The 116,779-nt window shown below is 43.7% G+C and overlaps 2 protein-coding genes and 2 long non-coding RNA genes across 7 annotated transcripts; 1 reads left to right on the top strand and 3 right to left on the bottom strand.

Moving 5' to 3' along the window:
* Positions 1-38,710: 38,710 nt before the first annotated feature.
* Positions 38,711-55,613, bottom strand: LOC117457005 (extracellular calcium-sensing receptor-like). The gene is made up of 9 exons (XM_034096875.1): positions 55,492-55,613; positions 54,950-55,244; positions 54,573-54,862; positions 54,065-54,360; positions 52,955-53,160; positions 52,623-52,844; positions 52,032-52,155; positions 51,062-51,955; positions 38,711-38,802 (listed from the first exon to the last, which is right to left on the bottom strand). Exons 1-9 carry the CDS (start codon positions 55,596-55,598, stop codon positions 38,711-38,713), a joined length of 2,526 nt encoding a protein of 841 aa, XP_033952766.1. The 5' UTR covers positions 55,599-55,613.
* An 11,461-nt stretch (positions 55,614-67,074) lies between these two features.
* On the bottom strand, positions 67,075-67,812 carry LOC117456834 (uncharacterized). 2 transcript variants are annotated; one of them, XR_004553283.2, is made up of 3 exons: positions 67,759-67,812; positions 67,431-67,524; positions 67,075-67,238 (listed from the first exon to the last, which is right to left on the bottom strand). It is a non-coding gene; the product is annotated as an uncharacterized lncRNA (long non-coding RNA). The 2 variants fall into 2 exon arrangements; XR_004553282.2 differs by having other exon boundaries at positions 67,614-67,805.
* A 5,714-nt stretch (positions 67,813-73,526) lies between these two features.
* On the bottom strand, positions 73,527-74,615 carry LOC117457670 (uncharacterized). 3 transcript variants are annotated; one of them, XR_004553346.2, is made up of 4 exons: positions 74,535-74,615; positions 74,390-74,453; positions 74,207-74,300; positions 73,527-74,014 (listed from the first exon to the last, which is right to left on the bottom strand). It is a non-coding gene; the product is annotated as an uncharacterized lncRNA (long non-coding RNA). The 3 variants fall into 3 exon arrangements; XR_004553345.2 differs by lacking the exon at positions 74,390-74,453 and having other exon boundaries at positions 74,535-74,588; XR_004553344.2 differs by having other exon boundaries at positions 74,390-74,581.
* An 878-nt stretch (positions 74,616-75,493) lies between these two features.
* LOC117457004 (extracellular calcium-sensing receptor-like) lies at positions 75,494-92,359 on the top strand. The gene is made up of 13 exons (XM_071205161.1): positions 75,494-75,708; positions 75,803-76,097; positions 76,336-76,422; positions 76,626-76,895; positions 77,060-77,260; positions 77,348-77,623; positions 77,974-78,201; positions 78,310-78,433; positions 78,614-79,495; positions 84,407-84,758; positions 84,846-84,923; positions 91,700-91,955; positions 92,285-92,359. The coding sequence occupies exons 1-13, from the start codon at positions 75,494-75,496 to the stop codon at positions 92,357-92,359; spliced, it is 3,339 nt and encodes a 1,112-aa protein (XP_071061262.1).
* The last annotated feature ends 24,420 nt before the right edge of the window (positions 92,360-116,779 follow it).

Below are 116,779 nucleotides of genomic sequence, written 5' to 3'. Positions count from 1 at the left end.
ATATCGTGGTATTTACTGCTCCTAGTACTAGACTCCTAGCACTAGGACGATATGCAGAGAACAATCTTCACTGTGTGTGCCGTGTGCTCTGCATGTATGGCCATTAAGGAGGATTTCATCCTCCCAATATTATATTGTCTAGTGGGCAGCCGTTGGCTGACACTTTTAGGCACCGGCCACAGTTACTATTGTAACTAAGGTTCTAAGCCGTAAGTACTGGCCATAATTACTACTGTAACTACGGTTCCAAGCTGTGTAAGTACTGGCCATAGTTAATACTGTAACTACGGGGTTAAGCCGTAAGTACTGGCCATAGTTACTACTGTAACTACGGTTCCAAGCCGTGCACGTACTGGCCATAGGCAATACCGTAACTACGGCTCTATGCCGTGTAAGTACTGGCCATAGTTACTACTGTAACTACGGTTCTAAACCATGTAAGTACTGGCCATAGTTACTACTGTAACTACGGTTCCAAGCCGTGCAAGTACTGGCCAGAGTTACGACTGTAACTACGGTTCTAAGCCGTGTAAGTACTGGCCATAGTTACTACTGTAACTACGGTTAGATGCCGTGTGAGCCCTGGCCATGGTTACTGCTGTAACTACGGCTCTGTGCTATTCTATTCTTTAGAAGCTAGTTATCTGGTCTTAAACATGTGTGTTATTTGACTTGATCTCGCTTGATCGTTAGCAGCAGCCGCTCGGCTAACGTCTTGCGTATACTGTTAGCTTCTTTATTTTACCCAGCTAGGTGAAGGCAGTGCTCTCGCTCCCGCTCCCTCTACCGGTAATGCGGATGTAGCTACATCCCTTTTTCTGTTCGGCGAGTAGTAGCACCGCTCTACTCTTCCCGTTCAGCAGGTAGCCGGTGAAGGCTGTGTTCCCGCACCCGCTCCCGGTTACACTGCATCTGGCATTCGTCTCTAACTCAACCAGTGAAGGCAGTTCTCGCCCCCGCTCCTGGTAGACGCCAAACCGCCTTGTTTTTTCTGTTAAGCAGGTAGCTGGTGAAGGCTGTGTTCCCGCACCCGCTCCCGGTTACGCTGCATCTGGCATTCGTCTCTAACTCGACCAGTGAAGGCAGTGTTCTCGCCTCCCTCCACATCCCTCTTTCTATTCGGCGAGTAGCAGCAACGCTCTACTCTTCCATTAAGCAGGTAGCTGGTGAAGGCTGTGTTCCCGCACCCGCTCCCGGCTACGCTGCATCTGGCTACCTACAGAATGGTTCATTCATGTAGCGCCTGTAGGGTTTCTCTTGAGCCCGAGGACGGCCACGACCGCTGCCCCTCCTGCCTCGGCCGCTTCTGGCGGTCAGTGGGGACGAAATTCGAGCATCTGAGGGAGGTTCTCACGGTAACGCCTGCATGAGCTGTAGCTGCATGCCTCGGGTGCTCAGAGTGGCTCGAATCACTGAGGTGGAACGTCTGGCAGCAGCCAACAGACACCTCTCCTTGTCACGTACTCCTCCAGATCAATTCGGCCGTTCCCGGCGACTTGAGGGAGCGATGGCTTTGTGTGCTCCCCCCAATAGAAGGACTAGAAATAGGCTGTCCTCTAAAGTGGATCGGCTAGCTGCCGATAGGGGCATGATGAAGTCGCCTCTTGGCCCTTTAGCCGGGGCCCGGTGTAGGGGCTGCTAGCGGGGCTGCTAGCGGGGCTGCTAGCGGGCCCCCCCCCCCTCCTTCGGTTGGCGCCCCTCCTTCGGCTGACGCACCTCCTCCGGTTGAGCCAGGAGAGATGTTTAGATCAGCTGCCCTGGAGGCACTGGAGTGTGCCGCCCAAGCTAGGCAGACCAGGCAGCAGCACTCGGGTCCTCGCAGACCTGTGCCCACTCCCAGCAGGCCCAGGGGCCGCTCTAGCAGCCGCACTCAGCCGCTGGATTACAGGGGTGGTCTGCAGAGGTCTTAGCGGCCCACTCAACCGCCTCCCAATGACTTTCGTGCCCCATGTCGCCCGCCTTCCAGGCGGCCTCGTGCCCCAGAGCCTGACCGGAACCCCCCCAAGAGGCTCCAGGGTCCGGGGGGCTGGGCTCTGAAATCCCGGGGGTGGTCGGCGGCTGCTTTCCCAGCAGCAGCTCAGTTTCTGGGCAGTCTGTACTTCCGTCCCTTGGGTGGTTTTCACCTTAACCCAGGGGTACGGACTGCAGCTCCGGCCCCTAGCCTTCGGCTGGGTCTAATTGACAGTCGTCAGCGATCCAGCAGGGGCCCTACCTCTGGGCCAAGAGTTGTCCGTCCTTTTGTCCAAGGACGCAATCAACCCAGTAAGACCCTCTGCTTAGCCAGGGGGTTCTACTCGGCATACTTTCTCGTGAGCAAGAAAGTCGGCGGATTTCGCCCGATCTTGGACCTCAGAGAAATCAACAGATTCCTGAAGGTGCTGCCATTCTATATGCTGACTACTGCATACGCACAGGTGGAGTGGTTCCCAACCGAGGGATGCCTACTTCCACGTGGGCCGGGCAAGAGGGTGCCTTATATTCAGTTCCTCCGGCCCTTGGGCAGACTGGCAGCTGCCTCGGCCGCTGGGCCCTTAGGCCCGCTTTCGTTGTGCCCCATGCAGATGTGGCTGAACAGCCTTCACTTGGACGCCAAGTGGCACAGGCACAGTGAAGTCAGGGTGTCGCAGCATTGCTCCACTCTGCGTCACGCTGGAGGGGCAGGGCCTATCTCTGGTAGGCGTGCCCATGGGCGCCATCCCATCCCGCCAGGAGACCATCACCATAGGTGCATGTCTCTCAGGGTGGGGTGCAGTGCGCCCAGCAGAGTGCGCGCCGGGTCAACGTGCTAGAGCTTCGGGCCGTGCAGCTTGCACTCACGCACTTTCTACCCCAACTGGGGGGCAAGAATGTGCGTGTTCCTTGGGGACAGCATGTACATTGTTGCTTAGACAACAGTCCCTTCTAGATAGTGGACGTTCTCACTCCACTCTGAATTTATGTGGCTGCGATTCTGCCCAACATGTTCGGGTCGACGGCGCCACGGCGGGGTGCCACAGGTCGGTGTCCCTCTTTATGAGAGGGGCTTTACGGCAGCGTCCCCCTTGCACCCCGAGGGCTCCGGCTTGGGACCTGCCCTTGCTGCCGGATGCCCTATCACCTCCTCCCTTCGAGCCCCTGGCCCAGGTGGGGCTTAGGTGGCTGCCCACAACGGCAGCATTTCTGCTTGCCATAGCCTCAGGGAAGTGAGTCGGGGAGTTGCATGTCCTCTCCATACCCTAGGGACCAGAGGGTACAATGGTTGGACATTTACTACCGGCCGCGGTATGCCTAGTGTACAGGGTCCATATAACCGACTTAATGCATAGCGGGAAGTCGGTTATATAGACGTCAACAGAATAAGTGTTTAACGGTGATTTAAACTAGTTTATGCGGGGAAAAGAGTGCTCAAAATCGGATTCAACAGGCCATCCACACCGACTCCCATTAAAAGTGATTGAAATGTACAGGAATCTGTCCATTTCAATCACATTTGATGACCCGTCCAGGGTGACTTTCTTCCCCAGGAATTAGTGTCTGAAAGCTGGCTAACATTACTTTAAATACAGTGTGCACATGGCTTTATTACCCATGAAATAGTGTGTGAAAGCTGGGTGAGTTTGATGTGAATTTAAGGAAGATATGGCCATTTCATCCACACCTCACGACTCCCATTAAAAGTGATTGAAATGTACAGGAATCTGTCCATTTCAATCACATTTGATGACCCGTCCAGGGTGACTTTCTTCCCCAGGAATTAGTGTCTGAAAGCTGGCTAACATTACTTTAAATACAGTGTGCACATGGCTTTATTACCCATGAAATAGTGTGTGAAAGCTGGGTGAGTTTGATGTGAATTTAGGGAGGGAGAGCAGCAGCAGCAGCAGCAGCCGCCGCAGCAGCAGCAGGCTGTGACCCTGGCGGAAATACATTGATTGTTTTAGCCAGGAATAAGTGTTTAGAAGGCGGGTAAAGTGTTCCTGCAGCTCCTCCACGACGGTAATAATGATTAGATATAATTGCCAGGGCAGAAAGCTCTTTTTAAAAGTGAAAAAACGATTTGAAACCGTTTGAAATGACTGGCGGGTGCTGATGGAAAGCAGGCGGAAATAAATTGATTGTTTACCCAGGAAAAGGTGTTTAAAAGGCGGGTAACGTGTCCCTGCAGCTCCTCCATGACGGTAATAATGATTATAAATCATTTACAGGGCAGAAAGCTGTTTTTAAAAGTGAAAAAACGATTTGAAACCGTTTGAAATGACTGGCGGGTGCTGATGGAAAGCAGGCGGAAATACATGGATTGTTTTACCCAGGAGAAGGTGTTTACAAGGCGGGTAAAGTGTTCCTGCAGCCCTTTAAATACAGTGTGCACATGGCTTTATTACCCATGAAATAGTGTGTGAAAGATGGGTAACTTTGCTGTGAATTTAAGGGAGATATGGCCCTTTCAAACAGGGAGATGTACAGGCCTTTATTACCCACGAATTAGTGTCTGAAAGCTGGCTAACATTACTTTAAATACATGGTGCACATGGCTCTGTTACCCATGAAATAGTGTGTGAAAGCTGGGTGAGTTTGATGTGAATTTAAGGAAGATATGGCCATTTCATCCACACCTCACGACTCCCATTCAAAGTGATTGAAATGTACAGCACTCTGTACATTTCAATCACATTTCCCGACCCGACCAGGGTGACTTTCTTCCCCACGAATTAGTGTCTGAAAGCTGGCTAACATTACTTTAAATGCATGGTGCACATGGCTCTGTTACCCATGAATTAGTGTGTGAAAGCTGGGTGAGTTTGATGTGAATTTAAGGGAGATATGGCCATTTCATCCACACCTCACGACTCCCATTCAAAGTGATTGAAATGTACAGCACTCTGTACATTTCAATCACATTTCCCGACCCGACCAGGGTGACTTTCTTCCCCACGAATTAGTGTCTGAAAGCTGGCTAACATTACTTTAAATGCATGGTGCACATGGCTCTGTTACCCATGAATTAGTGTGTGAAAGCTGGGTGAGTTTGATGTGAATTTAAGGGAGATATGGCCATTTCATCCACACCTCACGACTCCCATTCAAAGTGATTGAAATGTACAGCACTCTGTACATTTCAATCACATTTCCCGACCCGACCAGGGTGACTTTCTTCCCCACGAATTAGTGTCTGAAAGCTGGCTAACATTACTTTAAATGCATGGTGCACATGGCTCTGTTACCCATGAATTAGTGTGTGAAAGCTGGGTGAGTTTGATGTGAATTTAAGGGAGATATGGCCATTTCATCCACACCTCACGACTCCCATTCAAAGTGATTGAAATGTACAGCACTCTGTACATTTCAATCACATTTCCCGACCCGACCAGGGTGACTTTCTTCCCCACGAATTAGTGTCTGAAAGCTGGCTAACATTACTTTAAATGCATGGTGCACATGGCTCTGTTACCCATGAATTAGTGTGTGAAAGATGGGTAACTTTGCTGTGAATTTAAGGGAGATATGGCCCTTTCAAACAGGGAGATGTACAGGCCTTTATTACCCACGAATTAGTGTCTGAAAGCTGGCTAACATTACTTTAAATGCATGGTGCACATGGCTCTGTTACCCATGAATTAGTGTGTGAAAGATGGGTAACTTTGCTGTGAATTTAAGGGAGATATGGCCATTTCATCCACACCTCACGACTCCCATTCAAAGTGATTGAAATGTACAGCACTCTGTACATTTCAATCACATTTCACGACCTGTGTAGACTGGCTTTCTTACCCATTAGGTACACCGACAAAGGCACCTCTTCGGGGCCGCTCCAAGACCCCCAAAACACGGACTGAGGAGCTCCAGGATCCCTCCCATGTACCTCCAGAACCTCGAGCACCTTGGGTCCCCGGGCCCCCGAACTTAAGCACTCCCCCACGGACTAAACCAAGATGATCACACCCTCAAGAATCTCGTGCCCCTGGCTACACTTAAAGGGGGTCTACTTTGCGGTGCTTTGCCGTCCGCCCATCGGCACCCATAGTCGGCCTTCTTCACAGCAGCAGCACCCAACCTCCATGGAGGATTTTGCTCGTGCCCCTGGCTACACTTAAAGGGGGTCTACTTTGCGGTGCTTTGCCGTCCGCCCATCGGCACCCATAGTCGGCCTTCTTCACAGCAGCAGCACCCAACCTCCATGGAGGATTTTGCTCGTGCCCCTGGCTACACTTAAAGGGGGTCTACTTTGCGGTGCTTTGCCGTCCGCCCATCGGCACCCATAGTCGGCCTTCTTCACAGCAGCAGCACCCAACCTCCATGGAGGATTTTGCTCGTGCCCCTGGCTACACTTAAAGGGGGTCTACTTTGCGGTGCTTTGCCGTCCGCCCATCGGCACCCATAGTCGGCCTTATTCACAGCAGCACCACCCAACCTCCATGGAGGATTTTGCTCGTGCCCCTGGCTACACTTAAAGGGGGTCTACTTTGCGGTGCTTTACCGTCCGCCCATCGGCACCCATAGTCGGCCTTATTCACAGCAGCACCACCCAACCTCCATGGAGGATTTTGCTCGTGCCCCTGGCTACACTTAAAGTGGGTCTACTTTGCGGTGCTTTACCGTCCGCCCATCGGCACCCATAGTCGGCCTTATTCACAGCAGCAGCACCCAACCTCCATGGAGGATTTTGCTCGTGCCCCTGGCTACACTTAAAGGGGGTCTACTTTGCGGTGCTTTACCGTCCGCCCATCGGCACCCATAGTCGGCCTTATTCACAGCAGCACCACCCAACCTCCATGGAGGATTTTGCTCGTGCCCCTGGCTACACTTAAAGGGGGTCTACTTTGCGGTGCTTTACCGTCCGCCCATCGGCACCCATAGTCGGCCTTATTCACAGCAGCACCACCCAACCTCCATGGAGGATTTTGCTCGTGCCCCTGGCTACACTTAAAGGGGGTCTACTTTGCGGTGCTTTACCGTCCGCCCATCGGCACCCATAGTCGGCCTTATTCACAGCAGCACCACCCAACCTCCAGTGGAGGATGTTATCATGCCCCTGGCAACACTGGTAAACACTGGTAACATATGTCTAGCCGCTGACAGGAACTTGACATCGGAACTTGACATCGCATTTCCATTGAGCGGACTCCCGTACATGGGAAGGGCAAGTCCCACGGTACCTCCGTTCATAAGGCTGACATTTGCCTTACATAAACAATACATGCCCGAGGTGGGACTCTCATGCGTTGCCCTTTGGGCAAATGTGGCATTCCCGCCCGGGGTCCTTCCACAAACTCACTTCAATCAGCCTGCCCAGCTGGCACGCTTTGACATTCAGGAGTACGGCACATCGAAGTTGCTGTGCCCGGGGGGTGCCCAAAGGGCGTATATCAAGGCGTGAGTTTGCCCTGGCGGCACTAAAGGAGGTTAGGCCCTCTAACCAGTGGCTTCCCCACTGGGTTGTCAATACCATCTCACAGGCTTACGGGGCCAGTGGCCGCCCCCTGCCACCAGGCTGAGATGCCACTCTACAAGGAGCATCTCAACATATTGGGCTGCCCTGAGAGGGGTGCCCCTGGAGACCATCTGCGCCGCGGCGTCGTGGGCGTCTTCTGGCACATTCTCCAGTTGTCATCAGGTCAATGTCGCCACTCCCCATTCTTTGGGCGTGGTCCTTTTGCCGAGATCCGCTGCTTCCAGTGGTGAGCAAGGGCTTGGATTCTTCATGACATTGTTGGTATAGGTCATCCAGTGCTAAAGCACCACCTCTGGCGGTCAGTAGGGACGAAATAGAACGATAGTTACGGCTGTAACTACGGTTCTATGAGTCCCGGATGACCGCCAGAGTTCCCTGTCACTCGTATTCTTGTGTGCTCGCGAGAAGATTCGGGGAACAGATCCTCTGACAATACCGGCTGATATAGCCGGTGTCACGTGGGTCACAGGTGACTTTGTTGTTATTGGTACTCGAGCTGCGCATGCGCGCGATGGACATATTCAGTGCTAAAGCACCGCCTCTGGCGGTCATCCGGGACTCATAGAACCGTAGTTACAGCCGTAACTATCGTTATACAGCTCCTTGCAATTTGGGATTTTATTTTTGGTTGGTAGACCTCCGTGAGCTGGTCATTTCAAAAGTAGCCCACCGGCCCAAAAAGTGTGGGCACCCCTGATCTACAGTATTCCCAAACTCCTTTGTTTCTCCGCAACAGTCTCTTCTTAATTCGACACACCTCTCTCTTAATATAGTTATTTAATTCCTATCATACTTTTGGGAAACAAGGAACAAATAAGCAGCCAGACCCCATAAAGGCCAATAAATATTTGGTTTAATCATTCACAACGAAAAACAATTGCATAGGTGAAGACTACACAGAGAGCTCGTGTGAAATGTGTTTGGAGATTGACTATTAATAATGTGATTAATTATTAAATTCATTTCAAACTATAGTATTAAAAGGTTTTTAAGTGTCTATTACTAAGAATGGAACAATTCCAGGTTACTTTTGAGAATATACATTAAAGGATGATACAAAATGTACTTAATGAAATTCCATTTGAACAATTGCATTTTATTTAGTGGGAATGCTGTTAACAGCATTCCAACTAACTGTTATTCTACGGACGAATTTTTATTATTATTATTCCGCCGGTATTTTGGCCCTCTTCTCCTCCCGCATTGAACATCGCAGAAACTCCGTTCGAACATCAAAACGTTCAGCTCGGTCGGGAATCGATAGCTATTACTTTTCTCATTCATAACTGTCATAATTCCAGAGATACATCCCATAATTCATCAAATTTTTAACATTGAAGTCAATGGAGAAAATCTTCCGACTGCAACAAATCTTCATGCAACTCATTCCAACTTTAAAATGTTACACATCTTTCTGACATTATTCGTGTAAAACAATCTTTTAAATCTGATTCTTACTTTTAGAGATATTAAACATTGTTCAGACCTTGTTTTAGAGGTTTTCTTCAGATTTTAACATTAACTAGAGTGCGTGATGTCACAGCTAGAGGGTAGGAAATCTTGAAATGTGCCTTCATATATATTTTTTAAACTGCCATAATTCCCAAACCCTACATTCCTGAGACATAATTGATCATGACAAACGTAGGAAAACATCTCATAGCTTGAAAAATGACAAATAATTAAGCAAAATAATTAAACAAAATGCCTCTTGAGGGCACACTGTTAAAAAGGATATTGGTTTTTAGTCAGATGGGCAAATGTTATCATGCTGAGTGAACCCACTGCCCATTACAACTCATTAAGACGAGTTACAAAAACTTCAACTTGAAAAATATTTGTAAACTCAGAATAATACGTTGCATTAAATTGATAACATGAGTCAGCCTTGGCATTGTATGTAACACGCACGCGCCCGCAATATGACGTCACACGCAGTGTCCCAAAACTGGAATGAATTTGAAATCCGAGTTGGCTGCCATCTTTCTTCCTTGCTCAGAGCCCGGCCTGGAGTTATCAAGTAAGTACATTCAAATGTAATCTAGCTCATCAGCAGACAATGCAAATTAATCCTCTAACGTTAGTCTCTGTCTCAGACTGACTGTCGCCACACCTTTTGATGCATATTTCATATTTAACGTTAGTTAGTTTTAGGAAAAACGTTAGCATGTTAGCGAGCTAGCTAGCTAGCAGTAGGTTGGAAATTAAGAGCTGTGTAAAGCAAAGGAGGGTTGAATGAGTTGAATGTTGATGAGACAAATTCGGACCATCTAGATTGAACAACAGATGATTACATAGAGCAGGGGTCGGCAACAGGCAGACCGCGGTCCGGATCCGGACCCAGACGCCGACCTATACGGAACCGGAGCTATAATCAATACATTAATAGGGGATTTTTCGGCGCCTCCCACTTTTTTAACGCTGATTTGGGTGACTTGTGTAATTCGTGGAGAACCGAAGAGTTTTCGTTTTGGGGGTGGGGGGGAGGGAGTCAGTCCGACAGACGGACAACTTCTCACTTCAAAAAAGAAGAAGAAATCTAGACCGCAAAAATAATTAAACAAGCTAGTACCTGTTTTTCCTGGCCAAGGACAGGTTCATGAACACAACACGAGCGTAACGTGTCTTCACGTGGTATATGTCTCGTCTGAAAGGAGTGCTGAGCACCGGAACGCCGCTCCAGCCCTTAAAATATTGCAATACCCATAAGGAGTAGGGCCAGGGGCGGAGCTTCCTACAGGCGATACAGGCGGTTGCCTAGAGCGCCACCCAGAGGGGGGGCGCCAAAAATTGCACACAAATAAATATACAAATACATTTTGTATATTTGCTTTAGGTGTTCACAGTCAGAACATGCTAGAGCGCTGTGCATTGATGGGTATCGGTCAAGTGTTTATAAAATTGAGCATTGAGGAAAGAAAGACTAACGTTAGAGAACTATGAAGAGGCAAAAGCCATCCGGGGCGCAGTATAAAAAAAGAAGAAAAGAAGAAGAAGAGAAACGTGCCAAGGTGAAAGGTATGCAATTTTGATGAAAATAGTCCGGAACACCTGAACAATTTGGCGTCATGGAAAGAATTGGCAGTTCGATTAAAACAAGGTACAACAATAGACAAACAAGAGCAGGCCCTCCTTGAGGCAGAGAAGAGTCAGTGGAGAGCAGTGCTGACACGACTGGTTGCTATTGTACAGTCTCTGGCAGGGCGAAATATGGCATTGAGAGGAAAGACAGAAATACTCCACTCTCCTTCAAATGGAAACTTTTTGAAAGAGGTTGAGCTTTTAGCGCAGTTTGACCCAGTGATGAAAGACCACATCCACAAGATTAAAAGTCAAACATCCCACCACAGCTACTTGGGCAAAACCATTCAGAATGAGTTGATAGAATCTTTCCACTGATGCATTCAATCAACAATAGTGCAAGAAATAAAGAAATGCAAGTACTTTTCCCTCATTTTAGATTGCACCCCGGATGTTAGCCACACTGAACAGCTGTCAGTAGTCATCAGAATTGTGACACTGGAAGAAGACCCCCAGATTAAAGAGCATTTCATGGGATTCCTAGTAGCAGAGGAGTCCACTGGTGAAAGTTTGTCCGCCCTGATTTTGAAGAGGCTGGAGGAGTTGCAGATTGCCTTTGATGACTGCAGAGGACAGTCATATGACAACGGCGCAAATATGAAAGGGAAGAACAAGGGAGTACAGGCCAGGCTACTGCAGTTGAACCCAAGAGCTTTATTTGTGCCTTGTGGGGCACATACACTCAATTTGGTCGTTGCTGATGCTGCCAAAAGCTCCAAAGATGCCATATCGTTTTTTGGCATTGTGCAGAAGCTATACTGCCTGTTTTCTGCCTCTACACAGAGATGGGCCATCCTCAAGAAACATGTCAACCTTTCACTCAAAATGTGGTCAGAAACCAGATGGGAGAGCAGAGTGAAAGCTGTGGAGCCTCTGCGATATGAAGCCGCAGCTGTGAGAGAGGCACTGCTTGAGGTGAGAAACCAGGCCAAAGACCCAATCATCAGGATTGAAGCCCAGTCTCTGGCAGAAGAAGTCGGGTCATTCCGCTTTGCACTGTGCACAGTGGTCTGGTATGACATGCTAAGTCAAATTCAGCAGGTGAGCAAACTCCTGCAGTCCCAAACAATGCAAGTGGATGTAGCAGTAAGTCTACTGAAAAAGACTGAAAAAGCTCTCGAATCCTACAGAGCCACAGGCTTTGTGGCTGCACAAACATCAGCCAAGGACATGTGTGAAGACATGAATGTGGACGCAGTCCTTGTGCAAAAGCGGCTGAAGTCAACAAAGAGGCACTTCTCATATGAGTCTCCTGATGAGCCATTGAGGGATGCCTTGCAAAATCTGGAGGTAACCTTCTTTAACGTGGTGGTGGATGCTGCAGTGTCAGCACAAAAGGAGAGGTTTACCACTCTTAAACATGTGCAAGACAAGTTTGGCATTCTGTACAACGTCCCAGACCTGCCACACCAAGAGCTGATGAAGCAAGCAGAGGCACTTGCACACACCTTAAGCCATGGAGGGCAATCTGATTTGGATGGGAAGGAGCTGGCTCAGGAGTTGGAACATTTACCTGACTTGCCATCAAAGAGCATGACAACTCTTGAGTTGTTGAAATTCATACACACAAAGCAGCTCACCGAAATATATCCCAACTTGTGTATTGCTCTGCGGATCAGTGCAACGCTACCAGTAACAGTAGCTTCAGCCGAGAGGAGTTTTTCCAAATTAAAACTCTTGAAAACATACCTGAGGTCAACCATGGCTCAAGAACGCCTCAGTGGTCTGGCTGTAATCAGTATTAACCATGAGGTTGGTGGTCAGATTTCATATGATGATGTGATTGATGACTTTGCAGCAAGGAAGGCCAGAAGGATTGCACTGTAAATGGAAACCAGTAGGAGCTAATATGTAGGCTAACCTTGTGTGATGATAGGGAGTGGAATGTAAATAGTTCTTAATTTGTTATTTATTTAGCATATTATATATTGATTATTTGACATTTCTTCTTAATTTTCTTTGAAAGCAAATGTGCACATTCTTTTATTGTTTGTTATTATTATTATTATTATTGTTTGTTAGCTAAGTTGTTTGTTTTAATTCTTTAGTGTGAACTTTACATTTATTCTTAGCTCTTGTTCTTGCTTGTAATAAATAAAGGTGCAGTACTTTACTGTATAACTGTTAAGATGTTTTGATTTTTTTGGGGGGGGGGGGGGCGCAGTGGTGAAGCTCGCCTAGGGCACCAAATGTGCTAGGTCCGCCCCTGAGTAGGGCTGTGCAATTTAATCGATCTTGCGATATATATCGATATTTAGTTTTCCGAGAAAGTATCGATATTTCAGCCGCGGGTATCGATACATTAAGTCTGATAACTGTGTTCGTTATACTCGTGTCCAGGAGAGAAGCTTTAAAAAGGAGACTAATTGAGTCTCTGAGAATGTTCAAATGTATACTTTAATTAATAAAAAGCGCCGTAATGTTACAAGCAGAAGATGGTTCAGTCAGAAAAACAGCTGTGTTCTGGCTCTCGTGAGCGAAGGGAATAGAGCGAGCTCCACCTTTCCAGCTGTTAAATATCCTCTGCTGAATCCTCCCTGTGGGCCGGTTGGCGCTGCTGGGGATCGGCCCTCCACGTCTCCAATGTTCGTTGTTGCGCATTACAGAGGATTCAGACATTGCACATTAAATATATAACTAAACACGCCTTTTCTCCTCCTTATCTCTTTCATGACTTTTCATTTAATACATTTTAAACGCTGTAATCAATACTCCAAAAATACCTCACGGCTGGTATCATTTCCGGTAGTTCTGAATGTTGTCTCATGCTACCCACGTCTGTAAACAAACGTATTCAAATAAACTGTACCTTCATTTAATATTCAGCAATAATAATATCTCGACGTCTATAGTTGTAGTGTTGAAATCAGTAGGTTTCGGTGTGCAACACTCCGTGTCATATCGCTACTAAATTCACCTCTATAGGAAATTGTATATTAGCCACATGCTAAATGCTAACCGGAGATGAAGGATTTTCAGAATAAAAGCTCAACAACTAGTTGTGCACAACAACTTCTGGTTTTTCAGTATAAAACAGCATTTAAACTGATGGTATGTTTATGGTACTTTATGCCATCAAAACATTGATTTTAATTTCTAACAAGTCCCATTCAAATCCCCCGTGTTCCGCCACCTGCTGCACCTTTTAATTCTCCATTGTGATACTGCACTTTACAGCTACAGTTTGCACTGTTTCAATAAATGAAACTAATTTTCTCACCACATCTTTTGATTCATTTTGTCTAGCATTTGCAAGCTGGAGACTCTCTGTCAGAGCCATATATTGTATAATTGATGCTTTCAGTTTTCAGTTGAATTAATTCAATCCAAGTCACTGGAACACTCACAAGATGTCACCAAAATCACACTGTCCCTTTAAAATCTTTCAGAAAATGATATAAGTGTATCGAATTATATCGAATCGTATCGAATCGTATCGTTTGCTGAATATCGTGATATATATCGTATCGTTGGCTGAATATCGTGTATCGTATCGTATCGTGAGATTAGTGTATCGCCACAGCCCTAATAAGGAGCCGTACACATGCCGCAGTGGCTGTGTCTTTAGTTGTAAGCACAGTGGCGATCTGTTGTTATTAGAATCTGGTTAGCTAGCTATGCTAACGAATTTAAAGAGATTTTCTACAACCAGGTGGAAGAGAGCTCTCTCCTGAGAGGCTCAAATAACCTCAGCTCAGTGAGGTTAAGGCACACCTTGATATGATCATTATAGTTATCAATGAGACTAAATGAAAAACAGGTATAAAATACTATATGACAGCAACAAAAAAGTTGTTAAAAATAACAAGAATAGAGTTTAAAAGGGGAGTGATTTGTAAAATATCCAAAAAGGAAAATATGCTACAGTTCTGTTTCATATGGGTGTTGAGAGATGTATCCATAGATCTCTTAATGTTGCTCTCAAAGTGCACCAGATTGATGCATTTAACTTCAATATTTAAACATTACACATATCCACAGTATTTAAGTAATGTTAATTGACAATAAATATTGTTGTTTTTGAATTGTACTTTCTTTATTTGATTGGCAGTCAGTTGTTGATTACATGCAGACGTTGATAAAGCTACAGGTCACTTCAATATATATCACACTAATTCATGAAGCAACTTAGACATTTTGATGTTCTCCCTTTGCATAGGGAGATTTTCTCTAACTGGACCTCGTTGCATTTTAGTTGAAGACCCCTGACATAGAGGATCAAGACCTGCATGATTTGTTTCAACAGAAAGTTGCATCTTTCTTACTGCGTATGCAAACGATTTTGCATGTGTCTAAGACAAAAACCCAGGAAATTATAAACGAGCTATGTAGTATTAGCTCAGCTGTGGAAGAGTGCACACCACAAACAATTGGAAGTGTACTGATCAACCACAATTGTGCAGTAAATAGTGCAGTCACCACTGCTATAACAGAGATAGTTAAAAAAGCAAACCCCCTAAGTTTCCTGTCAAAGGGCGGACCTTTTGGCTCTGAATACAAAAGAGAAACTTTTTACAAGAATAATTTTAAAGTGATTGAGCCGATTGAATATGTTTTAGATGCATCTTCCAGACGTACATTTGTTTATATTCCAATTCTGAAAGTCTTGACAGAGCTGTTAAATCGTAATAATGTTCTTCTATTTCATGTATTGCATGTTCAACATTTGTATATGGTTTGACATATATATGCTTGTGCAATACCAAATATTGCATCTGGGCAGCTTGTGAAATGTGAAAACGTAGGTCACTTTTAACTTGGACTAAAATGATGTGTCACTTCTTCATATAGATCATCAAGGAATTCACCAGGCTGATGTCGATGGACCTCAATTCGCTCTATGAGGGTCTGGACAGCCACCTGCAGAAATTCCTTCAGTTGTTCAGGTCAAAGCGCTTTGAGGGGATCAAAGAAATTACATCCTTAATGGAGAGCCTCGACAAGGATGTAAGTACAGTTCTTTACTTTAAAGGACTTTGAGGCAATAGAGCTGCCTTTCCACATTCATTCATGTGTTCTCGTGTAAACTCAATGTAATTGTTACGACGGGATACAGGGGAAGGACCCAAAAGCAGGCGCCTGATGCAGTTCAATGATTTAATAAACAACATGGTGGTACAAAGGCTTAAGGGATAGTGAGGCAGGCAAGGGTCAGAGAAGGCAGGCCACACACGGACACGGACACACGGAATATGAAGGAATCTATTAAGTTAGCTGTGAACGTAGTGCAAATAACCAGAATGCCTTGTGGAGTGAGGGGGTCATATAATTATGATAGCAACGAGCAATATTAATTTATCATGTGTTTTGGCAGGCATCGAACCAAAGGAAAAGGGCAGCAGTGTTGCAGGGCCTACCATGGTACATGAGGGAGAATCCTTCAACTATCATGAAGATGTGTGAGGTAAGCGCTGAAATGTCGTTCAAGATGATACAAAAAACGAGTTCACAGGGTTACACTAGTCGTTTCAGGCGTCGTCTGTGTATGCACATATGCCAAAGCATCTCTAAAGCACTTTCGTTGTTGTTTTTTGTTTCTTTTTGCATGAAGCCAACGGATCCTGAAGAGGACGTCATCAAGGGAATGGTGATTGGAGTCCTTTTAGTCGTTGAAGATGTGAAGGAACCTCTTCCAGCTTCCTACAACGATGTCGCCCTCGTGATCGAGGAAAGGATAGTCATACGTGACCTTGGTGATGTACCCAATGCTTTTGTGAACCTGATGGGATTGCAGTACATGTTGAACCTTGACTATCCAAAAGACTTGAAATACACCTTTGAGGTGATTCAGCGCCTGTTCATGGGAATTGGGTTGGACTCGTGCACTCCCTGGGTCCACTCTCTGAAGAATATATTGCTCAGTTAGAGAGATGGCCTAGGAAGATGTCTCTGCATCCGTCCCAAATGATGCATTTTCATTTTTTGTCCACTGTTTCATTTGTCCACTGTTCCAAGAGGAAAACAAATGTATAGCCCCTCTGTGGGTCACACCAGTTTATTTGGTTTTCATTTTCTATTGCTCTATTTTGAGGAAGTGTCAGAGAGACACTAGTGTGTATTTTATGTTGTACAGCAACCATGAACAGAGTGGATATTTCAGTACTGTTAGAATGTTTTAATGTTCTGACTGACAGTTAAGTTGAGAGAGATACCATTTTATATGCATTTTACTGCAGCAACCCTGAAAACTTACTCCTCAGAATGGACTCTGTTTAACAAGTCCCTCAATTACAGTTGTATCTATGGGACAGTGTAATTTCAGTTTTTGAGCAGCCCAGAGCAAAAACAATGGTGTGTTAGAGGGTGTTTTTTGTTTGGTCTGCATGTCCCAAGGAAGGTCTTTATGATATGTTGACATCCATTGACACACTTATTTGAATTAAAAAAGCAACACTGAACAGTTAATGAGTGTGTGGGTTGGAGTTCTTAATTTCTTCAGTTATTGATATTGTAATAACAGTCCTGATTGAAATGTCTTTTCAGCTATTTTTTCATGTGTTAATATAGTTTAGACTAAGCTAGTTCTCATGTTGATGTATCGTATAACTTTGTAGCTATTAGTTTGCTTGTCCTGGTAAGTTAACTTGGTACTAGAAGTTGAACAAACACAGTTGTACATCTTGAGCTAACTTGATTAACACATTTTTAAGAACTCAATCAAATACGTTTAACCAACATCTTCTTAAGTTATCTTAACTAATATCTTCTAGTTCAAATAACTTGACACATGAAGTTGAGTCAACATACTACAAGTTGTATCAACTAATTTATTGAAGTGTAATAGACTTGACAATAAATGTTGAATCAACTTGACACAACTTAACTCAGTCAAAGCAACAAGATGACTTGACTTAGTCAAGTTGAGTCAACAAATCATTTTTAACAGTGTTTAACTTGGTACTATAAGTTGAAAAAACAAAGTTGTACATGTTGAACCAACTTGATTAACACATTTTTAAGATCTCAATCAAATAGGTTTAACCAAAATCTTCTTAAGTTATCTTAACTAATATTTTCTAGTCCAAATAACTTGACACATGAAGTTGAGTCAACAGACTACAAGTTGTATCAACTAATGTATTGAAGTGTAATAGACTTGACAGTAAATGTGGAATCAACTTGACACAACTTAACTCAGTCAAAGCAACAAGATGACTTGACTTAGTCAAGTTGAGTCAACAAATCATTTTTAACAGTGCATGAAGTGACAACAACTTTCAACATGCCTCCATTAAAGCCAATTGTAATTTCAGGCAACCCTGTCTCCTAAAAAGTATGTTCCCACAGAACTAAACTGCATTCTCAATTACGTTTAGCTAGAAACGTATTTTCTCCCACGTTACGTTTGTTATGAACGTATCTCAAATACGTTTATTTTCTACATATCTTCTAGAAGCATATTTTCTCCCACGTTACATTCCTTATGAACGTATCTTATATACGTTTATTTTCTACATCTCTTTGCCATTTATTGTCTTGCTTATAATAATGATAATAGTTATTTATAAATATCATTTTAGAGCACACCTTTGAAATCGAGAATCGGGCTCGATATATGGTTAAATTAAAATCAGTAGGCGAGGCTGTAATTTTGCCAGCTGTTACTCTCATGAGCGCGGCAGAAAATAATAGTTTTAACATGCCAAAAAGCTGCTGTGTCGTTTATTGCACCTCAAACATTAAAAAAAAAACAGAGTTACGTGTTTCTGTACTTCCTCTAAGAAGAAAGGACAGTAACAGAAGATCTCTGCGGCGTCAGGCTTGATCGCCGTTCAAATGACAGCGTTGGTTTCCCCAAAAGTGGGCGGGGCTGTAAAGTGACTTAGATTGTACTCTCATCTATTATTCAAAACCATTCTATTTATTCTAACGTAAATTACATGCCAGTGTTTTATCTTTTTATTTATTTGTTTTTATTTTAAATCGTATAATGTCGGACTTTTTTTCCGTCTGTGAGGAAAATAAATGGGGCTTAGAGCCTCAAAATACTGAAATCTGTATTTTTTTAAATCTTTTCCTTCTAATTTGTTATTCTTTTCTAAATAACACACTGTTATTTACTCAACAATAACACACAATTATCCTTGTTTTTATTTATTCATTTAATTCTATAATCTTGGGCTTTTTAGCCGTAAATATAGTCACCGGAAACAGACGGGACATTTCGAGCGATACACACCACAAACCCACTAAACTGATTACCCAAGATCCTCATCTTGAAGCTCGTTGATTGGATGTTTTAGCCGCAATGCACGCCGGGATATGGTGTTAATAAGACATGATATCCGACAACGAAAAATAAAATAATACCTATTTCAGAGTGTTCTTGCTTTTCTCTTTGGAAGTCATCACATAACGGCATTGTAATACACGGTTCGGCTGCATTAAATATTACACATCTGCCGTAGTTCTTTATTTATAGAGCCCTGATGAGAAGACATCTGGACAAACAGGAGAACTGCTGTCAAAACTGAATACTTGACGTGGATCATAAATATATCAACAATTAAACAACATCTTCAATTTCTTTTCACAAAATACGTCTCCTTGCAGTATCAATAGTAATTCGGCTGACTTTTATATTTGATCCAATTGGTATATAGGTTATATTTACACCATAACGGTGCACAGCTGATAGAAAAGGACTTGTAGTTTTTAAATATATTACTGATTTTCTTTGAATATCAGAATGTAAATACTGAGTTGAGAGAATAGTCAGGGGATTTGGGTGATGGGAGACACATCTATGGAATCACAATTTCAATAGCTTACCATTAAATGACGGATATGCCTTTCTGTCTGTGATGTTTTACAAATCAGATATTAATGTGTAGAAGTAAAACAAGATAAATAGTATAGCAATATCCTGTAAAATTATGTAAAAACATGAATAAAAATACACATCTTCAGATGTTATACATACATAAGTGTCTACACTAATAATACAAAGTTATTATTAGTATGCTGTGTGTACCTTTTGTGCACCGCCTAGTGGTTAAAGCATGTTATTGAATTATTTTTGTTTAATAATGTTATTTGATTAAAACAATATTAAGAGTACATACTTTCATAGGGGGAAAGTAGAAGGTCAATGATAGAAATATTATATAGAATATAAAAAGTCAAGAAGATACTAAGTGATCTCTACAATAAAACAGTTTAGTGCCGGATGTACACAGATATTAATAGGAGGATGTGCAAAACAGAAAAACAAATTAACCTTTATTAACACATTAAAGAATACTTTAGGTTAAGGTCTTCTTTTAAACAAGAAAAAAGCTTTGGGGGTATCTATATACAGATGAATATTAAGCCGGACAAAGTACTTAACGTCTAAAATATTGCTTTCCTGCAATGTTAACAAATAATTCCCGCGATAGGACTCTCAAATTCTGGGGCAAGAAACTCCGATGATGATTTATTAATGTCAGCTGCAGCTATTATGAATACAAATAGGTTGACATATCAGGCAGGACAGTACGAGAAACGAGAAAGTGACCAGCAGGAACAAAGTGCAGCGGACAGTGGAGACGAAATGCCAGATAGCAGCTCATTACACACCCCGACCTCTGGATCCGCAACGAAAATGTTAAACAATCCAAACACGCCGTACGGCACCAGTTTTAAGGACTATGTCCCTCATAGAATTATCACAAGACTGCAAACATATCAGGATAATAATTCTGCTGAAGCTGTGACAGCACCGAAAATACTGATAGGAGAGATTCCAGTTTATAAGCCTTGGACACCCGCTGAGGTTATGGATGTCACTAATCACGCTCCAAGTCCCACTAAAAGCCCAGATGAGTATCTGTCGTGGTTGACTAATGTCTGCTCAGTTTATAACTGTCTAGTTCATGATGTTAAACAGCTGATAATCCTAACATACAAGGCAGATTGGCCCACATGTAGGGAGGAATTCAAATTCCCTGACTGTACACCTGCAGGTGATTGGCCTCCGACACAGACGCGTGATATGTGGATCCAGACTGTAGCTGCTATTGCAATCAAAGCATGCGCCAAAACTCACACAGATTTTTCGCTGGTGACGGCTTGCCTACAGAACCCAACAGAAACTGTCCCAGAATTTCTCCAGCGTTTCATGACAGTGTGGGATAATAATGCGGGCATTAAAAGAGAGGGCAATGATTTGTCGCCATACAGACTTTGTTACATAATTTAATCCCTGAAACAGCTCAGGCGTATATGATGGCTACCCCAGATTGGCAAATTAAAACATGGAAAATAACAATAGCCACAATACGCGCGCTACACAGAAATCAGATATTTCTGACCCCCAGAATTGCCCAGCTGATGCAAAAGTTGCCTCAAAATACACAGGCTTATCAGAGTGCGGATAACTCCCAGCAGTTTCAGGGACAAAACCGCACACAGCAGTATCAACATCAGGGAAGATCACAGGGTTATCAAGACAAGGGCAGACAGCAGCAGAATACAAATTCCAAAAAGTTGATGCCGTGTCACGTCTGCGGCGGAACGGATCACTGGGCGGGGCAGTGCGAGCGGCGCTGGCAAGCACAGCAGGATGCATTGTCTGCTCTTCCCCAGCCCCCCCGCCAACACCCTGCATTACTGCCTCCCCCTCCCCTTAACAGTCAATACGACAGACAGGCTCAACAGGGGCAAAACGGTCAGCAAAGTCAATTTAACAGACGATAGAGGGGCCATGAACAAATAGGGTCAGATTCACAGAATTTCCCCATTCAAGCAGCAACAATTCGCCTTTCCAATAACCCGCGTGAAGATCCGATTATGCCCGGTTATTTCAGTGGTAAGGCGGTAGACATTTTGATTGACAGCGGAGCAACATTATCAGCAGTGCGCACGAAGGAAAAAGTGTGTGAAGCAACCAATAATTTTGTTACAACAATGGGAGTTTCTGGCATTCCTATGTCAGAGCCCGTTTCAAAGAAAACTAATATTTCAATTGACATGTCCAACACTCTTTCATTATTTCAGATGGAAGTCCTATTAATCTAATGGGCAGAGATTTGCTTTGTAAATTACAAGCAACAATACATTGCACTCCAGACGGATTGTGTTTGACTATTCCTGACAGCAAAGTCTATCAAGCTGTCCAATTCATTCAATCATCTCAAGACAACCTTTATTGTTGGTCATTTCCAGATTTCAACATGATTTCTGTTTTCTCAACAACAGGAATTCAGAAAATTGCTAGCATTTCCCCTGTGTGTGCTTCTTTAATGTCCCTTATGCGGCCTGTATTGAATTGTCACTGCACAGCTGCTTTTAACCCATCATATGACTATGCACTATCAGTAAGAGGTTTTTGCAACAGCTCAGATCAGTTGGAATGTGAACAGTTTCTATTTTTAGGACCCCAGGGGTGTGCATTGCCTGTTAGGCTCATACCCTCACAGCAGGCTTTTTATGCTGCAGACACGATCCCTCACCTCACAATAGCGGTCACTTCAGGAAGTGAACCTGAGGAAGTGGGGGCCATGGCAGCCCACTGCCATGCTCTGCTGAGGGCTGAAAAAGCTTCTCTCACACACACACATGTGAATGTCATGTAAACACACACACACACACACACACACACACACACACACACACACACACACACACACACACACACACACACACGATCTAATTAACCTCGGAGAACAACATTACATGCTGTCTCTCTCTGAGCAACTTTCTCTCCCTCAAAGCACATTTCTTCATTTACAGCCACCTGCACCCACACAATATGGACCCCCTTCAGATTTTTCTGAGGTTCCGGCCACATTATGGGCTAAACACAAGAATCATGTGGGGTTTGTTTGTTCAGCCCCTCCACACAGAGTCACACTTAAAGACAATGCCAGATTGCCAGCTATCAGACAGTACAATTTACCCCATAGAGCCATTTTGGGAATTGAAGGAGTCATCCAATCTCTGCTCGATCAAGGCGTATTAATCTATACGTCCAGCCCGTGTAATACTCCGATTCTGCCCATACCTAAACACAATCGCCCTGATGAGTGGCGTTTTGTCCAAGATTTGCAAGCTATTAACGCTATTGTCATTCCAACAGCTCCTATAGTGCCTGACACTAATTCAATTCTTGCATCATTACCGTCAGATTCGAAATGTTACACAGTAATCGATTTGTGTTCAGCATTTTTCTCTGTTCCTCTGCATCCAGACAGCCAGTATCTGTTTGCATTTACTTTTAAAGGTAAACAAATCACATACACGCGCCTCCCACAGGGGTATGTAGAGTCGCCCACTGTGTACGCTGCAGCTGTTAAGAGAGATCTGGACACTTTGGTCCTTACAGGAGGTAGTACCTTGCTTCAGTATGCAGATGACCTGTTGTTAGCTTCTCCCAACATGGACGCATGTCGCATCGACTCCATTCTGCTCATGAAAAGACTTTCTGAATGCGGACACAGAGCATCCCTGGCTAAGTTGCAGTACTGCCAGACTGAGGTCACATACCTGGGTCACATTCTGAGGGATGGACACCGACTCCTCTCGCCAGCAAGGATTTGCCTTTTGAACAAAGTGGCACCACCCCGCACAAAGAAAGACATGCTGTCTTTTTTGGGCATGGCTAACTATTGCAGACACTGGATATACGAGTACGCTGCTATGGACTCTGTCCTGCGTGCTGCCACTCTGCAGGCTGCTCCTAACATTGTTCAATGGTCTGAGGACATGCACACAGCTTTTCAGGACTTAAAGCGAGCCCTGACATCAGCTCCTGCCCTGGGGCTCCCTGATTACCATCAGCCGTTTCACCTGCACGTCCATGAGAAGGGGGGCTTTGCAACGGGCATCTTGGTACAGAAGCATGGCTCTAATGTCCGGCCTGTTGCATACTACTCATCTCGACTCTCCCCTGTGGTACTTGGTATGCCTTCGTGTCTGCGGGCAGTGGCCGCAGTTGCAATTGTTATCAAACAATCCTCTCCCATTGTACTGGCCAGTGACTGTGTAGTACATGTCCCACATGCAGTTTTGCATATTCTGAACACCTCTGCTACTCAGCATATGACAGCAGCAAGGCGATCTGGTGATGAAGCAATAATTATTTCAAGCCCACACATCACACTTACAGATGTAGCGCTTCGTTTCAGACGCCTACCCGTGCGGGTCCGTGATCGGCACGGGGTGGGCCCCTGCTCAAAAGGAAAACCCCCCCGCAGGACTTGAAACGCCCCCTTGATAAATACATTTAATTATAATGAAACCAGCTGCAATGGATCATGGATCCACCAGGGGGATCTGTGAAAAGCTGCCACACTGAAACTCATGTGAAATAAACAGCTGATCTACAGGTATCTGATATAGCGGATATTTGTTAAGATCCATATATGTCACGGATAGGATCATATTCTGTGCTAAGTAAGAGACATGTAATCATTTACTAAACATCACCATGTTTTTATTTAACAAAATAATGTTTAATTCACGTTGGCGTAAGTACAAAACCATCGCTATGTTTTTAGATCAGGAAATGCATCCAGGGTCAAACAAACGATGTTCGATCGTCATCCTCGCGATCATTTAATGTATCTATGTTCGCGAGTTGAACGGGCAAACAATAATATGTACAGTGTTAATAGTTTACTGTATTATTAGTGTCTAATATTACTGCTATAATAATCACACATTGAGTTGTTGAAATCAGACCGTCGTTTTTTTTAAACGTTCTGAATGAAATGGCAGCTCTCAGGTGATCAGCTGTGTGTTTACAAAATAAAATATGCATAGTAATTGAATACCTTCCAACACACATTGTAAGAACAGTTCTGTTTCATATGAGTCTTGAGAGCTGTATCCACAAATCTACTTATTTTGCCCTCAGTGCACCAGATTGATGCATTTAACTTCAATTTAAATAAAAACATCTTCTGTTGTAACAACAATAACATTATAAATAGTAACATAGCATGGTATTGCACATTTACTGTAGCTTTGAGTGTTACTGGCCTGAGATTTTTTTATTACATGAATGAAGGTGACTGAGGCTTTTTAATATAGACTTTTCAGTGTCCCACATTTTGCACAGAACTGTCCCACATTAGGAAAACAGATTGTCTGAGACAACTTGGCACTAAGAGTACTAATATGTCTACCATTTCTTTTATGAGTTTAATATCTGCATGTTCTCTTTTGGTTTGATTAGGACACATCCTGGGGATTTCAGAATGTTACTGGATTTTGATTTATTGTATCGGCTTCATGTCGCAATATATTCCCGAAGTCTGAAATGCAAAAATGTTCCACATTAGGGCAATTCACCCTACATTTAATCATTTTGTTTATTTTTAACGAAATAAATGTGGTTTAATCCATCATGAAATTAATGTAGGCTATTTACTAAAGGCCCTGTCACACTGTCCCGAAATTGACACCCGATGGACACACGATAAAGGAAATGTTCAAATTCGGCTGTGATCGTAGCAACATCGGGCCATTCGTGAGGGCATCTAAGCCATCGTATGACCGCCGGTGGAGTTTCTCAGGCTCCGGCAGCAACTTCGTGAGCGGCAACTTCGTAAGGCACTCGTGAGGGCATCTTGTCAAATCGTGTCATCTTCGTGTTATCATCGGTGCATTCACCCTCACTCTGATCGGGGCGAATGCCCGATGGCACCGAGGATAACAAGATGCCCTCACGATGGCCTTATGAAGGGCAAAATTGACACACGAATTCAACACGAAAATGAACCTTCGCAAGGTCCTTCGGCAATTTTTTGGCAAGGCAAGGCAAGGCAAGTTTATTTATAGAGCACTTTTCAACGCAAGGCAATTCAAAGTGCTTTACAAAACATAAACAAAAAAACAAAAAAATGAAAGACATTAAGCATTAAAAAAGAAAAGCTAATCAAATAAACATTAAGAAAAAATACATGGTACAGTGCAGTCTAAAATATAAATAGTTCAATTAAACATTACAAGAAAAAGTACATGGATAAAAGTTACAGTGCAGTTTAAGATATGAATAGTTCAAATAAAAGCAGCGACAAAAAGAAAAGTCTTTAGCCTGGATTTAAAAGTAGTCAGAGTTGCAGCGGACCTGCAGGTTTCTGGGAGTTTGTTCCAGATATTTGGAGCATAATAACTGAACGCTGCTTTACCATGTTTAGTTCTGACTCTGGGGACAGAAAGCTGACCAGTCCCTGAAGACCTGAGAGATCTGGATGGTTCATAGTTTAGCAGGAGGTCAGTAATGTATTTTGGGCCTAAACCATTCAGTGCTTTATAGACCAGCAGCAATATTTTGAAATCTATTCTTTGACACACAGGAAGCCAGTGTAAAGACTTCAGAACAGGAGTGATGTGATCCACTTTCTTAGTATTAGTGAGGACTCGAGCAGCGGCGTTCTGAATCAGCTGCAGCTTTCTAATAGATTTTTTAGTGAGACCTGTGAAGACACCATTACAGTAGTCCAGTCTACTGAAGATAAAGGCATGGACAAGTTTTTCCAAATCCTGCTGTGACATTAGTCTTTTAATCCTAGATATGTTCTTTAGGTGATAGTAGGCTGATTTAGTAACTGTTTTAATGTGACTGTTGAAACTCAGGTCAGAGTCCATGACTACACCTAGATTTCTGGCTTTATCTGTTGGTTTGAACATTGCAGACTGAAGCTCAGAGCTAACTTTTAAACGTTCTGCCTTGGCTCCAAAAACCATTACCTCAGTTTTATCTTTGTTTAATTGAAGAAAGTTCTGACACATCCAGTCATTGATTTGTTCAATGCACTTACTCAGTGTTTGAATTGGAGCATAGTCTCCTGGTGAAATTGTTACGTACATTTGTGTGTCATCTGCATAGCTATGGTAACTTATTTTGTTGTTCTTCATTATCTGAGCCAGTGGTAGCATGTAGATGTTAAAGAGAAGAGGCCCCAAGATGGAGCCTTGAGGAACCATTTGTCAACTCAGATGTGTATTTACCTATAGAAACAAAGTTGTTTCTGTCCTTTAAGTAGGATTTAAACCAATTTAGAACTGTTTCCGAAAGTCCCACCCAGTTTTCCAGTCGGTCCAGTAATATGCTGTGGTCAACAGTGTCAAACGCAGCACTGAGATCTAATAATACTAACACTGAAGTTCTGCCACTGTCTGTGTTTAAGTGGATGTCGTTAAAGACCTTTACAAGAGCAGTCTCAGTGCTGTGGTTTGGACGAAAGCCTGACTGGAACACATCGAAACAACTATTTAAATGCAAGAAATTACTCAACTGTTGAAAAACAACTTTTTCAATGATTTTACCTAGAAATGGCAGGTTTGATATGGGCCTGTAATTGTTCATTACTGAAGCATCTAGATTATTCTTTTTTAAGAGCGGTTTAATGACTGCAGTTTTCAGGGCCTGTGGAAAAATACCTGAGTGAAGAGATTTGTTTACTATATGAAGTAGTTCTGAGGCCATGCAAGGCAAAACATCTTTGAAAAATCCTGTTGGAATAATATCAAGGCAGCAGGAGGAGGATTTCAGAAGTTGTATAATGTCCTCTAGGTTTTTATCATTAATCTGATGGAATTGTGTCATGATGTCTGAATTGATGTTAACTGGACACAGAGACAACACATTTGCTGTACCTGATGCAGAGGCACTGACTGCTTGTCTGATTTTCTGAATTTTGTCAGTGAAAAAGGAGGCAAAATCATTGCACGCCCTGGTGGATAGAAATTCAGAGGCTACTGACACTGGGGGGTTAGTTAGTCTGTCGACGGTAGCAAACAAGGCACATGCGTTGTTTTTGTTTTTGGTAATGATGTCAGAGAAGAATGATTGTCGTGCGTTTTTCAATTCCAAATTATAAAGGCCAAGTCTCTCTTTATAAATTTCAAAGTGAACCTGGAGATTTGTTTTTCGCCACCTGCGTTCAGCTTTTCGACATTCTCTTTTTTCTGTTTTAACGGTCATGGCCTTTCTCCATGGAGATATTTTCTTCCCAGTCACTTCCTTTACCTTAATTGGAGCAATGGCATCTATAACATTTTTAATTTTTGAATTAAAATGATCTACTAGCTCATTGGATGGATTGGATGATTGTGGTAGGCATGGTGATGAAGCCGGGGGAGATGGTGCGCGTCTCTGCTTTGGTGATTTTGGTGGGCGTCGTTGAGGAGCGGGGGCAAAGGACATGCTGCCAGCCCTGCGTATCACCTTAGTCTGGTCTTTGAAATCCAGGAAGGAATCGGTGCCAGCCCTCTGTATCTCCTTCTTGTGTTCCACGATCTCCAGGATGGTGGGCGAGGGTGAAAGGGTGAACGGAGTATCCTCAAAGGCGTTGACAGGGGGGGGGGTGACGGGCGGTGGGGACTCCTCCGTGTGTTTCATAGGTCTCCCATAATCAGAACATTCCTCAGGCGGGTGCAGTGATACTTCTTCAGGGTTTTCTGCGCGATGTGTTGTGTCTATCTCCTGTTTTGATTCCTCTTGCCGCTTGTCCTTGGCAGAGGGAACAGATTGATGACGCAGGCAGTTGAATATGTTAGAGATAAACAATTTCACTCCTGACTTGTTCAGGCGAACTCCATTTGCCTTGAAAAGATGTCTGCGGTCCCAGAAAAAGTTAAAATTGTCAATAAAATGCACAGAATGGTCAGTACAGACAGTTGAAAGCCAGGTGTTCAGTGCAAACAGTCTGCTGAATCTCTCCACTCCTCTTCTGACTGGCGGTAGAGGGCCACTGATGAACACCTCTGCATTTAGAGAGCTGGCAGTTTCCAACAGACATTTAAAGTCTTTTTTCAGCACTTCTGACTCTTGTTTCACAACATCATTTGTTCCAATGTGTAGTACCACATTCTTCACAGTCAGATGTTCTGCCCCAATATGCAGGATCTTCTCAGCCAAGTCAGAGACCACATCCTTGGGAAAACAGAGTACTTTGTTGTTGTTCTTACTACACAGACCTTTTACATCTCTTACAGCAGAGTCACCCACAATCAGAGTTTCAGGCCCAGTCGTTAGCTTTCCCTCTAGCCTTTTACTTTTGGAGTAGCTATTGGTCCTTACCCTGCTGTGTGAAGAGGACGGGTTATCCAGGTCATCAGAAAGAGATCTCCGGCTCTTGGTCAGCGGAGCGTATCTGTTCTGGATTGGCACACTTGGTGGTTTAGGAGGATTTTTTGTAATTCTCCCTTTAGCAGCTGTCCACTGCTGTTTAGGGGTTGAAGAGGCGCTCTTCCTGGGTGATAACAATGCAGGCCAGCCGGTCGCATCACATATTTCAGAGTGTTGGGCTCTGCCCGTTATCCTTCCTCCCAAATCCCATGAAAATGATTTACTCTTAGGCTTTGCACCCAGAGAGTTCCAGGGAGGACCACCACTTGTAGATTTATGACCCGGTACACAGCCCTCCTGTTCCTTGGAATCCTTGTAGCTGCTAACTAGCTGTGAGTTAGCATACCCTTTTCCATTATTTTGCAACACTGGTAAAGTGGTGTCATTCCCACAACATAGTCCATTCACTTCCACGTTAACTTCCAGCCGTTGCATTTTCATCTCCAGCACGGCCATCTTCTGTAGAAGTTTGTGGAAGTCATCTGTAGAGAACGGAGGCATTTTTCTACCAACTAGCTTAAGCTAAATAGCATGCAGTAGCCTACCAGGCTTTAGCTGTTGCTAGGCCACGCTACTGTAAGACTGGGGTCGCCGTAAAAATGTTGAAATATGGCTGAAAACCTCCGTCTATTTACGAAGATGAACTGTCCCAGTGATAGGTTAATGTCCAGGAGCCGCTGCTCGAAGTTTTCAGAGAATAAGAATAGGAAAATCAGCATAAAAAGTAAGCAGAGGCAGGAGCAAGCAGAAAAGCGTCTGCACTGTAAGAAAGATAAGCAAAATCTTTGGCATGCCAAAGATTTTGCCTCCGCTCACGAAGTTGCTGCCGGAGCCTGAGAAACTCCGCCTGCGGTCATACGATGGCTTAAGATGCCCTCACGAACGGCCCGATGTTGCTAAGATCACAGCCGAATTTGAACATTTCCTTTATCGTGTGTCCATCTGGTTGTTTTATTGCACAACAAAATCATGTAAATATATTATGTATATTATGTCCATCGGGTGTCAATTTCGGGACAGTGTGACAGGGCCTTTAGTACATATCTGACATTAACAATTAACACACTGTTCATACTGCTCACAGGCTGATATCTAGTGTATTCATACCCCTCACTGTTTATTCATCATTCAATTCATTATATATTTTATTCTGTAGATTGTGAACATTACTTTTCACTTTACTGCTTGTTGCACCTGGTTAGAAGCTACACTGCATTTCGTTGTCTCAGTACCTGTAATCTGTGCAATAACAATAAAGTTGAATCTAATCTTGAGCAGGAACTAATGTAGGCTATTTACTTATACATATCTGACATGAACGATTAAACACGTTTGTGCATTCTTTATGAATGCAAACCGAGTCAACCAACCCCCCATGTGTCCTATGTATGTTGGGGACCCTTTGTTTAAAACTAATTGGCCATTGGAATGTGTGGAGTCACATTCCACAGCTCTCCCCCCTCCTGTGATCCCCCGCACACAGAAAGAGAGAGAGGGAGATCGCTCTTCTGGAGTGAAGAGAGCGGAAATAATGATATTGCAAGTTAGAAACGTAAAATGGATTTTGACAGACACTTGCGGGAAATATGCTGCATTTTGAATGTCCGATAGTCCACCATTAACACCTTAGTCCGTCTCGTCTCATCAACGAAAACTAAATATACATGACATACTTTGTTTTAGTAGATTGCGCATGAGAGCAAAAGGAGAATATCCGTGTGTAAGAGTGAAAATGTATGTATGTACAATTAGAATATATGTGTGTAAGAGTGAAAATATGCTGCATTTTGAATGTCCGATAGTCCACCATTTCCACCGGAAATATCAAACATTTAATAAAAGTGAAAAACAATGAACAAGACTTAATGTATTCATCATAATTAATTATATTTATTTCGTTTGGATGTAGGATTTTTTACTTTGTTTAGAGCAGTGATCTTCTACTATATGAACATGTTGGACCCAAAATCACAAAAAAAACGTAAAAACAGATTTTGAAAATGATTTTATTTTTCATAACACAAACATACACAACGAAACCATTTAAAAGCTGGAAATATATACATGGGATGTGACTATGATAATGTGAAAGTTTGATTGAGGTAGCATGGGATTTCATTCTGATAAGGCAAAAGTGTTATTATAAATATAATACAAATATATATATATACACATTATGTACAACAATCTGTTTTTTCTGTCTTTATCTGTGCCACGCTTCAAAGCGGTTTCTGTCAACTACGACACAGAGGGCAACATCACAGATTCCTCCTCCTCCATGTCAAAAAACAAGCTTAAAGCTTGACTCACGTTCAGAGTTCTCTTCATCATAGTTGAGTCTTCAAAACTCAAAATCTATCTAACTATATCTAAATTCTCAATGTTTGTCTGTCACTTTACTTCAATCGCAGTCTCCCGCAGCCTCTCTTCGTCTCCCGCCGCCTGTCTTCGTATATCTTCGTCTCTCTCCATTTCCCGCCGTCTCTCTTCGGTTCCCGCCGTCCCTCTTCGTCTCTTTTCGTCTCGTTTCGTATCACTCCGTTTAACTGATTACCTCACCCCCTCCCTGGTAAATACATCCTGTTGAGCAGAATCTACAGTTTCCAGTATTTTCCGTTTCGTAAAATGATAAAATACGGCGAAGATATTAAAATATGTGCTTCCATTATTCATACTTCTGAAATATATCTGTATTAACTTTATATCATCATATGTCCGTGTTTATTGGGTATTTTTGCATGAAACAAAGACTGGCATATAGTTTCAAGCCAGTACTTACTGTTATGTTTTGCATGGGGCTTTTGTTGTTTTTGTGTTTAACTTGTTGTGTGCTCCTTTTACCCCTCACTACTCTGTCTTTCTGTCTCTGCAGGGCTGGTGTGTGACAGGGGGGCGTGGCTGGTTACTCCTGGCTGCAGATGAGGCACACCTGTCCCCACTCACTTGATTACCTGCTCTTTAAGAGCCTGGCCCTCACCTCACTTCTAGTATTTTTCATGCTGTCCCGCGGTCCGGAGTGCCTTTCTGCAGCCTGGAGTCTGTTGTAGTTGTTTAAGGAGTTCTTTTTGAGTTTTGGTCGGAAACGTTTTCCCGCAGCTTTGTTTTTGGTTTACTACGGCCAGCCAAGCTCCCTGTCGTCAGTACCTGCCTTGGATTACCTTGTCTATTAAACTTTTTGAAACTTTATTTTTGTCAGTCTCTGCTTTGGGGTCCCAGTAGTATCTAAACGTCACAACTTTCAACAGAAATACACATATACATCCTGTTGAGCAGGATCTACAGTTTCCAGTATTTTCCGTTTCGTAAAATGATAAAATACGGCGAAGATATTAAAATATGTGCTTCCATTATTCATACTTCTGAAATATATCTGTATTAACTTTATATCACCGTATCTCCGTGTTTACTGGGTTTTTTTGCATGAAACAAAGACTGGGATATAGTTTCAAGCCAGTACTTTCGACAGAAACACACGGCAATGTTGTCCGGACTGTTGTTTTTATGCGTCACCAGCTTGAACAGGTCATGTGATCTGATCACGCCGGCGTGACGGTCGACTCCAAAGGGTTAATATTAAATACATATAAGTATTTTTACAACTTGTATTTAGAAATACTCTGTTGTAATTATTGATGCATACATGTGTTCATTCATTCAATGTGGCATCTGCTATAATGGGGTTAATGTATGATATTACTTAATAATACAATACATTATAATATATAATATGATAATTACATTTTAGTTTTATTCATTTCTTATTTCATAGTTTCTCATTATTATTATTTTTATCGCTCATCTTATTTTTGATTTTATTAATCTGTGTGAATCTGTGCTGTCCTGTTTTTCACTCTCACCCTGTTGCTGTTTGAACTACTGAATTTCCCCACGGGATTAATAAAGGTCCATCTTATCTTATCTTAATGTATAAGTTGATTTACTTCAATCTACTGTACAATATTACAAGAAATATACTGCATAAAGCAAACTATATACTTTATTTGATCTAAAATATTGATGTTTCTACAACACCCATTGTGTATTTTGTGAATGAAGCGCCATCTCATGGTTAAATCCTGTAATTTAACAAATAGGGAAATTGGGCAATGCCCTCTAGCAATTTGGCAACACCCCCAGCCACTGGCATCCGCTGGGCTTTTGACTGGGACACACCCATTTGAGTCTGATCTGGAGTGCTACATCTGTAAACGCTCTCCCCCTCTAAACCCAGCTACGCTGGTACCAATTCCAGATTTTGAAATCATACATGACTGTGTCACAACGATTGACATGTCTTCTTCCCCCAGAACTGATATGTTGCAAACTCCTATCCCTAACTCAGATATGATTCTATACACAGACGGGTCTGCGAGCAGGCCGTCTGACACAGTACACTTAGCAGGCTATGCTGTTGTAAATGACTGGGAAGTTTTAGAAAGCCGGGCCTTGCCAAATGGCACGTCGGCTCAGGCCGCAGAGTTGTATGCTCTGCTGAGGGCGTGTATTTTGGCTAAAGATAGAGTTGCAACCATTTTCACAGACTCCAGGTATGCATTTGGTGTGTGCCATGATTTTGGTGTCTTGTGGAAAATGCGCGGTTTCTTAACATCGGCCAGTAAGCCTATTCAACATCATGCGTTAGTAACTCAGCTATTAGACGCTATCATGCTCCCTACACAGCTAGCAGTAGTTAAGTGTGCTGCTCACACAAATTCTGATGATCCTATTTCGCGTGGAAATGCGTTAGCCGACACCGCGTCTAAACAAGCAGCAGTTTCCTGCTCTTCTATGGTGCTCCAATGCCCCCTGACACAATCCGCAGAGCCCATTTATTTGCCTTCCTTTAATGATGTCGCGGACATGCAAGCCCGCGCTGATGTTAGGGAGAAAGATTTATGGCTAAGACGAGGTTGTACACTTGACGCTGAGTCCAGCTTGTAGCTCCACCCAGACGGACGGATGGTCTGTCCACATTCGTTCCTCCATGTTTTGGCACATGTTGCACATGGCAAATCACATGTAGGAAAAGGAGGGATGAATGGGATTATAAAGTTCCAATGGTTTTCTCCATGCATTACACTAGCTACACAGACCCTCGTAGATAGATGCATGATATGCCAGCAGACAAGACGAAGAAGTGGTCAAATTCAGCATGAACACTTACCGCCCCCCTCGGGCCCTTTGTAAATATGCAAATTGACTTTTCACATATGCCACCATGCCAAGGATTCAAATATATTTTGGTAATAGTGTGCCAGTTCTCCAAATGGGTAGAGGCCTACCCTACCAGAAAAGAAGACGCTAGAACAGTTGTAAAGTGTCTTCTCAAAGATGTTATTCCTAGATTTGGTGTGCCCACAGGAATTAACAGTGACAGAGATCCAGCATTCATTTCTAAGATAACCCAGAGTCTAGCTACAGTGTTAGGGTTCAAATGGCAATTGCATGTGCCCTATCACCCACAGAGCTCAGGCCAGGTTGAGAGAATGAACTTGACTATAAAGGAGAAACTCACTAAAACAATGTTGCCCACAGGACTAAAATGGGTAGACGCGCTGCCGCTAGTTCTGTGCTCCATCAGAAGTTCACCAAATGCAACGACAGGGTTTAGCCCACACGAGGTATTGATGGGAAGGGTAATGTTCGCAGGATATAGCCCCCCAGTAACATCCCACAAACTCACTCTTTTGTGGACAGATGATTACATGACTAACTAACTGACATGTTGAGAAAGTTTCACAGGCAGGTGGCTGACAGGCTCCCCCAGCCGGGAGAGGAGCCCACCCACCCCTTTCAGATTGGTGATAATGTACTAATCAAATCTCTTGAAAAAGATACTGTGTCTCCCAGGTGGAAAGGTCCTTTCCAGGTGTTAATAGTGACCAGAACAGCCCTGAGAGTACAAGGGAGACCGGAGTGGATTCACGCTACAAGATGTCGTCTCTCCCCTCTACCGGATGCTGGCGTGTGAAGGCAGTCATCATCATCGTCATGCTGGGTCTTCTGTACCTGGCCAAGGACGCCCTGCTAGATGGAGCTGTGGAAATCCCAACGACAGGTGGCGAGGGATCTCGCCCGTCTGAGGAAGAAAATAAGGTGCTCTTATCTACGAGCACAGACGACTTGACCACTCAGGGCCCAGACCCTGAGGGCAAAACGACACCAACAGGCAAATCAGTGCATAGCGACAAGGACAGGTTGTATCCAATCACCACACAGACATTCAGTATGGTGCAAGAGACACAACGAGAAAGAAAAGGAGGAAGAATCAGGAGGATTGTCTCCCTCCCTGATCATAAATCAGAGACTATTTCTTTTAACTGTCCAGCTTTAATATGTGATCCATCTAACTGTATTATTATATTTGATGTGTCCTTAGTTCACTCAACGTGGGAGATATATCCAATGGACCAGTACCGTGCGGACGGGGTGGCGTCGGAGGGGGTGAGAATAGCACTCGACACCATTGAAGACATGCCCCCAGAACTGTGGTGTAGCACTAGAGAACAGGTTAAGACACTGATAAAGGATAAAGCAACATGTAGAGTGAGGAAACCAGATTACCAGGTTCCCAATCCAGGTGCTACTGCATGCAAACTGTCTAGACCAGATAGAAAAACAAATGTTCTATCCACTCCACTTAAACACTCAGGAGGTGATGTAGATTTTTCAAAAAAGGCCTTAATCACTCCTTTTAAACAAACTAAAACTAATTCTGTTTAATGTTAGACTACGCACATGAACGCAATATTAGCAACTGTTGGCTGTGCCAAAATATGCCAGAATCCATGCATTCTCCCATGTTTAGCCCAATTCCTTTCACAAAAGTGGATTATAAATTAGTCAGCTGGAACGATATTGACTCTAGGATTAGCGATGAGGCTGAGGACTGCTACACTCCTTCATACCCAACAGACTCTGATAAACCGTTACAGTACGAGGGTCTGGTTTCTCTCATTGTTGAGACAGTAAATAAAAATTACCTGCCTGACGGTTTCAAACGATTGATGTTTTTAAAACTAATATATGTGAAGAAATACATTAACCTAGCTTTTGAATACAGATTCCAGTTAGCTCTGGTACAAACTAATTGTTCGGTTAATTCCACAAGTCCAACATGCACAAAACAACCACACATGGCATCTTTGCTGGTTGAAGCTTTGGTAACTTTTGTGCCCTGGTTTGGCTCCAGAACAGTGGACTCCTTTGAGGTTAAAATACATGATTGTACGCAACCAATACCCCTAGGCAATCCCTCTACACGTGACTGTTCAATATATGTTCCCCCAATTGTAGTACATGAATGGAAGAATGTGTCCATCTGTTTCCAGAATGAAGCAGGATCTCACACCTCTCCGGATGTGAGACACAGCGACTGTAATACCATAGTGAGGGTAAAATTAGCCAGAATTCCCCTCCCACAGAGAGTTTACTTAGTTTGTGGCGACCGGGCTTATGGCTGCGTACCGTATGACGTTTTTTATGGCACCTGCTATCTAGCCTACCTAATTCCTTTAATCCGTAAAGTAGAGGCAAATGAGATTGCAGCGATACTTCCCTCTCTACACAGGAACAGCAGGTCCATTACAAAAGGACAACAGATAGCGAGCCTATTTTTGCCTTGGTACGGCATTTATGTTAGTCAGCAGGAAATCATGGCATTATCCAAAGTAGTGGAAAATCATCTAAATGTATCGAACACAGCAATGTTAGCTGAACATAAAGAATTGCAAGAAGTTAGGACAGTAACACTACAGAATCGCATGGCGCTGGACCTCCTCTTAGCTGCCCAGGGGGGCGCATGTAAAGTAATTGGTGCGGAGTGCTGTTCCTTTGTCTCTGACGCCACACCGGAAGTTATGGATGTGATTCATGATACGGCTAACGGGATAAAAGAATTGCATGAAACTCATGGGTTTACATTTGGGGATTTAAGTGGAACCCTTGGATCCTGGGGAGCGGGGTTTGTTAAATGTGTTGTTACTGTTGCAGTGTTTATCTTGGTTGTGCTAATCCTAGTGATTTGTTTGATCACTGTAGTTAAATTAGCCATACGCAGGGTTGCCAAGACTGCCCTCCAGGCCCCACAGAGGCTAGTGGGGTATTCTACTGTAAATGACACAATGTTGATGTACGACACCGAGCTTCCAGACCCATGGGTCTCCATGGCAGTTCCTGTACCTTGGGTACCTCCTTTCAGCGATTGATAAATTGATTAAAGTTGACACTCAGAATAAAGAATAGATGTTTTGATTTCCTTGAATAAAGAACAGATGTTTTTGATTTTTCCTTCCTCAGGTTGTTACAATAAAATGTCTGACTTTTCCTTTTCAGATTTTGAACACATGTATTTGAATAAAATGTATGTAGTAAGTGCCTTACTCTTGAATAAGTGTATTGAAGTAAACGTAAAGTAATGTTAAAGATTGAGGACACTGTACCTTTACAGATTACAGATTGATCGATTCATCACTGTGAATTTATACCTTAACTGTGAATCTTAACTGGATCCCTTATGATTCTGATTTTATACCTCAATTGGATTTCTTATAATCCTACATTCTAATTGTGTTTTAATAAGTAATTGCCTTGAAGTAAATCTTTAAGATATAAGCTGATTTTGAATTTGTGTTTGATGAATGAGATTAACTGAGTGATAAATGATAAAAGATCTTGTTTTGAAACATATATTTTACTATTATATTTTTGTATTACATGTGTGTTATTATTGTGCTTTTGACAAAAAAAGAAATCAAACACTGAAAAGAGATGATTTTTCTATTATGGTTGTCTGTATCAACCATTGTGATTGACTGTTTCTGTCACGATTCTCAGGTTATGTCACGTTTGTAGTTTTGTCTGTGTTGGTGTTTTTCTTGTCTTTGGGTTTTATTGTGTAAAGTGTTCACCGTTTCCTGCCTGTCTGCTGTCTGTCTGTTTCCCTCCCTGATTACCCGATTGTGTTCACCTGTTGTCCTTGTGTTTCTCCTCCCCTGCCCAGCTGTGTCTTGTTCTGTGATTACCCTTCTGTGTATTTAGTCTAGTCTTCCCCTGTGTTCCATGTCGGTTCATTGTTTCCCCTCCATGTTATTCCTCGGTCTGTGTTCCTTGTGCTGCTTGTTTATTGGATATTTTGGATTCTGCCTTGTTTTTGCCACAGCTTTATTTAATAAAGCTCGCTTTTCGTTATTCTGCATTTGAGTCCTACCTGCTTCACCCATTCGTAACATGTTTCAATCTTATTCTGCTTTTGATGTAATTAATGTAATGAGAATCCACACAACTCTGAGGATGTTTTATTTGATTTAAGTAGTGACTGAAATATTATTAGACTAATGTTAATTGATTATCAATAAATTGATAAAAGGGAGGATCTGTGAAGAAATATTTTAATGAGATCTGTGCATGGGAGAATTTTAGTGTTTTCCCTATGTGTCCTGTTTGTAATTTACACAGGGCAAAAGGCCAAAAGGCCCTGCCTCCCTGTGGGGGAGTGTGGCTAATGCGCAGATGGTGTTAACAGACCAGTCCTTTGTGTTTGACATGTGTGATATCGATTAGGATGGAAAGCGCCCATATCGGGATTCTGCTGTGCCTGTTAACTGTTTTGGACTATGAGAATATCTCTAGATATATCTCTCTGAGAAGTCTACTGGATTCAGGTCTGTTATATTTCACACAGGCTCCGCCCTCTACTGGACTCTATGGGTACTACTCTCTATCATGCTGTGCGTGCTTTCACCTACTGAGTTTACGTAAACGTAGCCGGCCAATCGGGGCGAGCCTACCTGAATGCGCATGCAGGCTCACAGTATATAAAGGCGGCTACACCCGCCGCCCACTTTCCTTTTTCTCTTCAGACGAGCTGACAACCGAAGAGTTAAACAAACGAACGAAGATTAGAAGATTAGAAGGAAAAATGGACTCGCCATTACTGGAAGCTCGGCCATGCACCTGCCCTGGTTTGCCGGTCTCCACCACCTCTGCTTAGAGTGTTTGGGGGACCAGGATATGGCCGAGGCGGTGCCATTCACATCGCCATTCCAGCGGGGCGGATGGCTCCGTTTGCCGTTGTCGAGCACTTCCGGGTCCGGTCCATGGAGGTCCAACCTTATTATACATCCATGAGATCCACCGCCCTAGGTGATGACCATGGCGGCGGAGCGCAGCTGCTCCCAGGCTGGGCAGGGAGCTGAAAACAGCTCTGCCACGCTACCGCGTGACAAGGCGACTGCAAATAAACACGGTTGTGTTGGGCACACCCGTGTTTGCCCAACATCAGTCGGGCTTCAGAAAGCAACACAGCACCATCACTGCCACAATGAAAGTGGTGAATGATGTGGCGAGTATTTTAGATAATAAGCAGAGTTGTGCAGCTCTATTTATTGACCTTTCAAAGGCGTTTAACACCGTCGATCATCACATTTTAAAGCAGAGGCTAGCCAGTATAGGCATGTCCAGCCATGCAGTAGGGTGGTTTTTAAACTACCTCTCTGAAAGGTCCCAATGTGTTCATTTTGATGGGCTGTCTTCTGAGTGGTTGAACATTGCAAATGGTGTTCCCCAAGGTTCTGTTTTAGGTCCACTTTTATTCTCCATCTACATCAACAGTTTAGGTGAAAATGTGGATGAAGCTACTTTACATTTTTATGCGGATGATACCGTGATGTACTGTGCAGTTCCCTCCATTAAGGAGGCTGGTGTTAAATTACAGGCTGTTTTTAACATTATTCAGACTCAGCTCTCTGAACTAAAGCTTCTTTTACAGATGTAGCGCTTCATTTCAGACGCCTACCCGTGCGGTTCCGTGATTGGCACGGGGTGGGCCCCTGCTGAAAAGGAAAACCCCCCCGCAGGACTTGAAACGCCCCCTTGATAAATACATGTAATTATAGTGAAACCAGCTGCAATGGATCATGGATCCAACAGGGAGAGCCATGCAAAGCTGCCACACTGGAACTCATGTGAAATAAACAGCTGATCTACAGGTATCTGATATAGCGGATATTTGTTAAGATCCATATATCACAGATAGGATCATATTCTGTGCTAAATAAGAGACATGTAATCATTTACTACAAAATAATGTTTAATTCACGTTGGCGTAAGTACAAAACCATCGCTATGTTTTTAGATCAGGAAATGCATCCAGGCTCAAACAAACGATTTTCAATCATCATCCTCACGATCATTTAATGTATCATATGTTCGCGAGTTGAAATGAATGCACTAAATTTAATCCACGTGAGTTTACAACAACAAAAATAATTGCTTAGCTTTTATATCACATCCGACAGGAGTAAAATGCAGCGGCTCTCACTACCGATCATCCTAATCCCACGGGCAAACAATAATATGTACAGTGTTAATAGTTTACTGTATTATTAGTGTCTAATATTACTGGGGATTTCGGAATGGTACTGGATTTTGATTTATTGTATCGGCTTCATATCGCAATATATTCCCGAAGGCTGAAATGCAAAAATGTCCCACATTAGGGCAATTCACCCTACATTTAATCATTCAAACAAAATCATATTTCGTTTCTTTTTAACAAAATAAATGTGGTTTAATCCACATAATTTACTGTGTTAATTGTTTACTGTAGTATTGTGCACATTACTTTTCGCTGCTTGTTGCACCTGGTTAGAAGCTAAACTGCATTTCGTTGTCTCAGTACCTACAATATGTGGAATAACAATAAAGTTGAATCTAATCTTGAGCAGGAACAAATGTATTTAGGCTACTTAGTACATATCTGACATAAATGATTAAACACATTTGTGCATTCTTTAAACCGAGTCAAGCCGAGTCCGGAGGTGGAGGCACATTAAAGTGTGCACCTGATTGTTTAACTTGAAGGTGCCTGATGACATTTAATCATTCAAACAAAATCATATTTAGTTTATTTTTAACGAAATAAATGTGGTTTAATCCACATAATTTAGGCCTACTGAGTTAATTGTTTACTGTAGTATTGTTTAATTTGAAGGTGCCTGATGTGAACATTTCCAGAATAACGCTAGCTTGAATGGCCTTTGTATGTATACAGTAGGCCTACAGTATAGCCCAATCATGTACTCCTTCCTTTTTTCCCGTCCAACGTTTGAATTGGATAAAGGTAATGGTTATCGATGGAGCTTTTATAGCCTATTGTATAATAACTGTGTGATTTATATTGCTTTTCCAATGCATATATGGCCACCCATTTACATTGCTCTTCCCGTCAAGAATATGAATAGAACTTAGTTAGATCACTTTACATTTCTGCAAATTAATTTGTAATCACACACGTCTCTCCACGTCTCCCCGTCCCGAAAATGATAAATAAAATAAAAAGAGGAAACAATTTTCAAGTTCAGTTTTCAACTTTTATTTAAAATAACTGACATAACAGACAACATACTGTAGGCCTATCTGCTGCGGAAACCAGGACGAGCTATTTCGGGATCTGTTTTTCGGGGGCTCCTCAGTCTCTCATTTACCCGGCTCCTAATCTTATGCCACTGGTCAATGTTCAGATTTGGGAACCAATTGGAAACATAGGACTCAATCTTTTTCAACCTCTTGATGGGAAAAAAGGAAGGTGTAAATGGTTGAATGATGAATAAACAGTGAGGAGGGGTACAGTATGAATACACTAGATATACACAGCAGCCCAGCCTGTGAGCAGTATGAACACCAATGAGCGCTCAGCTCGAGATACCGGCGAGTTGAGAGAGAGAATGATATCTGCATTTTCTCTTTTGGTTTGATTAGGACACATCCTGGGGATTGTGTTTACAAACATTGACCAGACCGTTCACCAGCCCCCACCCCCCATGTTGCTTATGCTGTCCTGTGTTGCGAACTCTTTGTTTAAAACGAATTGGCCATCGGAATGTGTGGAGGAATTCTCCCAAGGGTCACATTCCACAGCTCTCCCCCCCCCCCCCCCCCACTCCTGTGATCTCCCATCCCCCAGTCTTTAGGTTAGAAACTCGGGGAAGTGATTTCAAAACAAAAAGCACTCGTTTGCGGAACAAAGAAAACGGCCAAGACACACATTGAGTCCAGAAAATGAATGTTATTAAGGGCTGTAAATATAATAAGCCTGTGTCTAAAAGTGACAACAGGCTTATTATATTTACAGCCCTTAAGATACACTTTTGTGTTTAATAGCTGACCACCATGACATACTTTATTTTAGTAGATTTCGCATGAGAGCAAAATGTATAAATATGAGCATTAAATTATATGAATATGAGAACAAAATGCATGAATGTGTGAGTGACAATATATGAATGTGTGCATTGAAATATGATAATATGAGAGCAAAATGTATGAATGTGTGAGTGTAAATATATACGTGTGTGAGAGTGAAAATGTATGTATGTAAAAGGAGAATATATGTGTGTAAGAGTGAAAATGTATGTATGTAAAAAGAGAATATATGTGTGTAAGAGTGAAAATATGCTGCTTTTTGAATGTCCGATAGTCCACCATTTCCACCGGAAATATCAAACATTTAATAAAAGTGAAAAACAATGAACAAGACTTAACGTATTCATCATAATTAATTATATTTATTTCGTTTTGATGTAGGATTTTTGACTTTGTTTAGAGCAGTGATCTTCTACTATATGAACATTTTGGACCCAAAATAACAAAAAAAAACGTAAAAACAGATTTTGAAAATGATATTATTTTTCATATAGGTAACACAAATATACACAACGAAACCATTTAAAAGCTGGAAATATATACATGGGATGTCACTATGATAATGTGAAAGTTTGATTGAGGTAGCATGGGATTTCATTCTGATAAGGCAAAAGTGTTATTATAAATATAATACAAATATATATATATATATATATATATATACACATTATGTACAAAAATCAGTTTTTCTGTCTTTATCTGTGCCATGCTTCAAAGTGGTTTCTGTCAACTGTGAGGAATTAATTTTATCTTTACTCTTAAGTGTCAAAGAATAATTCTCCTTACTCCTAAGATATTTGACCTTTCGGCCTGTTGATGTTTTACGACCAAGCCGAAGTCTGTTATCTGTCTTAAGGAAGGGGAACGGTCAGCTGTGGCTGACCTTACCAAATGTAATGACAGGTCAACTCTCGGTCACAAGGGCCCTAGAGTCAGATAAAGATAATTCATTGCTTCCAGGTGGTCACGTACACCTTCCCCCAATATGTGGGATGACTCCGAGTGAAGCTAATTAAAGGTCTGCCAAGATGAGAGGAGAGTCAGAATTGACATGGCAACCCACCGGAGCAGTCAGAATATTTGACTGCGTGACTTGTGATGTGAATTTTTCCGGCCGATTACTTGTATTAAATCTCAGTGTTTGACATTCAGAACTCCTGCTCGTCCTGTGTCTCTTTCATGAGTCGGTGACTCCAGATACATTGCTACATAGAAGTTTCCTCTACATCAACTACGACACAGAGGGCAACATAACAGGTTCCTCCTCCTCCATGTCAAAAAACAAGCTTAAAGCTTGACTCACGTTCAGAGTTCTCTTCATCATAGTTGAATCTTCAAAACTCTAAATCTATCTAACTATATCAAATTCTCAATGTTTGTCTGTCACTTTACTTCAATCGCAGTCTCCCGCCGCCTCTCTTCGTCTCCCGCCACCCATTTTCGTATATCTTCGTCTCTCTCCATTTCCCGCCGTCTCTCTTCGGTTCCCGCCGTCCCTCTTCGTCTCTTTTCGTCTCGTTTCGTATCACTCCGTGTACCTGATTACCTCACCCCCTCCCTGGTAAATACATCCTGTTGAGCAGAATCTACAGTTTCCAGTATTTTCCGTTTCGTAAAATGATAAAATACAGCGAAGATATTAAAATATGTGCTTCCATTATTCATACTTCTGAAATATATCTGTATTAACTTTATATCATCGTATGTCCGTGTTTATTGGGTATTTTTGCATGAAACAAAGACTGGCATATAGTTTCAAGCCAGTACTTTCAACAGAAATACACATATACATCCTGTTGAGCAGGATCTACAGTTTCCAATATTTTCCGTTTCGTAAAATGATCATAAAACAAACTATATACTTTATTTGATCTAAAATATTGATGTTTTTTCATTTTAGTAGCTTGTGAAAACCATACAGTAACAAATAAGTGATTTAATGCTACAGTATTCAGCAAACACAACTGCAGAGCTGCAAACATTGAAACAGACTAAGTTCTACAACACCCAGTTGTCTTTGTGTATTTTGTGAATGAAGCGCTATCTCATGGTTACATCCTGTAATTGAACAAATGGGGAAATTGGGCAACGCCCTCTAGCAATTTGGCAACACCCCCAGCCACTGGCATCCGCTGGGCTTTTGACTGGGACACACCCATTTAGTCTGATCTGGAGTGCTACATCTGTAAATATTGAGAAAATCAAGGTAATGCTCTTTTCTAAAGCTAAAAAGACACCAGAGCCTGTTTTAGATATTGTAACTACGCAAGGAATAAAACTTGAGGTGGTTACCTGTTAAAAATACCTTGGTATCTAGCTTGATGATTGTCTCACTTTTAAACTTCATGTCAATAACCTGCTTAAAAAGCTGAGGGTTAGGCTAGGTTTCTTCTACAGGAACAAGTCCTGTTTGTCGCTTGAGGCCAGGAAAAGGCTAGTCACTGTGACCTTTTTACCTGTGCTGGACAATGGTGATTTGATGTATATGAATGCACCTGCCAATTGCCTGGTCAAGTTAGATGCCGCCTATCACAGTGCACTAAGATTTGTGACAAACTGTAAAGCATTAACCCATCACTGTACCCTGTATGCAAGGGCTGGTTTGCTTTCACTAATGGTACGGAAGCTCAGTTACTGATACATTTTTATCTACAAAGCCATGTTAGGGAAACTTCCATCTTATATCTGCTCCCTGATCTCACGGAAAATTGTAAGTGGCTACTGCCTGAGATCGAATGCTGTGGTTTTATTAAATGTGCCAACTGCTAGGACTGTCTTAGGGAAGACAGCTTTTAGATGTGCAGCTCCTCTGTCTTGGAATAGTCTGCAAATTAAATGGAAACTGAACAATCTGGTGCCACTAAATGTTTTTAAAGCTCGGTTAAGTCACACAAACGCTAGTCAATCGGAAACTATTGGTACCTGTTTATGTGGATAATTATGTAAATAATGCTGTATGGTGTCCTTTTGTTGTTCTATTTATGTTTTTAAGTTTCATGTGGAACTACTTGAGCAGGTCTCCCTTGAAAAAGAGATCAATGATCTCAATGGGATTCATTTGTATAAATATAGGTTTGAAATTAAATGAAATGAATGTCTATTGTTCCCGAGGGCATATTTGGCTCCGCTCTAGCTTCGATGCAGCTGAGATGCGAATCAAAGAAGAAGGGAGACGAGGCTCTCCAGCTCTGTCTCCCCCGAAGGGTCCAGCCACCACCTTCAATGGTCCCGCGGCAGGCCTTCACTCAAGCTGCCTCACGTCCTGCCCGGTTCAAGATACCGAAGCAGCAGAGACCACAGCCCATCCCGGGTCCCCAGCCCAGGCACGAGGCGAGGGGGAGCTGGCCAAGAAAATCTCTGGTTCCGGCAGCTGCCGCTCAGGCGCAGCCGACCCAGGTTTTTTAGCCACCAGGCGAGGAAGAAGAAGCGGGCGGCCTGACAGCCTCCTCTCCTCTCCTCGACGAAAGAGCTGGAAGTACCCTGTTCCCCAGCTCCAGAGCACGTTCCAGTGTTAGATGCTCATGTGTTTTCGGGGTGCCACCATGCCCCCATCTTCCCGCCGCCTCGAGTGATGCCAGAACATCATCCTCAAGTTCGCGCCATCAGGGAAATGGACTTAACATCGAAGACAGCAAGTTCCGCTGCCTGTTTAAGTCACACAAACACATGTCATCATTGTTGTTTCCTAATAAATCATTTTCCACTGTCGTTTCCAGGCTTGAAGCACTCAATAAAAATGAAAAGAAAAACAATAAAAAAACAATAAACAGTCTGTCGTCTCCCCCTCTTTTGAGAGTGGCTACGGCCTCTCTCAAAAGGTGGACAATAGACTATACGATTGTGAAGGCACCACCGCCACGCGCATGCGCAGTGTCGGCCGGGGTTGTCAACCTGGGGTACCACCGTGTTCAGACACTAGAGGGCCCAATAACACAACAAATAAAGACACTGAGGGCAGACGACAGAGATGTGACATCTCCGCTCGCTTTGAGAAGCGAAAAGTGGAAAAGGCTCACAGATTCTGCTTGGGTTTTCAAGACAGTAACACGGGGCTCCAGGCTCCAATTCGCTGTCACCCCCCCTCACTTCTCGGGCATTCTGTATTCACAGGCCCGGGGAGAGTCGGCCCATATTCTGGAGCAAGAGATTTTCTCGCTACTGGAAAAGAAGGCTATATCGATAATACCCGCCGAACAGAGTCAGAGTGGCTTTTATTCCAAGTATTTCCTCGTTCCTAAATGGGGAGGGAACGGAATTCGGCCTATACTAGATTTGAGAGCTCTGAACAAATATCTCAAAAGATACAAATTCAGAATGCTCACTCACACATCTCTGTTGCGGCTCGTGCGCCAAAGCGACTGGTTCACATCAGTCGACCTGAAAGATGCGTATTTCCACATCCCAGTATATTACCCACACAGGAAATATCTGAGGTTCGCCTTTCAGGGTATCTGTTACGAGTGCAGAGTACTTCCCTTCGGTCTGTCTCTCAGCCCGCGAGTGTTTGTACGGTGTACGGAAGCCGCGATAGCCCCGTTAAGACAACAGGGTATTCACCTGCAACTTATCTGGACGATTGGCTCCTTCTCGCACAGTCGGAGCAAGAGGCTATTACGCAGACGAATGTCCTCGTAAAACACCTGCTCGAACTGGGTTTCGTAATAAACACAGAAAAGAGCATGTTGTCTTCCTGGACCTACGCCTGAATTCGGTGCCCTGTACAGCCCGCTTGTCAGCAGAGAGAGTGAAAGCCTTCAAGGCTTGCCTCGCTCATTTCCAGCCACGCAAATATGTTCTCTTCAGATCATGTCTGCGGTTGCTGGGGCTCATGGCGTCAGCCATTCTGATGGTACGACTGGGACACTTACACATGAGGGAGTTTCAGCGCTGGGTAGCTGCCTTCAGATTGGACCCCGTGCGTCATGGCGCGCGGAGAGTGATGGTCACTATGAAATGCGTAATGGCACTGCACCACTGGCTACACCCGACTTTTCTAGTACGGGGCGTGCCTATGGGTGCTGTCCTATCGCGGAAAGTGGTCACCACAGACGCATGTCTGACGGGCTTGGGGGGTATATACGAAGGTCGACCTGTGGGGGGTCTCTGGAGCAGAGATCTCCAACGGTCACACATAAATTATCTGGAGCTTTTCGCGGTGTTCCTCACCCTGAAACGCTTTCTGCCTTTTCTCAGAGGACATCATGTCCTCGTGAGGACAGACAACACGACCACAATATCGTATATAAACTGCCAAGGGGGTTTGCGTTCTCTCCAGTTACACATGCTGGCACGCAAACTGATCTTATGGAGCTGCGGACGTCTCCTCTCTCTGAGAGCGACGCACGTACCAGGAGTGATTAACCTCAGGGCAGATCTGCTGTCCAGAGGTGCACCACTATATGCAGACTGGACACTACATCCAATAATTGTGAGTCAGCTGTGGGTGCGTTACGGCCGGGCCGCGGTGGATCTGTTCACATCAAAAGAAAACGCTCAATGTCAGCTGTTCGTTTCAATGCGCGATTTAAACACACCGTTAGGCGTGGACGCACTCGCGCACGTTTGGCCTCCGGTCCTTCTGTACGCGTTCCCACCCCTGGCTTTAATACCCCCAACTCTGGCCAGAGTGAGAGAACAACGCCACACACTGATCCTAATAGCTCCACACTGGCCTGCAATGTACTGGCTGGCGGAGATATATCAGCTGCTGTGGGCTTTGAGGGAAAGACGGCTAGCCAACATCCCTAGGTCTGCCGTTTTATGAAAGGGGTTCGCAGGCTCCTCCCTGTTTCCAGGTCACTGGTGCCCTTATGGGACTTGGCAGTGGTTTTAGATGGGCTCACTCGACCTCCATTTGAACCCCTGGAAGAAGCTGACATGAAACACCTGTCACTGAAGACAGTGCTGTTACTGGCTCTGGCATCTGCCAAGCGAGTCAGTGACATTCATGCGCTCTCAGTACATCCTTCATGCACTCAGTTTGCCCCGGGGCAAACGAGAGTGTTGCTGAAGCCCAACCCTGCCTTTATACCCAAGATGGTTGGCTCATGTACTCCCATTGACATTGTGGCTTTTCCTCCGCCGCTGTGTTCCTCTGAGTGACAGCGGCCAAATGTGCTGTGTCCAGTTCGTGCTTTACGCACCTATATGGACAGGTCAAAAGAGTTTCGTTGCAATGACCAACTCTTTATATCCTGGGCTAACCCTCAGAAGGGCAAGCCCGTTACCAGGCAACGGCTCTCCCACTGGATTGTGGAAGCGATTGCTCTTGCTTATACGAGTCAGGGTTTCCAGGCACCAACGGGCCTGCATGCTCATTCTACTCGTGGACTGGCTACATCCTGGGCTTTGTTCAAGGGTGTGTTCATTTGTGCAGCAGCGAGCTGGTCCTCACCGCTCACTTTTGTCCGCTTTTACAGGCTAGATGTCTTTGCTCCAAGTGTGGCCCGCGCAGTGCTGGGCCCCGTGTTGAGACATGGTTCTACCTGTTAAGTTCTGGTTGTTTTGGTGATTTTCGAGATAAGCATGTCTCGCAATACAGGAGTTTCAATATCCCATAGTGAGACATCGAACGGAGTGTTATGAATGAGAACTATAGGTTACTTACGTAACCCCAGTTCTAAAAGTAACATGAAGTGAGATGTCTCACCAGACGGCCCTTCTTGCTAAGGTGAAGTGAGAAGAGGTGCTTATTTTGAATGACGCTGCGACGTAGCACAAGCTACTTAACTGGAACATTTCCAGACTCCGACCGTCACTCTCGGAGTCGGTTGCCAAGACCCTGGTGCATGCATTTGTCACCACCCGCTTGGACTACTGCAATGGTGTCCTGTTCGGGGTTCCCAACAAAACCCCGGACAGGCTCCAGTATGTCCAAAACTGTGCAGCTCGGGTCCTCACACACACAAAGCCGTGGCAGCACATCACTCCCACCCTCATCCACCTCCACTGGTTGCCGGTCAAGTTCCGCATAACTTATAAAGTCCTCCTCCTGACCTACAAGTCCCTCCATGCCCTTGCCCCCCAGTACCTATCGGACATCCTTCACCCACATGCCCCACCCCGGAACCTGCGGTCTTCAGACTCTGGCCTGCTCACCACCCCCCGCACCAAACTGAGAACCTTCGGGGACAGAGCCTTCAGTGTGGCAGCCCCCACCCTCTGGAACGCTCTCCCTGCGGAGATTCGCAACATCCCCACACTGGACGCCTTCAAAAGGGCCCTCAAGTCCCATCTGTTCATCAAGGCTTTCGGCCCTTAAATCGATCTGTTGTTTTGTCTGTCTGACCTTTGTTTTGTTTTGTTTGTGCTTGCCCTATTCCTGTAAAGCGACCTTGGGTCCCTTGAAAGGCGCTATAGAAATCTCAGTTATTATTATTATTATTATTAACACTAGAACCGCCAGAGGTCGCTGTATACCTAAAACCGCCAACGGGTAAAATGTACCCGCTATTGATTTGCAAGGTACAATGTTCTTTTATTGATCATACAGAACAGTGCGTTTTGAATCTGTGGACTCTCAGCTTTTCATATGATATAGTTTGTGCAGATAACATGAAGTATAAAATATCGCTAAGAGTGCTGATTTAAACGCTTGGTGTTAGACTTGTGTTTTGTTTAGGTACAAATCTCGCTATCTATCTATCTGTATCTATCTATCTATCTGTAATGTTCTGTTCTATGGACATATAATTGTCTACATAAACAGACTACACGGACTACTTCTCTCATTCCGAGTGTCCATCTTTATTCAACTGGCACGTAACCTGCACACATGCATTACGTCCTCAACGTGAGCTCAGTCATCCAAGATCTTATATTCTCCATGATGTTACATTATCTATAACTATCTATCTGTCTATCTCTCTTTCTATCCATCTATCTATATATCTCTCAATCTATCTCTCTATCTATAAGGAAACACAGTAGACAAAAGCTGTTGCTATAGCAACACGTTATGTTTACGCTGCATTTTCTATGAGGTAAATATTACCCGCTGGCGGATATAGGTATAAATGGCACTTTTTTGGCGATTTTTTCAATCTGACTTCATATTGACAATTGTTAACAACAGAGGGTGCTACGTTATGTATCCCTCACCATAAAACATGATGTCGCTATAAGTCCAATGGACACGGTCCAATCGTCCCCCAATCTTCACTTGTATATCACCGGTCCATGCCTCAACAGCTCTACGCCAAATCTGAGATCTCACCATATGCCGTTTCCATGGAAACGCATCCCTCGCCATAAAACATGATGTCGCTATAACGCCTATGCAAATGTTCAAAAAGTGCACACACTTCACAAGTGTGCTAACTGTCCAACCTTGAAGACATCTTCGGGACAGTTTTGAGATTTCTTCAATTGCCGTTACCATGGCAACAAAATGCTCGCCTGGAAACACGGTTTTCTCATAACTTTAGTGAAAATATTCCAAACAGCCCACGACTTCACAGGTTTGTTAACGATGCAGCCATCAATGCATCTAAGCGTATTATGGGGTGTCATCAAATGTCGTTGCCATGGTGACAGATCATTCGCCATCAACTTAGTTCAGAAGTTTGCGGTTCAAATATTCTGCTGCTTTTCCAAGCCTTTTTACTTTCTTTTCTTCTCTCATCACACATTCAAGCCCCCAGTGTTCATGTATCATTTCAATCTAAATTCTTCACTTTCTTCTTACATATTTCATTTCAATCTAGATTCTTCACTTTCTTCTTACACATTACATTTCAGCATAGCAGTTTAGCGTCAGATTTTTTAGACCAAACAAACCCAGACCTACCACCTACGGGTGGCTACATCATATTGTAAAGCTAATGTGCATTTTATAATTGTGCGTATGCTTATGTGTCCCAAAAGAGGCATTCTATGAAAATTCTTATATTTTAAATATAAGAATATTCAAAACACATTTTAAGAACTTGTTGAAGGATTTGTGGACTATGGGATGTTGCATTTTCCTCTTTGGCAATAATGTTATAGCAATTCAGCCAGCATTTCTTCTGATTATGCAGTATTTAATATGTTTTTGGAAATGTTTATCAAGTAACACACATGGTCTGAATGTTGACTTTATTTATTCACTTTATTTGATATTTTCCGTAACTGATCAAAATGTATTGTAAAATAGGGTATTATTAGTAAATTCACAAAATGACATTATAATTAGTAAAATATTAAGCATAAAAGAAACTCCAATATGAATATTTAAATAAAAAAGGACAGCATATTTGAATGTGCACAGTATAAGATTTATAAAGCCATCTACATTTTTTACAAACCCCTGCTCATTAAATGTTTCTTGGTGTTTTTCTCTGGCTTAAATAAAATAATAAAACATTTTGGTGCGAAAATACACGTAATTAGTCCAAAACTGGAGGCCTGAATGGCAAAGATCTCCACAGCCACAGTATATTTCCCAGGAGAGCTGACATATGCTGGGATAAATGTGATCCAGACTGCACAGAATATCAACATGCTGAATGTGATAAGCTTGGCTTCATTAAAGTTATTAGGTAGTTTCCGAGCTAGGACAGCTAACACAAAGCAAAAGACAGCCAGTAAGCCTATATACCCAAGTACAGCCCAGAACCCCAAAGCTGATCCTAATGCACACTCCAGGATGATTCTCTCCTTGTATGTCGTGAGGTTTTTCATTGGAAAGGGGGGACTAAGAACTAACCAAATAGTACATATCAAAACTTGAATAAACGTGAAAGACACTACAGTCAATCTTTGCTGTGAAGGCCCAAACCATTTCATCAAATTACTACCTGGTAGTGTAGCTCTGAAGGCCGTCAGAACTACTATAGTTTTTCCAAGAACACAAGACATGCAGAGGACGAATGTGATCCCAAACGCTGTGTGGCGCAGCATGCAGGACCATTCCGAGGGTGCTCCAATGAACGTTAATGAACATAAGAAACATAGAGTCAGGGAGAAGAGCAGCAAGAAGCTCAGCTCAGAGTTGTTGGCCCTGACAATTGGTGAGCTCCTGTGACGATAGAACACAGCCGCTGTTATAATGGTGAGACAGGCACCACCGATTGAAAAAGCAGCCAAGACGATTCCAAGGGCCTCGTTGAAGGAAATAAACTCTAAAGGTTTTGGAAGACATGTATCTCTCTCTGCATTAGGCCAGAATTCCTTGGGGCAAGAGAAACAATCAAAGGAATCTGAAAAAAAGAAAATAACTTTAAGCAGTTGGAATTTATATTTTATGTTGTAAACATACATTAGAAAAAGAAATACCTGTAGCATTGCTAATCTCTCCCTCGGGACACGGTGTACAATCATAACAGCAGATGGGTTTTCCTTTCTGAAGCACTTTACGAGTTCCTGAAGGACAGCTGTCAGTGCACACTGACACAGGCACCTGTCACATATATACAAATCAACTCACATGTAGACAAGTGTGCTCTGAAGCTAAAATTATAAATGGATAAATTCATGTTTTTTTCTTCACAATGTTTTTCTTTGTGTCTTTTACATTTGTGTATTGTCAACCGCACTGCCAAGGCGATACAATCCAGTTTTTGTGAGAAAAATAATCGGCTAAAGTAAGTTTCAGCAGTCTGAAAGTGATTATCTTGTCTAGATAAAAGTATTTTATACAACACCATTAATTGTGTCACTTTTCTCCACCCCATAAAAAGCTAAATGTGTATTTTAAATAATAAATGTACCTTTCATACTAAAAATACTCTCATTATTTGTAACATTTGAATTTCGTATGATTTCAGAGACCTTAAACTCTTTATAAAAATGAAAGACACTATAGGCCTACCCTTTAAGATGATATGAAAAAGTAGCTTGTTAAACTATTGCTTTGGGGCTCCTCACCTGTGTGCCACCCTCCACCCAGGTGAGGTTACTGTTGATAAGGAACTCCTGGCCCATCGGCAGTGATGAATCGTATTGCCCCACAGTCACCAACGCAATGCTGCCACTCTCATTTTTTTGCCAGTTTACCAGCTCATATGTGGCCACAGGATCCCCGTTAGCATCAAATGACACATCATAACCATTTTGGGAAAAATTTACTTTTTTCAGCTGATTAAGAACCTAGGGATGAATTAAAGGAAGATAGTGAAGAGATCATTTAAAAATAAAATGAGCATTTAAATGTATAAAAGAGACGTGCAGCTTAAAATGACATCATTATTTGTATTGACCTCTTCGGACTCTAGCTTAGTGAACTTATCACACTGTGTAGTAGAATCAGTTTTCTGACACACTGCGTTATGAATGGCATGCGCTATTGCATAGACAGCCTTGTACGCCATGTTAGTGACTCGAAGTTGAGATGTGTCAGTGTATGAGCTCTGGAGCGTCTTTATATCTTCAGCTCCATCACACACACTCCTGTCTGTGGCTTCACCTAAAAACACAGAGACAGAGGGAAGTGTTTTTAGCGATGACAATTACATTCATTCATTCTTATGTGTGTATTGTGTTATTTAACCTGCCAAACAAGCATTGCAAAAATAAACGTCTTTAGTGTTGAGATGTATTCTTATAACATGCTTACTTTACATCAAATGTCACGCAAGCTGACATGTCTATCTATATTTATTTATTTTCAGTAATACTGACTTGTATGTTTTAATGATGCATGATGGACACTAGAACCATTAGTACAGGATAATCAGAGACCCTATCACACTAGAAATACACTGTTTGCCCTCTGCTGTCTGGTAGACGGTAACACACTAACAGGCCTACACAGCTTGATTCAACACACAATAAGACTGCTGAACTCTTGAAGTCAGGACTTTGATACAGTTCCTCTACATTTAAATACTAGTACTTTAACTCACCTACATTATGTATATTATTATCTCATAAAGCATACATTTACTACATTCCTGTTTACAGTTCATCGTCCTTATTTTACAATTACTGAAAATCTGTCAACAAATATATTCCACATTATATATGTGTTTTATTTTACATATATTTTAACATATATGTTTTAGATAAGCAGGATTAGCAAACAGGGTTTTGTCTTTAAGAGGCGGATCAATTCAGGGAGCTTCACTTATATAATACTTATATTATAATAATAATAATAATAATAATAATAATAATAATAATAATAATAATAATAATAATAATACGATATAAAAACGTATATATCTTCCAGTTTGTGTGTAGTCTGTACACACAAACTGGAAGATATATACGTTTTTTAAAGTTCACTTTGACTTTGATATAAAAAACTAACACAATCAAGAAACTACCGTGAGTGTCATGTATGTTTAAAATTGGCAAAACGTTCTCACTTTTTACCAGCCTGCAGTTGAATGCTTCCTCCCAGAACATGGTCAGCAATGGGGAGTCAGCCACTTTAGAGGGAGAGAGATCCAGTAAGAAGTCCCTCAGACCTGGGATGACAGATTTTTCAATGCCAAATCCGATGGCTCCAGCAAGGAAGCTGAACCTCAGCATGTCTGGGTCGGTTACCCAGGACTCACTACCTATCCACTGGCGAGGTGGGGAAGGCTTGCGTGACAGCTCCTCTAGCAGAATCCTCATATCTCCAGTGGAAGTAAATGCCACAACAACCTTAGCCGTTGACCTGGAGGGACGTTCAATGACATATACAAATAATAGTTATAATATATGATTAATATTGTATTTTATAACAATACAAGTCATAAGAGATGAAAAACAGATATTTCCTGTTGTAATATAAACATGTTCCATCACTCATAGAACTTGTTTTGTTTTTTCTGTGCAGAAGGTCAGTTTCAGCACAGTGAACTAAAGGAGAATCAGTGATATAGAAACCTGCGGATAACGTCAGCTACTCTCTGGATCCGGCTACGTGGGTGGGTCCGAGAGAAAGACTCGGAGTATTCCACACAGATCCCCTCTTTACGTGCTTCATGCAGGAAAGACGCCATGCCATTGTTGCCATAGTCAGAATCAGACTGGACAGCACCTATCCAAGTCCAGCCAAAGTGTTTTACCAGCTTGGCCAGCGCGTCAGCCTGGAATTGATCACTCGGGATTGTTCTGAAGAAACTCGGGTAGTGCTGCTTATCAGACAGGCATGCACACGTGGCAAAGTGGCTCACCTAAAGAAAACAACAGTTATTTAACGGGACAGAGGCAAAACAAGTAATGGACTCAAACACAATTTGCAATAAATTCTTAATATTTACTTGAGGTATGTTGAAGGGCCCGATGACGCGCAACATACTGATGGAAGGCGTGGACCCAGACTCACCAACGACGGCCATCACCATACCAGACTGCGAGCATTTGTCGCCGGTGTTAAACACCGGGTCCAGTCCCCCTGAAAGCTGAAATGCAACATGCACCGCCACAGACACCGAGGCACATGAGTCGTAGATCTCATAACCAAGCTTGATCCCCGGAAGCAGCTCCGTGCTGTTGTTAATCTGCTCGATGGCGAAGACCATTGTACGAGAGAAGCGCAGTTCACGGGAGTCGATACTGCACACAGACATCCAAAATTCACAATAACTTTGCTGAATTGATTCAATGGTCAATTTAATCCTAAATTACACATATCTCTCTTTAAAAGATTTGAAATGCATATAAATCAGTTAAACTATACATTTTGATGAAAGAGAAAACAAATCCACATTTTGTTACATACAACTATGGCAACACAAATTCACAATATGAACATCAATATACTGTATATCCCAACAGTCTAGCCAAAATCTCCCGTACTAACCTCCCTGTGCAGCTTAGTGGCTCGGGCATGGTGGTGTAGTTATGCTTCACTGTGTGCATGTAATAGTGAATGGAGAAAACACCCCCAATGACATAGTCACCGTCCATAGAGAATTCAGGTTGACGAGTGGTACCTTGTAGCTTACATGTAACAGATGAAGCTTCAGAGCCATCCCCATAAATATTCAAAACAACAGCTGAGTTCAGCTCCCACAAACTTATAGACAGTATCAGACCAATAAGAGACATCTCCATCATCAACTGTCGTCAAGGTGGCAAACTGTACTGTGTGTTCTCAATGGTTTATAAAGATTTCCAGACTATGCTTCCCTCCTTCTACCATACGTCACTGCGCTGCCCAGCGCTGACAAGATGTATTTCTTCTATTCTATATTTGATATGTAACTTTTCTTCAAATGATCATATGTCATGCTGTTTGGATGGATGCCCAAATACCCTGATCTAAAGCCATCACAGCAGAACTGGCCCTGACAAGCCAGACATGTCATTAAATGGCCAATATACTATACATGTTTTATATTTTTTTTAGGTTCAGTATTTGATTTTCAGAAAAGGAGGTGGGGGGAATATTATAAATAGTCTTGTTTCATGTATGTTTTTTTGCTCATTGCTCCCCATCTTTTTTAGGCTTTATGTGTCTTCTAAAAAAAAAGCAAAAATCCGAGAATCTTGTGTCTTATTTAGCGGTTTCAGAACAATGTTGTTTGTTATGGGGTGCAGTGTGTCCAGAGTGCTGAAACCATAGACTGTATATATAAAGGCTGAAACAGAGCAGCAGAGAACCAATTGTCTGCCCATGACAAGATATTAGCTAGTGCTAAAAAATGTTTTATTAAATTACAGAGAACAAGTTTTATGATATAGTAAATGTTTGAGATGCACCTGTTGATTCAGCTTTAGTATCTAACTCTACACTATTGAAAATACTCTTGACAGCATAAACTGTAGGGCAATAAAATAAAGGCCTATAACGATAAACTATGAAGGGGATGTAATAGGAATAGCATTGTAATGACTAGCCTATATACAAGCAGGGCAAACATTGGCTCACCTCAACAGATGTAGATGAAAATATAACATCTGAATAATCTTTCCAAATGTGCCTGAATTTAAGGTGGGAGTAACGTTAATTGACGTCAACAATAAATATAACTATTGATTAGCAAACAAACAACCATGCTATCTTCTAAAAGTAAGCTAGCTGTCATCTTGGTGTTATGTCACGGTGTTAGTGTTGTCTGTCTGGTAATGGGTTTTGTTTTGCTGTTCTGTTCTCCCTGTCTCTTGTTTTCCTCCTGTGTCTGATTGTCTCATTGTGTTCACCTGTTGCCCTTGTGTTTCTGCCTCCCTTACCCAGCTGTTTCTCATCCCGTGATTACCCCTCTCTGTATTTAGTCTTGTTTTTCCCTGTGTTCCCGTTGGTTCATTGTTTGTTTTTCCTATCTCCCTCCATGTCAGTCACGGTCAGCTTTTTGGTGAAGTATTTTCCCTGTGTTACCTATGTTATCCATGCCATGTTTTGTGATCTTCAGCTTTGAAAATAAAGCTCGCCTTTTGTTTATAGACCTCTTACCTTTTTGTAGTCTGCATTTGGGTCCTACCTTTTCCACGATCTTAACACTAGCAAGTTAACACTCTGTTCCATCAACGGTAACTACATTTCAATTGACTTTTGATTAATCATCACATTAACGTTACTGTACCTTTGTCTTTCTCCCGTTTCTCCTCCATAGTTTATGGGCACTGTACACAATAGGCGTAGTTCTGTTAGGATAAGATAATAAGATGTACTTTATTGATCCCAAATTGGGAAATTGTTTTGTTATCAAATATCGTTAATAGTATTATTTAATAATTGTCCTCCCCCCAATTTTCGGCGCCCCCAATCGATGGATGCGACCTTAGCATTCGCCTATACTGCCTATGCCAAGGGCCGGCCCTGGTCGAGATCTACGTAGATACGCAGACAAAGCGATTCTGACCTGGTTGTTTTTGGTATTTGTATATTGTGGTGGAACATTACGGGAAATAATTCACCATGATAGTGTGTTGCACCACGGACCAGTTAGTGGGTGGTACCTTGTTCCGGTCGTTGTTGATGTTAGCATTCCAGCTTCACGGTAGCACGTAGCAAGTATATTCTTTTGTCTGTAACCTAATGGGAAATAAAGTGTGGAGTTCTATACTACGCCGTGGTTCGCACACGTGGAGGCGCACTTTGCCGGCCGTCAGGTCCGTGACGAGGACCTGAAGTATTTTCACGTGGTGGCGGCGCTGGGGAGCTCCACGTCGTCGGGGGGGGAACAGACCGCAGTTGACGACAGCTAATGGCAGCCCCATCCGCACATATGGCGTGAGGCCTATGTGTAAACTTATGTGTTGGGGGGCAGCGGTTCAACTGGGACTTCGTCACAGCAGACATTTATTTTCCCCTCCTTGGGCCAGATTTCTTTGTGTGCTCACGGGCTCCTGGTGGACGTTAGAAACAAATGCTTGGTTGATGCCTTGACGTTTTCCTCCCTCGTGTGTACGGTTGGCAAGGTGGCGTACAACTCATTGTCAGGTGCGGACAAGTACCTTGTGTTGTTGGCCGAGTTCTCAGACCTGATGCTGCCCACCTTCTCTGCACCCACCACCAAGCACTCTGCACGCGTCACCAAGGGCGGGGCTGCACCCCTGCCGGCGAAGGTTGAGGCTGTCGCAGTGTTTCTTCACCCACACACGGCGCGGTCGCTCCGTGAGTTCCTTGGGATGGTGACCTTTTACCACCGTTTCATCGCCCGGGCCGCCCACATTATGCGTCCGCTGTATGAGGCATTGAAGGGTAAGGCCCCCATCCAGGAGATCAGCTGGAAGGCAGAGGCTGAGGTTGATCTCTTGTGTGACGTCTCCACGGGCCAGCCGCGTCCAGTCGTTCCCACCAGCTGGAGGCGCTCCATGTTCGAGGTGGTGCACAACCTGTGGCACCCCGGTGGGAAGCCTTCGCAGCGGATGGTGGCCGCGAAGTTCGTCTGGCGGGGGCTCAAAAAGGAAGTGAGGGCATGGGCCGGCACGTGCGTGGCTTGCCAGCGTGGTGTACCGCCACACGAAGGCCCCCCTGGAGCAATTCCTCGTGCCTGAGAGGAGGTTTGACCACGTCAACATCGATCTGATTGGCCCATTACCCTCCTCCCAGGGTTTCACCTACTTCCTGACTATGGTGGACAGGACAACCCGCTGGCCAGAGGCGATCCCACTCGCGTAGACAGCGGCAGCTGACATAGCCCGGGCTTTCATTGCAACCTGGGTGTGCCGTTTCGGCACACCTTCGGACATTTCCTCAGACCGTGGTACGCAGTTCATGCCCGAGCTCTGGAACGACGTGACCGGGGGTTTGGGGGTTAAGCTCCACCGGACAACCGCTTATCACCCACAGGCCAACGGCCTCTGCGAGCATTTCCATCGCTCCATGAAGCCGCTGCAGGTTCCAGGGAATTTTTGAAGATCGGAACACTCTGGTGTCCGGCATCCGGCACAACGCTCACAGAAGCCCCCTGCAGCCCCCTTATGCCGGGCCTTTCCGAGTATTGAAACATGGGGGCAAGCACTTGGTGGTCCTGGGTGGCAGGGCCGAGCATGTCTCGGTGGACCAGGTGAAGGCTGCTCACCTGGACTTGCACCAGCCGGCTGCTGGCACGGCCTCCACGACGGGGCCACCCCCCAACCTTGACCCCTGTCACCGACCTGGGGCCTGCGATTCTGGTCCCACCGCTCCCATCGGCCACCCCTGCGGGGGTCGCCTCTCCGGCTCCTGTTCTCCGGAGTCGTGGTGGTCGGCCTGTCGCTCCTCCCCGCCGCACAGACTTTGTGTATCGGTGAATTCTGGGGGGGCTTGTGTGGTGGAACATTACGGGACATAATACACCTATTCATATGTGGTAACCGTGACTGAGGTTGCCACATGTAAAGCTAGTCACTGACAGCGCCACCTCCTGCTAAGGGGCAGGAGGAACCCGTAGACCCTAAGTCGTGGATCGATTTTAAAGCTTCTCTTAATCGGTTCAATTATGACGGAGGCATGAATTCCAAAAACATAATACAGCTTTATTTAACAAGTGTTTGGAAACTATTTAAAATATCAATTCATGTAAAGTATAAAAATGGCAAATATAATTCAATACATAATATAAGTTACCCTCCTCCGCTGGGCAGGCCCGGTCCGCTGGGTTGTGTAAGGATATATTTGTATGTATTCATGCAAACTGTGAAGAAGCTTGAAAATGATTTGTGTAGAAAACTGGGCTGGTTTTGGGCCTGCTAACATGTGGTTTTTAGAGGACACAGGAAGAGGGGGAAGGTCAGGAGTTAACATACAGTCATCCCTGATGTGGGGTGTTGATGATAATTTGGGCAGCCAATCACTGGTCTGGAAGGGAGGCGCAGATAACTCCTCCTTGGGTCAGCGAGGGATATAGACAGAAACCCCGCTGTGTTCGGTCTCTTTCTCCTCTGGCTGGCTGGCTGGCTGGCTGGCTGGCTGGCTCACGTGAGTATCAGGTAAATGTGGGATCCCACAGAACTGTATGTAATTTGTACTGTATTGATTGTACTTGATTGTATTGCATTGTATATTACCATTAAAGTGGATTATTGTTTAACGGTTACTTGTATGATCTGGATTCCCTTCCTGTAAGATAATGGCTTGTGTAGGGACGCGAGGAGATTTGGAAATGCGGCCTAATTAACATTCATATCTCCTAACAAATGGTGACTCGACGCTGAATAAACATGAGCTGTGGAAGGATTCAGAGGACCACACTGGGTCGGGAACAAGCACTTTTAGACGCCTCGGACAATAGCAGGGCCCTGTGGGATTGTCTGTAGGCGTTTCAGAGTGTTTTTGAAGTTTGAATGGAGTATACAATGCATCTTTTTTACCATGTTAGGAAAGTTATATATAACACGTGAACGTTGATCGCCAGGTATAGAGAGTCCTGCGTAACGAGAAATTAGAGCAGTTTGCGTGGATCTCAGGTATTTTAGTCCTGAAGTGGCGTAGGAGCGGTGCAGTTCGTGGGATGTGAGTGTAAGTCTCACACGGCGAAACCTGGATGATCGATATTTCAGATCGGTCCGCCGTTTATAACTGGGGGTAAAATAAGAGTCCAAGACCAAATAAGCGAAAGTGTCAGCGGACTTTTATCTGTTAAATCCTTGGGAGAGAGCGCTAACGTCACCTACATTGTGACGAGACCGGCTCCCGTTTCCCTTGTCTGTAAAAATTAATTTGAAAGGCTGACGTAAACATAACGTTGATCGCAAGGTAGGCAGAGAGTCCTGCGTGACGACATATGAAGCACGTTATCAAGCCGGACAAACTGTACGGGGAATAAATCTGTGTGATTTTTACCTAAATAACCTATATGAGCATTGTCTATGGATATCAGACATTGAGTCAGAAGAGTGAAGCTCATTTGTGCTCTGCTGCTGCCATCTAGTGGCTGAAAGGGGGGGAAGCACGTTAATTAAGTCAGATAAATAAAAGCGAAGTCAATATATTGCGTATATTTAACTAAATGAGCTGTCTGTGGGTTGTCATTGTTGATTAGTACAGACCTTGTTTTATGTTGGTAAATGTAATGATACAAAAGCAAGCTATTCATCACAATTGTATTTTTAGGTTATGAATAAGACAAAAAGTAGTGGCCTAAGGGATAAGCAGAAAGGTTTTTGAACGCTTGTCAGTTATGACAGGGCGTTTAGGTTTTCAATGTGCGCCATCACGTTAAAACAGAGGATTGGTGGCATTTTCAGTTCATTGCTTGCTTCCACACGCCTTCCCCCTCCTTGTCTTTTTCACGACTATAGTTAATGCATTAGAACGATTGTCAACTTGCCGTGTTTCTAGAAACACGGCTGTTCCGCAACGGCCTTTCAAAATAAAAGCCAAAGGCCGCTGTTCGCCAGAGATGCCTTCACAATAAAACAGCAATTTGCTTAACAATATATTTAACTTATATTACGTCCTTAAATATTGATTTTAATTCATTACAGATCTAACCTGCTTGTAACACAACTTTGATCAAAATAATAGGATAAGCAAGTGGTTAAAGGGGGTTTCCTGTCTGGCTCATTTGATTTAGAACTGAAGTAAGGGAGAATAGTGTTTTATGAGTCATTCCTCATGGTTTATAAAGATAAATCATCAGTTTGTCTGGACTTTGATATAGAGATAGGATCATGGTGGAGAAGGAAGACCTTTTTTTGGTTTCAAATTAAAGAAGAGTTTAAGGATGAAGTAAGCAGGACTTCAACTGGCCAAAAGACATTTTAAAGTTTAATATTCTTGGTTAGCAAACAAGACATCTGATTATTATGTCATACATGATAATCTTGCTATAGAAACTAGCTTAAAATATTGGAGAAAATATGTGGATGTTCTTTCGTAGTGTGTGGAATATGTGATGCTGGAAACATGTACGTTTTTCAATGTATAGGAGAAAATGGTTTCCTGAAAGAGTTATGTTGGGTAAATATGTAGCAATGGATGAAACAATTTTTAGAGTGAGTTTTTTGTAATATCATTTGTAGACATCAATTAGGTTGTTTAGATGGCATTTAACAAGTAAGACAGATAGTATGATTACAAAGAGTCAGAGTGGAAAGGGTTGGATTTATTTAACCTCAGTGTGCTAGATTTTTTATAGGTAATGCGTCCCGAGACCTGGACTCCCCCTCTGAGTTAGAAAAGGCTATGATCCCGACCCTCCAAGCAGACAAAAGACCTAACCCAACAGGAAACTCCTCCTTCTCCATCGAACAGACAGAGAACCAGAGCTGAAACGACAACAACAAGACTGCAGCCAGAACTATCTCCACCTGTGGCATCCAGAACCAAACAGCATGCTGACGGGCAGAGATCTACGCTCATCAGTCCCTCAGACAGGACCATGAAGTTCCAAGCTGAGCACAAGAGCAAAGTGTGGGAGATGAGAGCAGAATCTGCCCTCCATAAAAACAGCAGAGAGACTGTAAAGGAGGGGATAAAATGTAAAGCAGTGCAAGAACATTGGCATGAGGGCGCATGCAGATGTAAATGGGCCAATGGCTGACAGCGGATGAAGTTACAGCTGATGGACTGAAGAGAACACAGAATCAGAGGAGTTGGCATGGTCGATTAGAAGTGAGGAGGCCGGGGTCACGGCTTGAGAAAACCAGAGGAGGAGAAAAGGAAAACGGGAATGAGTGAGTTTGCACATAAACACACTTATTCACAAAACGCACATTTAAAGCATAAATACGTAAAGACAGAAAGATTTATTAAATTAAAAATAGCAGTAAACTATTAGAGTAAAATGAGAACAAACTGAGGGTTCAGAATACAACCATATTCTTCAATCTTTTCATCAGGTTAACAAAATATTCTTTGACATTTTTATTCACGTGTGAATAAAGTAGTGGGATAGTTTTAGGAACCACTCTATAAGACAAATCTTTATCTGTATGGATAATGTTAAAGGGAGAGCTGGTGCCAAGCCAGATATAGTATTCCAATCTAAATAATTGATTTCACCATTGTAGCATAGTTATTACCATAGGAAATATGAAATGACTTCTGTTTTTAAATCCTTGATAAAGGAGGGAGGAATGGTTGCATGTTCGGACATCCAGGGTTCCACACACTGCTAAAGAGTTTAACATTGGTTTTTGGGTGGACCAGAATGGATGACATGTGGTTGTTATACCATTGTTATCGTGAACAAAACATAGATAAGGACATAGTATCTGCTTGAAGATGAATGGATTTCATATCCTAGAGGGGATTAGTTATTGTGAAGACTCCACAAGGTATCTACTAATGTATTGTAGAGAACTTGAATTGACTTGATAAATAAGTGAAGATAAGAAGATGTATGGACCATAAATTAGTCAAGTGGTAAATAAAAATAGCGGAAAAGAGGGGAACTATTAAAGGGAAGTGGAAAATCAGTCTAATACACACTGATAAAAAAAAATTAAAAAAAGGGGGGGGGCATGAAGGAAGTATGCACTGGACTTTTTATTCGTGTGTGAATTTGGTAGTGTTTTAATTTGTTGCAGTATTGATCAGTTCAAAGGGAGAGTTTTAGTAACAGCTCTATAAGATCAGATAAATATGTATTTATATAGGTCATGTTGAAGGGAAAGCTGGTTCTAAACAAAATATAGTATTTCAATTTGAGGTACTGGTTTCATGTTCAGACACCCAGAGTTCCACGCACGGTTAAAGAGGGTAACATTGTTCTTTAAGTGCACCAGAATTGAAGATAAATTGATAGAATGAGTTATGGAATAAATAGCAGATCTTTACAGATCCTAGTAATGTTTTGACACAAGATAGTGAAGTACACATGTTTCTGAAATAGATCTATTAGTCATTTTAATACTAATTAGGTGTAAATGAATTGCAGTAATAGTAATAGTACAATAAGGAAGTGACATTTTTTTGGCTAGACACTTTTCAGGGAATGTGGGAAACAGCAAGGAGGGGTTGGAGATATCTTGAACATTATAGTTGTAATTGTGAATTAATAAATGATGGCGCTCCATATATACAGATTTGTATAGACGGAGGATGCTGGCCTGTGCTGGAACATCTCTGCAGGGCACGACACATGGCCAAAAAGACCAACTGACCTGAGACCAACTGACCGACAGGGTAACTTGGGAAGGCACTGTCAATGACTGACTCTGCGGTGAACCTGACCAAACCTGACTTTACAACCTGACAGTGTGAGTGTGAGTGTGTGTATGTCTGCACCTGATCAGTGCAACTGCATGATTTAAAACGATGACTAATCAAGCATGTTTTGGACTAACACATTATTTTTGTGTGATAATAATGTGTGAAATGAGAGGTTTCCTAATATTGCACAAAAGGGGAAACCGTATCTAATCTGCTTCATGATGTTTCACTCCCACAGGAGGTGGCGGTTTGAAGAATGTGAAACTCAAACTATGAAATTTGGAATTCTGTTTCTTTTAGGACTGAATGATGGAGAGAAATACTCTCAAGTGTTTACTGGGAAAAATGTTTGGTATTGTCTTATAATCCATTATGACCTGAAGGTTTTCTTCCCATACAGGTTTTTGTTTACACATGAGAGAATGTGTAAAAAAGGGGGAGTGTAAACTTTACAATGTACATTTTTCATTTAGGGACTGAAAGGAACCTGCTGCCCAACTCCATTGTTCAATCTAACCATTGATTGACAGTTTTAGAATTGACCTGCTCCATATTTGGGGATAAGAGGCTGTTTGGTGAATGTTGACATGTATATAGTATTGATTGAGTTATAGCAGGTAACACAGGTAGAGAATCAGTGGCCAAGGGGCTACCAGAGAGATGTAAGTCCAGAATGAAATACTGGAGAGGCTGACCGGTGAGTAATGTGTCAACTAATGTTTCAACAGGTATTAAAGTAACTGAGGTTTGAAATGTAGAAAGAACATATTTACAGTTAAGCTAAAACATAGTAATGTAATGAGACACAATGTAATTTGGACAACATCATGTAACTAGTCTGGTAAAGAAGTAAAAGCCATAGACTTTATTGTTTAGGTCATTAGGGGGATATACATTTCATCTACATTTGTAATAGAAAGACATTTGATGACAGTTTGTTGGAATTTTGTATTCATTTTTTAGTAGGATAATATCTAAGAACTGACGGGTAGAAGCAGTATCACCAGGAAGCCATTCACTTTGTTAGTATTGTGATTTTGGTTGTTTTTGAATCCATAAGATTAGTGTGTTTCTTTACCAGAAACATTAGCAGTTCAAATCATATTTTTAGACTTTTAATGGGATCTCAGGGATTTCATTTAAATAAATACAGATGCTTTTCAGAAATTCAGAGCTATTGAAATATGTTATTTAGTTTACCTAAAGATGTTGTGGTTCTTATTTAGTGGGCACAGTCCAAGTATTAAGATTCTGAAGCTGCACAATTAATTTAGAAAACCTGTGCTCAGATGTCTGTTATTGTAAGACACCCCACCAACAGGCTCCAAGTTGCCACGCACTGGTGGGTCAAACAGCCGAGGGCCCCAGAGCCCGGAGCGTAGGCTTGAGGGATTTGTATCAGATTTCTCCACACAGGTTGTGGATGCCAAAAGGGGGACCCGAGACGCAGGAGGCTGACTGTCAACCCCAGGCTCTCCGGCCCCGACCGAGTGACCCAGAGGACATCCCATGCCGTCCGCCTACAAGGAAAGGGGGACAACTGGTACCACGGGAGCCAGTGTGCGGCGGGGAAAACACCTGCGAGGACCCTAGACGACATCAGGACAGATCTGGCTCTCGTCATGGAGGTCGACTCGGATGCTGTCATCAGCGGATTGGAGGAGAAGGACCTCGAGGACATCCTTCATCCATCCAGCAGTCGTCCCGGGAGGCATCATCATCGGACCGGAGAAGGAAGATCGGGAGGACATCTATTCAGCATCGACTCGGAAGCCGCCGTCAGCGGATCAGAGGGGACAAAGACACGGCAAGCCAGGATGGCACAGGGGACTCCACTCTCCGCTGAAACAGGAGTGTGGGTTAAGTGCAACAAGACGGTGTATGGAGCCAGCCAGGCCTGCCAAGCTATGGGCAGCCTCTACCATGACAGCTGCTTCACCTGCAGCGCCTGTAGTCGAAGGCTGAGAGGGAAGGCGTTCTACTATGACGCAGGAAGGGTTTTCTGTAAAGAGGACTTTCTGTACTCTGGGTTCCAGCAGTCTGCAGACAAGTGCAACGCAGGTGGACATCTAATCATGGACATGCAGGCCCTGGGGAAGTCTTACCGCCCCGGTTGCTTCCGCTGCGTCATCTGCAACGAGAGCCTGGACGGAGTGCCCTTCACTGTGGACACTGAGAATAAAAAGTATGGAGACTCAGCAGACAAGGATGCAGTTTTTTGCAAGTGCCTTGTATAAATTGCACTCTCTTTTTTAAGAGTGCAAAAGAGGGAATTGTAAGGATATATTTGTATGTATTCATGCAAACTGTGAAGAAGCTTGAAAATGATTTGTGTAGAAAACTGGGCTGGTTTTGGGCCTGCTAACATGTGGTTTTTAGAGGACACAGGAAGAGGGGGAAGGTCAGGAGTTAACATACAGTCATCCCTGATGTGGGGTGTTGATGATAATTTGGGCAGCCAATCACTGGTCTGGAAGGGAGGCGCAGATAACTCCTCCTTGGGTCAGCGAGGGATATAGACAGAAACCCCGCTGTGTTCGGTCTCTTTCTCCTCTGGCTGGCTGGCTGGCTGGCTGGCTGGCTGGCTGGCTCACGTGAGTATCAGGTAAATGTGGGATCCCACAGAACTGTATGTAATTTGTACTGTATTGATTGTACTTGATTGTATTGCATTGTATATTACCATTAAAGTGGATTATTGTTTAACGGTTACTTGTATGATCTGGATTCCCTTCCTGTAAGATAATGGCTTGTGTAGGGACGCGAGGAGATTTGGAAATGCGGCCTAATTAACATTCATATCTCCTAACAGTTGCAGTGCCTGCTAATCGTGAGGGACAAAAACAAGAAAAGCCACACACCAAAACAACATATGCATGCAATATTTAAACAACAAACTCTATGAAATAATAACAGTGAGATATTTAGCATATAGAAAAGAAAGTGTCACACCGTGCAGTCCCTACACTGAAGGCAGGCAGCGTTCCACCCGGGCCCAGGCCTACGCCGCAGAGGAGCGCAACCTACGACACAAATAATAAAATGATTATACTGCCATACACCTACACATGAAAGAAAATACACAAGAAAATACACAAGAAAATACTATAGGACAGTGGCTGGCCTGGTCCTTTTGAAAAGGAAACATAACATGTTAGTTGCCAGCCTCATTCACCAACTCAATATAAAATGAAAGAGTTAAAAACAAGGCATACTTCCAAGAGAGTATATTTCCAACTCAGCTTAATCCTGCCGGGGAAATGGTCGCTTAATATCCCGGGTAGCTGGGCCGGTTGTGTACATTAAGCTCTGTAAAACACATAAATAAGTTGCCTTAAAACACAATTAAAAACGTCGGTTTAAAAACGCCATTTAAAAGCAAATGACTCATAACAGACCCGGTCTTGTGCCTGTCGGGAGAGTTTCCCTCCGTCAATAGTAAACTCTCGTCTTGCACTCGCCCTAATAAAACCAAACTAAATGAGCCACTTGCATAAGTTAATTTAAAAGACCATAAAACCACCTTAAAACTGTTATTCCTACCTTTGTGAGAAGACCAGTGACAGGCAGCCAAGAGAGACTTTTTTTGAACTGACGGCAAACTTTTTATGGCTTCCTGTTTACCTGGTCACTGGTCATGTGACCGCATCAGGTGACAATGACGTCAGATTCCCACATTCACCCCATCAAAAAGTGTCGTCGCCCCGACGACAAGTTACTCACAACCAGGGTCTAAACAAGTGGGCATTAACCATTTCAGGCACCCAGGGAGCAGCCGCCCTCACCACACCCATTGCGTTGTTGCTAGTCACTGTGGACCTTGGAAGGTTATGTGGGTTTAGGTTTCTTCCAGCAGTAGACCGGGTTGTTCTTCTGGGAGCTGACGCCTCCCTTTGGGATGGTAGTGCCTCCTGCCTACCAGGGAGCATGATTGAATCGCCATTGACTGCACCTGGGGTGCTGGATGTTCTGTTGGGGAAGGGCTGTGGGACATCCTGTGGAGTTGAATCAGGGTTTTGAGGGGGTCTTCTTTTACTTCTCCAACCCAGGATCTCTTCATCTTCGCTACTGCCGGAGTCACTGGCAGGGATGTCTTGGTTGCTGGACGACAGACATGGGTTAGGGGTCATTGGTGCAGATGGTAGAATTTCAAGATGTGCTGCCCTCATCTCGGCCCTATGCACCCGCCGAACATCAGCAGTGCCATCAGCTCTGGTAATGGTGTACGGCCCACCAGACTCAGTGGGCACTCTAACCACCAGATAAAGAACTGGTGACCAGACATCCTGGATCTTGCGACGACCTTTACATTGATGATCCTTCAAGTAGACCAGCTGTCCTTCTGTAAAACCTGCATCGCGTGCCTGCTGGTTGTGATGTTGCTGTCGGTAGTCTGCTGCCTGTTGTAGGTTCTTTCGTGCCAAGTCTCTTGCTACTTGTAGCCGTTCCCGATGCTGCTGGACCCACTCATCCCAGGAGCTGGTTGTGTCTTCTGTGGTACCTTCTCCCAAGAGAAAATCTGCAGGGACCCGTGGTGGCACACCAAACATTAAGCTATAAGGGGTATTCCCAGTCGAGCGATGTGCCGAGGTGTTGTATGCCCACACTAGCTGGGAGATGTACTTTGGCCATACACGCTTCTTCTCCGGGGGAAGAGATCGGAGCAGGTCGTGAAGTGTCCGGTTGAATCTCTCACATTGGCCATTTCCCTGTGGATGGTATGGCGTAGTCCTGGACTTCTCAATCCCATATAACTGGCAAACCTGCCGGATGAGGGCACTCTCAAAGTTTCTCCCCTGATCAGAGTGTATTCTCTTTGGTACCCCAAACCGGTTGAACCAGCTGTCGACTAGGACTTTCGCTACCGTGAGAGCAGTCTGGTCCTTAGTTGGCACCGCCTGCGTGTATTTCGAGAACACGTCGGTCATGACCAGCACATTCTCTTTACCGTCAGTTGCAGGCTCCAGCAAGGTGAAATCTATGGCCAGTATCTCCATTGGTTGGGTGGCCAACAGAGTACCCTGGTAGGTCTTCACCCCAGGCTGGACAGCTTTCGACAATACACAGCGTTGGCAACTCCGACAGTGGTTCTCTATATCAGCCCCCATACCAGGCCAGTAACATTGCTGCCTGGCCAGGTCAGTGGTCCGTCGCACCCCCTGGTGTCCATGTTTGTCGTGGAGGTTATTTAAAAGTTCTTCGTGCAGGCACATGGGCAGAAGCAGTTGTGCATAGACTTCCCCATGAGGGGCTGTGACCTGCCTATACAGTACACCCTCTTTTTCCAGGATGCGATCCCATTGCTGGACAAGACGCTTGACATCCTTTGAGAGTAGTAACCTCTCTTCCTTATTTGGGGGTTTTCCTCTTTTCCAGAATGAAAGAAAGACTTAAATGGTGAGGTCAGCACCTTGCAGTGTAGCCAGATCGTCTGGTGATCTGCTTGGGAAGACTCCGATTTGCTGCTGTGCCACTACCACCGGTTTCTCGACGTCAGGCGAAATATTTGAAGAGGTGTTGGCATGTTGGTTCGGCTGCTCTTGAGGCACATCCTGGTCACTGTACTGGCGAGAGAGAGAGTCAGCATTTCCATTGTTTCTTCCAGGTTTGTAATGCACAGTGAAGTCAAAAGCTGCTAATTGAGCTGCCCATCTTTGCTCAGTGGCCCCCAGCTTAATGTTCTGAAAATGGCTTAGAGGATTGTTATCAGTGTACACTGTGCACTTACTGCCCAACAAATATTCCCTGAATTTCTCTGATATTGCCCACTTCAGTGCCAGGAACTCTAGTTTCATAGAGCTATAGTTCTCCATGTTGCGCTCTGAACCCCTCAGTGAACGACTTGCATAGGCCACTGGTCTTAATTTGCCCTGGTGGTCTTGTGACAGTACAGCTCCTAGTCCCTGATGACTAGCATCCACCTCAAGGACAAAAGGTTTTGTGAAGTCAGCAAAGGCTAAGATGGGTGTACTAGTAAACATCCTCTTCAATTCACTGAAACTGTGATTGCATTCCTCCGTCCACATGGTAGGCAGTACAGCTGCTGGCCTTTTTCTGCTTTCTTTGGCTACTTTGATGACATTTGCCACCAGTTGATGTAGGGGCGCAGCCAATTGTGCAAACCCCTTTACAAAGCGACGGTAATAGCTGCAGAACCCAAGGAAAGATCTTACTTCAGTCACATCTCGGGGTACCCTCCAGTTCTCCACGGCAGAAATCTTATCTGGATCAGTTGCCACTCCTTCACTGGACACCCGGTGTCCAAGGTACTGCACCTCTTTCTGAAAGAAGTGGCATTTGCTCATTTTGGCCTTCAGGCCTTTCATTTGGAATCTGCTGAGGACCATCTCCAAACGCTGCAGATGCTGTTCTATGGAGGTAGAGAAAACAATGACATCATCCAGATAGAGAAGGACTGACTGAAGGCTCTGGTCACCAAATATTCTTTCCATAAGTCTCTGAAAAGTCCCAGGAACATTACACAAGCCAAAAGGCATTCTCTCAAACTCAAACAGTCCAAAAGGCGTACAAAAGGCCGTCTTGGCTCTATCCTTCTCAGTGACAGGGACCTGATTGTAGCCGCTTGCCAGATCTAATGTGGAGAACCATTGAGCGCCAGCAAGAGCATCCAGAGTTTCCTCGATGCGGGGTAGTGGGTAGGCATCTTTCCGAGTTTTAGCATTGAGTTGCCGGTAATCCACACACATCCTAATCTCTCCAGTCTTCTTACGCACCAACACAATGGGGGAAGCATAAGGACTGCTGCTCTCCCAGATGACTTTACTATCAAGCAGCTGCTTAATGTGATCCTTAACTGCCTGCCACTGCGTAGGGGGAATTCGTCTATATCTTTGACGGACAGGGACCTCATCAAGAAGTGGAATCTCATGTACAATCTCATCAGTACACCCTAGGTCTCCCTCATGTTTAGCGAACACTTGACTATACTTCCCTATCAGCTCCCTTGCCTGTATTTCTTCTGCGGGTGAAAGCCCTGGCCAACGCAAGGCTGAAATAGTTTCAGAAATGGTAACTGGGGCCTCTGCAACAACCTGTGCGCTGACTACCGTCACGACTTCCTGCACATGTTCCTCCTCAAAACTCAGTTCTGACCCCTCAATCCCCTCAACAAAATGCAATGTACCCAACACCTGTTTAAAGTGGACTGCAGCTCCGGTGGCTCCCACATTAACCACCGGCACAAAAGCAACACCGTTTTCGACTGTCACTAGGGAAGGGGACAAAAGCAGGCCTGGAGCAAGATCTGAGCCCCCAGGCTCTAAAAGCATGGTGGTGGGCGGAGCGTATGGAATTTTTGGGCAGGTTACCTGCACAAACTTCACTGATCCAGCTGGTATAAACTCCCCAGTCCTGCTGAGGACACGAACACTACCCCCCGGAACTAGTGGGCAGGCCTTGAGTCTGTGACAGTAGCGGAGAGCTGGCCCCCAGCCTGTCTCTGCCTGGATGGCAGACAAAGAGGCAGACAAAGAGGAAAACAATGCGTCCCCTTGTTGGGCAAATAGCTCTCTGTAGCATTCTGTGATTACATTCATCCCCAAGAGCCCTGGCACATTGTGCTGCTGTACGGCAGAAGCAGTGTCTTTTAACACCAAGACCCCACGACTTGGAATCTTTTTACCCAACACCTGGATATCCAACTCAAGATATCCAACATAGGGAATCTCTAGGCCGTTGGCAGCCTTCAAAGCTAACCACCCGCATGTTTTAAGTTTAGGGGCATCCCAGTGTTGAAACACCTTTTTAAAGAGTGACTCTGTTATGGTTGTGACCATGGAACCTGTGTCCAGCAAACACTTTACCTTTACACCACCCATCTGTACCTCTACCACAGGACATTTACCTATGAGGGGTCTCAGGTTGTTTGCGAGGGGAGGGGCCCGCTTAGGATGACCATCATAAACAATGTGATCATTAGCAATTGATTCTTCTGCAAAACCCATACCTGACGATATTACAGCAGCTGGAGCCGGGCTGCATTCTGGCCGTTCACTGGGTACGCTGGATGCTTGTGGCCTCTGACCCTGGCGACACTGGCGGAGGACATGCCCAGGCTTCCGACAGCGGAGGCAAATGGGTTGGCCATCTGCAGTAAACTGGTAGTTGGGCTTATTGACACGAGAAACAGATTGGTCAAGTACAGTTTCCATCTTAGACAGACCTTTTATAATGCTTTCAATTTGCAACTGCTGTTTCTTAAATAGTTCTTGCAAAGAAACCAGATCTGGCCCAGCCCCAACAGCATGGCAAGCTCCGCCTAAATGTACATCTGCCACACATTGATGTAGCCCAGCTCGAGCATGTCCTGCAGGCCTCTCACCCTCTTCAGCCCACCTGATTCCCTCCTGACGCAGTGATAAAAAAGAAATTTCCGGACGTTGCCTTATGAGACTCTTTAACTCACGGCCATATCCCGCACATACTCCACAAACTGGTCCCTAGCCAGAATATCTGGATCCATCAACCTATTTGGATATGCACGTTTGATAGTCTCAATCATTTCCCACAAAGAATGGGAGAATTCCTTTAAAGACTCTCCCTCTCTTTGTTTTCGATCAAAAAACTGTTTTTGCAGGCTTACAAAGGAGGAGGAGGAACCATAAAATTGTATCAGGATTTTCCCTCTCCACCAAAGTACGAAATCTGATTTCAGTTTTTGCTTCCCCCTCCAAATGATCATAAAGAAAGAGGGCCTTCTCTCTGGCAGTCATGTGCCTGTCTCTCAAACATGACTGCAACTGTTCTATCCAATCATATATGGACATGTCAAGCTTAGAGCTGGAGCCTGAAAAGTAGGGACATTTTCTCTCTCTTTGTATGTACACAAAACGCTCAACTTGGGGTGTAGACAAGTTGGGTGATGCTACATTAATGCTCGGAGGTAAGCCACCTGTATGTGCACTGGTAGTAGCTGCATCTGAACTGGCACCTCTTTCTTGGAGTAGATGCTCATTAGCCACACGCAGTCTCTGTACCTCTTCACGCAGAGCAAACAGTTCCCCCACCTCTTGATCAACACTCATGTTTGTAGGTTGGTTAATAACTTCACAAAAAAATGAGAAACAAGTGCTTGAGATATATGCAATACAGTTAAACAGCAATGGGGTCACATTTGTTGTCAATGGCCTTTGATTTCCATTACAGGCTCATCCACGTCCAAGGGCCTTCGTCCCGTTGTCCAGCGCCAGCCACTGTCGCTATTTCAATAAACAAAACAAACCAAAAATACAGGAATTCATGCCTCTTTTAAGTATATCCTGCCGACAACGCCAAAATGTGGTAACCGTGACTGAGGTTGCCACATGTAAAGCTAGTCACTGACAACGCCACCTCCTGCTAAGGGGCAGGAGGAACCCGTAGACCCTAAGTCGTGGATCGATTTTAAAGCTTCCCTTAATCGGTTCAATTATGACGGAGGCATGAATTCCAAAAACATAATACAGCTTTATTTAACAAGTGTTTGGAAACTATTTAAAATATCAATTCATGTAAAGTATAAAAATGGCAAATATAATTCAATACATATATAAGTTACCCTCCTCCGCTGGGCAGGCCCGGTCCGCTGGGTTGCAGTGCCTGCTAATCGTGAGGGACAAAAACAAGAAAAGCCACACACCAAAACAACATATGCATGCAATATTTAAACAACAAACTCTATGAAATAATAACAGTGAGATATTTAGCATATAGAAAAGAAAGTGTCACACCGTGCAGTCCCTACACTGAAGGCAGGCAGCGTTCCACCCGGGCCCAGGCCTACGCCGCAGAGGAGCGCAACCTACGACACAAATAATAAAATGATTATACTGCCATACACCTACACATGAAAGAAAATACACAAGAAAATACACAAGAAAATACTATAGGACAGTGGCTGGCCTGGTCCTTTTGAAAAGGAAACATAACATGTTAGTTGCCAGCCTCATTCACCAACTCAATATAAAATGAAAGAGTTAAAAACAAGGCATACTTCCAAGAGAGTATATTTCCAACTCAGCTTAATCCTGCCGGGGAAATGGTCGCTTAATATCCCGGGTAGCTGGGCCGGTTGTGTACATTAAGCTCTGTAAAACACATAAATAAGTTGCCTTAAAACACAATTAAAAACGTCGGTTTAAAAACGCCATTTAAAAGCAAATGACTCATAACAGACCCGGTCTTGTGCCTGTCGGGAGAGTTTCCCTCCGTCAATAGTAAACTCTCGTCTTGCACTCGCCCTAATAAAACCAAACTAAATGAGCCACTTGCATAAGTTAATTTAAAAGACCATAAAACCACCTTAAAACTGTTATTCCTACCTTTGTGAGAAGACCAGTGACAGGCAGCCAAGAGAGACTTTTTTTGAACTGACGGCAAACTTTTTATGGCTTCCTGTTTACCTGGTCATCGGTCATGTGACCGCATCAGGTGACAATGACGTCAGATTCCCACACATATATAGTGTGTTGCACCACGGACCAGTTAGTGGGTGGTACCTTGTTTTTCCGGTCGTTGTTGTTGTTAGAATTCCAGCTTCACGGTAGCATGTAGCAAGTATATTCTTTTGTCTGTAACCTAATGGGAAATAAAGTGTGGAGTTCCATACTTAACACACCGCCCCTGACTCCAATTCAATCGGCTCTACAATATAAAACTTTTGGCCCCAATTCCAAACAACCCGAGCAATCCAAAGACTAAAATATATACACATCACAGAGAGAGATCAAATCAGATATTCATCAACACCATAGCCTGAATGGAATGAGTGTCTGTTTCAAAACCATATTTTCCTACTCTTGCTATAAAGCAACCGTGTAACTGGTAGACAAATCAGTCACATTAAGATCAAATCCTCGAGTAATCGACAATTCTGGGTTGATCCGGAGCTGGAAAATAATTGCTATCTCTGTTATATTTCTTTATTCCTGTTTACTTTTATTTTCCTCTACATGTATTCAAGTTATAAAGATGATTTATCAATTGTTCCATTCAGCAACATTTTACAGAGTTTTAGGTTGCACTAACTTCAAAATAACAAACAAATTAAGTACCCGGATAAAGAAATTAACAGAAAATACAGCAAATAAATAATGTCATCATCATATTGCCTGTAAATCTGGTTTGATATGTATGCCCTTCCCTTACACTACTGCCTGTGCCCCGATGGGCGGTGTGAAACTATGACGAAAACCAGCATGACCAAAGACATGACTTAGCCCTACTTATAAAATTAGGTAACATTGCATGAAGCCAAATGGGTGTAGGAAGGAGGGCCATTATGGGGGCATTTCTAGAGACATTTCTGTTCTTGATTTGGTTCTTATCTGAGTCTTCCTCTCTTTTCTCCTCTTGTAAATTAAGGAAACAGTTTAATTTGAATGAGATGCACAAGGCTGGTGATGTGATCCTCGGTGGTCTGTTTGAGGTCCACTACACATCTGTCTTCCATGAGCCGACGTTCACGTCAGAGCCAAATCAGCTCAGCTGCCAAGGGTAAGTTTCAAACACATGAAGTAGACACCATTTACCGATAATTATATATATATATTGATTTTTCAAGTGGTTAATCTAGAAATGTTTTTTTTAGTTTTGACCCTCCAGGGTTTAGACATGCCATGACCATGGCCTATGCTATTGATGAGATCAACAAAAAACCCAACCTGCTACAGAATGTGTCTCTGGGATACAGTCTGTACGACAACTGTGCCACACTTGTAATTGGATTCAGTGCTGCATTGTCACTAGCCAGCGGTCGAGAGGAGCAGTTTCTGCTTCAAGAGACCTGTTTAGGGACCCCCCCAGTCCTTGGGATTGTGGGAGATCCCTTTTCAACATTTTCAATCGCCACATCTGATGTGATAGGTTTATTCAAATTGCCCATGGTAAGTTTCCTGTCTTCAGTTTTAGCTGTTCTTTTGATGCACCAAATGTGTATATACTTAAAAGTGAAAGGATGGTAAATATTACATTAAATCTCAGGCTTTATTTGGTAGAAGTTATATTTTTAATGCATATTTTAAAACAGTTCATTTGTAAAAGCTGAAATTATTTATTTATTTACCCTGAATTGAAGTAATAGTAAAAAAGTCACACTTGTGTGAATACTGTATGTCTTTATAGGTCAGTTACTTTGCCACATGTTCCTGCCTGAGTGATAGGCGGAGGTTTCCATCCTTCTTCAGAACAATTCCAAGTGATGCTTTCCAGGTGAAACAAACTATGTTCTAGAAATGCAATACATATGTTTTACAAAGAGTTTACTGAGCTGTAATTGTGTGTAAATGTACTGTGTTGGCATTGTGTATCCTTAATGAAACTACGTAGATATAGAAAATAAGTGTAGTGGTAAAATCGACTCTTATTTTATTGTGAGACATGAACAGATATCCCTGTGCTTTATTTTTATTTAGGTGCGTGCTATGATTCAGATTATGAAACACTTTGGCTGGACTTGGGCCGGTCTGCTGGTCAGTGATGATGATTATGGCCGCCATGTTGCCCGATCCTTCCAATCTGACTTAACTGAATCTATTGGAGGTTGTCTGGCCTACTCTGAGATTTTGCCCTGGGGTGACAACCCAGCTGAACTTAAGAGGATTGTCCATTTAATGAAGAAATCAACCGCTCGTGTGGTCATTGTGTTTGCACATCAGATCCACATGATTCAACTAATGGAAGAGGTATTTACAGTATCAATCTATATATCTATCTATTTATAATCTACCCATCTAAAATATCTGTTTTAAATATAATGTGTAGTAGTTTAAGTATTCATTCCGAGTAAGTAAATTATGTTATGTATACATCAATCTGAAAAATTAGATTAAATAAGAGCAAATTACAGGTGGTAAGGCAGAATATGACAGGCCTGCAGTGGATGGCCAGTGAAGCCTGGACAACAGCAACTGGGCTCCAGAACCCCCGCTTCATGCCGTACCTGGGTGGCACCCTGGGCATTGCCATCCGTCGAGGAGAAATATCTGGGTTTAAGGATTTTCTACTTAAAACAAGTCCAGACAAGTCCAATAATCATAGAAATAGAATGGTAAGAGTGTTATCTTACTATCATTTCTGTAAATTCCATAATTATAATTGCTATTTCTGTGCATTTTTTGTTTTAATTACATTTCAGGTAAGTCAGTTTTGGGAATACACATTTCGGTGTAAATTTGCACCACCTCCAGCAGGTTGGGTGGAAGCTGGGGGAGCTCTTTGCACTGGGCAGGAAGATCTAGCAAGTGTGGAGACTGAGTTTTTGGATGTTTCAAACCTCAGGCCAGAATACAATATTTACAAGGCTGTGTATGCCCTGGCATATGCCCTTGATGATATGCTGCGCTGTGTGCCAGGGAGAGGGCCTTTCAGTGGGCACAGCTGTGCTGCTTTGCAAACACTGGAGCCATGGCAGGTGTGATATCAGTTTGCACTACACCTGTTTAGTTTTTGAAATCTCCTGCTTCTTCTAGAGTTACTGAATGAAATACATTTGGGGAAAAGAAGACATACTCTCCTGATTATCTTTGAGTAGAGGATGACATCTTTAATCATAGAAGTTACAAGACAAAATACAATTCCCTTTTTTTCTTGTGACAAACTTAATTACTTAATGGCAACAGTGGTTGATGTTTTTGACTATAATAATTGACATAGAAATCAACAATATATCAGACAGAACATCACAATACTAATGCAAAGCCAACAACAATAAATGTTTTGTCTCACCTTCTCAAATTATATGTCTGTTGTATCCCTGTGTAGCTTATACATTACTTGGAAAAGATCAACTTTACAACAACATTTGGGGATCAAGTATCATTTGATGAGAATGGTGATGCCTTACCAATATATGATATCATAAACTGGCAGTGGCTCCCTGATGGAAAAATAAATGTTCAGAATGTGGGTGTTGTTAAGAAGTCTGCCTCCAAAGGTGAAGAACTCACACTTGATGAAGAAAACATCTTCTGGAGCTTTGTCTTCAAACAGGTTAATCCTGTTTATTGTTTTTTCTTTTGATTTCTGTACTTTATGACACACAATAACACAATCATAAAGTGTTGAATAACTGTTCTATAACTTTTACAATCCTGACAGCCACCCCAGTCCGTGTGCAGTGAGAGCTGTTCTCCAGGTAGCCGCATGACCAGAAAAAAGGGACAGCCTGTTTGCTGTTATGACTGTGTCGCTTGTTCTGAGGGAAAGTACAGCAATGAAACTGGTTGGTATTATTATAAAACGACATCTTAAACCAGCGATTATACATTTGTCACTTTCTTGATGCCCAAGTGTAAAAAAAAGCACATGTCCACTACTAGATACATAGCGAGCAATAAAGTTTTGGGCATTAGTGGCCCATTCAACTTAACTGTCAGTGTTCTCTTTTCCCTTATTTTAACAGACTCCATGGAGTGCAGCATTTGTCCAGAGGACTTCTGGTCCAGCCCCCAGCGTGACCACTGTGTTCCTAAAGAAACGGAGTTCCTCTCTTATCAAGAGCCTCTTGGTATCTGCTTGACAACCGCCTCTTTACTCGGCACGTGTATCTGTGCTGTTGTCCTAGGAATCTTTATCCATCACCGTAGCACACCCATGGTACGTGCCAACAATTCAGAGCTGAGTTTCCTGCTCTTAGCATCACTTAAGCTATGTTTCCTGTGTTCACTGCTGTTTATCGGCCGTCCCAGAATGTGGACATGTCAATTGAGACATGCAGCATTTGGGATAAGCTTTGTACTTTGTATCTCTTGTATTCTTGTTAAAACCATGGTGGTTCTGGCTGTGTTCAAGGGCTCCAAGCCAGGAGGTGGAGCCAGTCTGAAGTGGTTTGGTGCTGGACAGCAGAGAGGGACAGTTGTGCTTCTTACATCCATTCAGGCAGTGATTTGTACTGCTTGGCTTGTCTCTTCCTCACCAGTGCCTCAAAAGAACACTCAATACTACAATGACAAAATAGTGTATGAGTGTGTAGTCGGGTCCACAGTTGGATTTGCAGTGTTAATGGGTTATATTGGCTTACTGGCTATACTTAGTTTCTTGTTAGCATTTATGGCAAGGAATCTTCCAGATAGCTTCAATGAGGCCAAACTCATCACTTTTAGCATGCTGATCTTCTGTGCTGTGTGGGTGGCCTTTGTTCCTGCTTACATAAACTCTCCAGGCAAATATGCAGATGTTGTAGAAGTATTTGCCATCCTGGCCTCCAGTTTTGGCCTCTTGATGGCACTGTTTGGTCCCAAATGTTACATTATGCTGCTGAGGAACACAAAGAAAGCTATCATGGGTGAGGAACACAAAGAAAGCTATCATGGGTCGTGGAATGACCAAGATGGAAATGTAGCACAAACAATAAATAGATCAAATGGTCTGAGGCCTATAACATATAAACTTCTTTTTTTTAATGTTTTATTTCCTTTGTCCAAATAGAAGTCCTGTTCACACAAGCACTTTAAAAGTCACAACACAATGAGGTGGTATTTGAGGCCAATGGGAAGGTTTGACAACACAATGGGTCAAAAGCCAAACAGGTCAATAACCAATGGTGTTGGCAGCCACATTTGTGTAATTACAAGCCAAAACTCTGTTCTCCTTGTCCACACATTTACATTGAAAATGAAGTTCCTGAACACCTTGGTAGTTTTACATAAGCTTAATGTTCAATGGACTTAGAAGCTGTTTGGGTGTGGACCAAAGGCCATAGTAATTGGTATGTTATTGAAAATACCCATGTGGTGTTGCCTGAGGACTTAAATATTTAATCTATTTCTAGAATAAATAATGGCTGGGTAAAACTTATTATTCCCTTCATTCCCTGTGTTTTAATACAATAACACAAGCAAATATATGACAGTTTGATGTAAAGATACCATTGTCTAAGCAAAGAATCATAACTCAGCCTAGGTTGCTCTTACTTTACCATCTGAATTGTACACCTTTCCTTTATCATATTTTGTATTTTTGCATTTGAGACGAACAGATTAAATATCATGTGCATATACACCAGTGCTTCTCAAAGTGTGGTCCACAGACCACTGGTGGTCCGTGAGCGCCCCCTAGTGGTCCATGAGTATATTGGTAACATTTCACATTTGAAATAAATTAATTAAAGTTTTCCGCACTCTCGCGGGAATATCTCCGCAATGGAGCGAGTTTAAGTTTTCGAATGCATGATATATCCCAACGAAACACCTTCATCACACATGTTGCCACTTGTTTGTACCATTTTCAGGTGATTTGTAATCTGTTCTAGAAAAACAATGTGTTTTTGGATGAATGGATTGTTCAACTATTATTCCTAGATTGAAACCCTTTATATTATTGCATGTTCTAGCTTCTCTATGTTGCTTTCATAAAAAAAACAAAGAAAACTTAAAAATACAAAATAAATATATGGTTATAGACTTATTTGCTGAAACAAATAATGTATTTGCTGATATGACATAGCATTTATTCTAAAGTTTACTTTATTAAACTAACATAATTAATTAAAAGGTGTACTTTGTCCTGCCCACAGTATGTTCCCTGATGGGTGGCACAACATACAATATCCCTGCCTATAAAATTAAGTAATCTTATATGAAGAATATAATCAGATGTGAGCGGGGAGGCCATTAGACACATCATGTTCATGTGTATACACCTTGTCTTTTGCTTCTCATTTTTCTTGTTGTCCTTCATCCTTAATCTTAATGAAATGCAAAAACCTTGTTATGTGGTTATAGTAGGGCTGTTTTAGGTGCACTACACATATCTGTCTTTCCTCTGCAGACATTATCCAGAGTCCTTTTGTTGTTCTGTTTATGCTTTTATGTTTCATGTGGAACTACTTGAACAGGTCTCCCTTGGAAAAGAGATCAATGATCTCAATGGGATTTTATCTGTATAAATAAAGGTTTGAAATGAAATGAAATGACAACAGCTCAGCTGAAAAGGCTACGTTTCACACATGTGTACAAATGATGCGTTATTTATACTGAGGAAGAAAATCTTACTGTGCTGAATGTAAACACAAGAAGCAATCTTTCAGGAAATTCTAAAGATACTTTTGAATTATGAATATGTGTTAAAAATCGTTAGTATTGTTATATTGTGTATTTGAAATGATATAATTAAAACTATAATTTAACTAAGTAAAACTTTGTTAAAATGTCTTGTCTGATTAGTCAAATAAATATGCTCTTAACATATATATCCTGTATATAAATTAACTATTTACATTACATGCATGTATACTTTATATATTCACAACAATTGTTCATTTGTTAAAGACTATAACAGCTGTCAGAATGTTTGCACACAAGTTCCACGTGATTCAACGGGTGAAGAGCAGTTATAGTTCATCCTTACTGACCCCAGCGGCAGTGGTTAGCACTGGATATCTTCTGTCTCACGCAGAGGTCGCGTTAACCGAATATTTTCCGGACATATTCCGGATTTTCATTTTGACAGATTAGAACAAATTTAGAACAGCACCAAAGTTTCCCAGCAGCGAGGCTCCAGTGTTATTCCATGTTTTGCATGTTGGAGTAGATATCTCTTCTCCGCGCCGATCCTATGAGTTTGCTTTAAAAGAAGGAACACTCAAAACAACGAGGACGAGGGTTAAACAATAATCTGTTTTAATTATAAAAGGTAATAATGCAATACAATATAATACAATACCATACAATATAATATAAAGTAATATAAGGAGTACTCCTGCCCTGGTTCACGTGCTGCTTAGACCCTTCGGTCTTGGCAGCCCGAGAAGAGAGAGCGAACCCAAGGCCGAACAGGCTTTCACACCAAAACAAACAGGAGGGGTTGGGTCAGCTGGTCATCTTTTCAGGTCATCTCATTGGGAGATGCAAAAGATGCTGTGTCACAGTGAATCAGCGCGTACCAGCAGAGAACCAAACAGTTTCAGTTTGAAGCAAAACACATCTTATCATGTAGCTTATCACACAATAGTCATATGTTTTTCTTTATGAAAGCCATACTTGTTGGGAATTTACCAGTCATCATCTCATGACCTCCTCAGGACCAGCTAACCAACAGAGCTTAAAGTGCCAGTGAAGTGCATGTTTTTGCGCCAAAATGAAATGGCAGTTTCATTCCTTACATATCATTGTGCCTGTTCATGGCTAAAATAATTTTAATTATTGATTAATTAATTATGAAAAATTAAAAAATATTTTTTAATAATAACGGCCGTCTGAGCCTACCGGAAGTTGCAGACGATAGCGGCGGTGACGTCACAAGATGGGCCCAGTTGTGATTGTAAACATGGCGGAGACTTTGGAAAGTGATACAAGTGTGAGAGAAATGATTGATTTTGACAGTTTTTCTCGATTTAATTCCATTTCCTGCCTTTCTACACATATATTAGGGACTATAGTGTTAACAAATCCAAGAAAAATGTGTAATGTACATAATGAGTGTGCACACTTATCTAGTATCCTATCCATGTGAACCTGTTTTATTTGTGATGACCTCACACCCTCACCCGGGAAGATGTTTTTCTTTAAATTGAAGTTAAAGGCATCAATCTGGTGCACTTTGAGGGCAACATTAAGATATTTATGGATACAGCTCTCAACACTCATATCAAACATATATTTCAATAATCAAAAAACATTGGAAGGATTTCTTAACCTATTTTATACAACTAACATAGATGGAAATATTTGTTTACATAGATGACCAAACCAACTGAGATAACTTAGGCTACAGTTTACAATCTAATCACTCAGAGTCCTTTACCTCCCTGAGCTGACATTATCTCTCTCAGTCCAACAGGAGAGGACTCTCCCTCTTGAAACAGCTAATCTCCGTTAGCTCCAAGCTAGCACTAGATGCTAACAACAACCCTGTAACTCTCTCAGTCTCTCTTTCTCTCCCTCTCGAATCGACCAGTGGCCTTTATTTGTCATGAACAATCAACGAATCTACGAAACAATGACACCAGCCAGACTCACCTTCATCTTTTGGGAACAGAAACATCGCCACTTCGGCAGACTTGACATTACTACAGCCAGCGGCAATGCATCGCTTCCCGTGTGTTTTTCCTCCCTTTTTCTTCACTGTCGCCTCCATTGTCAGGTTTTCTCGATTGGCAATCACTTCCAGTCGACTCCGACACACTTTCCAGTAAAATACTCGCTCAAAAACTTTGATAAATTCGACTTTGAAACAGAGAAACAATACACTGTGATGAATGTAAACACTTCGGAGGCGACCATCTTGTGACGTCACGCAGTAGCTCGCAAACCACGCTCACGAAGGCGGAGGTCAACTGCGGATTTCACGGCAGCAAATTCAAAACTCATCAAATGAGTTGCTATTCCAACATCTTTTGATATGGGTTTCAATGGACAATTTTGGTCATTACTATATGTATTAGCATAACAGATCATGCACAGGCGCACACTTCACGGGGTCTTTAACTGTCCTCATACCCCCAGGCCCTCTCTGAACTTCCATCCACCCGAAGTCAGCTCACCCAGAATCAGAAGGACCATTGTCTCTCTAATTGTGTGTGACCCAATCGTCTCCTGCTCTTTAGGAGTCTTGAAATGAACGCACATACATTTCTCTCATTAACTAACACTTAACATCCCATATATCAGGTGACATAAAAATGAATATACCAGAATTACGCTGTATTAAACTTTTTGCCATAATACTTTACATCAATTTCCACACCGCCAAAAAGGAAATGATACCGTTTCCAAACCTAACTTTGCCGTACAAATCATTGAAATGTCTGCAAGTTTTTGCTTTATGCTCCCGTGAGGTGCAGTGAGCATTCATAACACGGTGCTAACAGTTCAGGAGCGTGCGCCCTCGCCACCCCCGTTGACAGTTCACGAGAGTAATAGAGTAATACTGGATTTTGACGGAAATTCTATGATCCTGTCCGTCAAAATGACGGGCAGCAAAATAGTCTAGCGCAACCTCTGGTCTCACGCATACGCAGGTCGAGTATTTATGTCAACAAAATCATGTGTGACCTTGCATGACCCCGGAAAAGCATAAGTTCCGGTTTGTCAACTAATTCAGTCCTTTTTCATCTTCTCACTGCGCAGGCAACTACTCTAAGAGCAGTAGCCAAGCTAAGCTATCAATATTTGGTTATTCAAAGCTCATTGCTATCTGCAGCCTTATGATCGCGTTGGTTGGAGCTTTGGGTTAAACGCAACTCGCCCTCCAAAAGGCTGCGACGAGCTGGCATGTTATGTAGAGCACACGGCTGCCATTAGGCACACTGAACAGCTGTTTGTGTGCTTTGGGGATGGTGTGGCTGGAAAAGCTCTCTCCAAGAGGCGCCTGACAGGATGGCTCTGCGAGTGCATTACACATGCCTATGGACGGGCGGGGAGAGCCCTCCCCACTGGGGTCCGTGCACACTCTATGGCTTTGTCAACAGCCTTATTCAACGGCGTGAGTGTGGAGGATATATGCACGGCGGCGTCTTGGTCTACGCCAGGCCCCTTCATAAAATGTTATCTCTTGGACATGTCTGGCTCCTTCTCGTCGTCTGTGCTTGCCGGGGCAACACATGACTGGTGAGAGGGGGAGGGGCTGTGGGTCAGTAGTCTGCTGACCCCCCCCCCTGGGATAGAGTGCACTTATGTTTTTCCCATGCTCCTTAGGGACCTGGGGAACATGATGCGCAGTAAGCTCCATACAGAGTGTTCCGCACAATTTTTTCCATGCACACTCTACACGAGGTAAGCGTTTGTGAGTGTGTCTTATCCAAGCTGCGTCCCCGACTTCTCCGCGGTCACAACGGAAGTGGGGGTGTGGTGGCTGTTAACCAAAGGCCGGTCAGGGGCAGTGTGATGGGTCGATGTTGTTGGACGACAGGGCGTTTACACATCAGGGCTCCACCCACTGTACCCATAGAGTCCAGTAGAGGGCTGACATTGAACAAAATTATAAATGCAACACTTTTGTTTTTGCTCCCATTTTTCATGAGATGAACTCAAAGATCTAAAACATTTTCTATATACACAAAATAACCATTTCTCTCAAATATTGTTCACAAATCTGAAAAAATCTGTGATAGTGAGCACTTCTCCTTTGTCGAGATAATCCATCCCACCTCACAGGTGTGGCATATCAAGATGCTGATTAGACAGCATGATTATTGCACAGGTGTGCCTTAGGCTGGCCACAATAAAAGGCCACTCTGAAACGTGCAGTTTTATCACACAGCACAATGCCACAGATGTCGCAAGTTTTGAGGGAGCGTGCAATTGGCATGCTGACAGCAGGAATGTCCACCAGAGCTGTTGCCCGTGAATTGAATGTTCATTTCTCTACCATAAGCCGTCTTCAAAGGTGTTTCAGAAAATGTGGCAGTACATCCAACCGGCCTCACAACCGCAGACCACGTGTAACCACACCAGCCTAGGACCTCCACATCCAGCATGTTCACCTCCAAGATCGTCTGAGACCAGCCACTCGGACAGCTGCTGCAACAATCGGTTTGCATAACCAAAGAATTCCTGCACAAACTGTCAGAAACTGTCTCAGGGAAGCTCATCTGCATGCTCGTCGTCCTCATCGGGGTCTCGACCTGACTCCGGTTCGTCGTCGTAACCGACTTGAGTGGGCAAATGCTCACATTCGATGGCGTCTGGCACGTTGGAGAGGTGTTCTCTTCACGGATGAATCCCGGTTTTCAATGTTCAGGGCAGATGGCAGACAGCGTGTGTGGCGTTGTGTGGGTGAGCGGTTTTCTGATGTCAATGTTGTGAATCGAGTGGCCCATGGTGGTGGTGGGGTTATGGTATGGGCAGGCGTATGTTATGGTATGGGCAGGCGTATGTTATGGACGACGAACACAGGTGCATTTTATTGATGGCATTGTGAATGCACAGAGATACCGTGACGAGATCCTGAGGCCCATTGTTGTACCATTCATCCACGACCATCACCTCATGTTGCAGCATGATAATGCACAGCCCCATGTTGCAAGGATCTGTACACAATTCCTGGAGGCTGAAAACATCCCAGTTCTTACATGGCCAGCATACTCACCGGACATGTCACCCATTGAGCATGTTTGGGATGCTCTGGATCGGCGTATACGACAGCGTGTTCTAGTTTCTGCCAATATCCAGTAACTTCGCACAGCCATTGAAGAGGAGTGGACCAACATTCCACAGGCCACAATCAACAACCTGATCAACTCTATGCGAAGGAGATGTGTTGCACTGCGTGAGGCAAATGGTGGTGAATAATTAAAATAACGTGTTATAGCAGGAAGTTTAATACGGTGTAATTCTGGTATATTCATTTTTAATGTCATCTGATATATGTGTGTTTTTGTATATATTCATGTGTGTTAAAACTTGGATGGACAAGTCAATTTTTTCCTCTTAAATATAGAGGTTTTTTATATTGATGTTCCTATAATGATGTCCCATTTTTAGTAGAAGTAGATTTAGCGCAAATGGTCTTTTCTTCCACTTGACTTAATCAAAAGGTGTTTTTTTGGCTATTTGTGAGTAGGTAAGGTGCTGTACAGCCTGTGATTTCTGCCTTGAATAAAAAGATTACCCGTGGATGAGTATTTTTCAGAAAGTCAGTAGAAGAGGCACGGGAGTCTCTTTGCTAATTATTAATGGTCTTTGCAAATGAACAGCAGATGTACCCATGTTAATTGAATTGGTAAGAGGTCAGAGGAACTCCAAGAGAGGGGCTTCCTCAGACCTAATACAATTAAAGTCTTGTTGATTAGTGGTTCATATCCAGCATGTATTAGCTAAGAAACGATAACAATGTTGGGAAGTAGCTGCATAGGGGAAAATGTATGTGCGCTCCTGTGCAGACGTTAGTTAATTGGATAATTCATATCCTGCAAGGCTCCTAGAGAGGCCATGGGATAATGGTCGTTAAGAATGTATTTAAGTGAACTGACTTGGAGGTTAGAGGAAGTTCAGAGGATGTCGTGCGTGCTAAATTGCCACAACATGTTGGAATAATTGGCTTAAATATATGTGTGTGCTTAATTACTCTGTATGAAGTAGGAGCAGGTTGCATGACAGGAACCATCCTTATTTAGACACACACACACACACACACACACACACACACACACACACACACCAGAGTTCCCGTTAGCCGGTAATTACCGGACTACGACCGGTAAAATATGCTGAAGACCGGCAAATCTAAATCTCTCCGGTCAAAGTGTCCGTTCAAAATAATTCCCGCTTAGCGCAATACCACATCAGTTGCGCAACTTGCACCATTTATGTGACAGACAAAAGAGTATGTGACAGACAAGAATAGTCAATTATAATGTCTAACACTTAATGTGGAGAAAGAGGTGTCCTGTATGGGTTGATTGTGCGTTGATCTGTTGGTAATGCCTCGGGGTTCCGGTGGGCATGTAAACAAATGCATAATGCTGCGCTATACTTTGTGGCCTCACCCGGTTGCATAGCGACACTTATTGTTTAGGTGTCTTTTAATAAGCAGGTAGTCATATCATTAGCTAGAACTAGCTAGATCTGACTGATATGGACATAAACCCGAGTGAAGTCTAATCTGACGGGAGAGAGAGATCAGCTGCTGCTGACGAGTCGACACGCAGCTCTGCATGATCAGCGGTGAGCGGACAACACACACTTCAGGTTAGAATATCACACGTAGCTATTTTAATTACCTCTCAAACTAACGTAACTAGTTATAGATATGTTTAGTTTCACTGTCGGGTCACTCATTACTGATCCGCGAGCTGCATGATACTGACGGGCTGTCAGGAGAAGGAGAGAGCGCTCCGTTTATTATTCCTGTGTTATTGTAAGTTACTGTTCACTTTTGAATAATGTAGTTAATCTACTATAATTAGTTTAATATTGAATCATATCAATTTGTTTTAAAGCTCAATAAATAACAAAGAAGACCTTTGACCGGCACTTTTCTCATTTTGTCCGGAAGATTTAAACTTTAACGGACATGTTGACCGGCGAAAAAATATTTTAACGGGAACTCTGACACACACACAGGGAGCGAATCAGACGGAGTCAACGGCTGCTGAGTCATTGCCTAGGGTCTGCCCAGAAGTGAAACTGGCCAATGGAGAACTACTAGCTCACTGTCTTGGGCTCGCCCAGAAGTGAAACTGACCAATGGAGAACTGCCAACTCACTGGCTAGCTCGCCCAGAAGTGAAATCGCCAATAACAAATAGCTAGGGAGGAGGAACCGACACAACTCCTGCCACAGAATTTGTATTTAAGCTGTAACATTCTTATGCTCAGGGCTCTCTTCCTGACTGGCTGTCGTGGTACGTTTATCACACGGTGGTAGGAATTGAGCCCGGAGTACATGGTGTATGGTGTATTGTTATTTTCTACCATTAAAATAGATTATTGTTTAACCTCTATCCTGGTGCTTTGAGTTCCTTCTTTTGTAAATTTGACTAGCTCATCAGCCATCAAGGGATGCGTGGAGCAGAGGTGAACCTTCCACCACCGCCATTGGGTGGTGCTCCAATAGTGGTCACACCAGATACTGACTGGTTTTCGGACCCCCCCAGACCCCCCCAATAAAGCAAAACTGCACGTTTCAGAGTGGCCTTTTATTGTGTATAATCATGCTGTCTAATCAGCATCTTGATATGCCACACCTGTGAGGTGGGATGGATTATCTGGGCAAAGGAGAAGTGCTCACTATCACAGATTTTTTCAGATTTGTGAACAATATTTGAGATAAATGGTTATTTTGTGTATATAGAAAATGTTTTAGATCTTTGAGTTCATCTCATGAAAAATGGGAGCAAAAACAAAAGTGTTGCATTTATATTTTTGTTCAGTGTATAACTGCGGGTTACGTATTGTAACCCTAGTAATATAGGCACAGTCGGAGCCCTCTGTCTTTCCTATGCTGCTCGCTGAAGAGGGTGTAGGATGATAGTCGGGAGGCGTAGCCCCCTTATATACTGTGGGCCTGCACGCATTCAGGTAGGCTCACCCCGATTGGCCGGCTACGTTTATGCAACTCAGTAGGTGAATGCCCGCATAGCATGATAGAGAGTAGTACCCATAGAGTCCATTAAAGGGCTCCGCCTGTGCTTATATACCTAGTGTTACAATACGTAACCCCCCGTCATATAAACCAGCGGTTTTCAAAGTGTGAGGCGCGCCCGAGGGAGCTTCAGGGGAGGCGCAGCGTGAGAAAAAGATAACGAGAAACAGTGAAATCTAGCTAGTTAACTTCAGCTAACTTTATGCGAGCGGCAACATGGATCGATTTGTTGTGAAGTTACCTAAAGGGAAAGAGGAGACAGCGGCAGAAAACATCACTTGCTCACTTTTGGCTGTCTGTGGAGACCGAGTTCCTCCACCTCGCCAAAAAGGCTGTAAAAGTGCTCATTCCCTTCACCTCCGCCTACCTGTGTGAGTGCGGGTTTTCCGCATTGACTTTGATAAAAAGCAAGTACCGGTCAAGCAGGGGCGGATCGACCGGGGTTTGGCTGTGATTTCATTTGAACGGGACGGCGCATTCGGCCCAAGTAGACGGAAGGAATGAGGTATTTGCAGTCTACAATAACAGAGAAGAGACTTTCAAGTTTGGCTGCACTCAGCATTGAATCAAAACACACTAAAGCTTTAGATCTTAATACGTTTGTGAGGCGTTTTGCTGAACAAGATGGTAATCGCCGCAGTCAGCTGTTATATGCATGCCAATGTAGCAGGATAGACTGTTCAGCCCTATCACCACACGGGGCAACCTTTATAAAGAGGTGTTGAGAGCTTCATAGTATGTTGAATACTTAAAATGAAAGTTAGTTGTAATCAAATATAATCAATTATATTCTTGTATAACCCACAATGAAAATGCTTCATATTTTAGGTTTTTCTATATTTACAGCATAAACAAAGTGGTTTGTTTAGTTGAGTGTAAGACCTAAAATGATTTATGCCCTACTCTCTGATAAGAGAGTAGGTAGGTTCTTTCCTCTCCTCTCACAGCAGGGAGGGGGGCTCCGGACTTAAGGAGAAACACATTGAGGCCTCAAAAAGGTGGTTATGTCATAGTCATAGAATATGTCTAGTCATGTTTTGTTTTACACAAACTTGGGAAGGTGTGTCTTATGCCAGAGCCAATAGAATATGTTGGTTGGGTATAGAGGAGGTGTTTGTGGGTTTGCTATGGGGTTTTTTGAGCATAAAAAGACTGGCTTTTTTGGATTTCGAAGGGGAGAGAGGGGGAAACCCCTGGTATACTCTCTCCCGGTAAGCTCTGGCCCTCAGAGCTGGGTTAGATGGCTCTCGGTAAGTGATACCTGGAAGACGTTGTTAGAACGTACCAGAATACATGATTTAGACTTTTCCTGGAAGACGTTGTTAGAACGTACCAGAATACATGATTTAGACTTTTCCTGGAAGACGTTGTTAGAACGTACCAGAATACATGATTTAGACTTTTCCTGGAAGACGTTGTTAGAACGTACCAGAATACATGATTTAGACTTTTCCTGGAAGACGTTGTTAGAACGTACCAGAATACATGATTAGACTTTTCCTGGAAGACGTTGTTAGAACGTACCAGAATACATGATTTAGACTTTTCCTGGAAGACGTTGTTAGAACGTACCAGAATACATGATTTAGACTTTTCCTGGAAGACGTTGTTAGAACGTACCAGAATACATGATTTGATGATTTGAATGAATATGAATTAAGGTTTTAGATAAAAAATATAACCCCAGCATGATATGTTTTGTATGATTATAATGTGTTAAAAGGTAAAGACTCTGTATTGGTTTGGACCTACTTTTTCTTCAAATAAACTGATCTCACCTTTTGGATTGGGACAATAAAAGGGAAAATATGTACTCTCCTCTCCTGCTTCAAAGGTAAGACTGCACCCTGCCACACACACTTAGGTAGGAACACACCCCATTTACTGATACCAAAATCCTTCGGGATCGCTTAAACAGATTAAAAAGAGTTGTCTGAATAGAAACAGCAGTTAATTGAACCTGGTTATTCGGGGAGTTAATAGAGGTGAGATCTTGCTGACGTTTGGTGGATCTGAGCCAAGCAGTAAACTTACATAGACTCAGTAACTTCGGTCAGGTCAATTAGTAAGGTCAGAGTAATTTACCGGAATAAATTATCAGGACCTGACCTATACTCTAAACAGAGGGGTCAGTGTCGCTCTTGCTCTTTGGCACGAAGGCCACTTCCGGGTTCCGCTGACGTGACGTGCTTTCTCTGCTGGCACCGGTGAGTTTGCAGTGGCTGCCGTTTGTTGTACACCTAGCATGACAATTAGCCTGAATACTAAATGTATCGCTGGTTTTAGACCCTTGCAGGGATCCTGCAGCCCATGCCTGCTGCCGCTGTAAATGAAGCTCTCCTGCTGTGTGTTTGTCTGAACTTGGCCTGATCGGTAGGTAGACCTTCTACTTGTCTCATTCTTCCTGAATGATCTTAACCTATTATTGTTATTGTAACATCACCTGATCGCTTAATGTCTGCTAGGCTCTGCGCTGGAAGCGTGATAAAGGACTGCTGTTTTGCCTCCACGTCTGTGTTGCATCCACGACTGCTCTACATCTACGAGTGTCTTGCCTGCATGCCTGTTGCCTGGACGGCTGGTCTGCCCCAGGGTCTGCCCTCACGGCTGTGTCTGTCTGCACAGCCGGCTTGCCTGCCCTACTGTGCTTCACCGCCACACTACGGCCTGGCGGGTGTTGCTCTTGGCCTACATTGTCTGTACCAGCCTCTTGGTATCACTGTGCCTTTGCTCTTCATTACAGGGCCATATTTTAAACATTGTTATCGCGGTTCGTTCGATTAATCTCTGTTCATGATTAGTTATTTCATTGGGTTAAGTTTGTTTTGTTTATTTAATTCAAGATTAAGTAGACTGTTTCTTTGGTTTAGTTTTCGACCCTGTTGCTTTAAATTTGTTTTGTTTATTTCAGTTGATATCAGTTACTTGAAATCAGTATTTTGTAGTATTCTTGACTTTTTATTGTCTTCTAGTTATCTTATGTGTTGGTCGGTGTATTAAATAGTTTTTACTGTTTATCCCAGTAATTGTGTCTTGTTTGCCCCTCTTAGTTGCTGAGAGCCAAAGGTGTGGTGCTGGCGTCCCCGGTGGTGGCTTCCCCATTTGTGTGTCGTGCTCCCCCCTGATTTGTGTTCCTTCGTGTGAGTGTGTAGTGATCACGGGTGCCTTAATTTACTTTGTTGGGATCCCTCTCACCCCTCGTCACCTCCATCCACTGGTAAGCCTCAGCATCCCTGAATTAAGAGTTCCCCCCTTTATTTCCAGTGTGTATAATGATCTTATGGTGTTTTTAATTATATGTTAATGCCAGAAATAAAACATTTGACAAATTGGAACCACGTCTCCTGCCCCTCAGTATCACGAACCTGAGTGCCTTGTTGGTACTTGGAATAATTATTTCCTTGGGTGCAATTCCCAAGGTGGCGTTGTCTGGCTTTTAGTTGAATAGGATTTCCAACAAACACCCCCCACGTACCGCCACACCAACTTGATGCTCTGCTCACGGATGACTCGAAGAGCATAAAAAACTGTTAGGATGATGACCTTACGTGTGTAAATATATATTTTTCTTTCTGGGGGTCTGCCCCGAAAAAACAGTTTTAAGTCCTGAGAAAGTCAAATAAGACGGTGTGTAAAACTACACTGCCCAGCCAAAAAAAAGTAACCACTTTGATTTAACTAGGCCAGTAGGTAAGGACATTCCACTGGATAATAATACCCCTGCATTATAGCAACAACAACAATAATAATAATAATTAAAGCTGCAAGCAGCGTTGAGCGGGTCTTCGACGTTCCGCAGGCTGTTGTCCGCACGTCGACGTGTGTGTCGCGGTGAGGTCATAATTGACATCGAGCTGTTGAGGGCCGGACTAGGAGCCATCATCTGAAGTCTGGTGCTATTTGGATGATTTTCCATTGAATTAGGACAACATTGGATTTTTTGGCGAGGGATGCGTTTCCATGGAAACGGCATTCGTTGAGATTTCAGATTTCACGTAGAGCTGTTGAGGCATGGACCATCAGCCATCATATGAAGTCTGGTGCTGTTTGGACCATTTTCCATTGAATTAGGGCAACACCGTGTTTCATGGCGAGGGACGTGTTCCCATGGAAACGGCATATGATGACATCCCCTAATTGACATAGAGCTGCTGAGGGCCGGACCATTAGTCAACATCTGAAGTCTGGTGGCGTTTGGAACCTTTTCCATTGAATTAGGGCAACACCGTGTTTCATGGCGAGGGACGCGTTGCCATGGAAACGGCATATGATGACATCCCATAATTGGCGTAGAGCTGCTGAGGGCCGGACCATTGATGATAGTCTGAAGTCTGGTGGTGTTTGGATGATTTTCCATTGAATTACGACAACATGATGTTTGACGGCGAGGGATGCGTGCGTTACCATGGCAACGGCATACATTGAGATTTCCGATTTCACGTAGAGCTGTTGAGGGCCGGACCAGTGATGATAGTCTGAAGTCTCGTGCTGTTTGGACGATTTTCCATTGACTTACAACAACATGGGATATTTTGGCGAGGGATGCGTTTCCATGGAAACGGCATACGTTGAGATTTCAAATGTCACGTAGGGCTGTTGAGGGCTGGACCATTAATGATAGTCTGAAGTCTGGTGGTGTTTGGATGATTTTCCATTGAATTACGACAACATGATGTTTGATGGCGAGGGATGCGTTGCCATGGCAACGCCAAATGATGACATCCCATAATTGACATAGAGCTGTTGAGGGCCGGACCATTAGCCATCATATGAAGTGTGGTGCTGTTTGGACGATTTTCCATTGACTTACGACAACATGATGTTTCATGGCGAGGGACGCGTTGCCATGGAAACGGCATACGTTGAGATTTCCGATTTCACGTAGAGCTGTTGAGGGCCGGACCATTGATGATAGTCTGAAGTCTGGTGGTGTTTGGATGATTTTCCATAGAATTACGACGACATGATGTTTGACGGCGTGGGATGCGTTACCATGGCAACGCCAAATGATGACATCCCATAATTGACATAGAGCTGTTGAGGGCCGGACCATTAGCCATCATATGAAGTGTGGTTGTGTTTGGATGATTTTCCATTGAATTACGACAACATGATGTTTCATGGCGAGGGACGCGTTGCCATGGAAACGGCATACGTTGAGATTTCAGATTTCACTTGGAGCTGTTGAGGGCCGGACCATTAATGATAGTCTGAAGTCTGGTGCTGTTTGGACGATTTTCCATTGACTTACAACAACATCGGATGTTTTGGCGAGGGATGCCGTTTCCATGGAAACGGCATACGTTGAGATTTCAGATTTCACTTGGAGCTGTTGAGGGCCGGACCATTAATGATAGTCTGAAGTCTGGTGCTGTTTGGACGATTTTCCATTGACTTACAACAACATCGGATGTTTTGGCGAGGGATGCCGTTTCCATGGAAACGGCATACGTTGAGATTTCAGATTTCACTTGGAGCTGTTGAGGCATGGACCAGTGATATAAAAGTGAAGATTGGGGGACGATGGGACCGTGTCCATTGGATTTACAGCGACACCGTTGTTTATGGCGAAGGATCCGTTGCCATGGTAACGCCAAATTAAGTAACATCAGATTTGACCTAGAGCTGTTCAGGGCTGTGGTGCTAAACGTCATGTGAAGTTTGGTGGCGTTCTGAGAATGTCAGTTTGAGTTATGACATCATCGGGTTCCATGGCGAGGGACCGCCAAAAATCGTACGAACGCGAACTTTGGCGACAAATCACGGCTACGCCGTGCGAAAGAAAAAAATTCTCGTGATAACTTAAGCTCTCCCATGTCTCGCGAAGCTACCCGACGAATTTCGAGTCGTACGATAAAAGTCCCTAGGAGGAGATAGATTTCGTAGGTACGCGAAATAGGGCAAAAAACGCGATAAAATCGCGTTTTTTCGACACCAAATTCAAAATGGCCGACTTCCTGTACGTTATTTTTTAGCCCTCCAAGAGGCTTTTTGGTTCGTCTCCGCACCCTAGATATGCGTGGCGAGTTTCGTTGGTTTACGTGAAAGTTAAAATAGGGGGAGTTAACGTCAAAAACGGAAGTGGGCGTGGCCTACGCAATTTTTTACGTTAAGTTCCGGGACCAATGACATACTTCAAGTTGCGCCACTTTTGACGCGACTGCAAAATTTGGTGAGTTTTCACATATGCTGCGGGGGTCAAAAGTGCGTTTCAAAAGTTCAAATAATTATCATAATAATAATAAATAATCCGTCCAGTTTCAATCATGTTCGATTTAACATTGACGCGGATGGGACCCCCTCACTGTACCTAGGCCGTCTGTCTATAACATGGAAGGACTTTTGCCCCATTTTTACCCTGTTTTTAGGGGGTTTTGCATGGTTATCGCTCGCTTCGCGAGCGACTATGATGATAGTTACGATATCAATTATGCGATTTGCAGTCACGTGGGCGAAGGGCTGGGCTCACTGGGCTCACGCGGTCTATCAGCCGACATTATTTACGAACATTTTTGGTGCTTTAGTCGGTCGTTTTCCATGTTTTTGGGTGTTTTTGGCAGGTTTATCGGTCGCTGCGCGACCGATTTTTTCCAATTTCAATAGGGTCTTCGCCGACCTAGGTCTCAGACCCTAATGAATAATCGGACCAGTTTCAATCATGTTCGATTTAACATTGAGGTGGATGGGACCACCTCACTGTAGGCCTTCCGGCCTACCCACTGAGACATGTCTAATGGGCTTTTGCCCCTTTTTTACCCTGTTTTGAGGGGGTTTTGCATGGTTATCGCTCGCTTCGCCCACGTGACTGGGCTCACGCGGTCTATCAGCCGACATTATTTACGAACATTTTCGGTGCTTTTGTCGGTCGTTTTCCATGTTTTTTGGTGTTTTTGGCAGGTTTATCGGTCGCTGCGCGACCGATTTTTTCCAATTTCAATAGGGTCTTCGCCGACCTAGGTCTCAGACCCTAATTAAAGCTGCAAGCAGCGTTGAGCGGGTCTTCGACGTTCCGCAGGCTGTTGTCCGCACGTCGACGTGTCAACGTACGGACAAATGGTGAGATTTCAGATTTCACATAGAGCTGTTGAGGGCCGGACCATTAGCCATCATCTGAAGTCTGGTGCTATTTGGATGATTTTCCATTGAATTAGGACAACATTGGATTTTTTGGCGAGGGATGCGTTTCCATGGAAACGGCATTCGTTGAGATTTCAGATTTCACGTAGAGCTGTTGAGGCATGGACCATCAGCCATCATATAAAGTCTGGTGCTGTTTGGACCATTTTCCATTGAATTAGGACAACACCGTGTTTCATGGCGAGGGACGTGTTGCCATGGAAACGGCATATGATGACATCCCCTAATTGACATAGAGCTGCTGAGGGCCAGACCATTAGTCAACATCTGAAGTCTGGTGCCGTTTGGAACCTTTTCCATTGAATTAGGGCAACACCGTGTTTCACGGCGAGGGAGGCGTTGCCATGGAAACGGCATACAGTGAGATTTCAGATTGAACTTGGAGCTGTTGAGGCATGGACCGGTGATATAAAAGTGAAGATTGGGGGACGATGGGACAGTGTCCATTGGATTTACAGCGACACCGTCGTTTATGGCGAGGGAAGCGTTGCCATGGAAACGGCATACATTGAGATTTCCGATTTCATGTAGAGCTGTTGAGGGCCGTACCATTAATGATAGTCTGAAGTCTGGTGCTGTTTGGATGATTTTCCATTGACTTACAACAACATGGGATTTTTTGGCGAGGGACGCGTTGCCATGGCAACGGCATACATTGAGATGTCCGATCTCACGTAGAGCTGTTGAGGGCCGGACCATTGATGATAGTCTGAAGTCTGGTGGTGTTTAGATGATTTTCCATAGAATTACGACAACATGATGTTTGATGGCGAGGGATGCGTTACCATGGCAACGCGAAATGATGACATCCCATAATTGACATAGAGCTGTTGAGGGCCGGAGCATTAGCCATCATATGAAGTCTGGGGCTGTTTGGACGATTTTCCATTGACTTACAACAACATGGGATTTTTTGGCGAGGGATGCGTTGCCATGGAAACGGCATATGTTGAGATTTCAAATTTCACGTAGGGCTGTTGAGGGCCGGACCATTGATGATAGTCTGAAGTCTGGTGGTGTTTGGACCATTTTCCATTGAATTAGGACAACACTGTGTTTCATGGCGAGGGACGCGTTGCCATGGAAACGGCATATGATGACATCCCCTAATTGACATAGAGCTGCTGAGGGCCGGACCATTAGTCAATATCTGAAGTCTGGTGCCGTTTGGAACCTTTTCCATTGAATTAGGACAACACCGTGTTTTATGGCGAGGGAAGCGTTGCCATAGAAACGACAAATGGTGAGATTTCACATAGAGCTGTTGAGGGCCGGACCATTGATGATAGTCTGAAGTCTGGTGGTGTTTGGATGATTTTCAATTGAATTACGACAACATGATGTTTGATGGCGAGGGATGCGTTGCCATGGCAACGCCAAATGATGACATCCCATAATTGACATAGAGCTGTTGAGGGCCGGACCATTAGCCATCATATGAAGTCTGGTGCCGTTTGGAACCTTTTCCATTGAATTAGGACAACACCGTGTTTCACGGCGAGAGACGCGTTGCCATGGAAACGGCATATTATGACATCCCATAATTGGCGTAGAGCTGTTGAGGGCCGGACCATTGATGATAGTCTGAAGTCTCGTGCTGTTTGGATGATTTTCCATTGAATTACGACGACATGATGTTTGACGGCGAGGGATGCGTTTCCATGGAAACGGCATCCGTTGAGATTTCAGATTTCACTTGGAGCTGTTGAGGGCCGGACCATTGATGATAGTCTGAAGTCTGGTGCTGTTTGGACGATTTTCCATTGACTTACAACAACATCGGATGTTTTGGCGAGGGATGCCGTTTCCATGGAAACGGCATACGTTGAGATTTCAGATTTCACTTGGAGCTGTTGAGGCATGGACCAGTGATATAAAAGTGAAGATTGGGGGACGATGGGACCGTGTCCATTGCATTTACAGCGACACCGTTGTTTATGGCGAAGGATCCGTTGCCATGGTAACGCCAAATTAACTAACATCAGATTTGACCTAGAGCTGTTCAGGGCTGTGGTGCTAAACGTCATGTGAAGTTTGGTGGCGTTCTGAGAATGTCAGTTTGAGTTATGACATCATCGGGTTCCATGGCGAGGGACCGCCAAAAATCGTACGAACGCGAACTTTGGCGACAAATCACGGCTACGCCGTGCGAAAGAAAAAAATTCTCGTGATAACTTAAGCTCTCCCATGTCTCGCGAAGCTACCCGACGAATTTTCGAGTCGTACGATAAAAGTCCCTAGGAGGAGATAGATTTCGTAGGTACGCGAAATAGGGCAAAAAACGCGATAAAATGGCGTTTTTTCGACACCAAATTCAAAATGGCCGACTTCCTGTACGTTATTTGTTACCCCTCCAAGAGGCTTTTTGGTTCGTCTCCGCACTCTAGATATGCGTGGCGAGTTTCGCTCGTTTACGTGAAAGTTAAAATAGGGGGAGTTAACGTCAAAAACGGAAGTGGGCGTGGCCTACGCAATTTTTTACGTTAAGTTCCGGGACCAATGACGTACTTGAAGTTGCCACACTTTTGACGCGTGTGCAAAATTTGGTGAGTTTTCACATATGCTGCGGGGCTCAAAAGGGCGCGCAAAAGATTAAAATAATAATCATAATTAAAGCTGCAAGCAGCGTTGAGCGAGTCTTCGACGTTCCGCAGGCTGTTGTCCGCACGTCGACGTGTCAACGTACGGACAAATGGTGAGATTTCAGATTTCACATAGAGCTGTTGAGGGCCGGACCATTAGCCATCATCTGAAGTCTGGTGCTATTTGGATGATTTTCCATTGAATTAGGACAACATTGGATTTTTTGGCGAGGGATGCGTTTCCATGGAAACGGCATTCGTTGAGATTTCAGATTTCACGTAGAGCTGTTGAGGCATGGACCATCAGCCATCATATGAAGTCTGGTGCTGTTTGGACCATTTTCCATTGAATTAGGACAACACCGTGTTTCATGGCGAGGGACGTGTTGCCATGGAAACGGCATATGATGACATCCCCTAATTGACATAGAGCTGCTGAGGGCCGGACCATTAGTTAACATCTGAAGTCTGGTGCCGTTTGGAACCTTTTCCATTGAATTAGGGCAACACCGTGTTTCATGGCGAGGGACGCGTTGCCATGGAAACGGCATATGATGACATCCCATAATTGGCGTATAGCTGTTGAGGGCCGGACCATTGATGATAGTCTGAAGTCTGGTGCTGTTTGGAACCATTTCCATTGAATTACGACAACATGATGTTTGACGGCGAGGGATGTGTGCGTTACCATGGCAACGGCATACATTGAGATGTCCGATCTCACGTAGGGCTGTTGAGGGCCGGACCATTGATGATAGTCTGAAGTCTGGTGGTGTTTGGATGATTTCCATTGAATTACGACGACATGATGTTTGACGGCGAGGGATGCGTTGCCATGGAAACGGCATACGTTGAGATTTCAGATTTCACGTAGAGCTGTTGAGGGCCGGACCATTGATGATAGTCTGAAGTCTGGTGCTGTTTGGACGATTTTCCATTGACTTACAACAACATCGGATGTTTTGGCGAGGGATGCCGTTTCCATGGAAACGGCATACGTTGAGATTTCAGATTTTGCTTGGAGCTGTTGAGGCATGGACCAGTGATATAAAAGTGAAGATTGGGGGACGATGGGACCGTGTCCATTGCATTTACAGCGACACCGTTGTTTATGGCGAAGGATCCGTTGCCATGGTAACGCCAAATTAAGTAACATCAGATTTGACCTAGAGCTATTCAGGGCTGTGGTGCTAAACGTCATGTGAAGTTTGGTGGCGTTCTGAGAATGTCAGTTTGAGTTATGACATCATCGGGTTCCATGGCGAGGGACCGGCAAAAATCGTACGAACGCGAACTTTGGCGGAAGATAACGGCTACGCCGTACGGATCAAAGATTTTCTCGTGATAACTTAAGCTCTCCCATGTGTCGCGAAGCTACCCGACGAATTTTCGAGTCGTACGATAAAAGTCCCTAGGAGGAGATAGATTTCGTAGGTACGCGAAATAGGGCAAAAAACGCGATAAAATCGCGTTTTTTCGACACCAAATTCAAAATGGCCGACTTCCTGTACGTTATTTTTTACCCCTCCAAGAGGCTTTTTGGTTCGTCTCCGCACCCTAGATATGCGTGGCGAGTTTCGTTCGTTTACGTGAAAGTTAAAATAGGGGGAGTTAACGTCAAAAACGGAAGTGGGCGTGGCCTACGCAATTTTTGACGCAAAGTTCCGGGACCAATAACACATCGCAATTTTGTCACGGATTGACGCGTGTGCAAAATTTGGTGAGTTTTCACATATGTTAAGGGGCTCAAAAGAGCGTTTCTAGATGGCAAATAATAATAATAATTAAAGCTGCAAGCAGCGTTGAGCGGGTCTTCGACGTTCCGCAGGCTGTTGTCCGCACGTCGACATGTGTGTCTAGGTGAGGTCATAATTGACATCGAGCTGTTGAGGGCCGGACTAGGAGCCATCATCTGAAGTCTGGTGCTATTTGGATGATTTTCCATTGAATTAGGACAACATTGGATTTTTTGGCGAGGGATGCGTTTCCATGGAAACGGCATTCGTTGAGATTTCAGATTTCACGTAGAGCTGTTGAGGCATGGACCATCAGCCATCATATGAAGTCTGGTGCTGTTTGGACCATTTTCCATTGAATTAGGACAACACCGTGTTTCATGGCGAGGGACGTGTTGCCATGGAAACGGCATATGATGACATCCCCTAATTGACATCGAGCTGCTGAGGGCCAGACCATTAGTCAACATCTGAAGTCTGGTGCCGTTTGGAACCTTTTCCATTGAATTAGGGCAACACCGTGTTTCACGGCGAGGGAGGCGTTGCCATGGAAACGGCATACAGTGAGATTTCAGATTGAACTTGGAGCTGTTGAGGCATGGACCGGTGATATAAAAGTGAAGATTGGGGGACGATGGGACAGTGTCCATAGGATTTACAGCGACACCGTCGTTTATGGAGAGGGAAGCGTTGCCATGGAAACGGCATACATTGAGATTTCCGATTTCATGTAGAGCTGTTGAGGGCCGTACCATTAATGATAGTCTGAAGTCTGGTGCTGTTTGGATGATTTTCCATTGACTTACAACAACATGGGATTTTTTGGCGAGGGACGCGTTGCCATGGCAACGGCATACATTGAGATTTCCGATCTCACGTAGAGCTGTTGAGGGCCGGACCATTGATGATAGTCTGAAGTCTGGTGGTGTTTAGATGATTTTCCATTGAATTACGACAACATGATGTTTCATGGCGAGGGATGCGTTGCCATGGCAACGCCAAATGATGACATCCCATAATTGACATAGAGCTGTTGAGGGCCGGACCATTAGCCATCATATGAAGTCTGGTGCCGTTTGGAACCTTTTCCATTGAATTAGGACAACACCGTGTTTCACGGCGAGAGACGCGTTGCCATGGAAACGGCATATTATGACATCCCATAATTGGCGTAGAGCTGTTGAGGGCCGGAGCATTAGCCATCATATGAAGTCTGGGGCTGTTTGGACGATTTTCCATTGACTTACAACAACATGGGATTTTTTGGCGAGGGATGCGTTGCCATGGAAACGGCATATGTTGAGATTTCAAATTTCACGTAGGGCTGTTGAGGGCCGGACCATTGATGATAGTCTGAAGTCTGGTGGTGTTTGGATGATTTTCCATTGAATGACGACGACATGATGTTTGACGGCGAGGGATGCGTTTCCATGGAAACGGCATCCGTTGAGATTTCAGATTTCACTTGGAGCTGTTGAGGGCCGGACCATTGATGATAGTCTGAAGTCTGGTGCTGTTTGGACGATTTTCCATTGACTTACAACAACATCGGATGTTTTGGCGAGGGATGCCGTTTCCATGGAAACGGCATACGTTGAGATTTCAGATTTCACTTGGAGCTGTTGAGGCATGGACCAGTGATATAAAAGTGAAGATTGGGGGACGATGGGACCTTGTCCATTGCATTTACAGCGACACCGTTGTTTATGGCGAAGGATCCGTTGCTATGGTAACGCCAAATTAAGTAACATCAGATTTGACCTAGAGCTGTTCAGGGCTGTGGTGCTAAACGTCATGTGAAGTTTGGTGGCGTTCTGAGAATGTCAGTTTGAGTTATGACATCATGGGGTTCCATGGCGAGGGACCGCCAAAAATCGTACGAACGCGAACTTTGGCGACAAATCACGGCTACGCCGTGCGAAAGAAAAAAATTCTCGTGATAACTTAAGCTCTCCCATGTCTCGCGAAGCTACCCGAGGAATTTCGAGGCGTACGATAAAAGTCCCTAGGAGGAGATAGATTTCGTAGGTACGCGAAATAGGGCAAAAAACGCGATAAAATCGCGTTTTTTCGACACCAAATTCAAAATGGCCGACTTCCTGTACGTTATTTTTTACCCCTCCAAGAGGCTTTTTGGTTCGTCTCCGCACCCTAGATATGCGTGGCGAGTTTCGTTCGTTTACGTGAAAGTTAAAATAGGGGGAGTTAACGTCAAAAACGGAAGTGGGCGTGGCCTACGCAAATTTTTACGTTAAGTTCCGGGACCAATAACATCTTGCAATTTTGTCACGGCCTGACGCGTGTGCAAAATTTGGTGAGTTTTCACTTATGTTGCGGGGCTCAAAAGAGCGTTTTAAGAATTAAAATAATAATCATAATAAATAATCGGTCCAATTTCAATCTTGTTCGATTTAACATTGAGGTGGATGGGAGCACCTCACTGTAGGCCGTCCGGCCTACCCACTGCGCCACCTCTCATGGGCTTTTGGCCCTTTTTTACCCTGTTTTGAGGGGGTTTTGCTTGGTTATCGCTCGCTTCGCGAGCGACTACGATGATTGTTACGATATCAATTATGCGATTTGCAGTCACGTGGGCTTCGCCTACGTGACTGGGCTCACGCGGTCTATCAGCCGACATTATTTACGAACATTTTCGGTGCTTTAGTCGGTCGTTTTCCATGTTTTTGGGTGTTTTTGGCAGGTTTATCGGTCGCTGCGCGACCGATTTTTTCCAATTTCAATAGGGTCTTCGCCGACCTAGGTCTCAGACCCTAATTAAAGCTGCAAGCAGCGTTGAGCGGGTCTTCGACGTTCCGCAGGCTGTTGTCCGCACGTCGACGTGTCAACGTACGGACAAATGGTGAGATTTCAGATTTCACATAGAGCTGTTGAGGGCCGGACCATTAGCCATCATCTGAAGTCTGGTGCTATTTGGATGATTTTCCATTGAATTAGGACAACATTGGATTTTTTGGCGAGGGATGCGTTTCCATGGAAACGGCATTCGTTGAGATTTCAGATTTCACGTAGAGCTGTTGAGGCATGGACCATCAGCCATCATATGAAGTCTGGTGCTGTTTGGACCATTTTCCATTGAATTAGGACAACACCGTGTTTCATGGCGAGGGACGTGTTGCCATGGAAACGGCATATGATGACATCCCCTAATTGACATAGAGCTGCTGAGGGCCAGACCATTAGTCAACATCTGAAGTCTGGTGCCGTTTGGAACCTTTTCCATTGAATTAGGGCAACACCGTGTTTCACGGCGAGGGAGGCGTTGCCATGGAAACGGCATACAGTGAGATTTCAGATTTCACGTAGAGCTGCTGAGGGCCGGACCATTAGTCATCATCTGAAGTCTGGTGCCGTTTGGAACCTTTTCCATTGAATTAGGGCAACACCGTGTTTCATGGCGAGGGACGCGTTGCCATGGAAACGGCATATGATGACATCCCATAATTGGCGTAGAGCTGTTGAGGGCCGGACCATTGATGATAGTCTGAAGTCTGGTGGTGTTTGGATGATTTTCCATTGAATTACGACAACATGATGTTTGACGGCGAGGGATGCGTGCGTTACCATGGCAACGGCATACATTGAGATTTCCGATTTCACGTAGAGCTGTTGAGGGCCGGACCAGTGATGATAGTCTGAAGTCTCGTGCTGTTTGGACGATTTTCCATTGACTTACAACAACATGGGATATTTTGGCGAGGGATGCGTTTCCATGGAAACGGCATACGTTGAGATTTCAAATGTCACGTAGGGCTGTTGAGGGCTGGACCATTAATGATAGTCTGAAGTCTGGTGGTGTTTGGATGATTTTCCATTGAATTACGACAACATGATGTTTGATGGCGAGGGATGCGTTGCCATGGCAACGCCAAATGATGACATCCCATAATTGACATAGAGCTGTTGAGGGCCGGACCATTAGCCATCATATGAAGTGTGGTGCTGTTTGGACGATTTTCCATTGACTTACGACAACATGATGTTTCATGGCGAGGGACGCGTTGCCATGGAAACGGCATACGTTGAGATTTCCGATTTCACGTAGAGCTGTTGAGGGCCGGACCATTGATGATAGTCTGAAGTCTGGTGGTGTTTGGATGATTTTCCATAGAATTACGACGACATGATGTTTGACGGCGTGGGATGCGTTACCATGGCAACGCCAAATGATGACATCCCATAATTGACATAGAGCTGTTGAGGGCCGGACCATTAGCCATCATATGAAGTGTGGTTGTGTTTGGATGATTTTCCATTGAATTACGACGACATGATGTTTTATGGCGAGGGAAGCGTTTCCATGGAAACGGCATTCGATGAGATTTCAGATTTCACTTGGAGCTGTTGAGGCATGGACCATCAGCCATCATATGAAATCTGGTGCCGTTTGGAACCTTTTCCATTGAATTAGGACAACACCGTGTTTCATGGCGAGGGACGCGTTGCCATGGAAACGGCATATGATGACATCCCATAATTGGCGTAGAGCTGCTGAGGGCCAGACCATTAGTCAACATCTGAAGTCTGGTGCCGTTTGGAACCTTTTCCATTTAATTAGGGCAACACCGTGTTTCATGGCGAGGGACGCGTTGCCATGGAAACGGCATATGATGACATCCCATAATTGCCGTAGAGCTGTTGAGGGCCGGACCATTGATGATAGTCTGAAGTGTGGTGGTGTTTGGATGATTTTCCATTGAATTACGACGACATGATGTTTGACGGCGAGGGATGCGTTGCCATGGAAACGGCATACGTTGAGATTTCAGATTTCACCTAGAGCTGTTGAGGGCCGGACCATTGATGATAGTCTGAAGTCTGGTGGTGTTTGGATGATTTTCAATTGAATTACGACAACATGATGTTTGATGGCAAGGGATGCGTTGCCATGGCAACGCCAAATGATGACATCCCATAATTGACATAGAGCTGTTGAGGGCCGGACCATTAGCCATCATATGAAGTCTGGTGCCGTTTGGAACCTTTTCCATTGAATTAGGACAACACCGTGTTTCACGGCGAGAGACGCGTTGCCATGGAAACGGCATATTATGACATCCCATAATTGGCGTAGAGCTGTTGAGGGCCGGACCATTGATGATAGTCTGAAGTCTCGTGCTGTTTGGATGATTTTCCATTGAATTACGACGACATGATGTTTGACGGCGAGGGATGCGTTTCCATGGAAACGGCATCCGTTGAGATTTCAGATTTCACTTGGAGCTGTTGAGGGCCGGACCATTGATGATAGTCTGAAGTCTGGTGCTGTTTGGACGATTTTCCATTGACTTACAACAACATCGGATGTTTTGGCGAGGGATGCCGTTTCCATGGAAACGGCATACGTTGAGATTTCAGATTTCACTTGGAGCTGTTGAGGCATGGACTGGTGATATAAAAGTGAAGATTGGGGGACGATGGGACCGTGTCCATTGGATTTACAGCGACACCGTTGTTTATGGCGAGGGACGCGTTGCCATGGAAACGGCATACATTGAGATTTCAAATGTCACGTAGGGCTGTTGAGGGCCGGACCATTGATGATAGTCTGAAGTCTGGTGGTGTTTGGATGATTTTCTATTGAATGACGACAACATGATGTTTGACGGCGTGGGATGCGTTACCATGGCAACGCCAAATGATGACATCCCATAATTGACATAGAGCTGTTGAGGGCCGGACCATTAGCCATCATATGAAGTCTGGTTGTGTTTGGATGATTTTCCATTGAATTACGACAACATGATGTTTCATGGCGAGGGACGCGTTGCCATGGAAACGGCATACGTTGAGATTTCAGATTTCACTTGGAGCTGTTGAGGGCCGGACCATTGATGATAGTCTGAAGTCTGGTGCTGTTTGGACGATTTTCCATTGAATTACAACAACATCGGATGTTTGACGGCGAGGGATGCGTTGCCATGGAAACGGCATACGTTGAGATTTCAAATGTCACGTAGGGCTGTTGAGGGCTGGACCATTAATGATAGTCTGAAGTCTGGTGGTGTTTGGATGATTTTCCATTGAATTACGACAACATGATGTTTGATGGCGAGGGATGCGTTGCCATGGCAACGCCAAATGATGACATCCCATAATTGACATAGAGCTGTTGAGGGCCGGACCATTAGCCATCATATGAAGTGTGGTGCTGTTTGGACGATTTTCCATTGACTTACGACAACATGATGTTTCATGGCGAGGGACGCGTTGCCATGGAAACGGCATACGTTGAGATTTCCGATTTCACGTAGAGCTGTTGAGGGCCGGACCATTGATGATAGTCTGAAGTCTGGTGGTGTTTGGATGATTTTCCATAGAATTACGACGACATGATGTTTGACGGCGTGGGATGCGTTACCATGGCAACGCCAAATGATGACATCCCATAATTGACATAGAGCTGTTGAGGGCCGGACCATTAGCCATCATATGAAGTGTGGTTGTGTTTGGATGATTTTCCATTGAATTACGACGACATGATGTTTTATGGCGAGGGAAGCGTTTCCATGGAAACGGCATTCGATGAGATTTCAGATTTCACTTGGAGCTGTTGAGGCATGGACCATCAGCCATCATATGAAATCTGGTGCCGTTTGGAACCTTTTCCATTGAATTAGGACAACACCGTGTTTCATGGCGAGGGACGCGTTGCCATGGAAACGGCATATGATGACATCCCATAATTGGCGTAGAGCTGCTGAGGGCCGGACCATTAGTCAACATCTGAAGTCTGGTGCCGTTTGGAACCTTTTCCATTTAATTAGGGCAACACCGTGTTTCATGGCGAGGGACGCGTTGCCATGGAAACGGCATATGATGACATCCCATAATTGCCGTAGAGCTGTTGAGGGCCGGACCATTGATGATAGTCTGAAGTGTGGTGGTGTTTGGATGATTTTCCATTGAATTACGACGACATGATGTTTGACGGCGAGGGATGCGTTGCCATGGAAACGGCATACGTTGAGATTTCAGATTTCACCTAGAGCTGTTGAGGGCCGGACCATTGATGATAGTCTGAAGTCTGGTGGTGTTTGGATGATTTTAAATTGAATTACGACAACATGATGTTTGATGGCAAGGGATGCGTTGCCATGGCAACGCCAAATGATGACATCCCATAATTGACATAGAGCTGTTGAGGGCCGGACCATTAGCCATCATATGAAGTCTGGTGCCGTTTGGAACCTTTTCCATTGAATTAGGACAACACCGTGTTTCACGGCGAGAGACGCGTTGCCATGGAAACGGCATATTATGACATCCCATAATTGGCGTAGAGCTGTTGAGGGCCGGACCATTGATGATAGTCTGAAGTCTCGTGCTGTTTGGATGATTTTCCATTGAATTACGACGACATGATGTTTGACGGCGAGGGATGCGTTTCCATGGAAACGGCATCCGTTGAGATTTCAGATTTCACTTGGAGCTGTTGAGGGCCGGACCATTGATGATAGTCTGAAGTCTGGTGCTGTTTGGACGATTTTCCATTGACTTACAACAACATCGGATGTTTTGGCGAGGGATGCCGTTTCCATGGAAACGGCATACGTTGAGATTTCAGATTTCACTTGGAGCTGTTGAGGCATGGACTGGTGATATAAAAGTGAAGATTGGGGGACGATGGGACCGTGTCCATTGGATTTACAGCGACACCGTTGTTTATGGCGAGGGACGCGTTGCCATGGAAACGGCATACATTGAGATTTCAAATGTCACGTAGGGCTGTTGAGGGCCGGACCATTGATGATAGTCTGAAGTCTGGTGGTGTTTGGATGATTTTCTATTGAATGACGACAACATGATGTTTGACGGCGTGGGATGCGTTACCATGGCAACGCCAAATGATGACATCCCATAATTGACATAGAGCTGTTGAGGGCCGGACCATTAGCCATCATATGAAGTCTGGTTGTGTTTGGATGATTTTCCATTGAATTACGACAACATGATGTTTCATGGCGAGGGACGCGTTGCCATGGAAACGGCATACGTTGAGATTTCAGATTTCACTTGGAGCTGTTGAGGGCCGGACCATTGATGATAGTCTGAAGTCTGGTGCTGTTTGGACGATTTTCCATTGAATTACAACAACATCGGATGTTTGACGGCGAGGGATGCGTTGCCATGGAAACGGCATACGTTGAGATTTCAGATTTCACCTAGAGCTGTTGAGGGCCGGACCATTGATGATAGTCTGAAGTCTGGTGCTGTTTGGACGATTTTCCATTGACTTACAACAACATCGGATGTTTTGGCGAGGGATGCCGTTTCCATGGAAACGGCATACGTTGAGATTTCAGATTTCACTTGGAGCTGTTGAGGCATGGACCAGTGATATAAAAGTGAAGATTGGGGGACGATGGGACCGTGTCCATTGGATTTACAGCGACACCGTTGTTTATGGCGAAGGATCCGTTGCCATGGTAACGCCAAATTAAGTAACATCAGATTTGACCTAGAGCTGTTCAGGGCTGTGGTGCTAAACGTCATGTGAAGTTTGGTGGCGTTCTGAGAATGTCAGTTTGAGTTATGACATCATCGGGTTCCATGGCGAGGGACCGCCAAAAATCGTACGAACGCGAACTTTGGCGACAAATCACGACTACGCCGTGCGAAAGAAAAAAATTCTCGTGATAACTTAAGCTCTCCCATGTCTCGCGAAGCTACCCGACGAATTTCGAGTCGTACGATAAAAGTCCCTAGGAGGAGATAGATTTCGTAGGTACGCGAAATAGGGCAAAAAACGCGATAAAATCGCGTTTTTTCGACACCAAATTCAAAATGGCCGACTTCCTGTACGTTATTTTTTAGCCCTCCAAGAGGCTTTTTGGTTCGTCTCCGCACCCTAGATATGCGTGGCGAGTTTCGTTGGTTTACGTGAAAGTTAAAATAGGGGGAGTTAACGTCAAAAACGGAAGTGGGCGTGGCCTACGCAATTTTTTACGTTAAGTTCCGGGACCAATGACATACTTCAAGTTGCGCCACTTTTGACGCGACTGCAAAATTTGGTGAGTTTTCACATATGCTGCGGGGGTCAAAAGTGCGTTTCAAAAGTTCAAATAATTATCATAATAATAATAAATAATCCGTCCAGTTTCAATCATGTTCGATTTAACATTGACGCGGATGGGACCCCCTCACTGTACCTAGGCCGTCTGTCTATAACATGGAAGGACTTTTGCCCCATTTTTACCCTGTTTTTAGGGGGTATTTGCATGGTTATCGCTCGCTTCGCGAGCGACTATGATGATAGTTACGATATCAATTATGCGATTTGCAGTCACGTGGGCTTCGCCCACGTGACTGGGCTCACGCGGTCTATCAGCCGACATTATTTACGAACATTTTTGGTGCTTTAGTCGGTCGTTTTCCATGTTTTTGGGTGTTTTTGGCAGGTTTATCGGTCGCTGCGCGACCGATTTTTTCCAATTTCAATAGGGTCTTCGCCGACCTAGGTCTCAGACCCTAATAAATAATCCGTCCAATTTCAATCTTGTTCGATTTAACATTGAGGTGGATGGGACTACCTCACTGTAGGCCGTCCGGCCTACCTACCTACCGCTCACGCGGTCTATCAGCCAACATTATTTACGAACATTTTCGGTGCTTTAGTTGGTCGTTTTCCATGTTTTTTGGTGTTTTTGGCAGGTTTATCGCTCGCTGCGCGAGCGACTACGATGATTGTTACGATATCAATCATGCGATTTGCAGGTTTATCGGTCGCCGCGCGACCGATTTTTTCCAATTTCAATAGGGTCTTCGCCGACCTAGGTCTCAGACCCTAATAAATAATCGGACCAGTTTCAATCTTGTTCGATTTAACATTGAGGTGGATGGGAGCACCTCACTGTAGGCCGTCCGGCCTACCCACTGCGCCACCTCTCATGGGCTTTTAGCCCTTTTTTACCCTGTTTTGAGGGGGTTTTGCTTGGTTATCGCTCGCTTTGCGAGCGACTACGATGATTGTTACGATATCAATTATGCGATTTGCAGTCACGTGGGCTCCTTTTTTACCCTGTTTTGAGGGGGTTTTGCTTGGTTATCGCTCGCTTCGCGAGCGACTACGATGATTGTTACGATATCAATTATGCGATTTGCAGTCACGTGGGCTTCGCCCACGTGACTGGGCTCACGCGGTCTATCAGCCGACATTATTTACGAACATTTTCGGTGCTTTAGTTGGTCGTTTTCCATGTTTTTCGGTGTTTTTGGCAGGTTTATCGGTCGCTGCGCGACCGATTTTTTCCAATTTCAATAGGGTCTTCGCCGACCTAGGTCTCAGACCCTAATAAATAATCCGTCCAATTTCAATCTTGTTCGATTTAACATTGAGGTGGATGGGACTACCTCACTGTAGGCCGTCCGGCCTACCTACCTACCGCTCACGCGGTCTATCAGCCGACATTATTTACGAACATTTTCGGTGCTTTAGTTGGTCGTTTTCCATGTTTTTTGGTGTTTTTGGCAGGTTTATCGCTCGCTGCGCGAGCGACTACGATGATTGTTACGATATCAATCATGCGATTTGCAGGTTTATTTTTTCCAATTTCAATAGGGTCTTCGCCGACCTAGGTCTCAGACCCTAATAAATAATCGGACCAGTTTCAATCATGTTCGATTTAACATTGAGGTGGATGGGACCACCTCACTGTAGGCCGTCCGGCCTACCTACTGGGACATGTCTAATGGGCTTTTGCCCCTTTTTTACCCTGTTTTGAGGGGGTTTTGCATGGTGACTGCAAATCGCATAATTGATATCGTAACAATATCGTTACGATATCAATTATGCGATTTGCAGTCACGTGGGCATGTTTTTGGGTGTTTTTGGCAGGTTTATCGGTCGCTGCCCGACCGATTTTTTCCAATTTCAATAGGGTCTTCGCCGACCTAGGTCTCAGACCCTAATTAAAGCTGCAAGCAGCGTTGAGCGGGTCTTCGACGTTCCGCAGGCTGTTGTCCGCACGTCGACGTGTGTGTCTAGGTGTCTCGAGGACTCGGCCGATCGGACGAAATATTTAGGAGTTACGGCAGTAACGCAATAATAACAGAATCACCCGTTTGATGGCGGGTGATCTGTCGCCATGGCAACGGCATATGATGACATCCCATAAGATGCTTAGATGTGTTGAGGGCTGCATCGTTATCAAACCTGTGAAGTGTTGGGCCGTTTGGAGCATGTTAACTGGAGTTATGAGAAAACCGTGTTTCACGGCGGCCATTTTGTTACCAGAGCAACGACATTTGACGAAATCTCAAAAGTGACACATATACAGTATGTGTCGAGGGCTTGACGGTTAGCACACGTGTGACATTTGAACACTTTTTTACCATTTACACATCAGTTATAGCAATATTGTGCTTAACAGCAAGGAATGTGTTGCCATGGCAACAGCTTTTGAGGAAAACTCACTATTGTCATATTGAGGGGTTCAGGGCCAGACCATTAACTGTCATCTGAAGTCTGGTGGCGTTTAGACCACTTTCATAGGAGTAACAGCGACACCGTGTTTCATGGCGAGGGATCTGTTGCCATGGAAACGGCATATGATGACACCCCATAAGATGCTCAGATGTGTTGAGGGCTGCATCGTTATCAAACCTGTGAAGTGTTGGGCCGTTTGGAGCATGTTAACTGGAGTTATGAGAAAACCGTGTTTCACGGCGGCCATTTTGTTACCAGAGCAACGACATTTGACGAAATCTCAAAACTGACACATATATGTGACCTGCTCCATCGAAATCAGTCGCATTGACCCGAAGACACATTTTGAGTTGTATACACGGTTGGAAAGAGGAGATTCCTAGCTTTCTAATGATATCAGGATTGTTTTTGTACTCCAAATATTAAGCGAAATATGTCACATTATATAATGACTGTCACAGAGTCCTCATTTTGAGAAAAAGGCCTTTAAAGTTTCCTCTTCTCTGGAATCCATCGATCTGATTGATTATTAGTGGAGCAAATGATCAAAATACTACGGAGGGAAAATATTTTCGTTTGGAGGGGAAGCTCGCGAGTGTGTGTGTATACGTGTGTGCGTGTGTGTGTTTGTGTATTTTTGCGTTTGTGTGTATTGTGTTTGTTTCCCGGGGAAAACCCTCACAAGAAACACCGGCTGTTGTTGTGTCTGCTGTGGCGTTAAATGACTCCGTTCCCCGCTTGTAATTATGCCGTTACAAGCTTCAAAGTTATATTTATCATCTGAATTTGCCGAAACAAGTTTAATATTCTGAAAGCCAAGACTCTGTTTAATTTAAATCAGATGAAAACAAACTGTAAAGGATCCTGCCGTGTTATCTATGATTACTTTACTCTTACGTTCATAATGTCAGCCGGAGGGAGGGGGGCGGCGCTGCTGGAAGAGCAGAGTGCGAGTGAGAGGTGCCTGTCTTCGTCCCTTCACAAGCTTCAAAAATGTACTTATCGTGTGATTTTGGAAATAAAAGTTTCATATTCTGAAAGCCAAGACTTGGTTTGTTTAAAATCAAACAAAACACCCGAACCCTGAAAAAATAGTTTTTTACGTAAATCCACGTTTATTCTGAAATGAGCCGTTGCGACTTCCGACTGATTTCGATAGAGCGGGTCACATATGTGTCGAGGGCTTGACGGTTAGCACACATGTGACATTTGAACACTTTTTTACCATTTACACAGCAGTTATAGCAATATTGTGCTTAACAGCAAGGAATGCGTTGCCATGGCAACAGCTTTTGAGGAAAACTCACTATTGTCATATTGAGGGGTTCAGGGCCAGACCATTAGCTGTCATCTGAAGTGTGGTGGCGTTTAGACCACTTTCATAGGAGTAACAGCGACACATGGCGAGGGATCTGTTGCCATGGAAACGGCATATGATGACATCCCATAATTGACATAGAGCTGTTGAGGGCCGGACCATTAATGATAGTCTGAAGTCTGGTGGTGTTTGGATGATTTTCCATTGAATTAGGAAAACACTGTTTCATGGCGAGGCGTTGCCATGGAAACGGCATATGATGACATCCCATAATTGACATAGTGCTGTTGAGGGCCGGACTAGGAGCCATCATATGAAGTCTGGTGGTGTTTGGATGATTTTCCATTAAATTAGGACAACACCGTGTTTTATGGCGAGGGAAGCGTTGCCATGGAAACGACAAATGGTGAGATTTCAGATTTCACGTAGAGCTGTTGAGGGCCGGACCATTAGCCATCATATGAAATTTGGTGCTGTTTGGATGATTTTCCATTGCATTAGGAAAACACCGTGTTTCCTGGCGAGGGAGGCGTTGCCATGGAAACGGCATACATTGAGATTTCCGATTTCACTTGGAGCTGTTGAGGCATGGACTGGTGATATATAAGTGAAGATTGGGGGACGATGGGACCGTGTCCATTGGATTTTCAGCGACACCGCGAGGGACGCGTTGCCATGGCAACGGCATATGAGGACATCCCATAATTGACATAGAGTTGTTGAGGGCGGAACCTTTAATGATAGTCTGAAGTTTGGTGCCGTTTGGAACCTTTTCCATTGAATTAGGACAACACCGTGTTTTATGGCGAGGGAAGCGTTGGCAACGCTGCCATGGAAACGACAAATGGTGAGATTTCAGATTTCACGTAGGGCTGTTGAGGGACGGACCATTAGCCATCATATGAAATATGGTGCTGTTTGGATGATAAGGCCTCAAAAACAGGAAACGCCAGCAGAAAAAAAATAATTAAAACTGCGGTCGCACTTGTGCGCGCAGTGATGAGCGGGCCCTCGCGTCCGTGCGCCTGTCGGGGAGGGTTGCTGGTCCCCCCCCTCAGTCCTCCGAGATGAGCCGTTTGTCATGTCTCTAAATTGTTTACCTGACTTTGCGTTCCTTTATTTCTGACCAAGAAATCTTAGGCATGTGCGCCAACTGTGTTAGGGTTAGGGTTAGGGTTAACCCTAACCCTATATGCTGACAGTGAAGAATAAACATATTTATAACTAGTTTAGCTAGCTCCAGAGGTAGATGGAATAGCTAAGTGTGTTTGGTCTAACTGTTAGTGTGTGTTTTGCTCAGCTCCGCAGTCCGTCACAGCAAACATTTAAATGTAAACCTAAGACGCAAAGAAGTCCAAGATAACAGATAAATATAAACAACCATAATGTAGATTCAATGATATGAGAGAAGTTGTAGATTAAGTGTAGACAGTATTTAAAAAAAGACAATGTTAACAGCAATGTAATAAGTATATACAGTATTATGCAAAATGACAAGTACTACATGGCACACAGATGTAATTTTTTAATTATAAGTAAAAGTATGTAAGGCTGAAGTGACAGCAGTGATGAGCATTTAGATTAATGACGGGCATATTTATCGACTGAACATGCTCATTTTCTACAGTAATGTGTCTGACCCTCCACTGATGCTGTATACTAAGTTTGGCGTTGAAAAAGAAAACATGGAAATTTAAGGTAATATTTCACTGTTTTTAACATTATGGTAATTTAAAAAAAATAAAGAAGTTGGAGCTTTGGGGTTCCTGGACATAATATGTAGAGTAGGTCCACCCGAATAAGTGGGCAAAATTTCAGGTCATTCGGAGTTACGGTGCCACTTTGTAAAGGTTTCCAAAAATGGAAATGTAGTAGTTTGGTTGAATTTGTGACATGTAAATCGTCAACAATGGTGTATTCGCTGTTAGCTTACGACCTCCACGAGTAATTTTTCAAAAATGTGCTCCTCAATTAAGTATTATATTGGATAGGGGCTGAACTTGTCCTGCATTGGAATTTTTCCGATCATTCCCCTAGGAGGAGTTCGCAAGAACGTGCGTAAAATGGCTGAAAAACGCACATTGTTCAAAATGGTGGACTTTCTGGGGGGCGGGGCTAATGGAAGGCAATTTGAAATATGTGTGCAATCATAATAGCAATACGTATACAGCGTTTCGTGAATATCGGAATTACTATATCCGAGTAGTTTGGAGTAATTTGCGACATGTAAATCGTCAAAAATGGTGTATTCGCTGTTAGCTTACGACCTCCACGAGTAATTTTTCAAAAATGTGCTCCTCAATTAAGTATCATATGGGATAGGGGCTAAACCTGTCCTGCATTGGAATTTTTCCGATCATTCCCCTAGGAGGAGTTCGCAAGAACGTGCGTAAAATGGCTGAAAAACGCACATATTTCAAAATGGCCGACTTTTTGGGGGGCGGGGCTAATGGAATGTATCTACAAATATGTCCGCAATTCCATGGGTAATGTCTGTGCTAAAATCCGTGAAGTTCTGAGAGTTATATGTGACTACCACACAATAGGGGGCGCTAGTGAGCAGTATTTTTGAAAAAGTACGTTGTTTTTTTTACATTCTTGAAAAGGTCGTGGGCTGTGATGCGTGTCCCAAGTTTTGCGTACCGAAACACATTTAAGCACATTGTCATAAAAAAAAAAGTACAGGCCACGCCCACAATTGTCATTCGTTGTGACACTTTCAATATAAGTCCATACTCATCCCCAGAGTATGTCTAAAAAAAAATAAAAAGATTTCGTCCATCATTTCATGAGTTATACATTTGTCATGTTTTTGGCGCCCCCTATAGTCCAAAATGGATATTACTTTTTGTGCTTATTCCCCAATACACACTGAACCTTACCACCAAAATGTGTGTTTTTTTGGTACATTGTTGATGAATTATGAGAATTTCTATCTAAGCCCCGCCTTTTTGCAAACACGTTTAGAGTAATGACGGCCACATTTATCGACTCAACATGCTCATTCCCTACGATAATGTGTCTGACCCTCCAGCGATACTGTATACTGAGTTTGGTGTTGAAAAACCTAAATTTGAAATTTAAGTGAATATTTCACTGTTTTTACCATTATGGTAATTAAAAAAAAATGAAGGAGGTGGAGCTTTCGGGTTCCAGGACATAATATGTAGAATAGGTCCACCCGAATAAGTGGGCAAAATTTCAGGTCATTCGGAGTTACGGTGCCACTTTGTAAAGGTTTCCAAAAATGGAAATGTAGTAGTTTGGATGAATTAGCTACATGTAAATCGTCAAAAATGGTGTATTCGCTGTTAGCTTACGACCTC

Source organism: Pseudochaenichthys georgianus, chromosome 13 (assembly GCF_902827115.2).
Source record: "Pseudochaenichthys georgianus chromosome 13, fPseGeo1.2, whole genome shotgun sequence".
NCBI lineage: Eukaryota > Metazoa > Chordata > Actinopteri > Perciformes > Channichthyidae > Pseudochaenichthys > Pseudochaenichthys georgianus.
The sequence above is the reverse complement of the archived record's forward strand: the minus strand, read 5'-3'. Positions and strand labels throughout refer to the sequence as shown.

Bases quoted from the DNA above. Each gene is read 5' to 3' on its own strand.
- LOC117457004 (XM_071205161.1), top strand. From the start codon at position 75,494: ATGGGGGCATTTCTAGAGACATTTCTGTTCTTGATTTGGTTCTTATCT. The intron at 79,496-84,406 runs GTGAGGAACACA...GCCCTCCAAAAG, and splicing joins CACAAAGAAAGCTATCATGG to GCTGCGACGAGCTGGCATGT. The intron at 91,956-92,284 runs GTGCCTTTGCTC...TGCCCCTCTTAG, and splicing joins ACCAGCCTCTTGGTATCACT to TTGCTGAGAGCCAAAGGTGT.
- LOC117457005 (XM_034096875.1), bottom strand. From the start codon at position 55,598: ATGGACGGTGACTATGTCATTGGGGGTGTTTTCTCCATTCACTATTAC. The intron at 54,361-54,572 runs GTTTCTATATCA...ACGTCCCTCCAG, and splicing joins GTAGCTGACGTTATCCGCAG to GTCAACGGCTAAGGTTGTTG. The intron at 51,956-52,031 runs GTATTTCTTTTT...TCTTTTTTTCAG, and splicing joins AGAGATTAGCAATGCTACAG to ATTCCTTTGATTGTTTCTCT.